Below are 142,384 nucleotides of genomic sequence, written 5' to 3'. Positions count from 1 at the left end.
CATCCAACCATTCATTCATTGGTTCATTCATTCAGCAAATTATCTCTTGAGCAGAGGCAAAGCACTTATAATGCCTTTTGCACTGCCCCCTTCCCTCCTGCCCTATTGACTTCATTACTCACTGCTCTGTCCCTCACTCTTTCCAGCCACACACACACCCTTTGCTGTTCATCTGCCTCTTGTCTTTGCACTTGTTTCCCCCCCCTGGAACACTGCTGTTTATGATACCCTGAGACCTTGCCTCCTCACATTCTGAAATATTTTCTTTTCAAGATTTTATTTATTTGAGAGAGCACAGAGGGAGAGGGAGAAGCACACGCCCCACTGAGCTGAGAGCCCAACATGGGGCTCGATCCCAGGACCCTGGGATCATGACCTGAGCTGAAGGCAGACCCTTAACTGACTGAGCCACCCAGGTGCCCACATTCTGAAATTTCTGCTTAATATCACCTTCTCAGTAAAGCCATCCCCAACTATCTCCCCATATAAAACTCCCATGTCCCTTTACCCTTCTGGCATGTCCTACCCCCATTGCCCTGCTTTACTTGCCTTCACAGTTCTTATCACCAACTCACATTTAGTGATTTATTGTCATCTGTCCCTTACCCCACCCAGTTACCTACTCCAAGTGGGCAGAGAGTTTGTCTGTTTTTGTTAACTGATGTGTCCCGAACATGGAAACGGTGCTGAGAATTAGAGGAACCTTAATAATTCTTTGTTGAATAAATAAATGAGCAAATGAATGAAACAGGTGATGTCCTAGGCTCTGGAAAATCAAAGATGACTAATATTTCATGTCCTCCAGGGACTCACAGGCTAGTTGGACAGGTAAGCTCTGCTGCATGTAACCTGACATGTAAACTACATAGTCGGAATACAGTGTGAGAGTCCTAAGCGCATGGACAGGAGAGCGGTTGGTGCACAGGAACAGAAGCATCCTGAGAGTCATCAATGCCCCAAAGTGGATGGTGCCAGCAACAAACCTAGCACTTTGCATGCACCATTTCATTTCTCCTCGCATCCTCCTGGAGAGGGTAGGGAGGGGCACACAGCAGAGGCAAAACTCTTGAGTTGAGGTGTGCAATCCAGGCAGAGGGCTCAGGCTCAGCAGAACCACCAGGGCATGGAAACACCCGGGCTGCTGGAGGACTGCTTCTGAGCCTGTGACCTGATGGGTAGAGCTTGGGTTGTTGCAGCTGCTGGGAGATGGCATTGGGTGTGGCTGTAGAGTTCCTCTTTGTTAGGCCCTGAGTTGTCCTTTTGCATCCAAACCCCCTCCCTGCTCAGTGACCTGCCCCAGACACAGATGTGGAGAGTGTCTAGTGACAACATCCATTTCACAACCAGACAGCCTGACATCCGTATGTCACATGACTCACTGCCTTTCCCCGCAACCCCCTACCCCCCAGCCCCCAGTGGAGCAGAAGTCCGCACCATCCTTAATACTCAGGTCTTGGACACCTGCTCCTGCATTTCATTCTTTACCTGCAATTTTGTGCCACCACTAATACCCCGTTCTACAAGCTGTTGAAAACTCTGCCACGCACCACCCCAAGCTTCTCTCCCTTCTTGCCTCCGTGTAAATAATGAAAAATAATCTGTGGCACTGAGCAGATGGGCTCTTTCTCAAGAAAGACCCAATTATTGAAGATCTAGTGTAAGGGGAAGTCATAAATATCCCAGTTTGCTGCGGTTGAGAGGAATTAACCACACAGCAATTAAAGGAAACTGGTTGCCTATGGAGGAAACATGCAGACTTCCAGTGCGGAGATCAGGGGTAAGCCTCTTGCCAAGGCCCTGCATCATAAATGCCAGGGACAGGGGATTTTAGGGAAGAAGCCCAGGCCTCCTGAAGGCTTCCTCACTCAGTGGGTGTGATTCCCACATACGTATCATAGAGAATATGGTAGAGATCACAGCTCTATCCACCGGATTTCTATTTGTTATCTGTATGAGCTTTCCCAGCAGAAGCAGTGTCTTTGAGGAATTCAAGCAGAGGGTGACTACATCTTGCTCTGGAATGGAAAGAGTCTTTGGAAAGGGTAGGGTGTTGGAGGAAGAGAAAAGCTGCAGGAGGAAGGTGGTATTTTTGAGGCCAGCCCACCTCCTGGTCCAGATCTACAACCTCTCACCTGATGGGCCCCTAGTCCTGCTGTCTCTGCCCCACTCTCTGGTCTGTGTCATTTCCTTTCAGCCTCCATGGACATTTTGGGAATCTTAGCCCTGAATTCCAGGGCCTTGCCCAGAGTATAGGGAAGGGGAAATCCGAGAGTGTTCTCAATTTCCTTCTTTGCCCTTTAACTCAAAGAAACAGGACTCAGAGGGTTCTAGAACCAGTACGAGGAACCCACGTTCTAGAGACCACTGTTTCTAAGGCACCTCCAAGGGAGAGTTTTTCAAAATCATACAGGGAGACCCCCTCATTGTAAAAGAGGGGCTAAATGTGGTGGGGTCTGTTCAGGGACACCTGGGAATCAGTTTTCTACCTCCCTTTACCCCGCAACCCCAGTAGGTCAACGTCCCCTTCCACAGGCCCTTTCTTTGTAGGCCTAGATCACCAGGCTGGGGAAGGACATAACCTAGACCCTCCATCCACCCACCCCGAATTTACAGGGCCGCAGAGGTGGGGTAGGGAATCCCCCAGGGGGCCAGGTTCAATCTTGAAAGTGTGCCTTGGTTCTCCCCCACCCTCGGATGGGAGAAATTGAAGGTGTCTGAGGAAGTGGCCTAGTGACAACGACAGGGCCTTGAGTGGGTAGGTGTGAACAGGAATGGAGGAACCCAGAAGTGAGGTTAGAAGGTGGGGTCTCGCCTTGGGAGAGGGGCCGGGGCGCTGACTCAGCGGCCGCCCCACCGGGGGTGCAGCTCCCGACTGCCCCACAGCCCGCCCCGGCCCACAGGGCGCCCTTTGAAGCCAGGAGGGGGCTTTGATCTGGGGTCTACCCCTCTCAGCTGGCCCAGCCAGATGCGCTGGGGGGAGGGACTGGGGAACCGACCACCCCGGCCTCGCCTTCCCTGCACCCTCCCTGCCACCCCCCCCCCACACACCCAGACTGTTTCCGGCTGTTGCGGGGGCAGTCGACCCTCCCCTCCCCCACGCCTTGCAGCTGTTCCCCAGCTGCGCGGCCCCACCCTAAAGACAGCTGGGAGAGAGGCTGGGGACTGGGGGCGGGGAGCGGGGCGCAGCTGCTGGGCCCGGGCTGGGACGCGCGGAGGGCAGCGACATGAAAGAACCCGGGCGGCGCGGGTGGCGGGCGGGAGGAAACCCCCCGGCGGTCGCCTCCCCGGGGGCTGCGCACATCTGGGCCACAGCAGCCGACCCCCATCGGTGGGGTGGGGGAGAGGCCCTCCTGACACCCAGCCCTTCCCGGAAAGGGGAGGAGTGACGGCCTCTCAGGGAAGGCAGGAGGGCAGCGCCTGGGGTGTGAGAGCCGCTATCTCAGCCCTTCGCGGGATGAGGCACAGGGTGTGGCTGTGGGTGCCCGGTGGTGTGGGAGTTTGCACACCAGGGCCCCCTTCACACCTTCTCTGGCAGGCCTTGTGTCTTGGGGCAACTCCAGCTCTTTCTCGGCCTCCTCTGCCCCTGACCCTTTGGGGAGGTGGGTGACAGCTGCTCCTATGAAGCCAGGGACAGCTGGGTGGCTGGGGACAGCTGGATGGGGTTAGCGTCTCCCTGCTTCCCTGGTTGCCCTGGTACCCCCATGCTGTACTACTGGCAGCTGGCTGCTTTGCCTGCATGTTTAAGTGTGTCTGGGATGGGCTTCCAAAACTGGGACCTGGTAGGGCTCAAACCCACCGTACCCCCACCAGAGTCTCCCTCCATATCTCAGTCTGACTGATGTGTCTGGAGAGAGGAGCACACCCCCCCCCACACACACAGCTTAAAAAAAAAAAAAAAAAGTAGGCCAAGTGGGAAAGAAATTGGGCAGCTTTCTGTCTTGGCTCCCAACCCTTGGCACAGAAGATGTCCTAGGGCCCCTGACAACAAGAGAAAGGGACAGTGAGACCGGAGCAGATGTGAGTGGAGTTAAATGTCTATCTGTCCACCAGCACCTGCCCCCAGGCATCCTTCTACCCTGGGCTGCAGGGGCGCGCGCCGTGCTCCAACCATCTGCCTTGTCGCTTTAGCCCCAAACAGGTGCAGGGGAAGAGAAGGGGGCAGGCCAGCTGTTGTCATCCTGGCCTGGCTCTGGCTCCCTGCCAAAGTGGGGAAGGGGGAGAAGCAGAGCAAGGGCCCATCCACTCAACACTGAGTCGTTTTCTATTCCCACAGGATGAGAAGACACAGCTTCTACTTAGCACCACCAAGACCCTGTCTGGGTCTGGCCAGCCTACTGGCCACACCGGTACCAGTACCAGAACATGGCCTCACCATACACTCCACCCTGGATCCTTACTTTTATGAGAGGGGGACTGACTAGGGCTTCATGATGCTCTGACCCCTGGCACAGGACAGGACTTACCCATGGCTCCCTGCCTTGCTCTAGGCTTCCTGGAATAGGAGGCATTCAGGCCCTGACTCTACCCACACAAGGGAAAAGAGAACTAGATTCCAGCAAAGGTTGCTCCTCCTACTAGTACAGAAGAAGGGCACAGGCTGCTTTCTGACATAAGATCCATGCAAAGTTTAGGCAACAAACCAGAGATCCTTTTTAAAGATCGTTCCCTCTGCCCCCAACAGAGGTATGCTCCAGCCCCTCCTTCTACCCAGGGGTCCCTGTGACAAGCAAGACCTTAGCCAATACTTCATGGCAGTGCTTTTTTTAGCGAAGGAGTTAAAAATACAGGTCCCTGGGCCCTTGATGGCTCCCTAGGAATCAGCCCTTTTAACAAGCTCCCAAGACATGCTAGAGAGTTTGAGCAACTCTGCCAAAAGGGATGAGGGCAGAATGTCTTCTTCACCTTGCTACCCTACCTCCATGCCTCTCAGAGCCAAATATTTTCCTGTCTGCTCTTGGCCCATACGCAGGGGCAAGGGCCGGGGCCCAAGTCACCACCATAAAGTGTGGAGCTGAGTGACTCCCCTAGTGGGGGCTAAGGCCCACTTAGACTAAATTACAAAAAGAAGGTCTGCTCTGTTTATGCCCACAGCCCTGCACAGTGCCTGGCACTTAGCATGTGCTTATTAAATATTTGTAGACTAAAGTAGGTAATTTTGCAAGACTCACAGAAAGGTATTTCTTCCTTTGTCTGTTCTAGCTAAGAACATTCTGGCAGAACCTCAAAGAGATGCCAGGACCTATGAAGCAGGGGGCTGGGCCTGGGAGGCCCTCGCTCAGCAAATATTTGTCAAATGAACCCAAGGCTGACAGGAGATGTAGTTAGTGCCTGATGAACTGATACTCACAGGCCTGGAACTGTCTAGACGGAGCACAGAACCAAGGCGAGGAAGTCAGGGGCTTCCATCCCTCGGTGCCCTTTCTTGAACCAACACCTGAAGACCCTAGGCCTGGGGGAGTGAGGGGTAAGAGGCGAGGCAGGGAGTGGGACTGCGCCATTACGTTTATTAGAAGGTTGGCTTTCGGTGTGTGCTCTAGACAGATTACAGAATAAATACCTGCGCCTTGAGAACAGGAAGTCCACGATTCATACAAAGTGCTCACTACAGGAAGATGCTGTGTCAAAATCCAGGCAAGGACCCAACTCGGGGCAGCCGCTCCTCCCCCACTGACCTCAACAAGGGCTGTGCTATGGTTTTTTATTTTATTATTTCTTTTATTTCTCTTTATTATTATTAATATTATTATTATTTGCTTTTGCTGTGGTCACTATCATTGGCAAAGTTCCTTTTCCCCTTTCCTGGACATGGGGTTCCTGTCTTTAAGATTCCACTCTGAGGCTGAAGGTGCCAAAAGCTGCTTGAGAAGTGGCCTTTGAACTCCATCTGGGAGGATGTTGAGAAGAAGGAAGCAGGAGAAATCATTCTTGGTTTAAAAAAAAAAAAAAAAAAAAAAAGCCCCACAATCTACAGGTCATTTCTTGCTCAGTGATCAAACTGCCCAAAAGAAAAATGAGAGGAGAAGCAGGCCAGTGGGCACCACTGGTCCTTCCTCCCAGGGCTGGGTGAGGAGGGCTGGATCCCCCAAGGCTTCAGGGGAAGCTGAGGCTCCTTCCAGCCACAGGGGTAGGAAGGGAAAGGAGTGGGAGAAAAAAGGAGAGACAGAGAGAGAGCTCAATGCCTTGAAGTAGACGTTTTCCCAACTCCTGGGCCACCTGCAGCCCAGCCCAGGCCAGCTCTCACTATCACCTCTGCGTCCAGGAGATTCATTAAAAAAAAAAAAAAAAAAAAAAAATCAAAAACAAAAGCCCCAAACAAAACAAAATCCAAAAGGAAAAGACTTGGGGGGGATGAAGGAGGAAGGGAGGGAAGACAGGAAGGTAGAAGGGCAGGTCTCTGGATGCGTAATTCCCGAGCCACTGGGGGGCTGGGGGGGGAAGATTCCCCAGCACCCCACTGCCTGCGTGGCGTTAGCTCGTCACGTAGTGTTTGGTGGACGGCTGCCCATACACCCTGTAGAAATCCTGGTGGCCAGGCTGCTGGGAGGCGTCGAGCCAGTCTCTGACCGCCAGGCCAGGAAGGGACTGGGGGACGGAGGGTGTGGGCGGGAGCGGGTGTGAGTACTCCTGCGAGGGCACTGTCCAGGGAAAGTGGCCGGAGCGGGGGTAGGGCTGGTGGCCACCATGGTTGGCCACGGAAGAACAGTAACAGTTGTCCACAGAACAGACGAGAATCTTGCGGCCGCCATACTGGGGGAGCATGGGCTGCTGGGTGGCGGAGCCATTGGGATACTGTGATGGGGGGAACACAGGACTTGAATGCACTGGTTGGGCGCCGCCCGGCAGAGCCACCAAGTGCTGCGTGGAGCTGCAGGGCCCCAGGGGCTGCCCTGACTGGCCCTCGCCGCTGGCTGTGCCCGCTGCCCCATACTGGCTGCCCACGGGGCCTGACGACGTCTCTAGGAAACTGGCCTCAGGGAAGGCCGTTGAGTGCTTGCGCTTTTCCGCCCCAGAGCTGCTCACGCCACAAGGGTACAGGGGGACGCTCTGCAGGAAGGGCACCGGTGTGCTGAAGGGGCCTGTGGAGAGTTTGGGGCAAAAGTCGCCAAAGCTCCCATCCCAAGCAACCCAGGCCTCCTCTCCCCACTTTCTATCTATAGAAGCAAGCTCATCACATCATGCACTGTCTTGGTCAACGCTACCTACCCCATTAGCAGGTGGATACTGTTATTATGCCCATTTTACAGCTGAAGAAACTGAAGTTTAGGGAGGAAAGATGGCTTTTCCCAAGGTCCAAATAGCTAGAAGTGGCAAAGCCAGGATAGGAAGAAAAGTCTATCTGACTAGGCCATGCTGCCTCTCAGAGAGAAGGCTCTGGCATTCCTCCCTGCCCAAAGGGCTCTCTCTTTTCCATTGAGGATACCACCCTCACCTTCTAGCATCTTCCGCAGCTGCTTCTCCTTCTTGGCCACCTCATTCAGGAAGAGCTTGGAGTTCAGGTGGCCGATCTTAGGGGGAGAAAGGCTGCTGCCCGTGCAGGTCTGGGTCCTGGGGGCAGTGGACGGGGCATCTGCTGTGAGGAGGTATCACCGGTGAGCCTGCCCTACCTCCCCCCAGTGGGCCTGGCCCTCCCTGCCCTCCCCCAGATGTGCTCCCCTGGGGGCCAGTGGCTGTCTGCTCACCTGTCCATCAGGATTTTCACAGACTTGGTGTTCTAGGGGGAGAGAAAAGAGTTAGTCAGTAGAAAGGCAACATGGGAGAGCCTCCCAATTCTCCCTCTCCCCAGGCAGGGCTGACCATCTGATTCCAGCCAAAGTGTGCTGCTAAGGGGGGAGGGGAATGTCTCCATTTCTAGAAAATACGAAGACCTGACATTTATTGAGTACTTACTATGTGATAAACATGTAAGTGATTTCCATATGTCCATCATTTTAACTACACAACTCCCCTGGGAGGACGACATTAGAGGTACTCATCAGTCCTCTATCAGAAATCCTTGGGGCCAGATGCGTCTTGGAATTTGGAATTTGCTGGATTTTAGAAGGGGACTATGGTGCCTGTACTATATGGTACATATGATCCCCAGTAGGATACCATCATCTTAATACATCAATGTTCCTGCAGTCAAATGTTTGAATCCTTGTATCAAGCAAGATAAATAAAGACCATATATTGCCAACATGAGTTCAGGTCAATTTTTCCTATAAACTGAGTTTTCAGAATTTTTTCTACTAGTGTTCATAGGCTTTTAAAATTTGGAATTGCGGATAGAGGACAGTAGGTTGCTCTGTCTTATGAGCCCCATTTTATTAGTGAGGAAACCCAGGTACAGGGCACATCTATGACCCACTCCCCAGCTCACGAAGCTAGAAAGAGCAGGGGTGGGAGGGCTCTGAAGCCACGCAGGCTCGGGTTCCAAAACCCTGTGAACATATTGCTGCGAGACACTCGCCGGGGAGCCAAGGAAGGCTGACTCCCAACTGAGGCATGAGCCCAGGGCCCAGCAGCCGGTCCCGGCCCCAGCCCACCTTCATGAAGCTGACGTCTTCTGTCTTGTCGAAGAGCAGCTGCAGGGAGCCCAGCAGCTTCTTGGCCTCCTGCATGCGCTCCCCGAGGTGCAGCGCCTGCGCTGCGTTCTCGCTGCAGAACTTGGCCTGGGCCTTATCCAGGACCTCCACCGTCTGCCGCAGGTCCTCATCCAGCAGCTGGTGCAGCTTTTCATACTGTAGCCGCACCTCCTCCTTCAGCTGGCTCACCTTCTCCTGCAGGCACGGGGGGGGGGGTGCGAGTGGGTGGGCGGTGAGTCCTGGGGACCTCCAGCTGCTGCTCCCGCCTCTCTCACATCTTGGACTGCAGAGTCTGGGACGCCCCCACCCCGAGGCTGCCCAAGGCTCCCGAGAACAGGGTCTGACCTGCTGGTAGTACAGAGCTCTGGGACAGCTACCCCTGGCCCCGGGAGGGGCTCATCCACCGAGTAACTGACCTAGGGGTTCTGGCATGGAGTCGACCATACAACAGATCCTAGCTCAAATAAGGAACCAGCCTGAGGCCCTGCACCCAGGCCTACCGACCCCATAACATGGGCTTGGGCTTAGCTACCTCCACCAGGCGCTTGTCTGACTCAAGCTTGTAGAGCTGGTCCTCGATGTCCTGCTCTCGCTCCTCCAGACGGTCCTGCTGCTTCATCAGCATCTTCTGCAGGGACAGGTGAGGAAGGGGCATCAGAGGGGGCCGCAGCTCTATCCCTTACCAAGGATGGGGGAGCACCACCCTTCCCTCTATAGAACAGACTCATCCTATAGAGTGACTCGGATGGCCTAAATTTCTGCCATCTAGCCCTTTCTGGCCCCCACGCAATCCCAGGGGCCTGGTGACAGCTGTCTGGCCAGCCTCTTCCCTGGAATAGCTTCCCACACATATCTAAACCATGAGCTTTCTGAGGGCAGGGTCAGGCCAGCCCCTGCTCTAAGTGCTTTTCCTGTATAGACTTATCTAATCATCCCAGTAATGCTGTGAGTTAAGTACTATTATTATCCTCATTTCAGAGAAGAGGAAACCAGAGAGATTAAGCAATTCATCCAAAGTCACACAGCTAGTAAATGTCAGAGCTGGGATACAAACCCAGGTGATCTGGCGGTAGGGTCTGTTCTCATACAAGGCAGGCCGCCTCTGGGGAGCTCCATCTTAGAGATGAGAGCCCTAAGATGCAGAGGGCAAACAAGCTTCCGAAGTCATACAGGCCCTCTGGCCTCGTCCACAGATCTCACCCTATACTTGCCTTACTGCACTTGGGGGCATCAAGGGCAGCTACCCCTTCCTTTGCTCTTGATGCTGAGAGCTAGGCTTCTAAGTCCTTGCTAGCTCTCTCAGACTGTCAGCTGGACCCAGGTGGAAGGAAGACTCTGGATTTCCAAAGAATGCAAGGCCACTTTACTGGAAGGTGCCAGACCAAGCTGCTCTTCTTCTCAGCCCTCCATCTCCTAACAGCCTAACCTGGCTGTTCCACCCAGCCTGTCCTCTTCTCTCACCAAACATGCCTCTTCCAACATGGTCTCCTCCTGCTCAAGAACCCTCAATGACGCCCTCTTTCCAGCACTTTGGCCACAAAGGCTTTCTGACAACATGACTCACCCAGCCAGGTGGACTGCTCTCTTGTCCCCAAGGCTCCCTGCACATGGGAATTCCCTGCACGCTGCGGACATGGGGCCTCCTTCCTCCCTCTGTCCATCCTTCAAGGCCCAACTGAAGCCCAACGACCTAGGAAACTTCCCATGGCCCATGCTCAATGTTTGTGCTGTGGGCCGATAGTGGGCTGTCATGTTGTGCCTCCCCTCTGTCGCTGTGCTGTGTGGTATGGGAGCTGCGAGTCACGTGTGGCTATTTAAATTGAAGTGAATGGAAATAAATTCAGTCAAACATCAGTTCTCCAGTTGGGCCAGCCTCAGGTTCGAGTGCTCACTAGCTACCCGGAGCCAGTGGCTCGGGTACTGGACACTATATGCACCAAACATGGCCATGATCACAGAAACACCTACACGACAACACTATTCCGTAGTCAGCCTTGCACAGTGTGGTCCCAACTCCCTGGAAAGCTCCAGGCCTGCTGAAAGTAAGGTTTTGCTGCTCTTTTTCCACCTCCCTTCCCGGCCAGGCCACACAGGGGCCACAGCTCCTTACGGATGCCGAGCAGGTTGACTGAACAAGGCCGTGGTTTTGCTACAATGTAAGGTTTGCAAAGCAGGCGGCACAGAACAGGGCTTGCAGTGTCCACCCTACAAGGAGTGGTTCTTTTTCTTCCTCTGTGTGGGCCCTCAGAGACCCTCAAGTTCAGCCTATGACCCCCACTCTTCACCCAGGCCTACCTGGTTTCCTAGAGACAAGCTGCCACCCGTCCCTTCCTGGCTCCTCCAACCCATTTTACATTTGGGGAAACCAAGTCCAGCAAGGGTGTTAGCAACCTTGCTGTGAGCTGGTATCTGCCCTGGAAACAAAAACCAGGACCTGGGGGACAAGAGGAGGTGGTGGGGGAAGGCTCTCAGCTTCTCATCTGGAGAAGGTGGGGGTCCGCCTGCCCTGCCCCCACTTCAGCAACTTGACCACTGACCTAGGACTGGACCTCTAAGAACCAGCCCCAGGAGACTTTGCCCTGCCCCCCAGCGCTTTGTCCTTCCAGGAGGTCCCCGCACAGGTCCAACATGCACAGGGGTCTGCTGTGAGCCTCAGAGTCAGAACCTGTGGGAAACACAGCTGGGCGGGGGGCAGAAAGAGGTAGTCTCGCACCCCGCCCCACCCCGGGAAACTGCCCACAGCTATAGGAGGAGGGCAGGCAGCGACCCTGCAGCACTGCCCAGAACAATCTGGGCCCGGGCCCCCCCTCCCGCGACTGCTGCACATGGCTACACACATACTTGCATCCAGCCCCTACACAGTGAAAGCTGGGCCCCCTGAGGGCCCCCAGACAATTAGGAGAGGGCTGTCATGAAGGCAAGGTCACCAGGACTCCCCTTCAGGAACATGAGGATCTATAAGACTGGCCCCAAATTGTTGCCTTCTGGCTGCCTCGCACCCCCCTCCAGACGTGTCTCAGATTCCTGGCCGCTCTTGTCTTTTCCGTGCTCAGGATATCCGTATGCCCAGTCTTTCACTCACACACCGTGGTCTCCCTGCCTAACTACTTCCCAAGACCAAACCCATCGGCATCCAATTAGGGACACACCTGGGGCTGAGCCCAATGAGGGGCAAGAAAAAGGCAGCCCCGGGTAGGTTCTCAGACCAATTTCTCCATGAGGCCTGGAAGGGGGGCTGTTACACTCCCACCCTCCAGAGCAGTGGGAAGCCCCTCTCCCACCCACCAGGAACCCCTTCAAGGAATTCTTAGCTGACTCCTCAGGGAAGAGCCAAAGGAGCCACCTCCCGTCCAGTCCTAGGGGCAGAGCTCAGCCTTGTCCCTCTTCTAGGCTTCTCTCAGAGCCTTTTCTGGAAGTGCTTCTACTCTGGGACCTTGCATGCCCAGCAAGGCAATGGCCACACTCTCTGGCAGGTGGCTGGGTTTTACTTACCCCTCCTCCAGTACAGAGGCCATGGAGCTCCTGTCTGTGTTGCAGGGGTAGGTAGGGTAAGGGGCAGAAATGGGAAGGAAACTGGCCAAGGGTTGCCAGTCATCACGGAGGGCTGGGAGGGGGGCCCAGGGCCCCATGCTGGCCAGCTCACCCTTGCAGAACTGCCCTCCCTTGAGGCCCACTGATCTTAATCCTGCTACAGACAAAACCTGGGGGGAGGCAGGGGGTTGCGGAGATCATGGTTACCTCAGGCACTGGGAAACTGGGAAACTAGGGGAAGGGACAGGAATATCTACTTGCTGCCTCTTCCGCAGCCCTCACCTCAATGACTGAATTGGGTTACCGAGAAGCTGGAAGATGGGAGACGGGAAGCAAGACTGACCCCTGCCCCCCACCCCCAACCGGCAGTCTCTTTCAGTCCCAAGGTCCAGGAAATAGCTGAGGGATGAGGCCCCACTTCCCATCTGGGAAAAACACACAGCTGAGAGATAGGACCAGATTCAGAGCATGGGCTCCCAACGCAGGGGTGGGGGACACTTTATGAACTGCTCCTAGCCTGTAGTGAGTCACCTGGACTATGGCACACCTCAAGGGCGCAGGAGCAGAGCAGAGCGGGGACCCGAGGGGCTGGTGCAGCGGGGCTGGAGCAGCGGGGCTGGAGGGCCCAAGCCTCTGGCAGGAGGGAGGAGGAACAGTACCAGGCCCAGCTCTACTCAGCAGCCCCCACCACCCCACCCTGATGGAACCTGCTCACTCTTGGCCCTGCCCCTAAGGCCTTTTGTGGTCTGCTCCTGGGCCTGTGAGGGCAGAAGCATCAGAAAGCCTTGGGGGCACTCCGTTCCCATCCCCTCACACCTGGCAGGGAGGAGGAGAACCAGGCCCCAGAACATCCTGCAGCACAGGGTTTTAGACTCTGCCTTGAGCTGCTCCCTCTGGTGCCCCTCCCGACTCAGAGAGGGGGCACTTCTAGCTCCTTCTGTTCCTGCCCCAGGAAAGCCTCACATCCCTCTGGAGTCTAACTGGTCAGGCCCAGCTGGTATTTGCGACGCCAGACTGGACTGGGCAGACGGGTGAGGCCAGGGGGCCTCTAGGCTGCATAAAAGTTAATAAATAATAATAATAAAACCCTCAAGTCAACCTTGAAGAGAAGCAAGGTCAGGAGGGAACAGGGCCCCAGGGGCTGGGCCAGAGGCAGGACCAAGGTTTTCAAACAGGGCCAGCGCTGGGACCAGCCGCCCCTGTGGTAGTGGTGGAGGCAGGGAGAGGAAGGGGGGCGAGAAGAGGGAGCTGGGCAGCTGCACACCTTTCTCTGCTCAGGCCCCTCTCCGGAGAGCACTCATCCCAGCTCCAACTCCGGCTGCAACCTCTGCGCAAGGCTACCCTATCCTAGCCTCTTTCCCAGGCTGCCACGCCTGCCCCCCCCTCCCTGACTCTCTCCCTGAAGCTCTCTTCCCAGAAGTACGCTGGCCTCCACTCTCCCTGGTTTCAGAGCAGCTGCTGCCTGCCCTAGATGCCCCTGTCCAGGCCTCAGCCCCTGCCTCGGGCTAGCCGGTGGACAAACTCCCTGGGGTGGGGGGCAGAGGCAACCAGAGACACCGAGAGCCGAGGCTGCAGGGCAGGAGCTGGGTGAGGAGAGCAGCGGCAGTTCGGAGACAAGCCCCGGCAGACCCCAGAGAAGGTTTCCCAGCTGCAGAGTGGAATTAGCTTTTGCCATGCAGAGAGCAGCGCTCTGGGGCAGCAGAACAAAGAGGCGAGAGAGAAAGCCCCCCTTTGTCTGGGCTTGAATGCCAGGCCAGCCGGGAAGGAAGGCTTTCCCAGAGCCAGCGATGAGGCCAGCCAGGCCTGCCTGCTCTGTCCAGGGCAGGGGCCCAGGCCGGGCCCACCTTCTGCCTCTGCCCACCCACAAGGCCTTCAACATAGCCTGGCAGAACCTGCCCGGACCTTGGCCTCCAATGCCCGCCTCGGGCAGCAAGCTCCAGCTTTGGTGACGTCCCTCTTTCCAGCCCCTCCGCAACACCCCCCACCAGTTGAGAAAGTCACACAGGATTCAGAGCCGGCGCAGGCAGCCGCATGCCAGCAGCACGGGGCGGACGGTCCTGCGGAGCCACTCAACTCCCAGCCCCAGGTACCCAGCAGGCGGGACACGCGGCCACCCGCCTCGCTCAGGGAAGCGCGCCCACACGCCTTCCTGACCCCGCGGCCACACGCAAGACCACCACGCAGCCAAGTCAGTCACGCACACGGTACTTCCTCGGAGAGACACGTGGGAGATACAGCAAATCAGTCACATGGTGAGAGACACAACCCGACACGCTGCTTACACACGCACGCGCGCACACACACCTACAGACAGAATGCCCGCACAGCCACCAAGGGCCGCGGGAGGCAGAGCAATCCACGGGGTGTGCGGGACAGGTGCCGGGCTGTGTCAGCAGGACCCTGGCGGGGAGGTGGAGCCTGGGCCTCTGCCTGGGACCCAGGGCCCACCTTCCTTGCCAACTCAGGCTCGTCAAGGAAGGGGCACCCCACACACATCCCAGCTACCCCTAGACCTGGGAGGTCAGGAGTAGGGTCGGGGGAGGAGGGAGCAGCAGAGCCTCGTGCTGCCTCAGTTGAGCTGGGCTGGGGCAGCCCCTTGCTCCCACAGCCTACCCAGAGATAAACACGTGGGGCCAACATCAGATCCGCTCCAGGGTTCCAGTGCAAGCCCTCCAGCCTGGGGGCCATGTGAGCAGCGTAACCTCACCTCTAGCAGCTACAAACCCCAAGTTGCCCTGAGCAGTGTGATCCCCAGGCCCTCCCCAGAGAACATCTCCTCTCGACACTAAACCTAAAAGAAGCAAGGAAAAAGATTCTGGCAACATTTCCAGCTTTGATCTGGGGTCCTAGAAATGCCACAGAGGCACACTATGACCTGAACACACACAGGCACATACACACACACACACCAAGACACCCTGACTAGCTCCTCAGACATGTACGTAGGCCTTATCTTGGGTTTTCTTTCCAGGTTGAAGATGGTTATGAGGTAGGGATGCTCCCAGCTTACCCCAGTTCCCTATTGCTCAGATGAACCCCTAAACCACCTACCACTGCCAGGCTCAAACCTACCTGGATATCCCAATTATGGGAATTTAGCCTCTCAGGGCCCCAAAGGGGTCTAGGCCCATCCCAGAGGGGTCTTTGGGGCTCATCCAGTATATACCAAGGCTTCAGGGCAATGGGGCCTACACTGGCTTCCCAAGGACAGAGTGGAGCAACAGAGTTGGCAGGCCTGACTCTGGGTCCCCTGGTACTCTCCAGGCTGGAGAGAAGCCCGGCCTGCCTTCCCACTGGGCCCCTGCTCCGGATGACTGGCCCACCCTCCTATGGGTGCTTCTGAGTATGGGACTGAGGCCACCAGGGAGAGGGTGATCCGTTTCCTAATTATGGCCAGTAGGGCATTTCAGCGGGCCCCCCCACCGCCCCCCTCCTGCCCAGGGAGGACAGAAGGGGAGGACAGAAGCGGAAGCACAAGAAGAGGGGCTGTACTTGAAGGCATGCGCCAGGTCTCCATACATCTGCTCCTACATCCCAGAGCATTCTGTTGCTCTCTCCATCCGCGGAGTCAGCAGAGGCCCTCAGGCAAGGGAAAAAGAGGCCCAGGGAAAGGCCCCGCCCCCTGGCTGGAGGACGGACAAGGCACACCGGGTTCTTCCATTCAGGTTCCCCCACAGCTCTTCCCAGCCCCTGAGGGTGAGGCTCCTCTTCCTCCACATTCAATAAAAAAAAGTCCAACTCACAGTGAGTGGCCCTGGCCTATTGAAGGGTTTCCAACTAGAGTGTCCCGGGTCACCGGAGAGATCTGGAGGGCTAGGGAGGGGGCGCCAGGAGGGGGATGAGACTCAGGCCGCTGGGCACAGATGCTGAGCGCACAGAATTGCACATCTGGCCCTGAAGCAACCCCACTATTTGTGAGCCTACCCGCACCAGGAGCAAAAATGAACACATGAACACACACACACACACACACACACACACACACACATGCATGCACACAGCTGCTGACGAAAGTTCAGCGCTTCCTTCCCATCCAGTTCCTTCCATGAGCCAGGATCAGGGACCTGCTGGTGGGAACCCCAGAGTACACTCTGCATGCAGGGGCAAACCACATCCCCCTCCTCCCCAGTCCCCGACTGTACAGATGAGAGACAGGTGCATTTAAGGGCAAAGCAGTCTAAGACGCCTGCACACACAGACACACATCTAAAGATACCCTCCTACTACCGAATCAGGCACAATTACGTTTTCTCCCCACCCAAATGAAAAGCACCCCTAGCACTCAGACACAGTTAAGAGCAAAAGCGTGGGTGCAGGCACACATTCACTTATCACCCCGGCTGCTGCCCCCTCCCTGGTTCCTTTCAGCCACATCTCTGACTTTCCCTTCCTGTCACTTTTTCTGCTGCCAATCCCAGGACAGGGAACTGGACAGCGCTCCTTGCTCCTGCCTCTGCGCTCTCTCCTCCTCTCCTGGCCTTTCCATCTTTAGTAACAGCAGCAGCTTCCCAATACTGAGAAAAGTCTGGGCTCTGCCTGCCCTGAGTTGGGGGTGGACACCAGGGGCTCATCAGCTTCCCCTGGGCTTCTGTTTCCCAACTCCCAGGGAGGGAAGAGAATGGCTCCTCTCTCCATCCCCTCCACTTCCTTTAAGAAACCAGAGGTCCTGTCCTGGTATAAAAACCCAGAGCTAGCCCATCCGATTGGAAACTAATTATACAGTAAATTTTATTTGTTATCCCTGCCTTCAGCCTGTGGCGGCCCTCCTGCCTTTTGTTAGTTGTATGTGTATGTTTTTTAATTGCTAAACAGTGACTCATTCTGACTGGTCCCCCCACCACAGGAAACACCCCCCCCTCCACAACCGTCCCCTGCTCAGAGCTTCCTCATACCCAAGCTCCCCACTGGCCTCGACCAGCCTGGGGGGGGGCCCACCCAGCAAACACTCCCGGTCCAACCAAAGCCCAACCTCACCCCCAAGATATCACACCCAGGCTCCAAGCTGGGGCTTCGAGATGGCTCAGTCTCAGGCCAACCCCTTCCTTCTGGTATGACTCAACCCTGAAAGCCAGGGGACCAGGGAGGGACCGAGGAGGAGCCCCCCTCCACTGAAGGGGACGGAAGTATTGCCTCAGTCCAGCTCCAAAGCCAGGCCCAGAGGCCTGAGGGGGAAGGCGGTTTTGACATTGGCTGCTGCCGCCGGGTGTATACAATGGGAGGGGATGCGGTTCCGTAATCACCCAGCCGGCAGCCCAGGGGAGCCAGCTGCCTGAAACCAGATTGCAAGGCAGCTCAACCTTAAACCCACAGGATTCTTTTTCCGTCTTCCACTTCCCCTCCCCAAATGTGGGAGGGCTGTGATAGAGGGCTGGGCTGGGAGAAAAGGGCTCAGGGTGGTGAAGACACATACTTCAAGGTTTGTTCATCGGACGCAGGCAACACACACAGGCTCACCGAGGGCAGTGATTCTCACACATGAAGAGCGGGCTACTGGGAATAATCAGAATGGCTGAGACACTGTTCAGTGGGGCCGCTGGCCAGTCCAGGCCTCCTCCAGATAGATACCAGAGTTCTGTTCTCCCTCCGGAAGCTCCCCTCCACCCCACCCCCCCAGTGTGTTTCCAATAGGGCTTGAAAGGAACATGGCTGCTTTTGTTTACTTCCTCATTGGTATGCCAGCATCATGGATCGTGTCAGCCACAGCCGAGGCTCCAGGACACTCATTACATAAACAGCAGCTGGAGAAGCAGGACCTGGGTCACTGCCTTGGTGACTTCCCATAGGGCCCACAGAAACAAGGCTGGGGAAGGGAGCTGCGCGCACAACAGAAGAGCAACACCCAAACTCTATCCCTCACCTCAATTCTAGAAATGACTCAAAAGATGGACCCTAGGAGTGCAGGTGCAGGAACGTATCAAGCAGCGGGGGAGGGGGGAGGGGCTTCTTCCCAGGACACCTCCCCTAAACTTTCAGGGTAGCAGAGTTTGCAAGGGGGCCTCTGGCCTGATGTTACCAGAGTTAGCTTGTCTGGAGGGGTGGTCCCCGGGCGGTAGGGAGCGCGCGCGCGTGTTTGCGTGCGGGGTACTTGCCCGGATCTCATTCCTCCGGATCTCCACGTCGCACACCGAGTGTCCCTGATGCGCACCGCTGTAGTAGCAGCAGTACTGGCACACGGCCACCTGCTCGGCCTCACAGTGGTAGAGGCGGTAGGCGTTGTGCTGGGGGCAGCTCCAAGCCCGCACGTCGTCCGCCTCCACCAGGAGGTGCCCGCGGGCGGTGGAGGGCTGCTGCAGGTGCGTCTGCACGTGGGACTGGCAGCAGGGCGCCTCGCAGCGCAGGCAGACCTTCTGCGCGGGCAGCGGGGGTCCGCGGCGGCAGAACACGCAGTGCAGCGCCGCGGGAGGTTTCTCCACGTGCAGGGCGTTGAACTTCTCCACGATGTTGGTGAGCTTCAGGTTCTTCTCCAGGCCCGGCTTCTGGTTGTACGCCTGGTTGCACTCCGGGCAGCGCACCAGGCCGCTGTCCTTGGCCCACGCCTCGCCAATGCAGCCCCGGCAGAAGTTGTGCTTGCACGGCAATTGCACCGGCTCCACGAAGACATGCAAGCAGATGGGGCAGATGAGCTCCTCCTCGAAGCAGTTCTTCCAATTCTCCGCCATGGCGGCCGCGGGCAGGGGGCCCGGGTGGGCCTCCCCCACTGCCCAACTCTGCGGGTCCGTCCCGTGCAGTTGCAGGCCCACCGAGCCCGAGCTCCGGACCCAGGCAGCCCCGACAGTCGCTCAGTCACCAGCGCCTTCCGCGCGCCTGCCCCCCAGAGGAGGGAGCTTCGGTCCTCCCGCCGCGCGCGCAGCCGGCTGCGTCTCCTCCTCCTCCCGAGCGCCTAGCGGGAGGCGGCGGACTGCGCCAGGGCCGCGGCCGGGACACCAGCCCTGGAGGGGAGCGCCGGGGTCCAAATTCCATATAAGAGGCCGCCTCCTCCCCCGTCCGCCCGGCTAGGCCAGCGGCGGCCCGCGGCCTGCGCCCGGCTTCGCGGCTGACATTGGGGCGCGCCCCGCAGCGGACAGAGCCCGGGAGCCGCACACTTCCTCCGGCGGCCGCGGCGGCGATGGGGCTCCCTCCCCGCTCGCCCGCGCAGCACCTCACTCGTCGCGTCCGGGGTCCGAGAAGCCGAGGAAGCGGGAGAGGCCGAGCCGAGGGCAGCTAGATCGGGAGCGGGCGGGCGAGGCGAGCTGGCGGTCCCCGGACCGCGGCGCAGGCGCCCCCCGGCTGGCCGGCCGGGTGCGGGTGCGGGCTGTGGGGCGCAGGCGGGCCGACTCCGGGGCGCTGCGTGCGCGCAGGGGCAGTCATTCAGATGAAATTCCAGTCCCCGGCCAGAGACACCAGCCCGCCTCTGCCTTCCTCCTCCCTTCACAAATAGAAACGGAAGGGGGAGGGAGAGAAGTGGAAAAAAAAAAAAAAAAAAAAGCCAACCAGAAAGGGAGGGAGAAGCCCCGGCGGTGCTCCGGCCTGACCCCCTCTTCGCGACTTCTGCGCTTCCCCGAGGCCGGGCGCCCGCCGCCCCCGCCGCAGAGAGACCCTGCTCTCGGTCTCCGCGCTGGGCGGGCGCCTCGGCTCTGCCGAGGAAAACAAGGATTGATCAAACTAGAAAGGAATTTTTCTCAACTGCTAATGAACAGGAGGCTCGGCTCCCGGCCCTCCCCTCCCCCCCCCGCCCCGGCCCTCCCCCTTCGCCACCCCAGCCCCCCTCCCCCCCACTTTCTTTTCTTCTCGGCCTCTGCTCCGGCCTGGAAGGCTCCGGGCTGCGGTCGGAGCCAGCCTGCGGCGGTGGGGACGGGCCGAGCCAGCCGGGCCAGGCTGCCTCCCTCAGAGCCCAGCCATCTTGGGCTCCTGGCTGCGGCCGCGGTGGCCAGGGGTCCGGGCGCGCTCGCTCGAGGGTCCTGCAGCGGGCTTTCTCTCTCTCTCTCTCGGTGGGATTTTTTTTTTTTTTTTCAAGGGGAGGGCTGGCGGCCTCCCTTAAATTAGGAGAGAGAGAGGAGAAAATGCCAACTCCCGATTTCTCTCCACCTCTGCTCCACCCACCCCGGTCCTTTCCAAAAAATAAAAAAAGATTAGAATTGGAAGAAGTCGGCAGAAAGGCGAGCTCCGGCGGCCCCCGGCTGCTGCCCAGGCGACGCGTCCGGGGCGGGCCCACGCCAGTCGCTCTGTCTGTGGGTCCGTTTGTCCGCCCGAAGCTTCACAACTGAGGGGAGGGCACTTCGGGCAGGGTCTCCGCAGCGGCAGTCGCCTCAGAGCTTTATCCTCAGATCAAAAAAAAAAAAAAAGGAAAAGGAAAAAAAACCCCAACACTCTCATCAGGGCCACCTTCAGCCATCTTGCGCGTATTATTATTTCAGGAATAATCTGTTTAATAAAAATAGCTGCGTCTCTGGCCCCCTCCCCCGCATTCTGGGCTCCCCGCCCCCTTTTAATAATAATCTCGATAATAAAAATGATCTGCGCGCCGGGCAGTTCTTTTCCTGCTTCTGCTCGCTACGGCTCCAGCTGTCCCCCCGGGAAGGGGGCGCCGGGGGGGGCGCGACTGGGGCTGGGGCGGGGGTGAGTCCCTGCTGCCCGTCAGTCGGCCCCCTCCGCCTTAGCAGCGAGGGAAGGGCGCCCTCGCCGCTACCTCGCCTTTGGAAGGAGGGCGGGCGGGGGAGGGGCCCCGGCTCGTGGGACCGGCTGGAGGGGCGCACAGGGGTCCCCGATCTTCCCGCCACAGTCTGGCCTCGGAGTCTGCAGCCCGGGGCGAGGGGATACAATGGGCTCCGAGCAGAGTGCGTCCGGCAGGGTGGAGATGCGGGCGGGCAGGGGTCTGCGGTGAGCCGGACTCTCGAGGTAGAGCGGAGACAGGCGGAGGGTGGTGTCCCTACATCAAGGCCGGTCCCGCTACACGGGAAGGGGGCGGGGAGACGGGGAGGAGGACGGGTGGAGAAAGCGGCAGCGCAACTGCGGCGCCTTTAATCAGCACCCGCTGGTTCGGCCCACCCGGCACTGGAGACCCGGACCGACAGGGAGGGGAGGGGGGAATAAGGGCGGGGCGTATTGTCCGGAAGTGCTGTTACAGCTGCTGGAGCTCCCGGCTCCTCCCCTTTTTCCTGTCTGGAGTTGGGGCTGTTCCGGAGGCTGCTCCCGCTATTGGTCGCCAAGCTAAGGCCCCGCCTCTTTAGGGCGGAGCAGACGCGAGAGCCTCACGTGACTTGCACTTACTTCGGTACATTAAACACTAGGGTGGGAGGAGAGTTCCGCGCTACTTAAAAGGGCGATGATGCCGCTGCGTAGTGGGACCACCTCTTCCTGGGCTTTTTCACCCGTAGCTCTTTTTACCTGGGCGGAAAGGGAGGGTTTATCAGTCTGCTCCTTCGGTCTGATGTAAGTGAACAGGGAACTGTAAAGGTTCACCGTGGCTATTTCCCCATGTCCTTAATACTTTCCCCCACATATCTGACACTTAAAACTACCAAGCAAAATAGGCATTGTAATCCCTTTTCTATTAATAAGGAATGAAGACTTAAAGAAGTGGAGGTCGATGGGTCCTTTAACAAATATTTTAACAAAAGCCTGGAAGTGCCAGGCATTTTTCTGGACCCTGAGATTCCCTGGAGAACATATACATAATAATAATGATGATGATTAATACTAATATAATCATATCATAAGTATTGTTATTTTATAATATATATAAATATTAGTGTTGCATATACTGGATAATTTCTGTGATAGAGAGTAAGGGGCTCACACAGGGCTCCTCAGAAAAGTGACATGAGCCAAGACCTGAATATTCAGGAGTCATCAGGCCATTAACAACCCTGGGAAAGAGTGCTTCAGTCAGAAGAAAAAACAAATGGGAAAGCAACAGATTAGGCATGCTCCAGGGCAGAAAGAGGCCCTCCAAGGGAGAAGACAAGTAGGGGACAGAACATGCAGGGTCTTCTAGGTCATGGTAAGACTTGAAGATGGTTATGAGAAGCCCTCAGATTTGGGATAAATTCTGGAAGTAGTGTCAACAGGACTAGATAAGGATTAGATATGGGGTGGAGAGGAATCAACACATTAATAGGAATGGGATAGGAATGGGATCAAGATGTGCTTATCACTGTATATAGTATGTCCTTTTGAACTTTCTTTTTTTTTTTTAATTTTTTTTTTGTTGTTTTTTTGTTTTAAAGATTTTATTTATTTATTTGACAGAGAGAGATCACAAGTAGGCAGAGAGGCAGGCAGAGAGAGAGAGAGGAGGAAGCAGGCTCCCTGCCGAGCAGAGAGCCCGATGCGGGACTCGATACCAGGACCCTGAGATCATGAGCTGAGCCGAAGGCAGCGGCTTAACCTACTGAGCCACCCAGGCGCCCCGTGTCCTTTTGAACTTTCAAAATGTTACTAGGTATATATTATTTTTTATCCCTCCAAAATGTTTTTAAATGATTCTTAGAGGAGTTGTCCCTCAGCAAGTCTGCATGATGGTAGCACACACCAAGAAGGAGAAAATTGAAGAGAATGAGCTTGGGTGGGGAGATTTTTCAGTAGCTCTAAGTTAAATTTGAGTTGGCTCCGATATCCCAGTGGCGATGTTGCAAAGACAATCGTATATACAAAGCTGGGGGAACGTTTGTACTGCGATTATAGATTTTGGAGTCATCAGCTCAGTTCTATCACTCAGTTCACATCACTCAGTTCTATTCCATTCTCACCCATTTGTATACTAGTTGCTCGCTTATTCTATTCAGTTCTGAATAGAACTGAGATTCAAATCCAATTCAGAGTAACCAGTGGGTCCCTGATCCTTCCATAAAACCAGAGGGCCTCACTGCTCTAGGAATTCTGTCTCCTTATTCCTGACTGGGGGGCTAATGTGGGCCCTCCAATGACAGAGCCCCTGTGTCTTCAGCCCTTTGCATTCCCCCCACCCCGCATGGGAGATCTTTTGTTGAATGAATGAATAAATGAATGCCTGCATGTCTGAATTAACAAACAAGGAGAAAACGGCTTCCAAGCCTAATCCTTAATCACATGCTCTAAAGATGGTACAGAGAAACAATAAACTCTAGTTTGGAGTTGTTGGAGGGTCCTTCTCTGGCTTCCTCACCAATGCCCTCCAGGATAATCTAAAGGATTCCTCACATTCCCCACCTTTCTAGACTGCCCCCCTTAACTTGTAAGATATCATACTCTTCTGGTTTTTTCCTTATCTTTCTAACCACAAACTTCTCCAATTTCCATCTCATAAATGTTGACAGTCCTGAGAGCCCTGCACTCCATCCTATCCTCTTACTAATCTATACCTGCTCCTTGAAGCCTCTCACTCCTAAAACTTTACTACTGTCTGTAACCTGGTGGCTCTCCACTCACCATCTCCGGTCAGAAAATTCACGTTCCTGGCTGCAGGTCAGTGTAGCCAACTCTGCCATCCCCCTGGATGTCTCACAGGCACGTTGAATTCAATGTATTGGAAACTAAACTCATCATCCTCTTCATATTCCAGCCCATTTTCCCCACCCCATGTGTCCCCCATCTCAGTCAGTGGGACCTGTCAGCAGCTTAGTAACCAAGCCAAGGACCAGGGAAGCGACCTTAATATCTCCCTTTCACTTCCCTTAGCCATCCAATCAGGTGTTATAGATGCTTCTCTCTCTCTCTCTTTAAGATTTTATTTATTTGTCAGAGAGACAGCGAGAGAGAGAGCACACAAGCAGGTAGAGTGGCAGATAGAGGCAGAGAGAGAAGTAGGCTCCCCGCTGAGCAAGGAGCCTGATGTGGGACTCAATCCCAGGATCCTAGGATCATGATCTGAGCCAAAGGCAGCGGCTTAACCAACTGAACCACCCAGGCATCCCTCTCTCTCTCTTTTTAATTAAGGTTTTATTTATTTATGAGAGAGAGAGAGGAAGAGAGAGAGAGAGAGAGAGAACATGCCTGCAAGCACAAGCCAGGGGAGAGGCAGAGGGAGAGAATTTTACAGCAGACTGCCCACGCATCACCGAGATTCGATTCTGTCTCAGGACCCCAAGATCATGACCTGAGCTAAAACCAAGAATCGGACATTCAACCAATTGAGCCACCTAGGCACCTATAGATCCTACAGATCCTATAGATCTTCTCTTAAATATCTCTCAGGTTGGGGGCGCCTGGGGGCTCAGTGGGTTGAAGCCTCTGCCTTGGGCTTGGGTCATGATCTCGGGGTCCTGGGATCAAGACCCATGTCGGGCTTCCTGCTCAGCAGGGAGCCTGCCTCCCCCACCCCACCCCTTGCCGGCCCCTCTGCCTACTTGTGATCTCTGTCAAGTAAATAAATAAAATCTTTAAAAAAAAAAAAAAGATTCTGGAAAAAAAAAAAAAAAAGGATCTCTCAGGTCACCCATTTGTATACTAGTTGCTCGCTTAACCTCATCCCCTGGAGGTACAATGAATATCAAAGTCAGCATGTCCAAAACTATAGTAATTTCTGTACACACTCCTGCTCCTATTCCTTTGAAGTTGTCCACTTCTCGGTGAACATCCCATAGCCAACGCTTTAGCAAATCTTGCCACTTCTTCACATCTCCATTATCTCTAGCCTGGATTATTTCCGTAGATTCGAAGCAGTTTCTCTGCTTCTGCTCTTACCTCCCAGGTCAATTCTCAACACAGTAGCCAGAGAAATCTTTTTAAAATGTGTGGACTGGGGGCGCCTGGGTGGCTCAGTGGGTTAAGCCGCTGCCTTCGGCTCAGGTCATGATCTCAGGGTCCTGGGATCGAGTCCCGCATCGGGCTCTCTGCTCAGCAGGGAGCCTGCTTCCTCCTCTCTCTCTGCCTGCCTCTCTGCCTACTTGTGATCTCTCTCTGTCAAATAAATAAATAAAATCTTTAAAAAAAAAAATGTGTGGACTGTGGGGCGCCTGGGTGGCTCAGTTGGGCAAGTATCAGACTCTTGATTTCGGCTCAGGTCATGGTCTCAGGGTATGGGATCAAGCTCCCCTGTGGGGCTCCCTGCTCAGCAGAAAATCTGCTTGAGATTCTCTCCCTCAACCCCTCCCCCTGTTCACTCTCTTTCTAAAATAAATAAACCTTAAAAATATATGTATGTCAGACTGTGTCACTTTTCGGCTCAAAATCTCCTGATGGCTTCCCACTTCAGAATAAAAGTCCAAGTTTCGTTACTGCCTGCCAGGTCCTGCACTAGCTGCCCTCTCTGTAAGCGGTCTCCTGTTATTCCCCTTCTCTCATTCTGCTCCAGCCACACTGGCTTCCTCTTGGTCCTCACATATACCTAGTGTGTTTCCCCTAAACCCAGGGTCTCTGCAGCGCTCTTTGTCTGGACCATTCTTCCTCCAGATGTTCCTATTGCACACTTCTTCCTTTGAGTTCCTTTGCTCAAATGTCACCTATACAGCGAGGCCTTCCCTGACGTCTGTATTTACAAGCACACCCCACCCCAGCCCTCTCTCTCCTCTTCTGCTTTATTTTTTCTCCATAGCACATACATCCATGTACTACATATTCTATTCTAAACAAAGACTATCTATCTCCATCACTAAAATATAAGATCTTTGAAAGGAATAATTTTTTTTTTAAATAATGTATCTCCAGAGCCTAGAACAGGAGCTATCACATAGTAGGTGTTCAATAAGTATTTGTTGAATCAGTGAATGATTCATTCCATTCTCTCCATCCCTACCGCTTCTACCTTAACCCAGGCCTGCTTGGTCCTTGCCTCCCATCTTGCTCTTTCAGAATGTTCTTCATCCAAAAGGCAAGAGAATGGTCCTCAAGTGAAAGTTTGATGCCATAAACCTCGAGCATTCCAAATCCCAAGAAGAGTTTTGGGGCTTTTTCCCTTGTTGTTCTGTCTGCCTGGAGGGCTTTTGAAAATAAATCTCCTCTTCTTTTGTCCTTCATCTTTAAGCATCCTTTAGTTTTGACCTGGATGTCACTTCTTTCGGGAAGCCTTTTTTAATCTCCAGACTGGGTTGGGTACCTTTTCTATGTCTGTACCCTAGCCTAGCCCTTTAATAAAGGGTTAATGCTAATTGAGCAATTACGGGACGCCTGGGTGGCGCAGTTGGTTGGACTACTGCCTTCAGCTCAGGGCGTGATCCTGGAGTCCCGGGATCGAGTCCCACATCAGGCTCCCAGCTCCATGGGGAGTCTGCTTCGCTCTCTGACCTTCTCCTCGCTCGTGCTCTCTCTGTCTCTCTCTCTCAAATTAAAAAAAAATAATAATAATAATAATAATTGAGCAATTACTATGTGGCAGGCATCTTATGTATATTATCTCATATAATCTTTGCAAAAACTCTGTGAAGCAAGTATTCATTTGCAGATGAAAAAAACCTGTCCAAAGTCACACTGACCAGCGGTGGAGTCACGGTAGGACAGAAAGCAGCTGACGGTCTTCCTCCTTCATGGCTCTTCCTTGCAGTTTTTTCCTTGTCTGTTTTCCCCACTGCATGACACACTTCTTAAAGCCAGGCCTGTGTCCAGTCTCCCAGCATATAGCAGAGGGCCTGGCATGCATTTGTTGAAAGGAGGAGTGAATGAACACAGACCATGGACACCCACCAGGCATCTTGCCCCTTTCCCCCATCCTGGCCTTAGCTCTCTCCCAAAGACTTCCCGGCAGTAAGGAGAAGAGGAGGGGACTGGGTCAGTCCCATGGTTCCCCCACAGAAGGGGCCTGGAGATGGTTGCCCTCCCAGACCACATCCTGACCTGCCCCCCCCTGCAGCCTTGGGCCAAATCTCTCCCTTCTCCTGCCCAGGACAGCACTCCCTAGCCCCTGCCCTGACCTCCCCACCTCCTCCGGGGGCCATAGCCAGGCAGCTACCTCAGTGCCTGGCAGCCTGGGTTGACTCACTTCCCTCCACATTCTCCTTCTGGTTAGGCCAGTTTGTGGTAAATCTCTTATGCTCCCTAGTCTGATGGCTCTGGAGCCTGTGGGTCCCCCTCACCCAGGGCCCTGATATCCTTCCACCCCACACAGGCCAGAGCAGATGCCTGGAGGAAAGTACAGGCCTTTCGGAGGTGACATTACAGATCACATGGAAGATTTCTCCCCTCCTTAAATCTAGGGTGGGGTCTCTGCTCTAGGCCCAGGAGCCTCTTTGCAGGAAGAATCTCAGTCTAGTCCTATCTCCTGGAACCACCTAAATGCAGGATCTTGCCGTTCTGCGCTCTCTGGGACTGGAGCTCCACTCTGACCCCAGGTCCTTCTAGGCTGGTCAGATGAGGAGGATTAGATAATCCTTCCCTCCACCCGCCCCCCAATCTCCAAGGAGAAAAGAAAAGGTGAATGCGTGTGGCCTGGGCCACCCTGCGATTGTCAGTCCAGCTCTGGGCCCTCCCAGCTCCCTTGCTCTGACTGCCAGACTGACTGAGGGCCCCAGACAGGACCTGTCCCACTGCTCCAGGGGCCAGCCACATCGTTCAGTAGGAGGTCACAGGGGAAGGAGTATTGACCTTGGCCTGGGGAAAGTTCCCCAGATAAAGCTGGTTCTCAGAGGACAGAGTCCCTTCCCAAGAGCTGACACCTGCTGTCCCCTCCCCTCTTGTGATCCCCCCCAGGACTTCTGCCATGAGCCCAGCAGAGCCCCCACTGGGTGCTACAGCCCCAAACCGAGCACCAGGAGACACGGCCCCGCTCTTCTCCAAGACAGACAACCGGGCCTAGCAGGAAGGGGAAGAACACGGGAAGGTTTAGAGCAGCTCTGCAGGTTGTGGAAAACCTGTCCGGTGCGGACCCCCTCCTGCCTGCCTCTAACGTCCCAGGCTGTTGCCATCTCCCCACGGGGATTGGGCTCTGTTGTGCCGTGCCATGTCCTGGAGGGACAGGAGCTGGGCAGTCCAGGGAAGGGAGATCCACCACCTCCTCACCCAGGCCAGGCCCACAGGGGCTCACAGGGAGGGAGGGCTGCCTTCTGGGTCACCCAGTGGGTGTGATGGTTCTGAGGCTGCCCATCCATCCCAGGAGGTTGAATTGAGATGGTAAGGGGAGTGGCCATCTCCTGACCCGAGCTGGAAGGGACACAAGAACTCTAAAGCTGGAGGGATGGAAGGCCCACCTTCCCAAGGGGAAAGGGCTTTTTTAGTGAGAGGAGAGTAGAAGAGGAAGAAAGAGGGTCTCGACCCAGCCACTCATCTTCCCAGACCCGTTTCTTGCTCCTACTTCCCTCCACCCCCATAACCTTAGAGGAATTCAAGACCAGTGAAAGGGAGCCTGAAAAGTCATTTCTGCATGACTCCAGAGTCACCAGCTGCAAGATCCTGCTCTTGGACACCTCCATGCCCAACGAAGTCTTCAAGGGCCTTCCTCCATCCCGGCTCCTTCTCAGCAGAGGAGTCCAACCCACCCCTCTGCCAGGGCCCCAGGCTGGCCTCTCCCCTACTCCAGGCATCCAAAAAGGAGCACAAGATCCAGGCACTTCTGCAAATATGTTTAATGCACTTAGATTACACAGAGGAAGAGGGAGCAAGAAGGAAACGACATCTAAGTGAGTCACCCAAAAATTCTTACAAAAGTCCCAGGCTGGCTGCAACCCCTAGGAACCGAGTCGCCGTCGACATTAGAAACTAATATAAAATTTTACAAAAGACTGCTCATTGCAGCATTCAGTTACTTGTACAAAAGGAGAGCTCTCTCTACAGGGCTCCCAACTTGTAACAGGGACCCAGGCACCCCACCTCATGTGGGGTACCCAGAAGCCAGAGAGGAAAGACACTGCATAAAAAAATACAGTCAAGGGAGTTCTCTACTGGTCTGCCCCATAGGGGCACCAACCTTTGGGGTTTCTTTCCCTGCTCTCATCTCAATCTCAAAACCCAGTCCCAAGACCCTGTGTACATTTTTAAAAATGCTCTAGCCCTTTAGACTTTCCCCAAGGCTTCTGAGTCCTGCCCGAAGCCTTGCCTTTGCAAGAGGAAGAGAAAGGCAGGAAGAGGCACCAGTTCCCTGGCCAGACCTGAGACCTTGCACAAGCCGCTCTGCGCCTCAGAATGACAGCTGGGTCTGCAGTCTTCCTGCAGCCCACACTGGACCTGAGGAGTCCAAGAGTCTGCCATGTGTATGCACGGGGGAAGCCCCTTCCTCCCAGAGCCTGAGCCACAGGGACCTAGAGGGAGGGGGCAGGACTGGGCAAGCCAAAGAGAAGCCACGAGGAAGAGGCAGATTTAGGAGGGAGATGTACCTCCCCAGCTCACTATGTCAGGGCTCCCAGAGAACTGCAGGGAGGGAAATGGTACATTTAGTGAGTACCCACTGTGTGCCAAGTGCTGTGCCAGGCACACTATTGGGTTGGCCTCACTTGGTCCTCAGTGAGGGTCCCCGTCACCAGCCAGAAGCTCGGTGGAGAGCCCCCTCCCAGAGAAATCTCTGGAAGGCCTGGTCAGAGATGGTGGGTGCTCTGTGACTCGTCCAGAGCCAATGCACCATAGGGAGAGGAGAGGGAGTCCTGGCCCCAGCCAGACCTAGGAGGTTCCTGACATCACAGGGCAGGAAGGGGCCACAGGCTTCATGGGCTCACAGTCTCAGAGCTCACCTGCCTTCCGCCTGTCTGCCATACTGATGACTAAGCTTAGCTCAGAAGGTACCCTCCTCCCCATCAGCCAAACCAGGCAGGCAGAGGCAGGTCCCCAGAAAGAAAGAATCTGTGGCGAGGTGGGCCAGGGTGGTGCGGAAGGGAGACAAGCTAACGGCATCTCTCCGGCCACGAAACATTAGATGACAAGCGCTGCCACGGCAGGGAGATGCCATGGTGGGTGGCGGCCGGAACACGTCCTTTTGGAAAAGTCCTTGGAGCAAAAGGCACAGCTGCTATCAACACCAGGTCCAGAGGAGCTTCGATCTTGGTTGGTGGAGGCCCAGAGCCTTGCTCTCCCAGTATGATCCACCTAGAAGCTCTGAGTTTGATGGTGTGAACTGGGCAACCCTGAGGGTTTGTGTGGAGAAGCGGCTGGAGCCTTGTAGCCCCTTGGAAGTCCAAATCTTGCTCCCTGGAGTACCCAGTCTCTGCCCTCATGACCCTCTCATCAAGGGGTCCTTCACCCTATGGGCCACCTATGGCACTGCTGTGGCACCTGTGTGTGCAGTCAGGAAGGCCCTGACGGCCCAAAGGACTTGGCTTTGGAAAGGCCTAAAAGGGTATCTTGAAACAGCAGTCCCTAGAGTCAGGGGTGAGAGGGCACAAAGGGGGCTTGCTGATTCCAGGTCAGAAGTGGTAGACAAGACCGGAGGAACCCCAAAACCATGAGCCAGAGATAGGTCTATTTTTGGGAGGAAAACCACGAGATCTGCAGTGGTGGGGCAAGAGACTGGGAGAGACCAGGATGCAGAAAAAGAGGTCTGGGGAATGACGTGGTAAATGGGGAATGAAAGACAAGAAACGGATGGACGCTGGGAGGCTGAGGGTGGCAGAGGGCAGTGCTTGCAAAATCAAAGTGAGGGACATGGTGAGAGGTTGATTTTTCCATTTTTAATATGCCAGAGTTCTGCAGCCTGGAGGCTGGGAGGCCCAGGGAGAAGGAAATGGAACAGAAGTGGTCAAAGAGCTGGAGACCTAGGCCCTGAGTGGCAGGTGGCGATGGTCTACGAGGTGCTGGGCCTCACCCTCTCTCAGGCAGGCCTGGTTGGGTGGACAAGGCCTGGAAGATGAGGCTGGGCTGCCAAGTCTCTGGGACCCTGGTGGTCCTTGAACTTTGCCAGGGGCTGAGTCCGCCTGAGAACCAGCGGTACCTCCTCCTGGCCCCAGTTGGCTAAACCAGGCTGAAGGCAGCATGAGGGCGTGGCTGGGCTCTCCCCGACCCCAGGCTCCACCAGGCCTGGCTGGGAAGAAATCCACCTTTCTGGGAAGCTGGCTCTCTGGGACCCTGGGCTGGCAGGTGAATGGAACCCTGGCACCTTCTCTGGTGGTGGCTCAGGGGGAGACCAGCCCAGGCCCTCGTCTGAGAGAATGAGAAAGTTCATCTGGAAATAAAGTTCTGTTTAAAAAAACATTATATACACGGCTTCTGGACATCTCTGAAGACCAATAAAATACCATCCGGTTTCGACAAAATAAAATAAGGAGGAAGAAAACCAAACACGATCAGAGGAATTGTTCCATGGCCAGAGGACCAGGCCTAGCACAGGCTTCCCACAGGAGAGCTGGGCCATGCACGCAGCGGCCACTCCACTCCCTCCTGCTGGCTTGCGTGGCAGGGGAGAGGTGAGAACGAGGCCTGTCTCCACCGAAGGGCACATTCAAGGTCCAGAGTCAAATCAAACCACAACAACCCGTGGCAGCAGCAGGAGGGGAAGGTTTGCGTTTGCCCACTCCCAGCCCAGGGAGGCTTGGCCGGCTGGGGGGTGAGGCCCCTGAGCTGCAGGTGAGGTGGGGGGGCTGCGCAGTCCTCCTCACACGTGTCCTTTTATCTGTGGGAACCGCATTTGCGCAGCTGTTACAGCGGAAGTCACCGGGGAGCCGCTGGGCTCTCCCTTGGCCCCTGCAGGGCCCAGCCCAGGCTAGTGCAGTGGGCTGTCGAACACCACGTCGGGCAGAATGGAGACTTTCAACTTCTTCTCAGGCCAGCTGTACTCTTTGGGAAGTTTGAACTGTGGAGGGAGCAAGCACAGAGCCAGAGCGCATGTGGTTAGCACCACTCCCTGCCTTCTGTCCCAACCACCCAAAGAGAGCCTGGGCCCGCGTCCTGTCTCCCAGGTGCTGGGGCACAAATGGCTACCAGTTGCAAATGCTAGTCCCAGGTGGGGGGCTGGGGTTAAGCTGCGTGAGCTCGTGAGCTCGGTGACCCCATCTTTCCCCTTGCCCTGCCAATAATTAACTGGGGTTGGAGGAGGCATGTTTTCTAACTCTTTCTTGACTCTGCTGACCTCCCTCCAGCTCACTTCCTTGGTTCTGCCTCCAGCCACAAGCATTTGAGGAATCTGCTCCCTGAGGCCCTAGGGCTGAGGGGTGGGGGGCCGGGGGGAAGGGTGCAGATGCTACAAGGAAGTGGCTTGAGGTCTGGAACTCTGTGGTCCTATCCTGGCCATGGCTTTGCTTGCAGGGGCTGATGCAAAAGGACCCCAGAACCTGCCCTCTGTGGCCTTTGCCAAAGGGTCCAAAGGGAAGGAGGCCCTGGCTTGGCCTCGGTGGGAGGAGAGGAGCAAGACAAGGCTGGCCAGAGGGGATTTCTTGGGGCTGGTGCCTCCCCATCACACTCCCCTTTGTTCAAGCTCATCTGTTTCCCAAGGAGAGTGCAGGCTCTTTCTGCTCAGAGTCCTGTGTCTCAGGCTTCTGTCTGGGTTGTGGGACAGAGGCTGGTAGATTCGACTTCCTCTGGCACACAGCTGGTGTGCTCACTAGATGCTCACTGCCTTGAAAACAGGTCTGCCTTTTACAATTCCTACTGTCCCAGGGCTAGGTGAGAAGTCAGACCGGGCTAGAAAGGAAGGACGGATGGGGCCCTAGGCCTGCCTAGAGCTGGGACTGGAAGTGGACAGGCCTGATACTTCCTGGCCGGCCCCCACTCCCTCCCTCTGATGGGGGACTTATCCAAGCCAAGACCAAAGTGGAGAGTAGGGCTGGGTGTGGGGACAGCCTCTGGACAGAGAAGAAGAAGAAGAAGAAGAAAAAAGTCATTTTTAGTGACCTACTTTCCTAAGCTCCCCCTGGCTCCTGTCCCTCCTGCCTGGACTGTCCCCCTCCTACCTCCTCAACACCCAAGCTCAAAGCAGCGGCCTGGCACACTACCGTCCCAGAGCGATGCGGCCGGCCTCTCCGGAAGCACTTCTGGGCAGCTGGCTCTGGGCTGATTGAATAGAAGCCAGGCCTCAGGGACCAGTGACTCGCGGGGTTGATTGGCTTGCACGGACCAAGGACTTGGTGGCTCTGGAATACGTATCAGTGAGTTAACTTCTCAAGCCACATCCCAGAGGACAGAGGCGACCTCAGGCTCTGAGGAGCTGCCGTCCACCTGGAGAGGCGGACAGGACAGGCTCACCCTGCGCGCTCTCCTCCACCGGGTGGGTGTTGGAGGCCACCGTGTCCCGGATGATGTGGCCCAGGGAGCCCTGGCAGCTGGATGCTCCAGGCCTGGCTGAAAGCTAGCTCCTACATGGCCTCCCTCTGGCTTGAAAGGCTGGCCCCTGGGAGATGAAGGAGCTCTTCCCCAAACATGCTTCCTGGCAGAAAGGGCCATGGAAGGGTCTGTCTCTGCCACAGGCAGGGGAGGGCCCAGAAGAGCTCTCCAGAGGCCTGGGGAGGTTGCTAATGTTCCACTAACCTATGGGGCATTGAGGCCAGGAAGGCTCAGATCCCACTGGGGTGCTGCTTAGGAGGAGGCCAGGGGGAGGGGAAGGGACTTTCCAGGATGAGGTAAGTCCCTGCAAATGAGGATGCCAGGAACAAGGAAGAAAAACAAAGGGGATTATGGGCTCCATTCCTGTACCCCACATGGGTAGCCAAGGAAGGCACAAGCCCCCACCTGGCCGGCCAGCTCCTCCGGCTGGAAGAGGCGGACCAAGAGGGGAGAGCTCATGGCTGGAGACTCGAGAAAGGAGGCCGGCTCCTGGGTGGCCTGAGGCGAGAGCAGGAGTCCCTTACTACCCACCAGAACTCCCCAGTGGAATGTTCTCTGGCAGCGGGCGTGGGATTTCTGTTCAGAACCTGCCAGGCAACAGCAGGGGCTGAGGAAGAACTACCAGCCCATAGGCCCTGGCTGCCTCTGCAGTGAGGTTCTCAGGAGCCGCTAGTTCAGACAACTGGCCCAGGTGTCTTTATGACAGCTGGCCTGAGAGGTGCGGGGGGCGGTGGCGGCTGGGGAACCAGAAACAAAGCTGTTTAACACCTAGAGGGTCTTCTCTCCAGCCCTTCCCCACACCTTGGAGACTGACAGACCGAAAGACACACACGGGCTCCTGGAGACTGGAGGCCACTGTTAGAATGAAACAGGCTTACTTCCTCTGGAGAAGTCAAATCTTCCAAGTCCTCCAGCATTTTCTCTACAAACTCTTCAGTCAACAGAATCTGGGAAGAAGGCACAAGACAAGCATTTATTATTATTTTTTAATATATGGTCTTTTTGCCAACTGCCAAGCCACAAATCCTTCCAGCGATGAAGAAGCGGTGAGCCTATTCTAGGGACAGAGGGCAGTGCTGGAAGCCTATCCCAGACCAGTGTTCTCCATGCCCCCCACCCCACCTGCCTGCAATCCCGAAGGGACCAGGGCAGGGAAGGAAGGGGGTCAGAGGATGATGGGGAAGCAAGGCGGGAATATCTGGAGAGAGCAGTGCTGGTCCCCTGTAGGGCTATGGGCCGGGCAGTGTGGGCCTCCCGCATGCTGCAGTGCAGGAAAGGGTCAACGGAGAAGCGGGTGGCTGGGCGAGAGCAGTCACCAACATCCTCCGGGCCCCTCCAGGCTCCCATGTTCCCCCTCATTCCCGACTTGGTAGGACAAAAGGAATCTGTTTGGATTTGGAATACAAGCCTTGTCTGGAATCTGGATGTGCCCCTGAAGGTATATCCAAGAATGTCTGAGCTGGAGAATTTAGAGACTGTGCACCGCCCTCTCTCATTTTACAGCAGAAAAGGGGCTCTCAGGTCCCGTTTCCATCTGTAGTCTCCACAGTTTCTCAAGCGGGAAGCTCCCAAACCCCTGTCCTGCTGACCCCATTCAGCCACTGAGTTCTTCACAACTTCCTTTGAGAAACCTCTTCTCCAGGTCACCTCTCAGTTGTCTCACTTTGCTGTTCTAGTCTGACGCCTTGTCACTTCCTGCTTTGAGGCCCGGGATGGCCTGACCCCACTGTTCAGTGAGCACAAGCTCCACCCTCACAGGCCTTCCTAAACCTGATGGGCCATCTTCCCAGCTGGCTCCTCTGCTCAGGCTGGCTCTGCAGAGTCAGGCCAAGTTCACACCAGGCGTGCACCACACCGGACCCAGGCTGAGGATGTCTCTCCTCTTCCCAATCCGACCCTTCCCTCCACTCTTCTCCCTGTGCTGGCCCATGGGGCCTCCTGGCCTCAGTACCAGACCCTTCCAGAGCCCCAGGCTGTGGCCCCAGCTACCTCTGCTTGCCTCCTCCAGCAAACTTTGACTACCCTGGGTGAGGGACAGAGGAAGATGGACAATGGGGTGAAGACCAAGGTGAGTGACTCCTCTGAAGGAAAACCCTCTAGAAGGGTGGGGATCCAGAAAATACTCCTTAGGTTTCCCCTGGGAGTTGTCCACTCTCGTGAGTGGAGTCTACATTTATCTGGAATATAGCCAGCTTGTGAGAGGAAGTGGAATGGCCTGGGAGAGCAGAAGAGCAACAAGTGGGGTTGCTGGGGACCAAAGAGGGTGGAGGACTCAGAAGGAAGTCGAAGGGGTGGAGGTGGGAGCAACGAATAAGAAGCCTGAGTGAGCCACCCTGAGCGTTCACGTATCTTGTCTCCTTTAGTCTCCTTCCAGATGAGGAAACTGAGGTGCAGACAGGTTGTATAATGTGCCCAGTGTCACATGGCTTGTGAGGAACTGAGATAAGACCATATCCCAGTCCTATCTAGACTCTAAAGTAGCACCTCGCGTGTAGCTTCCACATCCGGGTCTCTTCTCCCCACAGCCCTGATGCCTTTATTCACTCTTCCGCTCATCTGCCCACTGATCTACCCAATTCCGTAGCACTCCCCAGGCGCCTTGGCTGGGCCCAGCCCTGGGTGGGGCCCCCAGGGACACAGGCATGAAAGCCGTCCATGTTCTACCTGGACACGTACCCTCTCTTGGTTGACAGGGAGCCAAAGGACGTCTCCTTCCCAGGCTGCAAGCCCAGAGCTATTTTGCTGCAAGTCAGCAGCAAAATAACTCTGACTACTGGCCCCCATCTCACAACAGTTTTTTTTTTTTTTTTCTATTTCAGGAGCTCAGGCCTTCAGTGAGGACAGAGACAAGATTTAGACAGGCAAAGTCAGTCCAGGGAATGCCAACCTGAGGTGGCCCCTCCCACCCCCATTCTTCCTCCAAGTGCCCCAAAGTGGCACTGGGTGACCCTTCTTCCAGACTCCAGTGACTCTTGCCCCATCACACCCCAGTCTTCCACTGCCAGAGCCCTGGCTCCTCCTCTTACCCCAGGGATCCCCCTCCAACCCCCCACAGTCCCGTTTCCCTACCAGTTATCACCAGTCTGCTTGAGCAGTACAAAAGTCACATTCATATTTTTGGCATTTCCGGGGCTTGTTGCCATCTCTGCAAATGCTAGCACAAACACAAGCATACCTAAAACCCAATGATATGACAATGGCTCCAGTCTGGGCCAGGCCGCGCTCATTTCTAACCCACAAATAATTTGGAGGGAGGAACTTTCTGCCAGGAAGGTAAATAGGCCTGGGACTGGAGCGCTGGGACTGAGGTGGAGGGGAGGGTTCACAGGGACCATGACCACCCCATGAGACCCCTGAGTGCTGTTTTCCAGCAAGGGGCAAGGTGACCCCACCAAGGCGGAGCTCAGTCCCAAGCCAGTTCCTCCGAAGGAGGTCTGCACTAGGTGGAGAGAGGGTGCCTTATGCCTTATGGCTGTGAGCAGAACTGCCACCAGTGCGTACCATCTGTGTGTGGACTTGTTTTATCCTCAGCTGGGGGAGGGGATGGCAAGACCAGGAAAGGGGACAAACCCTGGTTGCTCCTCAATTTTCACTTTTGGTGACTTGCTGGTTCCTGCTGGAAACTTCACATTATTTTAAAAGAATTAAACAGGGAAAATTATACACAATATCTGCATGATATTAAGGGTGACATTCCCTGCAAAGAAACACAACAGACTGTCATAGCTCCAGGCATCTAATTTAATTTCCTTTGGGAGTTAAACCTTAGAAGCTTGGATTGAACAAACAGGCCCTGTTCTTTGTATATTTCAGACCTGGAGCTGAGAATGTTAACAGATCTTATCAACAGGACACTGGAGATAGACAACTGTGACGGAGCAGCTCCTGGGCGCTCTCTCGCGCAACAGACGCGCCGTTGTGATGCAACTGTGGGAAAAGCCGGGGCAGTCTGGGGCTTGAGGCGCTGGAAGCTCACTGGGTCCCCAGGGGGCTGCCTGGCTCTGCCACAAATAATAACAGGATGGCTACGATGCCAGTAGTAACGGTGACACTACTTCCAACAGGAGCAGCAGGAGCCTCCCCCATGCGCCGGGCACTGGGCTAAGGGCTCAGCCGTACCATTTCACTGAGCCCTCCCGGCAGACCTGCCGAGGAGGTAGCTATCACTTCCATTTTGCAGACGGCAGGTGGTGTGAGGAGACAAGACTCCTGGACTTTAAAACAGTGATCTGACCTCACTGCGGTAGAGGATTTTCCTGGGGTTTGGGGTAAACGCCCCAATTCTAGAAGCCTTGTACACTCAGGGCTAACTCTTCTCTCTCCTCTGATGGGGGTGGTGGAGGTGACTTTGGCTTCTACCAATGGCCTGGAAGACCAGTCATCCCAACTCCAACCAGCCACCCAACTCCTCAAGACAAACAATGCCTCTCACTTAAGAGCGCTGGAACCCTGAGCACCACAGACGCCCAGCTGCTCAAAAACCAAGCTGGCCAGTTGGAAAGGAAGGCAAACCGTGCCCAAAGATGGTGTCCAAGTGGGAAGAGTGAAGCAAATTTCCGGGCCAGCTTAGTGGATGCATACATAAGGCAACAGTTACTCCAGCCCAGAAAACGGCAATAGAAATAACAGTAATAATATGGAAAATGACAAAAGCACTTAGTAATGTCTGCATTTACCAAGAGCTGGGCATAAAACACTTCTGTTGGTGCACAAACAGTCCTTGGAGGGAGGAGGCTCTCCAGTGAGCAGCAAACTCCACTGGGAAGCTTCTGACACTATGGAGATGCCATCCAGACCTCCCGAATGGGAATACCCTGGCAAGGCCAAGTCATCTGCATTTCTGAGGCACCCAGCAGATCATAGGATGGGGAATACTCAGGCTCACACAGTGGGAGTGGGTTTGGGCACAGGCGTAACCAACGGGGCTGAGTTGGGGGCAGCAGCTTTGCTATCATCTACTTGGCCAAGCAGGGGTACAGTGGACCCCTGCTCTCCACCCCCAACCTCTACTCTTGGTCAGAGAGAAGGCTTGGAATCAGACCAGCAGCCTTCTCCAAGGTACTCATACCTGGTGTTTCAGGAACAGCTTGGTTGGTTGGTGATGAGGGAGTGTTGGCAACAAGCTCCCAATTCCCCAGGCCCCAGCAAGTTCCAGAAGCAACCCAAAAAGTGATCTTTGGTGGTGCCTGCCCTGGGCAGGCCCTGCTGTGCAGTGGGCAGGAGCCCAGCTGCTGCAGATCTGATTTCAGCATCTGTGGCTGGTGCTATTTCTGAGTCTGCAAACAGCACTGACAATGCCCACTCCTTCCCTCCATACGACAATCCACACTTTGTCCATGGCCCTGTTTGCTCTTCGTGTTGACATGTTGTTCTTGTTTCCCGACAAGTCTGCCTTTCCTTTTCCTTCACTTTCCTTCTTTCAGAGGCGGAAATGTGTTGTTTACAAGATACGGCCTTCCAAGGAGCTGCTCCAGTGCCCATGATGGCCAAGGATGAGGCAGGACGAGGATGCAGTCTGGATCTGTGTCCCCCCCCGACTCCAAATGGCCAGATGAAAGCCAGAAAACAGTTTGGAGACCACCCCCCCCACCCCAGGCTTGGGGGCAGAGGTGTGTGTGGCACACGCTCATTTCCTGTTCTCGGTGGATGGTGAGAAATCAGCTTTGATGGCTAGAAGCAGGCTCAGACTCCTCCTGCTCTGGTTGCTGGCTGTGGCTGGCGAGGGCACAGTGGGCCATCACAGTCTTCTCCCCAGACACAGTGGGGGCTTTTAAACCCTAACTGGGGGTACTCTCGGACAATGAGGTCCCATGACAGCCTAAGCAAAGGTCTCCAGGGAGAACAGGTTGTGGCCAGCTTCCCCAGTGGAAGGAGAAGCAGGAGAGCACTGAAGAGGAACTGCCCAGGGCCTGGGCCTGGGACTGCCAAGTGTCTTGCACACAACATCCAAATGGGTGGATGGGGACAGGAGAAGGCGGGGATGTGTCCAGAGGACAGTGGTGAGTCAGCCACTGGGCTAGGACGAGAGCCCAGAAGTGATTCCGAAACTTGGCCTGGAGTGGTGAGTCCACTCAGGACAGCAGCTGGGCATCTTCTCCCGAGCCTGAAGCCTCCCATCGGGGCTGGGTGGGGAAAGGCTGGGGGTGGAGGGCGCCACCTGGGCGAGCTGTCAGACACCACACAGCTGAGAAAGCATTGCAGGGCTTAGAAAAATAGTCTCATATTCGGGCGATGTGACCCTCATGTGACCTCTGGGGCCGATTTCTCCCACTTCAGATCAACCCTGGCTGGGGATGGATGAACGACTCAGCTCTGGGCCGGGCTCCTGCTCAGAAGACTAACAGCTCAGTGTTGACAGACTCAAGGGAGAGAGGCTTGTTAAAGCTACTGGGATGTGGAATGCTGGGGGAAGGTGTGCAAGAGAGGACGCTGGCATGCCTCCCCCAGGAGCTGAAGACCATCGTGTAAAGCTCTGGAGTTGGCTGGCAGGCTTTACCATCTCCACGAGTATGAAAATAGCAGATGGGAGGGCAGATGGAGTCAAGGTGTTGACCTCCGGAAACTGCGAAGCCTATAGAATTAGAGCAGGATTCCTGCCTCTCCAGCTCCTCCAGGAAGCAGGGAGTGTCCAATGAGCTCGCCTTGGGGTTGCAGCCCGCCCTGCCTTTCTGTGTGCTGGGGCCTGGGTTTCCCTGGGGCTGGAGAGAAGGGAGGAGGGGAGGAGCAGCACCAAGAGAAGGTGGGTGTGGAGTGGGGCCACTCCACACCCTCCAGTGAGGTCCCAGATTCCCTCACCTTCTGCCGTCTTCTCTCGCCTCTCCTCTGTCACTCTTCTCTCATGCAGGGTGTCTCTGCCGTGCCTTTTCCCCAAGAGATAACAGGCCCAGGCTGGTAGCCAGAACAAGGTGCCAAGGCTGGGAGCGAGGGCTTCCAAAGCCATTGAGGCTGATGTAAGAAAGTCATCCCAGCCCCTCCCCATTCAGCTGGGATCAACAGGGAGCGTTCAAGTAGCAGCCAAGCAAACATAAGTCTGGAGCTCTTCATGTTCTTGGGCCTGCTGTATTCAGCTCCTTCCTACTCCTCTGTTCCCCACAGGCCTGGTACCCAGGGCCCAGGGAGACACCCCTGATCCTGGGAGTATAAGCAAGAGATTCCTGAGAGGGTGGAGGGGAGGTCAGTCCCCTCCATGTTGGGGGACTCCCTCCACAGGGGCCCGGGGCCCTTTTTGTTCCAGTGGAGTGGCCCCCTCCTTGGTATGTCCAGGCCTCCAAGATGTCCTGCAGACTCCTGGGAGACAAGTAGCCCCAGAGGGAGCCTTAGAGGCCCACAAGTAATTACAAGCCCAGGTTCCCACAAGCTATAGGGAGCTGCCTCTGACCACAGTGGCAAGACCCTAAAGGGGAAGGCGGGCTGGCAGTCAGAAGCAGAAAGTGCTGAGTGCTTTGGGGGCAGGGAGGAGGGCTGCTCTGAGTGTTGGCTGAGGACTGGCTGGGGGCAGAGGCAGAGGGTTTCCCAGGGCTCCTTGGAAAGGGCCTGAGAAACCCCTCAGTGAGAGAGGGTGCATGCTTGGGGGAGCGGGGCCCCAGCCAGCCTTCGGCGGAGCTCCCCTGTGAGCTGGCCCGTGGTGGACCACACTAATGAGCCCATAACACAGGCCTTTGATTAAGCAGCTCCCAGCACAGCAACTTTATTGAAACAGCCGAGGCCTGAGGCTGGTTCCCACCGCTTTGGTTCCCTGGGCAACAGCGCATGGGAGGGGCCCTGCCCAGGACTTCAGGAGCCCGAGGGGCTGCCCAAGGGTGACAGGAGTGGGCCTGGGAGCACAACGCCAGTGGCCTGGGATAAGGGGCTCTGGGACTGGGGTTGGATTCAGAACTCTGTGGGCATGGAGGGACAACATGACATCTGCCGAGTCTTCTGGGGGCCAGGGCTCCTGGGCTTCTGAGAATGGAGATGGTGACCACCCCTGCCTCAGGGCGGGAAGGAATTCCAAGGATGGCAAGACTCCAGGGACAGGCTCAGAGGTGAAGATGTAAGATGTAATGGGGGAGGGGGGAGTTTCTTCTTGAGTTTGGGGAGACCCTGGTCCCTACTTTCCCAGGAACATGGGCCAGAATCTTCAGTACACATTTCCGTGTATCTGAGGACATGCTATCTGAGGACACTTCTGAGACCTGTGAGCATAGTCACCTACTAGGAGTGATGACCTGGGAACTCTCTAGTCTCAGGGGATGCTGGATTCTCCCGCTGGGTCCCCACTTCCCCCTTCTTTACCAGCTCTCCCCAGGTAAGAGGCAGCTCTCCTCCTCTCCACTGGCCTTTTCCACTTGCGTGGGGCTAGTTTCGAATGTTATGCTTCAGAGCTTTTGCTACAAGTAACTACCAAGCCCACATGGACAGAAATCTAATGTTACCAAGTGGGACTTTTAAAATGTATTTATAACTTTATGGTTCAAAGTAATTTTGTTATGAAACAATGTAATAACAGTGGAAAAAGGCAAGATAATTTATGGAACACAATATTGCTAAAGCACTAGCTTTCTACCTCGCTTAGTCTGAGGAGTTTGGTTGGTGTCCTTTGTTTGCTGTTTGTTTTAATTAAGGGTTAGTATTTTGGCAGGGAGGGGGGAAGAGGCCTGAAGGAGGAGTAATTCAGCTGCAAGCTCTCTCTCTCTCTCTCTCTCTCTCTCTCTCACACACACACACACACACACACACACACACACGCCCACATTACCAGTAAGTACGTTTCACAGACCCCCCACACTGGGCTAAACCCACAAAACCAGCAGAATTCCCTTCTCCTCTACTATAACCTCCCCTCCACCACACCACAAACAAGCACAGCCAATTTCTGGATTAGGGTCAGATCCCCTTTCTTGATAACTCCTGAGAGAGAGAAGGTAGAGTGCTTTCCTCTCATACCCCCAACAAACAAAGAAGAAAGGATGTCATTCCCCTAATACGTCTGGGAGCACACCGGACCAGCCAAATCCCCGTTAGAGCCCTGGGACAGCGTGGGGGCTGGGGAGGAGGCCCATGGCTCTTGGGCCCCAGCACCCTGCCTGGCAGCAGCTCTGGAGCTGTGCTCCAGCCAGAAGAGCCAAGGAAGGACAAAGTGTTCTGGACAAGCCAGCAGGTTTCTGTGCCGAAAAGCTGGGTTTCTATTAGGAGGAATAGGAGAGCCATTAGATGCAGGGAGTGGGGAGGCTCTGTCTGCTGAGGTCTGCCCATCCCAGCCCTAGTCCGGGCCCACACACCCATTTTCTAGGAATTCTGGTGGGATTTCCACAGAGTCACTTGAGACTGGCTTTCATCCTTCCTCCTATCCCATTTCAGCGTCGGGTGTCCTGGCCTTTGGTTCACCCAGGGTGCGCAAAGTCTCACATCTTTCAAATCTGGATTCCCCTGGCAAACCAATGGCCAGGGCCTAGAGAGTTATCCCTGGTGTCTCAGGTGATGGGGTGGGGGTTGGCCAGGAAGTGCTCCTAGAGCCGATGGGACAGGCAGCAGCAGCCACACTCCACACGGCTTCCCACTACCAGCCCCTCTGGAAGGGAGCCACCGAGAGCTGCCAAGGGAGGAGAGGGAGGAGGCGGGTGCGGGAAGAGCCCACGGAAAGAAGGTAGGGAGAAGAAAATGAGCTTTCTCACTTGTAACCAGGGTCCATGGGCTGCGTAAGGGTGCTCCTCAGTGGCAAAGGCGCCTTCCACTCCCGTGGAAACGAACGTGATGGCCATGTCACCTGTGATACTTTTATATGTAAAGTGCCGTCCGTGCAGGAGCCTGCCCCTGGGGGTGGGAACACAGAGACTGTGAGCAGCAGGCCTGGCCAAGGGACAGGGTGTCTGGCAAATGCCCTCCTGCCTGCCCACCTGCCCACCAACAGGGGCCTGTAACTGGACTTGCTCACTTCAGCATCTTCCCAGAGAAGCCTTGCCCGAGTTCGCTACTGCCCCTGCTCCAAAGCACTCAAGGCCAGCAGAGACATCAGATCAGCATTCAGGGGGTCTGTGGGAGGAGCAGAGGACACCTCCTGTGTCCCGGTGAGGAAACTGAGGCTAGAGAGGGCAGTTAACAATGGGCACAAGGTCACGCTCACAACTAAAAGTGGGGTCATATCCCCTCTGTTTTGAGGGCAGCGGTGAAGTAGCATCTAAACAAATTCGCCAAGCCCCTGGCAGGACGGCATAATGCCTTCCCAGCACAACCCCTGTGTCCGCGCCAGTCTTCCACCTGCTCGTGGGCTCTCTCACAAGGTCAAAATGGCTAGCCCCAAGGCCACAAGCCCACCTCAAGATAGACAAATAAATAATAATAATAGCAGTAGCAGTAATAATAATAATAATAATAGTAATAGTAATAAAGGCTGACGCCAAATGGGGACACTCTGAGGGAGCCAAAAGAAGTGACTGTTAATCCCCAGTCTGGAAATACACCTGGGGGAAGGGCAGGCAGGGACAACCTGTGAGGCAGAGATGCACATCAGCAAATGAAGCCCAGCCTGCCCTTGGCTTTCCCAGGCTGCCTCAGATTAACCCTTCACCAGTCAAATGGTCCTGAGCTTGAGCCAGAGAGGGAGCTGGGGAGGAGATGGCTGGGGTCCTGTGGGGGGGCCTTCCCTGCTTCCATTCATTCTGACCACTTACTATCTTTGCCCTGCTGCCCAGGGTGCCTGGCCAGTGCTGGTTAGCATCCAAACGCCTTCCTCAGGCTCTGAGGACCATGGGGAGGGACCGAACCAGGGCAACCCCCTTCTTCCTTGTCACTGTCATCTGGGTTTAGAGTTATTCTGGTCACCTTCCTGCTATAAAAGTGAGGGTGGAAACCCCAAGGGCTCTGCAAGAAGCCAGAGGAGCAGACTCAGCCCATGGCAGCGTCCCCAAGCGGAGTGGGAATTCTGGCCACAGGGCTAGGATTCTGGCACTGCAGCCAGCAGCAGAAAGGACACAGCTGGGCTTCTCGGTCCCTCCAGGAGTCTGTTGTGCTGGCCACGGAGTTTGGAGAATGGAGTGTTTTGCATGGGAAAAGCAACGAGTAAAGAAAATAAAAGTCCAACCCACCAGAGCTGCTGCCCTGCCCCCCAGTGTAACCGACTCCAGCCTTTTGGGATGGCGGGGGCATCCGAGTTTGTTCGCTCTCCTAAGGGAGCGGCACCGAGGTCACCTCTCTGGACACACAAATGTTCCTCAGCCCAGTGGGGGTTATAGGCTGGCTCAAGTCCACAGGATCCCCCCACAGGCCTAAGACAGAACTGCCTGACAGGCTCTCCTCTGGGGGTGGAGGGCAGACTCCACCCAGGTGTGGGGGAGAAGGCAAGCAGAGGCCTGCGGCTCCCTGAGGACAAGCTGTGTGCCGTGGGGCTCACCTTAGGCAGAGGGGAATGAGAGCCCCTGACTCCTGGTTGAATTTCAGATGCACACTCTCGAGCTGTCGTGTGCGGATCAGCTCGTGGGGAACGATGGCCGTGGAGCTGTCGCTTTCCAGGCTGTCTTTGCGGCTCCTGCAAGGCAAGCAGAGGAAGAGGTTCAGCACAAGATCAACACCATGGGGAGGAGCAAGATGGGAGTCTATCAGGCTGAGCTCCTGAATAACAACAGTGATGGTGATGGAGGACAGTGACAACAGCAGTCACCGTCTGCTGTGTGCTTGCCGAACGCCAGCTGCTGTGCAAAGCACTTCTCATGGACCACTCCTCTCCACATCCCCATGAGGTGGGTACTACTGTTACATCCCTTTTACGGATAGGAATTGGGGATCAGAGAGGTTAAGTGACTTGCCCAGGTCACCCTGTGGGGAGTATGGAGCTGGGATCTGGTTGCAGTTAGATCGGGTGCTAAAGCCTCATCTTTGGCCAACACACTACATGAAAGCTTATGTCACAGTGGCTTGGTCTTCCCTACACAACAGCAAGAGCATCATAGAGCCCTTCTCCCCCTGCCCAGGAGCCCTGGTTCCCAAGTTCCCCAAAGCTGGAGTGCTAGAGTAGCAGGAGGTGCAGCTCCAAGAGCTTCCTTCCAGCTGACCCTGAAAAGGCTGTGACTTTCCGCATATTCCGAGCAGGCACGATCCTGCTAATGGCCAGGAGCTGCAGTGACATACACAGCCTCCATCTGACCAGGACATGATACAATCCTCAGGGAGCGGGTGGAAACCAGACTCTCAGGAGTCAGACTAGTGGGCCCTGCTGGGCGGGAGAACCAGGCCACCATCCTGCTGGGTTTTGAGGCCCCAGGAGCCGTGTACCAGATTCCTCCCGACTATGGCCTTGGCCACAGTGTGCTGTCACTGCTGCCTCATGCTCCCTCCTGTCCTGCTTTCCACCAACAGCTCATCCCACAACTGGGCCATGGGGTCCCTTTGCAATCTAAGATAGGCTCTTTCAAATTCAGCTGCCCCCACTGACAGCCTCTCAAATCAGCCTCAGCCGGAAATGAGTGTTACCCACTGATCCTATTCAAAAGGCCGGATCCTGGTTTGGGCTGTGAATCTCAGAACAATTCCCCAAATGTCCATCAAAATACTGGATGAGAAGCTCTAGTTATTTATCATTCAAGGAGCAGGAGCCATCCAGGATGTCTAGGCCCGCAGTTGGCCAGCCAATGAGGGGCAGGCCCAACCCCCTCACATGCTGGGGGGCTGAGCACTGGGGCCTGTGGCTAAGGGAGGCACGCCATCAGGCAGAGAACCTCCCTGGAGGGAGGGTGTGAGGTCAGCAGGCAAAAGGATGGTGGGTGGCATCGGATAGCCCAGGGCCCTCCCAAGGCAGTGGTTTATAAAAGCCCCCGAGCTAATGGGGACCATTCCCACAGCTGTGTGGATCTAGCCCCAGATATAATGGCTCTTTCACAAAGTAGTCTCTTCCTCTGGTTTGCCAAAGCGAATTCTGAAACTGCCCTGGCTTCTCCTTTGACAAACCCTTTCACAAGACCTGCAAAGGAGACCAATGCTATGGCCCAGACGGTCATGGAAGTTCAAGACTGCAAGGAAACTCTGAGGTGGTTTAGTTTACTTCTTCCTTTTGCAAAAGAGAGACCGTAACGAGTCCAAGGCCACAGAGGCGGTTTGTGGCAGGCCAGCATGGGAGCCCTGGGACCTCGGACTAGACCTCTTTCCCTCACACGCCAGCTGCTACGTCTCCCTTCTGAGGAGGACAACGCCCACCATCATCTCTCCGTGGGGGCCCTCAGGGCCCAGGCAAGAGCAGAACTCAGAAGAATTCTGAGTTCTACTCTGCTCCAGAGCAAGGAGCCCACACACTCTCTGGCTGAGTCCCAAGCATGTTCTATGATCAATCCTCTCACAGATGAGAAAATGGAGGCTCCGAGAGGTGAGGTGACAAGACTGAGCTCACAGTGAGTTTAAGGGAAAGAGCCAGGGTGTGATTCTCACAGTTGCCTGCCCGTGCCATCACCGACCACCGGCCCTGCACACAGACCTACCACCATGTGCCCGAAAGGGGCCGAAGCCTGGCTGCCGGGCGGGGCCTCGGAGCCCGTGGGGCCCACGGGAGGATCAGGATCGCTGCTTCTCTGGCACAAGCAAAAATGCTGATGAATAGCAACTGGGGTGGGGGCGGGGGGCTGGGAGAGAAGAATCAACAGCACACAGGGCTAGAGACATCTCACGCTGGAGGGAAAAATAAATTGTTGAAAGTCAGCTAAAGTCACCTTGGTAACTGCTACAACACACTCACCCAGAACGAGGACATCAAACCCAACTGCAAACAGCTTTAAAGAAATGGAAAAGAACTTAATCATCTGAAGAATTAATGTGACAAGTGCCCACATTTACACCTCCCACCAACCTTCAATCATTTGAAAACGTACTTTAATCTTTTAAGAGAAAAAAAAATTGCAAAATGCTAGATCTGCAATCCTGGAGCTTGGGTATTTCCGGCATGCTGCTTCAATGGAAACGCGGCCGTTCCACACACACACACACACACACACACACACACACACACACACAGGAGCCCAGCTTTCTGCTGATTTGTTTTTTCTGGACATCGATGCAGAAGCATGAATTATTTGTGTGGGCTGGGCGAGGTATTAAATCTGCAGCCGACACAGGTTTGCAATGTTTTGCATGGTTGTCAGCTTAATCTTAGTCATAAAAAAATAAGTACTGTGCTCGCCAGCATGGCCTAATTTTTCAGTTGGGCTGTTTTCTCTCTGAGTTCCCAGTGGAGGAGAAGGCAGAGCTTCAGGGGGCTGGAAGGGAGAAGGGCTCCCAGGGAAGCACACCCTATACCCCCTGGGGACTGCTAGGGATATGGGCCCAGGGGAGGGAGGATGAGTCACCGCTCCAGGTGGCAGAATGGCTAACACATAGGTTCTGGGTTCGACTCTTCACTCCTGAGCTCCTGCTCAGGCAAATGACTTACCCACTCTCTAAGCGTCAGTATCCTCTTGATGGGGAAAGATAATAATACCCTTTCGTTATAAGGATTAAATAAGATGACCCACAGGAAGCATTTAACGGTACCTGGGGATGTAGTAGGTGTTCAAAATACATCTGGAATGCATTAACAGGATGTCAGGTGACCGTCTCTAGAAATCTGTCTTCTCTTCCTATAAGAATGCTGATAGTTTAGGGATACCTTAGTGGGCTCAGTGGCTAAAGCCTCTGCCTTCAGCTCAGGTCATGGTCCCAGGGTCCTGGGATCAAGCCCTGTATTGGGCTCTCTGCTCAGCAGGGAGCCTGCTTCCTCCTCTCTCTCTGCCTGCTTCTATGCCTACTTGTGACCTCAGTCAAACAAATAAATAAAATATAATAAAATAAAAGAATGCTGATAGCTTAATAGGGAATTATCTGCCTTTACCAACTGCCTCTGGCCAAGTCAGTCCCCACTTCTGAGCGAAGGTCTTTGCCCTGAGCTCAGGAGACAGGACTTGGAGATGGGGCTTGAAGGGCTCCTGACTCCTTGAACAGATCCTAAGGGCCCTGTTGAACCACTGGGCCTCTGGGAAGGCACCTCTACAGGCCAACAAAAACCCATGAGGCTTTTGTTCTGCTGAGGGAGGTGCTGCAGGGCCGTCTTCCCTCTTCAGAGCACAATGGTCTTCCTGCAATTCTCATCTTCCGAACCTCAGGCTGCCCAAAAGTGTTTTAATCCCTCTTCCCATGATAGCCTTTCAAATCCCCGAGGCTGCTCTCACAGACCACCACCAGTTTCTCATTTCCAGTATTTGTGGCCCCAAATTTGAACTATATTCTTGAGACACGGTTCTGAAACCTTCTAGCCATCCAAGTCACGTGCGCTTGCATTTATTCTAGCTTGTCAAAGCCAGAGTGTCACGTCCAGAAGTCAATGTCGCGTGTGGAAATAAATCCAGCATGTGGTCTAACCAGTGCAGATCAAAGAGGGACTATGAGCTTTCTTATTTGGGAAATGTTATTTCTATTAAAACTGTCATCAAATTGTCTATTCTTTAAAATCCCATCATACTACCAGCTCTTACGGCACATCCTCTGCCAACCACAGCTCCCTTAGGCTCTCTCCCACGGCCTGCGCTTGGACTTCTTCTCCCCATCTTGTATGTACCGGGGATTAGCTGGTGCTAAGAGGCCAACTCTGCATTTCCTGGCTACCGTTTCAGGCGCTCCAGGTATTTCTGAAAGCTGACTCTGGCATCCTTCATACTGACGTTCCCCCCTGACTTCATATCCCTGGCGGAAGTTAAGCTCACCATCAATGTCCTCATCGCAGGCTTTGATTAAACTGTGAACAGGGTAGGGCCAAGGAGACAGGCTGACAGACTGACATCATTGCTCTTTGGGTATGTTCATCCAACCAATTACAAATCAACCCGACCAGCCCATCACCAAGCCCCTTCGCCTTCCTGGATGCTCTGTGGACATTTCTCTGTCTTGCCAACAGTGATGTCAGAAGGCATTCTGAAAATGTCTTGCTAAACCCTAAAGAAGGTCTAAAGCACTTCCTTTGTCTACTACGTTGAAATAGGTAACTGTTTCTTCTTTGTTTTTTAAGGTAAATTTTTAAAAAAAGTTTTCATTTATTCATTTACATAACCGCTACACCCAATGTGGGACTCGAACTCACAGTCGAAGATTAAAAGTCCCATGCCCTTCCAACTAAGCCAGCTAGGCAACCTGGTAACTATTTCTAAAAATAGATGAGAATGGTCTGGCAGGTCTGACTCTTCATGAATCCACACTGACTCTCAGGGCTCGCTGTTCCTCTTCAAAGAGCATTCACAGCCTGCCTATTGAATAGTCTAGTCCAGAATTTTCCCTGAGAGTTGACACTATGCGCACTAGTTTGGAGAGTGCGAGATGCTTTTTGCATTTTGAAACTTCGGAGTGCTTTCAGTCTGCCAACACCTCTCTCTTACTACCTTGAAGATTACGGACACCGGCTTCATAAATCTCATTTGCCAATTCGCCCAGTGTTCTGGGGCACAAGACATACGGGCCAGGAAGCCTGAAATCATGGCTTCAGTCTTCTCATGGATGCCTAGATGACTCTAACTACTCTGATAACCATTCTTTTTTTTTTTTTTAAAGTTTTTTTTTTTTTTTTTAAAGATTTTATTTATTTATTTGAGAGAGAGAGACAGTGAGAGAGAGCATGAGCGAGGAGAAGGTCAGAGAGCGAAGCAGACTCCCCATGGAGCTGGGAGCCTGATGTGGGACTCGATCCCGGGACTCCAGGATCACGCCCTGAGCCGAAGACAGTCGTCCAACCAACTGAGCCACCCAGGCGTCCCAAGATAACCATTCTTTTTGAAATGGAAGCATAACAGAACTTGGGTAAATCCTGCTTTCTCTCTGCCATTGATTAAAGTTACTCTGTCCAAACAATAGGGCCTACACTTCCTTCTTCTGGTTGTTTCAAACAGAAGTATAAAAAATAAGGTCCTTTTTGCTAGTCATAGCACTTTTTTGCAAAAGACTCAGTTCTTGAGTTTCAGCTTTTCTTGACACTGTTCCTTAATAATCTGTGCTGGTAATACATACTTCTCCTTCCATATTTTGTTCAAATTCTTCAAGAAATCTGAGTTATGTAAAGGATTCTCTACATACCTATCCTGGTCCCTGGAGGTATAACACATCGTTCTAGTTTCCAGGGGACTGGTCACAATATGTTGTTAAGAGGTGCCTTTTACTGAATGCAGACTCTGGGCCCAGCTTCTCAGCTAAACCCTTTCAGTACTTTGCTTCCTTTCTTTCATTTTCATGGCTACTCCTTCAAGAGGTATTACTTTCCCCATTTTATAGATAAAGAAACTGAAACTCAGAGACTTAAATAATTAGCCCAAGGTTATGCAGTGAACAAATAAAGGACTGAGACAAAATCCCAGGTCTTCCTGACGCCAAACTAAAACAACCACAATGTTTCTCCTTAAGAACCTTCCAACCCTCTGAGTGGGCTTTCCTTCTGGAGTTTCAAGGCTATTTAGACACACTGATTTTTTTTTTTCCCCTGAATTCTTAAAAACAAAACAAAACAAAACAGCGGCTTCCTAGAAGTCAAGGCAGGACTTCCCAAAGGGTATTTGATGGAATTTTAATTTAAGGGAAGCTTCTAGAAAGGCAGATGGGGCAAGGGCTGGATGTAACACACTGTGTCTCAGATGAAAGACTAAAATGTTGGCATTTTGAGGACTGAGAAGGACAGGAGAGGCCAAACTAGCAGTTTCATTCTATGTGAGCCAGCACCTTCCAATCTTAGCCAAAGAACCACCTTTTCCCTTAACACCCAATGAAACCCCCTTAAAGCCTGCGGGGACCCTCCATCTGGAGATGACAGGGCACAGGGTTTTCCTTCCTGATCTCACTCTGCCCAAGGTGCTTTCTTCCAGCACCCTGCCACTTCCACTCCATATCCAGTCTGCCTCCATGGCTGGATAAGTGCCCCTTGTTGGCCCCTTTACGCCCAAACAGAAGCTCTCAGGAGGCCTGTCAGGTGGTTACAGCTGCTAATCCTCAGCTTCTCACTCGGTGCCAGGGCAGGGGAAGCATCTCTGCATGACCCGGGCGGCCTCGGTGCTAATTCTGTGATTTCCAGTCGGAGCTGGTTATTCTCTCCTTTCACTGGGTGGGCTGAGCTGTAACCACTCCTACGACATCACTTCTTGGACTTTTATTAACAATTCTTTTTAAAGTTTAAAGAGTCACAGGGTCTTCTGACCCTGCTCTTCAGAGACAACCACTCTCATCTCTGTTCGTGGACTCTTTTGGTATTTTCTCCAGACCGACTGACTTCCTTCCTTCCTTCCCAAGATTTATTTGTCAGAGAGTGAGCGAGCACAAGCAGGGGGAGTGGCAGGCAGAGGGAGAAGCAGGCTCTCCATTGAGCAGGGGGCCCAATGTGGGGCTCAATCCTGGGACCTTGGGATCATGACCTGAGCTGAAGGCAGACGCTTAACCCACTGAGCCACCCAGGTGTCCCTCCAGACTTCTAACACGCTTCACTTTGACTACCCCATTTCCCCCTCTCTGGCTTCACCTACTGACTTCCTACAAAGGAATATGAGGTCTTAACTCTCATCCGTCCCACCCTCCCTCCCTCCTCTTCCCAGGAGAACGGCATCCCAAGTTTGTCTGGATCAGCATCAAGTGTCTACACTATTGTATGAAACCAGTGCTATCTACAACTGAGGCATGTACTATACCATCATGTATACTTTCAGAAAATTATACTTAACTTTTCTGGCACAGTTTTCTATTTTCCTTGGGTTTAATAACAGTCTTGGTTTTCTACGTGTTTATCCCTAATTCAATCCTAAACTAACTACCAATGGTCTACAGATTTCCCCAAGATACTCAAATACATCAGGGATTTATCAATTTTATCTTTTTCCAAGCCCTCCCTTCAGAGACCCGTCTGAACTGGCTGCCTTCTATTCTTGCTGCTTGCCATCACCTGGTGATTCCCCTGACCCCTTTCCCATGCTGGACCCCATTTCCTGTCCCCTGTGTATCTTCCTCACTCATTCTGGTGGAGTATATCCTCCAACAGATTTCACCATATTTGGGGACATGCTTTTCCTAGCCAAACAGTGCCCACGGACCTGCCACCCTCATGGGTTTCGAGGCAAACTGAAATACCAGCTCTCCTCTGTACAGTGGTGTGCAAACTTCCAGGGCCTACTTTCCAGTTATCTTTTCCTATGGATTGGCACGAAGCCCCTCCACATGTATCCTCTTTCACAGGCAGTCGCCAGTGGTGGAGAGGGCTGGATCAAACAGTCCAAGGTTCGAATCCTGACCCTGACACTTACTCCCAGCTTACTGACTGGAGGTAAGTTGTATCATCTGTCTAAGCCTCTATGTTCTGATTTGTAAAATGGGGACAACAGCAGCTCACACCACAGAGCCCAGCATGTTGCAATCCTTAATAAAAATGGCCTGCTCAGGGACGCCTGGGTGGCTCAGTTGGTTGGATGACTGCCTTCGGCTCCGGGCGTGATCCTGGAATCCCAGGATCGAGTCCCACATCGGGCTCCCAGCTCCATGGGGAGTCTGCTTCGCTCTCTGACCTTCTCCTCGCTCATGCTCTCTCTCACTGTCTCTCTCTCTCTCAAATAAATAAATAAAATCTTTAAAAAAAAAAAAATGGCCTGCTCAGTCGTGAGACCCTGTCTGGCCCAGGAGTCTTCCTAAAGTAGGAACAGTGAGGGGTGGATTATGGGATGGCTTAGATGCACACCTCGGTAATTCAGGAATCGATCTAAATCTTTCCCTTTATTTCTTCTTTACCACCTGTCTATGTAACACATTCTATATTTATACTTCCCACTGCATAAGGTGACTTTTTACATATCCTAAAACACTCTCTCCTTCCAGTGTCAAGATAGATTCCTGATTTTCTAGCACTGTATGGTTTACAGTACACAGCCCTGTTCGCTCTGCCCACATTTTACAGACTGACAGATTGTGTGCATGTTTCCTCACCACCTGGGGCTCTTTAGGTTGAAAAGCCTTCATTTTTCCATCTTAGCCCAAGGGTATTTATTGGTCATGTTCTATCAATGGCAGCAGGCATGGAAAGGAAAGGAGCTGGACCACGAAGACTCCTTTTAGCCACAGTCCCAGTCCTGTGACAGGGGTGACATCTACACTGACCACACAACTTGGGGCCTCCTCCTTGGGGATGCCTGGGAGCAGGAACCAGGGCACCAGGGTTGGCAACTGCTCAACAGCAACCTGGGTTTGACCTGCTGAGCCAGGCCAACCTCTGGCTTCTGCCTCTTGGCTGGGAGATTATTCCTTTTGCTTTCAGATTGCTGACAAAAGCTCTGAACTTTGCAAAGAAAGAACCACTTGAAGGTCCCCCTTCGGGGCAGGATTGGGATGGGGTAGAGGTGTGGGATGGGGGTAAAGCCCCAGGTCCACAACTACTCCTAAACACAAGGTTGTAACCTGGTAAACACCCACAAGCGAAGAATAAATACGGTAATTTTGTTGAAAGTGCCCTGAAGACGGGCTGTGAGGATGGACAGTGGGGCAGCACGTGGCCAGGGACAAGAGAAGGAGTGAAACTGGCGTGATGATGAGAGGGTGACTTTGTCAACCAGAGGAGTTAACTCGGGGCCCCAGCCCAGCCCTCTGACTTGGGTGGGAGATGAGGAGGCCGGCTTTCCTGAGTGAGCCCACTCTCCCCAGAGCACTTGGCTTTCTGTTTTCTGAGACACTGAGTCATTTCCTCTCTCCAGCTCTCACCTTTGAGCCTTCCTTTTCCCTTCCCTGGAGAAGTGACTCACTGCTCAAGTGTTAGGTGACACTGAGGATCAAAGATGGGCGATAAAAACGCTTCTGACTGTGTGACTCTGAAGAAGGGGGCTGCCCTGTGGACTGAGGATTCAACACGCTGGCCATGAACCCTAAAGCTATGGTGTAAACCGTGGCCTCGGCTCCATCTCTCTGGGGAAGTGGAGCAGAGAAAGGAGTTCAAGCAGAAATGTACCCGTGCCCGGTTTGCTGTGACGCGCTTCATTCTGCCCTTTCTATTGTGTTCTCTGTGAGAAAGGCACCCAAAGGCAGGCGCTCAGCGGGACATTTATGAATCCTAGAGGCCGGGGCCCTTCCTCCTGTTAGCCCTGCGGGACCCGGCCGGGGCCCTGAGAGCAGGGTTGTCTCCTTCTGGATCTTCTCTTCATGAAAACAATGTACTTCCCCAGCGTGGGAGTGGTGAGGGAAGCTGGTGTGACAGGTGCAGACTCTGGGCTGGCCATGGCCTGATGTGCTAGAAACTTGGAGCAGGGTCACCCCTGACTGCCCTGTGTGCGAGCCCTGAGTGCCAGCGGCCCAGCTGTCTTCCCAGATGGAAACTCACCTCCCTTCACTCAGTTCACTGGGTGCAAACTAGATATTTTCTTCCTCTAATTAAGAAGGGCCTCATAGGGTGAGTGAAAGAAAACACAGGTTTCTCTAAAGGTTGACTCCCTGGCCAGGTTATAAGCTATTCAAGATGGGAGCAGAGGCAGCAAAGTCACCCCATCCAAAAGGCAAACAGATGGGAGCAGAGACACTCCTAAAAGTGGAGAGAAATATATGTGCAAGCATGTGTGTGTGTTGGGGGGGGGGGTTTATGCAGTGGAGAAAGTTACAACCAGGGAATTCAAACTATAAAACCTTAATTCTTCAGGAAATTAAGGCAAAAAGGCAAAAAACAAAACAAAACAAAGAAACAAACAAAAAAACGCCTTAAAAGCTGCTGGCATGATTCCCATGAAGACTAAGAAACTTGGCTCAGAAATGATGGTTAGTTTGCTTTGAAAGGTGTCTCAACTCCAAAGCACTTTTCTCACAGTCGGGGACCTTACCCTGCCAACACGCCTGCGCACACGCACGCACAAGCGCTGCCCCTCTCTGGGAGGCTGTGCGGCCCAGAGACCTTCGTAAAGGTCCTCCAGCCTCAGGCAGGGAGACCCCGGCAGAGTGAGAAGGAGGGCCTGGATCACTGCCTCAGGTCCCCTGCTTCAGAGCAGAAGCTGATGGAAATGCAAAATCCCCACCCAATACACCTGACCACAGGCATCCCCCAAGTCCCAAAGCCAAAGTCTGTATAACATTCCAGTTGACCTCAGACAGAGAAGATGTCCAGGGCCTTTCCTTTCTCAGGCCCCTACCGATGTTGGCAGGCACAGTCTCAAGCCAGGCTGTCCTCAGTGACAGAAAGGAGTGGCTTCCCATGCTTCCCAAACTCACCCAGGCAGGCAGTGGGAAGGGAGGTGCCAGCAAGCTGAAGGAGGCTTTTCTCAACGGATCATCTTGGGAAAAGCCAGATAAAAATTTCATGGCTGGAATGCAAGGGTTGTGAAACTCTGAAAGAAGCCCCCCAAAGGGCCAAGGACTCTCCTTCTGGGAAGGCAGTGGGAGGAGGGCTAACGAGGGCAAGTGGGAGAGGAGCAGGTTACCCAGAGGGGCCTGCCTTTCTGGGAAGCAGGAAGTGAGGCCTCAAGAAAGAAAGAAAGAAATCCCCTAGCCCTGACGTGGGGACAGAAATAGGGTTGGTTTTGTTTCTGAACATGAAGAAAACAAGGCTTTGTGTCAGAAAGGAATTCTGGTATAAATGAGCCAATTATGATACAGCTCGTTATCTCTGGGATTTGGAAGCACCAACACTGACCCCATGTCTTCCCTAGAGTTAAGTCCGCATCGTAAGCTTCTACCATGGGGCTTAGCCTTGTTTTCAGTGTCACGTGAAAGGTTCCTATTCCTACGCCAACTGGAGGGATGAGGTCCACCAATGAGATCACTACCACCTCAGAGACATAGCCTTGTGTGTCCCTCATGGAGTCCCTGAGAATGGGGTAAGGAAGGTCACACTAGGGAAGACTGGCCTCTCTATACTTCAGTCTCCTCATCTGTAAAAGGGGACAGTAAGATTATCTATTTCCCAGAGTGACTGTGAGAATGAATGAAGGTCATGCGGTGTAAAGCACTTGGAATGTTACTTGGCACATGGTCGTCACCATGTAAGTGTTAGCAACTAGCAGGCTATGAAAACAGCAAGTGCTTGACCCCTGCCCCTGCCCCCCGCAAGTAGGCCACAGCCCAGCTGCTAATGCCCCAGCCCCACCGGCCCTTCCGAACCACAGCTTCCTCAGACCATTCCCAGAGCCATGTGGAACCAGCACGCCCCAGCTGAAAAAGCCCGACTGAAGGAAGCTCAGACGCACACACAGGAAGGCCCACGCTGGCTGCTCCCCCACAGGGAGAGGAACAAACACTGGTGCCAGCACATTTGGGGTTGGCTTTCTCAGTCGCAGTCCATGTGGTTTATCTGAAACGGGGTCAGGTCCCAGAGTGGGCAGCACAGATATTACAATCGTGCTTGCTGATCTAAACGGAGTCTGTCATCATCGATCATGAGATAACCTCGAGCTAGAGCCGTGAGACACTTTGTGGGGTGTGCTGGAAAAGGATCTTGGCAAAGCAAGAGGAACCACTTCTCAACCAATGGCTAACAAATTGATAACTAGCTCTGAGAACCTCAGAGAGATATTCTGATTCCCTCCGGACTGCAGATTCAGCACTGTGGGTACCTGACCGGTCACTGGAGCTGCAGGAAGAGACCTATTTGTAGCTCATCTATTTGTAGCTCAGTCACCTCAGGCCAAAGGTGGAGGCTGTAGCTCTTACCTGGTGTCTACAGATAGCCCTCGGACCAGACCCAGCGCCCCTCTCACCGTCAGGGCTGGGCTGAGTCTGGGATGTACATATGCATCCAGAAGCCTGAGCCCTGTGTCCCCTTCCTCCTCAAGTGCAGCAGCTGAACGCCTGCCCGGGAAGGCGAGTGAGATCTCAAGCCTGCTCCACATATACAGGAGCGGCCAGTGGGGTGTGTCTCTGCAGGAGCCCCTGCCCTTCTGCTTGGAAACCTGGACCTCCCAGAGGTGACAGGGCCATCTGAACTGAGACCGTCTACAAGTCATAGGCGATAGACTGGAGCCTTTAAGCCTTCAAGTACCTCCCAGCTTCCCCACCAGTGCCAACGGGGCCTAGAGGGTGAAACCAAGCTCAGGGCATGGGAAGGAGCATGGCCCCAGGACAGGGTCCAGAGTCCCAGGTGGAGAACTTCCAGATGCCCCACGCCTCAGCCTGGCCATCTGCTGCTGCCAGAGAAGATCATGGTGCCTCACGCCAGCTACTTCAAAGCAGATGGCTGGAGAAACCCACTGGCTGGAGTTGAAAGCTGCTCAGACATGGCAATGGAGGCTTCTCCGGACTCTTGCCAAGAAGCTCAACTTGCATCACTTCTGGACGCCAAACTCCAGGTGAGCCATCTTGGGAATCCAGAGTAACTCTCCCTCCCCCACAGTCTGCTCCCAGGTTATAGCCTTGACTTTAGCTAGCCAGGCCTCCCCTGTTCCAGCCCTGTCAGCTCCTCCTCCTGCTTGAAAATTCTAGGGCAACTTTAAGGTCCGTCTCCATCTCATGTTCTTCCTCCTCCAAGAAGCCCTCCCTAACTATTCCAGATCATCCTGACTTGTCTTTTCTGTAGACTGTTAGATCACGACCACTTCTGGGGGTTGTGGATGAGCAGCTGAAGCTAGAATTCAAAGACATGGCTATTTCCAACGAAATGCATCTACAGCTCCACTCACACCAATTTCAGTTCCTGCACCTCCAAAGGAAGAGCTGGTATCCTGGATGGCCCCCTGGGCCCTGAGCTTGCCACACAGCACAAGTATAATAAAGACTTCTCAGAAGAAGGATAGATCACCCTGCTCTTGCAGGAGTGCTGTGCTTCCTTCTGAGCCCAGGGCACAGCAACTTCCTCCCTGGCAGGCAAGGTTTCTGCTCTGGGCTGCCAGCTCCCAGGCATCCCCTGCCAGCAGCTATTCCCTACAGCTTCCCTGATTCAAAGGGCAGAAGGGGGTGTCCAGCTCCAGCCCTGCCTACCATTCATCCCCTATCAGAGGAAGAGAGGTCAGCAGGAAGAGGACCTGACCGCTGGAGGTAGCCACAGTCGCTCCCAAAGGGCTACAGAGGCCCCTAGACAGGCAGCAGAGGCCTGTAAAGGACTTCCCTTCCCTTCTCTGGGCCCCATGGAAGGAAGGCAGGAAAAAGGGCCTCAGCAGCAGGCATCCACTTTGGGGCTGGCCAGACAGGGAGGCCCCTGGGGCCGCAGCTATCAGCCGGAGACCAGGCTCCAGGAAGGAAGGAAGGGCAACTCTGGCCGAGGCCAAGATAAGGAGGGGAGTCATGCTCAGCACAATGGGCTCCCTCAAGGCTGGGATTTTGCCCCAACTTGGCCTCCTGTCTGCTCACACAGCGTGTGTAAATATTTACTGATGTTTATATTCCTGGGCCGCTGGGTCCCCTCTGAGGCCCTTCCTATGACCCACAGGTCTGTGTGCCCCAGAGACCCTGGGTCCATCCAGCAAGGGCTATTGGCATTGTTCTCTTTCATGCAAGCTCCAGGAACAGACACTTCAGGACAAAACTGCCTCCCTTGTACCAGCCCGGGAACCCTGCTCTCAGGAAGCTCTACGAATCCCCTCTGTGGACCAGGAACTTACGGGGCCCGGTCGTGGGTGAAGCCATTCTGCCGTTGAGGGTTGATTGGCGGAAGGACAGGTTTGCTGTTGATCTCAAGTCCTCTCCTCAGGGTCTCCCGGATCTGTTCCGTGTCTGCAACAACACCACTAAGTTGCCCGATGGCCCTTTGGACTCCTAACATCCCTCAACCCTGTGCTTGGAACCAGGCTCTGCAGTCATGCTAGGAAAAGGTTCTAGGAAACCTGTGAACCCACTCTAGACGTCAGCCTTGAGAGCTGAGTGAGAGCACTGTGAGGACACAGGCCAGATGAGGCAACCGTGCTCTCAAGGAATTTCTGGTTTGAAAAGCGCCACTCTTGCAGAAGATAAGGGGGTGGCCTCTGGACTTCAGAAGGGCACCTTCCAACATAGGGCTCTTCACTGTCCTTCCCCTTCCTGTTACATGGGCCCCAGGCTGACCCTTAACATAGCTCCAGACAGTGACTAACAAGGTCTTTGCCACTGCCCAAGCCCACCTGGGGATTCTGCCCACTGCGATGGATGCCACTAAGGCTGTAAGTTGCTCCACCATGAATGAACTCTTATGCATTTTTTGGACTCTGCGTGGTCAGATGATACCCTGCCACCCTCCTCCTTGGGTGGGCCAGTGGGGGATGACCTCAGCTGAGGTCATCCCCCCATTTTGGTCCCAGGGAACCCTGCTTATCCCTGGGTCTGCCAAGGGCCAAGAGGGTGAGAGAGGAATCTCTAGGTGGGACTTTTGCAAGGTACTTTGTTGAACTTTGGGATGAAGGTCACTATTCTGGTCCATTATAGAGATTTTTGGTCCAAGATTTACCTATACAAACAGCAAACACATCCAAAAAAGCAAATTAATGCTGGTTGCTCAAAAGATGGGCTTAGAGTGGACTACAGAGGTGATAATACTAACTTTTCTAACTGTCTGACTTGTTACAGTGATATGGGTTACTTCATTAATTTTTGAAAAAAAAAATAGCCAATAATGGCTGAAATTTTGGATAAGACTATGTGTCCTTCCTTAAATTATCTTTCTCGTCAAAAGCAACTAAATGATTTTAATGACTGTATGCTTTCTCTTGGAACCTCCCATGGGCTTATTAGCACACTATCAGAACAAGCAGGAAGGCAGAAGGGGGTTGATATTTGCACTAGGAGCTTAAGTTGTCCTTTAGGCAAAGAGTATAGCTCCCATAAGTGCTATCCCATGTGCAGGCATTTTGTTCAGGACTGTAGGAAGGTGGGAGGAACTAGACAAAGAAAGTAGAAAAACAAGCTGTCAAAATACATATAGGTAAATGGCTGCTTTCCTTTTGGAGTTGGGTAGGGATGCCCTTTGCTAAGAATCATAGCTGTTTCTACAACCAAGACCACCTTGGTGAGCTTCCGGCAGGAGAGCCACATCCTTCTTCCCCAAGGCCCCGTGCAGAAGGCAGTGGGTACAGGGTGCCCCGCACATGGCCCCTCACATTGTATCTGTAGGACAGGGAGGCAGGGAAGTTTGTGTGCTGGTTCCACACTCAGGCCTCTCCCAGCTAAGGCCTGGGAGGGCCTGAGGCCAGTGATTCTCGGGTCTGGCATGGCTTTCAGGCCAGAGCTGGGCCCTGTTTCAATTCTGTGGGTGGCCGATGCTTGTTCTTTCAGACTTGGGTGGACTATGGCCTTTTCCTGTAACTGTTCTATGGCTTCCACTCACCTCCATGACCTCAGATTGTAAGGGGACAAATCTAAAATACAATGCTCACTGCTGGCAGTGCATCTGAAATACACACAGGCAACACAAGAGAAATGGGCCAACAGAGCTCCCTTCGTGCCACGCTGCTGGAAGAGCTCTCCTGCTGTTTCAGTCCTGCCAGAAAGGAACTACTGAATGGGCTGCCGATGCTATAGCCCCATCGCAGAGAGCCTGAAAACCGGGCCTGGAGACAGGGGAAGGGAGGGCTGGGTGGTCACAGCTACCCTTGCCAGAGAGCCGCCGTGGCTGTGTGCCGATACAGATGCTCCGGCTGTCCTCGTCGTCCTCAGGGGGCCGGCTCAGGTCATCCCAGGCACACTTGGCGCTGACACCGCTCAGGTTGGAGCCATCCGTCTCGATGCCTTTGTCAACTCTCTCCTGCTTGGAAAGAACCAAAGAGCCAGAGTTCCTTCAGCGAACCAGTGGCCCAAGGTCACCACCACCTTTCCAGTATTCACTGAGTTCTTGAAGGTGCTGAGCGTGGAACAGGTGCTGGAAGAGCAGGATGTCTGATCTTGTTCTGCCCTGGTTGCTAACCCATGATGCTCTCTGCCAGTCACTGACTCCTCTGGGGGAACCAGGGATCAGGGGAAGCCAGGAAGCATGAAAATCCCAAGGAAAGCTCATCTTCTACCTGGACCTTCCAATAAAACCACCAGCATACCTGTTTCAGGGTCCTAACTCTGGCCACCCCATGCTGGCCCATGGAGCTGATGTGGCACTTCGGCCCTGAGGAAAGGCACAGTCCTTCCTCTACCCCCTGTCATGCAGGAAGAACCCCCCAGTTACTGCCACAGAAGACAGGGTGGAAGCCAGCCACAGGCAGGAGAGGCCAGGACTGGGCCCAACTCCTCAGACCTCCCACAGCAGTTCCCTCTTCTAACAGCAGAGGGTGTGGTCACCCAGAAAAGCACAGCCAGAGAGCAGCGGCAGGGCAGGACTTCCCCTAGCTGCATCACTAACTTGTTTGGCAAAGGACTCTGGATGGAGTTTCTTTTCCATTTCTTAGACTGAGATGGGGGCCTGGAGGGCAGTGGCCATCTGCAGACCCCATCAGAGGCCCTGCCTTTGTGTAGGCCTTGGCACTGTGGAGTCCCAACACGCTCCAAATGGCCTCAAGGAAGAGCTGTACCCAAACATCTCTGGGATTTCTGGTAAAACATAGTTCTGTGATGCTGGGCGTTGGATTAAAGGTCATCTGGAAGGCTCTAGCAACGCTGCTTATAAACAGCCATGTGGGCCAAATAAAGCTCATGAGTTGAAAGCACCTCAGTGAGAATCTGTAGCTCCCTCTCCGCCTGACCCTCCCGCCGGGGCCTCCACAGGCACCACACAGGCCTGAAGCTCAGCCAGGAAGCCTATCTGTGGGAACAAGAGGGAAGGTCCTTATTTCTTGGGACCAGTCAGCAGACGGCCCTGCCCTGATGCCTCCTTTCCAAGAGTCATACTTTCCTCCTTTCCAGAGCTATAATCAGCCTGGGCAAAGATGGGATCCATTTTTTTTTTTTTTTTAAGATTTTATTTTTAAAAAATCTCTACACCCAAAGTGGGGCTCTAACTTAAAACTCCAAGATCAAGAGTCCCATGCTCTACTGACGGAGCCAGCCAAGTGCCCCAAAGCTGGGGATCCTGAGCAGAGGATCTGCTGACTGACAGGAGCAGCTCTGTGCTCCAGGCAGGAGTGGGCAGGCCTTGCTCTGCTCAGGGTAGAGTCTGAACTTTTACCCTTTCCACTGGCTGCCCTGAGGTCCCCCACCTAAGCAAAGAGCTGAGGATGCCTCTTGACTCAACTAGTTCAGCCCATTTATTTTATAAGTAAAAAAGAAAGTTAGGCCCCAGAAATGTTAAGGGACTTTTTAAAGCACACAGCTCGCTAGCAGCGGAGCTCAGAGCAAAGGAAGAGAAGACAGCTCTACAATGAACCGCCTGCTAGCAGGCCCCAGACAGCTACAAATGAGCACTGAAGAGTTCCCACTTAGTGCACAGGGTCACCAGGAAAAAAAAAAAAAAACAACTGGGCTTTCTCACCGATGTCCCCTTGCTTATTTTTTTTTTAATTTTAATTTTTTTATTTTTAAGTAAACTCTAGGCCCAACATGGCACATGAACTTATGATCCCTGAAATCAAGAGTCAAATGCCCCACCTAATGAGCCAGCCCCATCCCCCCACCACTTGTTTTTAAAGACCACTGGGTTCTGGGTCCTGCTGGCTGGTCTCAGCAGAGCCCAAAGACTCGGATGGAGAACTGTTCTTGGCATGCAAAGGATGGGCTGCTTACCCTACCAGCCAAATGACCAAGTTCTTTCTTAGTGCTTGGCACTTATGACCAGGGCTAACCAACAGCCCACTGTCCCTCATGCTGGATCCCAGTGTAGCTGCAGAACAAGGACATGGGGAAACGTAGCCTTCATGGTTCCTGGTTTTTGCATAAGCAGAAGCTATAGAGAAACCAACTTTAACGTAGAGGTAACAGAGGATCCTGGCAGCAATTTGAAAACTTCAGTGTTAAAGGCACTAGGAAAATAGAGGAGCATCATGTGTGAATGAGTAGGGCTTCTGCCCCAGAACTCAACAGGTCTATAGTAAAGAACCCCCAGGAACTGCTGGCTGTATGTCTGCCTGCTACCTTTCCCTTGCCACCTCGCGTCCCTCCTGGAGGACATGGAGCTCCTGGTGGCTGCCCACAGCCTGCCAGATTTTGAGACATGAAAGGTTCAGAGATGGCAATGGCCTACTACTGGTCGGGGGAAGTAGAAGGAAGGGCATACATGCCAGGAACGTTCTTAGCCGTCTACTACCCTCTTTCATGAGTGGCCCATTAGGAAGATATGCTCTAGTGGTTTTCAAAATTAACTTGCATGCAAAGCATGTTTCTTCTAAGAAATCAAAGATGTCCCTGCACAGTTGGGCCACAGTGAGTGGGCAACTGCAGGCCTGCCTGTATACAGACTTCCTTTATACATCTAGGAATGCCAACCTGCCCAGGAGGGGAGCCAGGAGTTCTGATGGCCCAAGCTGAAGCTGTATCGAAAAGGGGTGTGTGATCACTTGGCCAATCACAACCTACTATGGCTGGAGCATGGGGTCAGTATCACCCATCCTGGGTGTTACAGGGTGCTGGCAGTAGGGAGGTGGCTCCCTGAAGGAAGGTCTATGTTTTTTGAAGAAGGGGGAAATGGGAGGATGAATACTGGACACGCTGTATCGATGTTCTACAGTGAAAAGCTGGTGATCTTACTTTTTTTTTAAAGTCAGGTTTATTGATATATATGACTTGCATACAGTAAAATTCATCCTTTTCCTCCCACCCTTTTTTTAGTTTATTTTTTTTTTTATTGGTACAAACAATTTCCAGTTTGCTTCTTTGATGTAGTTCCATTATCTCGAGAACTGCTCTTATATTTTAAAGTGTCAGAGTAAGCACGGATCCTCATTTTTTTATGATTCCAACCAAGCTATGACTGTAGTATCATCCCAAACAATCTCAGTATTATATATTTCCATCTCTTTGTAATATCAAAGTCAATTTAATCCCACCCCTTTTAAATCCCAAAAACCATGTGTCTGAGGCAAGCTTTCCTGGCCTGAGCTTTCTGCTTGCTCCCTACGTGCTCTGCAGAATTCAGGAGGTAAGTTCCAAATCATGCCAGAGTTCTGATCATTCACAAATAAAGCTCCTCCATTTTCCCAGCATGAAAGCCAGTATTATTTGGAAGAGGCCTATGCATAGTGTGCTAGAAAGGTTTTCCTCACTCAAGACATACTTGCAGGTGTGGATCGATCTCAAATATGGTCTCTCCCCTCCGCATGTCAGTTATCAGCCAGGGGCCGCCAGCGCTGTGGACAAGGAAAGGGGACAGGATGGTAACTGAGGGTCTGGGGCTGATGGGCTGGACATTCAGACTTCCCTGTGCAGGCCCAGAACACAGGAGAGCAGTTCGAAGTCAGGGACTGTCAGGGAGTGAATCATCAGGAGTCCCTGATGTGAAAAACCAGTGCCTGAAAAACAATGTAAAGGGAAGCCCACATGTGGGGATAAGGAGGAACTCCCACCCCCAGGCCCAGGAAGCCAGGCCCTACCTCACAGGGCAGGCGTGTACTCACACGGGCACCGTCCGCAGCAGCTCCAAGATGCCCTGTCCGTTCCACTGCTGGGCTGCATGGAGCTCCTCGGTGCAGACGCCAACAATCTGAGACCCAGGGATAAGATGCCATTGCGTGTTAATAGCCATTCCTTCCACCCATCGAGGAGGACCGCCGCCTTGGCTCTTTTAGGGTCAACTCAAGTCAGGGGACCACAGGCAGGCTCTAGGGTCAGGGGCTTGTCTGTCCAAAATGGGATGGTTTCCTTAGGAGGTGTAAGAGTCCAAAACAGAGCACTGAGGGCTGACCCTTGTCCTACTACAGTGGGTCAGGTGTCTGGGTGACACAATGACTAGCCCCGTACTGTAGAGGTGAACATCAGAATGGGTCCTCAGCCCCCATCTCTGGAGCAAGGGTAGGTTTAGGGAGATGTTCTGGCCTAAGTTAGGATCACAGGGAATGTAAACACAGGAGATTCTGAGGCCCTTCAAGCTTCGAACCACAACCAAAAAGCCCCAGCGGTTTGCAGAAAAGTTCTTTCTTTCCTCAGAGGTGGGGCCTTTGTGTAAACCTCAAGGGGAAACAAGCGAACCTTCACACAGACCCAGCCTGATCACAAACCCAGCTGCAGCGGGGGTGGGGGGGTGGCCGTGCACTCTCCCCCTGGGCAAGGGTAAGGCCGTCTTCCTGCTGGGTGGTCCCATGCCTGCTGCTGTCTGGGTCTTCATCAGCTCACCAAAATACCTGCCTTGTTAGCCTTAGCCGCTCAACTACAGCCATCCAAACCCCGGCCCCCTACCCCGGCCCTTTCCCTTTCCTCCTTCCCCCATTGCAGCAGGCTAAACAAGACCATCCAAATCTCATGAGCCAGCCCAGGGAAGAGAAAATGCAAGAAGACAAGGAAATCTGTTGCCTTCATACTCCCTACCCAAGCCCTTCTGTACTACAAAGGCTTTTCCCCCAGAGAAGGCTCGAGCCCCTGTCCAATCCCAGCCTCACCTGGAGGAACGTAACTACCCCAAAGGGTGTCTGCACAGGTTGCATCTGTGGGTCCTCTGTCAGCAGCATGTGCTGAATCCTCGACTCGCTGTTATCCAAAGGGCTGTGCCAAGACACGTGGTCCCCGCTGCAGAAGGTGTTCTCTGTGGGACAGACATGAGTGTTGGAGGCCTTGCTTCAGCAGAGAAGCCCAGGCTGGGAAGCACCCCCATCTTCCAGAAGAAGCATTTGCTCATACAGGAGGAAAGATTGTGGCTATTTCCCCCCAAACCAAACGTGTGCCTGTTTGCCAATTCTGCCAGCCTTTAATAGAAAAGGACAGGCTGCTACTGTGGCTGCTCACTTGGCCTGGCACATCCAAAGACTTATTTGGAGTTGGGGAGCCATGATCAGGTCTGCCAGGAAAGAACAAGGTGCTTCCGTGTGGGGCCACGTGGCCAGAAATCCTCAGGGAGGCTGGGAGTCAGTGAAAGCACTTCACCTGGGAAAGCACAGCCCTGGTCCCAGTCCTTTCCTGTGCTGGTGGAAGTGTTTCTGAAAGGAACCACCTGTGGAGGGCTATTGAGCTTGGCCACTGGTTTCCCACAGGTAGACAGGTGGAGGGATTCCTGAGGAACACTGGAAGCTTCAAGTACATGGAGGTCCGGACGGTGACCCACACACCTCTGCCCAGATGGACAGTCTGGAGGGGCGGGCGTTTCCATGAAATCACAGGACACGGTGCCTGGCCTGACCAAGGGAAACATGCAAACGCAGCCAGCTCAGAGCCTCACCACTGTGCTTTGCAGAGGCTCAGCACTTCAAAAACACTGCTGAGGACAGCACAGCCACAAGGAAGAAAACACCCATGGGGTATGAAGTACCCCCTACCCCTGACTCTTCTGTTCGGTACCCTTCCAAAGGTACTCTGCATTTACCAGCCTGTGTGCATCTACAGGGTCCCTCCTCCTTGTTTTCCTAACAAAATGGCAGCACACTGCTTTGCACATTTTAAATTTTTTTAAAAGATTTTTATTTATTTATTTGACAGACAGAGATCACAAGTAGGCAGAGAAACAGGTAGAGAGAGGGGAGGAAGCAGGCTCCCTGCTGAGCAGAGAGCCCGATGCAGGGCTCGATCCCAGGACCCTGGGATCATGACCTGGGCCGAAGGCAGAGGCTTTAACCCACTGAGCCACCCAGGTGTCCCTACATTTTTAATTTTTTTTTTAAGATTTTATTTGTCAGAGAGAGAAAGAGAGCGTACGCAAGCTGGCTCCCCAGCCCCAAATAAGTCTTTGGATGTGCCAGGCTGAGTGAGCAGCCACAGTAGCAGCCTGTCCTTTTCTATTGAAGGCCGGCAGAATTGGCAAGCAGGCACATGTTTGGTTTGGGGTGGGGTGGGGGGTGGCAGAGGGAGAAGCAGGCTCCCCATTGAGCATGGGGCCCGATGCAGGATTCGGTCCCAGGAACCTGAGATCATGACCTGAGCCAAAACCAAGAGCTGGACGCTCAAATGACTGCACCTCCCAAGCATCTGCTACCTCATTCTTTAAATAGCTGTATGGTGGTTCATCGTGGTCTATCACTTATGATCTGGGATTCTCAACAGCTGGGGACTCTTCACTTTTGATCAATATTTAAGGCAAGGCACAATACGAAAACACACACACACACACACACACACACACACCAGCCCAAAGCCTCCCAGGGAGGCCTGAGAGAGCTTGTGCTCTCCCTTGTCTTGGTCTGAATACTAACTCCCTTCCAGTGTCAGGTATGGGTAGACCAACTACTTTTTCCATCTTTTTGGTCCTAACTTCAAAAGCATTCATTCATGAGGGTGAAGGAAGACTACTTCCTCTAGGAGACATGGGGAGATAAAGGGAGAGAAGGCACAGCTCTAGCCAGAGCCAATTAGAAACCTTCAAATTTCCCAATTCCTGCTGTGCCCACTCTTCCCAGATTCCTTCTCCTTTTACAGAAATATGTGTTTACAAGTAGCTTGCATGATCTACAAGTTAGAAATAAAGCAACATGTAAAATGATTGAATTAGTAGTTCAAAAGCTTACCCCATAATAAGCTCACCCCCAATGGCTTCACCGGTAAATTCTACCAAACATTTAAAGAATTAATACCAATTCATCACAAATTTTTCAAAAAAATAAAAGAGATAACACTTGCCAATTCTTTCTATAAAACCAATATTACCCTGATACCAAAGCCAGACAAAGGCATTACAAGAAAAGAAAGCCAGAGACCATTATCCCTAATTCACAGACACAAAAATCCTCAGTAAACAGTAGCAAACTGACATATAAACAACATATATATATATATATATGTTGACATATAAACAACTGACATATAAACAAACAACATATAAAGAAGTTATACATAATGACCAAGTGGGATTTAAGAAATACAAGGTTGATGTAACCTAAGAAAACCAATGTAATGTATCAATAGAATGAAGATTTTTAAAAAACCCCCACATGATCATCTCAATAAACATAGAAAAGTATTTGCAAAATCTAATACTCTTTTATGATAAAAACACTCAAACTAGGAAGAGATATGAACTTCCTCAATCTATAAAAGGGCATCTACAAAAATCCTACAGCTAACAGCACACTTGATAGTTAAGACTGAATTATTTTCGGGGCACCTGGGTGGCTCAGTGGGTTAAGCTGCTGCCTTCAGCTCAGGTCATGATCTCAGGGTCCTGGGATCGAGTCCCGCATTGGGCTCTCTGCTCAGCAGGGAGCCTGCTTCCCTCTCTCTCTCTCTGCCTGCCTCTCCATCTACTTGTGATTTCTCACTGTCAAATAAATAAATAAAATCTTAAAAAAAAAAAAAAAAGACTGAATTATTTTCCTTTAAGATCAGGAACATAATAGAGATGCCCACTCTTATCATTTCTATTTAACATTGTATTAGGGGTTCTAACCAGGGCAGTTAGGCAAGAAAAAATAAACAAAATCCAGGTAAACTGGACATGAAATAAAACTACATTTGCTGATGACACAATCTTGTACAAAGAAAACTTTAAGGAATCCACTGAAAAACTACGAGGATAAACAAGTTCAGCAAGGTTGCAGGGTACAGCAGCAATGTAGAAAAATCACTTGTATTTCTGTGCACTTGCAATGAATAATCTGAAAATAAAATTAAGAAAATTTTTGCTTACAATAGTGTAAAAAAGAAAACAGTGCTCAGGCATAAATTTGACCCCCAAAATATAAAACTTGTACTCTGTAAACTATAAAACACTGTTGAAAGGAATTAGAGAAGACCTATATAAATGAAAAAATATACAATATTCATGGACAGAAAGACTTAATATTGTTGACATTAACATTCCCCAAGTTGATCTATAGATTTAATGCAATCCCTATCAAAATGCCAAATGTTGGGACGCCTGGGTGTCTCAGTCAGTTGAGCCGCTGCCTTTGGCTCAGGTTGTGATCCCAGGGTCCTGGGATCGAGTCCTGTATCAGACTCCTTGCTCGGTGGGGAGCCTGCTTCCCCCTGCCTCTCTGCCTACTCTTGTGATCTCTCTGTCAAATAAATAAATAGAATCTTAAAAAAAAAATGCCAAATGTCTTTTTTGCAGAAATTTAAATGATGACCCTAAAATTCATATGAAAATGCCAGGGACCCAGAAGAGCTCGAAACAAGCTTGAAAAAAACAAAGTTGGAAGACTTAATTTTCCTGATTTCAAACTTGCTACAAAGCTACAGTTATCCAAACAGTGTGGTACTGGGCACCTGCTGGCTCAGTCGGTGGAGCACACAACTCTTGATCTCAGGGTTGTGAGTTCAAGCTCCACGCTGGGTGGATAGATTGCTTAAAATTAAAGTCTTAAAAAAAAAAAAAAAAAAAAAAGGCCGGTGTAGTCCTAGCATAAGGATAGGCATTCGATCAATGTAACAGAATTTAGAGTCCAGAAATAAACCCTCACACTTAGAGCCAATTAATTTTCGACAACAGTGCCAAGACAATTCAATATAGGAAAGACAGTCTTTTCAGCAAGTGGTACTGGAACAACTGGAAATCCACATATGAAAGAATCAAGTTGGCTCTCTTCCTTAGACCATAAATAAAAATTAACTTAAAATAGATCATAGGCCTAACTGTAGCAGCCGAAACTGTAAAACTCTAAGAAGAAACATACAAATAAACATTCTGACCTTAAATTGGGCAATGGTTTCTTAGATAGACACCAAAGGCACCAGTAACAAAGATTGATCCAAAAACAGGACTTCATTAATGAAAACCTTTTGTGCTGCAAACAGTACCACTGAGAAAGGAAAAAGAAATGCAAATCCAAGCCACAATGAGATACCACCTCACAACCATTATGATGGGTTCTGTATAATAAAACAAAACAAAAACCACCCAGAAAACAAGAAGCGCTGGTGAGGTTGTGGGAAAACTTTCAACTTGGGTGCACTGCTCCTGGGATGCTCCTGGGATGCAGGGTGCACTGCTCCTGGGATGGTAGAGCCACTGCGGAAAACAGGGTTACAGAGCCTCCAGAGGTTAAACATAGACTTGTCACAGGATCCAGCAATTCTACACCTGGGTAACCCGAAAGAATTACAGAGACTCAAACATGTACATGTACACCCATGTTCCCAGCAGAATTATTCACAACAGCCAGAGAAAGGAAGCAAGCCAAGGCCCCATAAATGGATGAACGGATTAACAAAACATGGTATTTATTTTTCATCCTTAAAAAAGGATATGCTATGGGTGCCTGGGTGGCTCAATCATTAAGCGGCTGCCTTCGGCTCAGGTCATGATCCCAGGGTCCTAGGATTGAGCCCCGCATTGGGCTCCCTGCTTCGGGGGAAACCTGCTTCTCCCTCTTTCACTCCCCCTGCTTGTGTTCCTTCCTTGCTGTGTCTTTCTCTGTCAAATAAATAAATAAAAATCTTTTTTTTTTTTTTTTAAGGACATTCCAATACATGCTATAAGATGGATGAACCCTGAAAACATTATGCCAAGAAAGCTAATTCCCTTAAGAATGACTCCACTTACATGGGGTACCAGAGTAGTCAAATTTACAGAGACAGAAAGTAGATGGGTGGTTGCTGGGGGCTAGGAGCGGGGAGATGGAAAGTCAGCACTTGGGGTGCCTGGGTGGCTCATCTACCTTCAGCTCAGGTCATCATCTCAGGGGCCTGGGACCGAGCCCCACATCAGGATCCCTGACCTGAGCCAAAGGCAGACACTTAATGATTGAGTCACCCAGGCATCCCAATAAATACAAACCTAAACAAAAAAATTAGCTCAGGTCAGCACTTAACTGGCACAGAGTTTCAGTTGGGGAAGATAAAGTTGGAGAGACGGATGGTGGTGATGGTTCTACAACAGTGTAAATGTACTTCATGCCGCGCCACTGCACACTTAAAAATGGTTAAAATGGGACACCTTGTGGCTCAGTAGGTTAAGTGTCTGAGTTCGGCTGGGGTCGTGATCCCAGTGTCTTGAGATCAAGTGCCTCAACCGGCTCCTTGCTCAGCGGGGAGCCTGCTTCTTCCTCTTCCTCTTCCTCTGCCTGCTCCTCCCCCTGCTTGTGCTCTCTCTCTCTCACTATTTCTCTCTCTATCTCTGTGTCAAATAAATAAATAAAATCTTTAAAAAATGGTTAAAATGGCAAATTTTTGTGTTATGCATACTTAACCACAATTTTTCTTTAAAAGAATTTATGTTTATTTGACAGAGATTACAAATAGGCAGAGAGGCAGGCAGAGAGAGAGAGGAGGAAGCAGGCTCCCCGCCGAACTGAGAGCCTGATGCGGGACTCGATCCCAGGACCCTGAGATCATGACCTGAGCCGAAGGCAGGGGCTTTAACCCACTAAGCCACCCAGGTGCCCTTAACCACAATTTTTAAGAAAAGAAATTGAAAAGGCAACCTACAGAATGCAAGAAAATATTTACAAGTCATATATCTGATAGGTATCCAGAATATATAGAGACTTAAAGCTCAATAATAAAAAGATAAATAATCCAACTTTAAAAATGGGTGAAGAATATGAGCAGACCTTTCTCCAAAGAAGGTATAAAAATAGCCACTAAGCACATGAAAAGATGCTCAGCATGATTAGCTGTTAGGGAAATGCATATCAAAACCGCAGTGAGATACCATCATTTCACACTCACTAGGGTAGCTACAATTGCAATGGCAATAACAAATGTTGGTAAGGATAGAAACTGGAACCCTCATGCACTGTTGGTGGGAACGTAAAATAGTGGAGCTACTTTGGCAAACAGTCTGGCAAGTTCTCAAATGATTAAAATGGTGTTGCCATATGACTTAGCAATTCCAATCCTATGTATCTACCCAAGAGAAATGAATACTTGTCCACACAAACAGATGTACATGAATGGTAACAACAGCCATGTTATTCACAATAGTCCAAAGGAAGAAACAATGCATTGTCGATCAACCAATGAATGAGTAAATAAAATGCAGTATATGCACACAATGGAGTATTATTTGGCAACAGAAATAAAGTATTGATACATGCTACAACATGAATCTTAAAAACATACTAAGTGAAAGACGCCAGTCACAAAAGGACATATGTGATTCTTTTTTTTTTTTTTAAAGATTTTATTTATTTACTTGACAAAGATCACAGGTAGGCAGAGAGGCAGAGAGAGAAAGAGAGGGAAGCAGGCTCTCGCCGCTGAGCAGAGAGCCCAATGCGGGGCTCGATCTCAGGACCCTGAGATCATGACCTGAGCCCAAGGCAGAGGCTTAACCCACTGAGCCACCCAGGTGCCCCGACGTATGTGATTCTACTTGTATGGAATGTCAAGAACAGGCAAATCTATGGAGATAGAGAGTAGTGGTTTCCTAGGGCTAGAATGGTTAGGGGAGACAGGGAGTGACTCATGTGACATTGCTTTTGAGGGTGATGAGAATGCTCTGGGGTTCACTGAGGAGATGGTTTCACAACTGTAAATTACATGGTATGTGAATTATAGCTCAAAGAGATGTTAAGAAGAATGAATATAGTAGGTGAAAGGGAGGAATCTTGGGGGAAAGGTAAAGTGGGCAAAGCAAGGCCAAGGTCCCAGATTCTTGGTTACTACCTTCTCAGAGTAAGTAGTGGCCTGGGAGAAACTGGACTTAGAATGCCCACACATGGGCGCCTGGGTGGCTCAGTGGGTTAAGCCGCTGCCTTCGGCTTGGGTCATGATCTCAGGGTCCTGGGATCGAGTCCCGCATCGGGATCTCTGCTCAGCAGGGAGCCTGCTTCCTCCTCTCTCTCTCTGCCTGCCTCTCTGCCTGCTTGTAATCTCTCTCTGTCAAATAAATAAATAAAATCTTTAAAAAAAGAAAAAAAGAATGCCCACACATCACAGCATGTTATAGGTCTATACGACCTGAACGACCAACATTAGTAGAAAATAATGAGGAAAGGATCATTGAGAGAGACTGTCCACAGACATGGGACAAGTCAGTAATGGTGGGCACAGTGCCACATTTCCCAAACTTTTAAGTCATCATAACACTTCTGTTTACCATTTGTATCATAACCTACCTGTATTTTCTCCCTAAGATTGACTCACTTTTAGGGGCGCCTGGGTGGCACAATCAATTAAACATCTGCCTTCCGCTCAAGTCATGATCTCAGGGTCCTCGGATCGAGTCCTGCACCGGGCCCCTGCTCAGTGGGGAGTCTGTTTCTCCTAGGGTCCTGGGATCTAGCCCTGCCTTGGGCTCCCTGCTTGGCAGGAAGCCTGCTTCTCCCTCTCACTCTCCCTGCTTGTGTTCCCTTTCTCCCTGTGTCTCTCTCTGCCAAAAAATAAAATAAAATCTTTAAAAAAAAAAAAAAAGATTGACTCACTTTTAAAAACCTAGACAAACTTAGTTTAAAGGAAACTTCATAGTGGCGCCTGGATGGCTCAGCTGGTTAAATATCTGACTCTTTTTTTTTTTTTTTTAAAGATTTTATTTATTTATTTGACAGAGAGAGATCACAAGTAGGCAGAGAGGCAGGCAGAGAGAGAGAGAGAGAGAGAGAGAGAGAGGAAAGCAGGCTCTCCGCTCAGCAGAGAGCCCGATACGGGACTTGATCCCAGGACCCTGGGATCATGACCCGAGCCAAAGGCAGCGGCTTAACCCACTGAGCCATCCAGGCGCCCCAATATCTGACTCTTGATTTCGGCTCAGGACATGATCTTAGGGGATGTGGGATCGAGCCCCAGGTCAGGCTCCATGCTGACTGCAGAGTCTGCTTCTCCTTCTCCCTCTGCTCTTCTCCTGCATCACATGCTCTCTCTCAAATAAATAAATAAATAAAATCTTTAAGAACAACAAAAAAAGGAAATTTCATATTACTACTAAATGAGGAAAATAAGAGGAAAAGCAGTGTTGCCTGCAATAGCTTCAAAGCAATTTGATGAAAACAAATTTCATTTTTAACAGCTACCATCGTCTATCTAACATTGTTAAAAATGCAAATGAACCAGGGTTAAGGAGCCGTTAGAGGTTCAGAGAGTCCTATCAAACTGACAAATCAGCAAGGCTGTATCAGAAACCTGAAGAGGGAAGACAGTCCTCACTATTCAGGTCACTGAATGCCCTGTCCAGTTATGACCTAATGTCTCCAGCTGGCTCTGGCAAACCCCAGTGCTTGCCACCGGTTCTTGCCAACCTTGGTGCTTGGCAAAGAGGTTCACTTTGCCTCTGTCCTGTACTAGTTACAACCCTTGGCAACTTGCCCAACCACAATTTCCAAGTCCGCTTCCTTATCTGTAAGTAGAAAATAGTGTGTCTGCTCAGTTTACTTTCCCCCGTTGCGTGTAACTCCCGTACTGGAATACAATACAGCTGTTCCTGCCCAGATCCTAGTTAGTCCCCCAACAGAAATCCAGAACCCGCCACAGAGCCTGTAGCCCACAGCATAAGCCAGTAGGTGGCACCATCGCTCCTGGTTTAAGAAAGAATTGGTCCAGTCCTCAACCACGGCACCACGTCTAGCTGTCTGGTCTATAGAAATATACCCCAAACCTGACAGGAACATAAGTTGGAAACAGGAAAAAGGCTGAAAGGGTGTGGAACCATGACCTTTTATTAACCAGAACTGACCTTGGCTTAAAAATAACGTCGTACAAACCCAAACTGTTTACATGAAGTACGAATGACCAAAAAATATTTCGCACAGACTTCATTTAGCAAGGGGCTTAATTTAGGCAGCTAGAAGGCGAGACCCTAAGGCAGAAAAGGGAGACAGACCCAGTCACTGCTCTGGGACCAGGAGTGAATTAAAAGGAGGGAAGTGGGAGGAGAACGCACAACTACCCACAGAAAGGTTTAGAGCACATGATGTTAACAACCTTCCAGACTAGGACATGGTTTTCTTCCCCAGCCCTGCCTGGTGGGGGAACTAGACTTACCAGCTCTGCTGTGGCCAAGAAACAGTCTTTCTTAACAATGAAAGAGCCTTGGTCACAGTTTTCAAGCCTGGGACAAAGCCACAATGGGCTCATTCTTGAGTCCAGTCTGGTCTTTATGCCCTGGATGCTCGGCCCCATTCTGTGTGGAGCCACCTCGGTCTCAGCACTCAGGACCCAGCGCCCACCCCAGGAAGTTCTCAGCCCCTTCAGAGGGGTTTTCAAATGCTAATAATGCCTCTGTCGGAGGCCCAGCTGTTCAGTCCAGTGGTTAGAGGGGGCGCTCCCTCTCTCTTCCTCTCTCTGGCTCCCTGAAGTGTCCTAACCAAGACATTAGGATGCAAATCGTGGGCCCTCCATGCAAACCACAGAGCAGAGGGGCCTCTGGGAGTCTGAAGGCAGGCCATTCCAGGTGAGGCCTGGATGCTCACATTCCATTCCCCTCCCTCTTCCTCTGAGCTCTGCCACCAAGAAACCTCCCTCAGCTGTTGCTTATTTGGCAAAGCCACCGGGGGAATACCACTCCAGTTGGCAAAAAGAGCCCAAAAAACTGATAGGTATAGGTCTGTGCCTTGCTTAGCTGAGAGAAGGTTTCACTACTCTAGGTCTCCTTTCCCACTAACAAACAACTCCGTGGCAAGAGGAGGGCTGTATGAGAGTACAGGGTTTTGTTTTAAGATTTTTATTTTTAGGGCGCCTGGGTGGTTCAGTCAGTTAAGCATCTGCCTTTGGCTTGGGTCGTTATCTCAGGGTCCTGGGATTGAGCCCCCGCATCGGGCTTCTCACTCTCCCGCACCCCATGCTTGTGCATGTTCTCTTTCTGTCAAATAAATAATTTTTTTTTTTTTAGGTTTTACATATATTTATTTGGCAGACAGATCACAAGTAGACAGAGAAGAAGGGGGGGCGGGGAAGCAGGCCCCCTGCTAAGCAGAGAGCCCGATGTGGGACTTAATCCCAGGGTCCTGAGATCATGACCGGAGCAGAAGGCAGAGGCTCAACCCACTGAGCCACCCAGGCGCCCCAAATAAATACTTTTTAAAAAGATTTTTATTTTTATTCTTTCTTTAAAGATTTTTATTTTTAAGTAATCTCTACACCCAATGTGGCTCTCGAACTCACATGCTTTACTGACTGAACCAGTCAGGCGTCCTGGGAGTGCAGCTTCTAACTGGCCTCTCAGACTGGCCCTCACCCTACCCCCACTTCCTACACACCCAGCCTTAGTCTTGGTCGTTTGAAGTCGGACTGTGCCGGATATAAGAAGTTAGCAAAATCTAGGGAAATAGGTTGCAGAAGAAAACAGCCATTGTTTGCAAAATAATTAGTGCTGCCTTTGAAACACTGAGGAACAAATACATTCTTCCAGAGTTCTTAATTCATCCCAATTCTGGAAAAGGACTGTCAGTCTATGATTCTGTGTGAAAGTATAGTCCCCATGATGTTTTTGCGTAAGAGTTCAGAAAGTAACACTCCACCCTTCACACCCTATCCCGGAATTAATATGGCTGGTCAGAAGGGAAAGGGTTAATGTTGTCTTCCAGAGCCCAAAAGAGTGGGTTTCTCACGGCTGAAGCTTGGACGTCTGAAGTCAAACACACTTTTGAGTGAGTGCTCCCAGAGGAAGAAGGGCAAGGGCAGGAAACACAGCTGAATTTGCCAGATGTCAATGAGTCGCTGCTCTGCAAGAGGTATTCTAGAGAGAGCAGGAAAATGGGAGGTGGCCCAAAGCTGGCTGGCAGACTGGAGTCTGTCAACTCTGAGGTCAAACTTTTTATTTTTTTAAGATTTATTTAGGGGCGCCTGGGTGGCTCAGTCGGTTAAGTGTCTGCCTTCAGCTCAGGTCATGATCCCAGGGTCCTGGGACTGAGCCCCACACAGGCTCCCTGGTCAATGGAGAGCCGTTTGCCCCTCTCCCTTTGCTGTTCTCTCTCTCTGTGTGTGTCAAATAAATAAATACAATCTAAAATAAATACATCTTAATGAAGATTTATTTATTATAAATCTTCATTAAGATGTATTTATTTTAGAGGGATTTTAGAGGGAGAAAGATTTATTTATTTTAGAGGGAGAAAGGGAGAGCGAGAGAGAGAGAGAGCAAGCACGTGAGCAGGAGAAGCAGGAGGGGCAGAGGGAGAGGGAGAGAGAATCCTAAGCAGACTCCATGCTGAGCTCCCCATAGGGGGCTCAATCCCACAACCCTGAGATCAAGACCTGAGCTGAAATCAAGAGTTGGATGCTTAACTCACAGAGCCACCCAGGTGCTCCCCGACCAGGTCAAACTTTTGAACAATGGAGTAGCCATCACAGTCTCTAAAGAACCTCTCTCCAGTTTTCTTGCCTTCTTGGTGCTCACAAATCACATCAGTGATCACACCTGGTTTGACAATGTCCTGTATGAATGCTCAAATGTTCTATATGAAGACACAGAGCTAGAGATAATTGTTAGGAGGGCTTAGCAGTTCTTCCCTAAAATGCCAGATGTCCCAGACATGCCCCCAGCAACACAGACAGCTGATAGGGAAGAGTCAAGTAGCTTGTCCTCCTGTCTCAGGAGAGTCCCAGCATGAAAGCAAGACACATGGAGAGCATCTGGCAACCGCCTGACCCCACCCTCCTTCCTGAGAAGGCCCAAGTAGCTACTGCAGCCACTGCGGTCTGCTTGGCAGAGCTGGATCCAAAGTCTTCCTTTGAGATTAGAAGACTGTCCCTTCAAGTCACTGAAGGCCTACAAACTGAAATATCTTTATGGGCTGAAACCCAAGTTTGTACAAGCCCAGGCAGCCTCATGACCCCCTCCCCCGCCCCCCTCAGAGAGAGGAGATAACCTGGAGGTTTTGCTGAATGAAACCGCTCTGGCTGGGGTAGTGGAGGAGGTAAAGTTCAAAGTCAGTTCCGGTGGCCTATGCCCAGATGCTCCTAACTGGGGCCACTGAGTTGGCCCATTGCCCCTGCTGGATCTCTCCTGTAATCCTATCCTAATTTCTAAAGCCCAGGTGCCTTCTCCTTGCTCTAAGCCAAGTGGGGGGAGGGGGGATGTGTGTGTTTACTATTTGTGCCTTGAGGCTACAAAATTTGAGGTCACAGGATGTAGGACCTAATGTCACTGCCACAGATTACATTTCTGGAGCCGGTAACACACCCATGAGACACTATGCTCATTCTGGGGAGAATATGAGCCCAGGCACTGCACAGAGGATACCGGCCTAGCACCCTAAGACCCAGGGCTTCTTCCAGGTCTCCACTATTCTCACCTGACAGCACCTACCAAAGGCTGAGTGGCACAGACCCTCTTCTTGTGGGAAAAGATCAGCAACTCTCCCTCCTCCAAGAATGCAAGCGAAGTTGGTAGTGAGCGCTTCCCTGCCTGCCGGCCCCTGCTCCCCATCTCCAAGCCAAGCTAAGGGTTCAGCTCAGAGCCTTGCAGCAGTGGTGAGGCAAGGCCCCGCGCACAAATTCTGGAGAGTGGCTGAGGGCAGTGATGCACGCACATCACATAGGAGCAAAAAATAGGTACGGACGTCCTGGGTTATTCCCATCTAACACTCGAGCAACACAAGGAGAGGAAAGGATGGGTTATTCTAGAGCTTAGAGGCTTCAACTGGTACAAATCAACAGAATCTGGCAACCCTGTCTTTCTCCGCACACGTGCACAGCAGACCAGACGCTTGCAGAGAAACAGGTCTCAAGAGCACGACTGCACCATATCCCCATCATAGGGTTTCAACTCTCCTCCAAAGAAAGGCTATTTTCTTTTAAGAAAGAAAAAATAACAAGAGAACAAACATACTGTGGTGGTGGGGAGGGAGGGAAACAGTCTCTGGCCGTGTGTTCACGAGCTTTGGGGGCTAGCAGGCGGAGTTCACTGCTGGATGGTGTGGATGGTGGCTGGCTGTCAAGTTTGTCCAAGCCAGTCAGATGGCGGAAGCGAGAATGAATTGCACCCTGCCCCCCAATGCACTCCTTTTTAAAGTTCTGAGTGCAGTTTCACGACTTGAAAAGTTAATTTGCATGTTTGGTTAGAGAGCTTCCCTCAGCTGGTTCTGTCTGATATTAATTTGGCTAAATGTGGCTGCAAGACAGAGGGAAATGAACGTGCTGAACCACTTAATGAAACGAAGAGAGAGGAGACATGTTTGTTCTTACAAAACTGAAAGGAACCCTAAAGGATATTCCTTCTAGGTTTTGCAGAGAATCAAAGGAATCGCCAAGGATTACAAAGCCAGTCGAAAGAGAATCAAAATTGTTTCCCTATGTATTTTCTCAAACCTCTGGCTCCCCAGCTCTCCCTCTCCCTCAAAGTCACGATCATAAAGACAAATAGTGAAGTGTAAGGAAAATCCCTTTTATAAGCAGAGAAGCTCAGCGGCCTGGAGGAGGGGTTGCGGCAGGGGAAGTAGGAGGCTGGAGGGCCTCTGGGGCCGCTGGTGGCTCTGTGTCTCTGGGGGTGGCAGAGCTTTGAGGAGTGGCTCACTACCTGCCTGCGGTCGGGCTCCCCCAGAGGCAGAGTGTGGGTCCCCTCACCTTGTGTCCACATACAGAAGGCCATGGCAGGACTCACTCGTCCTGCAGGAGCGTGAATGCCTCAGTGCAAACAGAGCTCAGCACGGGTTACCTGCCACAGCGTGTAGCTGTCACTAGTCAAATCCTGTCCATGCACCCTGTGCCGTGCTCTCCTCTGGGGCATACAGGTCCTTGCTCTCCATTTCCAGAGAGCCCTGAGTCCTAAGCTGGCAGATGCTTTCATTTTTCTCTTAAAGTAGCTCCATCTGTTTAGACACCTGTCAGTATGGGAAGGAAAAGTCTTTTGCCCTGAGGCTTGTAACTGGGCAAACCCCACCCCTGCCCCTCTCACTCTCCTGAGCCAGCACACAGGGTCCACCACCTGCAGGCAGGCCCCTTCGTTCTTAAAGCTAAAATAACTACAGAGGGTTTTAAATTTGCACTCCCTATGAGCATTTCAACTCCCTACCCCCACCCCCAAACAGTGCCAGGAGATGCTTTGAAGCTTTAAAATCAAGCACATGCTTCTACTCTTTCCATCTTTTTCCTGAAGAGATTAGGCAGGTCTACAATGAAAATCCATTTAGCTGCCAAGCATCCGTAAAGCGGCACAGTCACCATGGAGGGCCACCTGGCAGAATCTATTAATATAACCAGTACTTTCTCTGTGACCAAATCATGCCACCTCATAGTACGAATCTGCCCTAGAGCAAAACATGTTCACAAGGAAGAACGAAAATGAATGCCCCCAACATCTGTGTGCTGTTTGTGATAGTGAAAAAAATAGAAACAACCTAAATGTGCATCAAAAGAATGGTTAAAATACGGCTTACGCATACTATAAAATCATAGGCAGCGGGAAAAAGTAATTAGATAAATCTTTATATTTTGACATGGAAAGATCTCCAAGATACACAGTTAATTAAGAAGTCCAGTTGTGAAGGACAGTACTTGTCACTCACATTCAAGAAGTAAAAATTATGGGGTGTCTGGCTGGCTCATTGCCAAAGCATGGGACTCCTGATCTTGGGGTCATGAGTTCAAGCCCTGCATTGGGGATAGAGTTTACTTAAAAAAAAAGGGGGGGGGATATACAAACCCAAACCACTTCTAAAGGTCCCCAAAAGACGGTGAATGCATGGAAAGAGTCTGTTTGGGTGCCAGAAAGCACACTGACCAGATAAAGTGGTACGGGGAAGGGCCTGAGATTGGGTCATGTGGTCACGGAGGTCTTTGACTTTATTCACAGAGTCTGAATCATTAACTTCCAAAATTGATGTCTATATTATTAGTATGCTTAAAAAAAATACAATGAGAAAGAAGAACTCCTCCTTCCTACCTCTGACATGCAGTGGGAGCTCCTCCGACTGCCCCTGCGGCCATAACATGAGCCACTGAACCACCTGCTCTGAGGGTGGCAGGGCAGACTCGGACGGTCCAGGAATTGAGGGGACTGTCCTTGGCTTGTCTCTAAGAAGTTACAAGTGGCACTTTCTCCAGCTAAGCATTTAAGTTTTGGGTTTTTTTTTTTTTTTAAAGATTTTATTTATTTATTTGACAGAGAGAGAAAGCAGGAGCAGGAGAGAGGGGCAGAGAGAGAGGGAGAAGCAGGAGACTGACGCGGGGCTCGATCCCGGGACCCTGGGATCATAACCTGAGCTGCAGGCAGTTGCTTAAACCAACTGAGCCACCAGGTGCCCCAGCAGTTAAGTTCTTGAACAAACACTCCACCTTCTCCTATATTAACCAGATTAATGGTGCTGGTACTCTTGCCACAAACTTGAAACTTTTCTTGTCTATTTTTCTTTTTTTCTTCTCCTAGTGGTTATGGTCAGTTACATAAAAACAATCCCCTTTCTTTCCCTCACTGTTTTTGTTCTTAGTCTTATTTCTGCACGTTGTATATTGTTTCCTATTAGCACTTCCAGTCTTCTTACTGCTGTACAGCTTAGGACTAACACAGCACTGAAAGCAACTAACATCTAGGATCAAAATGGTAGATACATCCACTGACCGACCAACAACCAGACTGGGCTGAGGGAAGATGGCTGCACACACCCACTATTTTCATTTGTTAGGGGTGAACAGAGCTCAGGCACTTACGCTCCAGAGCAGAGTTCCAACTGTATCTATGAACACTCCTAAGTCAAAGAACTTCAGCACAGCCCTTGTTTTGCCTAAATTCCAAAGAGGAGAGGCATTTTGCCCCTTCTGCAGAGGTCTGGAAATCTGGAGGGACACACTACTTTAGGATTAACTTTTTTGCTTTGTTATTTGGTGTTTGCTTTTGGGAGTGGAGAGAATTGTATTCTTGGCATTTACAGGCTTGGGAGGTACAGACAAAACAAGCATCTTTGTTTTTCCTTCAGGAAGGAAGATCATGAGGACAGAATGTGGCTCTGGCACCTTTCAAAAGAAGAATCTGGTTCTACCCTGGCCCAACGTACATAAAGCATTTGGTTTCCAATTTACAAAGAGAGAAACCTTCTGGAGCCATGGAAGAAGTTAAGTAGATGAAAACAGAAATTCTTAACTCAAGTGCTACCCTTATTACAGGGAAAAAAGTCTACCTCTGTCCAGACTGCAAGTTCAAGTGTAACCAAGTAAGGAACTCTTCAAGGGCAGGTCTATTGTAGAGCTCAGGGTTTTACCCTAACTCTTTCAGGAAGAAGCCACTGCTGAGTGAGTCATTAGATTCAGCAGACAAAACTGGATGAATCAATCAAACCAAACCAAATAAACCTCAACCCTTCTTCCCATCCACCAACCATACCAAACAATCTGCAGAGAAAGAAAGGTGACCTGAGTACTGGGGAAGATGGTTTCTGAGGAATTCTTTCTCTCTTAATCGACTAGAGCTTGGCCAACCTACCCTACAGCTTTGAGCTTCAGATGTCTCCAAAGCGCAGTAAAAGAATTCTTCCCCCAACTTTGGGTCTGAAACTTAAGCTTTAGAGAGAAACAAACAACAAATAACCTGTCACGGTGAATTTTCAACCAAAATAGAGAAAATAATGCAATAAACTCCCATATACCCAACACTTGGCCTCAATAATTATCAACCCATGGGCAATCCCAAATCATATATAATTCTACCCCCACCCCAAATTCCCACCCTATCCCCACAGGATTATTTTGTAGCAAATTTCAGACATCGTATCATTTCATCCAGAAGTATTTTAGTACAGATCTCTAAATGGTATTCTTTTTAAAAACGTAACTACGATTAGAAGCATTACACCTAAAAATTTTGGCAGTAGATCTTTAGTATCATCAAATACTAAAGTTATTGTCCCAATTGATTTCCTTTAAAAAAACAAAGATAGATTGATTGATTCATTGATTTTAGAGGGAGAGCATGCATTGGGGTGGGGGCAGAGAGAGAAGGAGAGAATCTCAAGGAGATTTTCCACTGAGCACAGAGCCCAATGTGGTGCTTGACCTCATGACCCTGGGATCATTACCCAAGCAGAAATCAAGAGTCAGATGCTTAACCAATGGACCCACTCAGGCACCCCCAAACTGACTTTCTATAAATGTCTTCTACAGTTGTTCAAATTACTATCCAAATAAGGGTCACATAGTGTATTTCGCTGGTTTATTCTTAAGCCTTTTTATTTTTTTTATTTTTTTAAGATTTTATTTATTTACTTGACAGAGAGAGATCACAAGTAGGCAGAGAGGCAGGCAGAGAGAGAGAGAGAGAGGAGGAAGCAGGCTCCCCGCTGAGCAGAGAGCCCGACGCGGGGCTCGATCCCAGGACTCTGAGATCATGACCCGAGCTGAAGGCAGGCGGCTTAACCCACTGAGCCACCCAGGCGCCCCTCTTAAGCCTTTTTAATCTAAGTTTTTCCCTCTTCCTTTTTTTTTTTCTCCTTATTGAAGGAACCAGGTTGTTTTTCCAGTAAAATTCCCCAAAGTCTGAATTTTGATGATTGCATCCCTATCCCATCATTTAGCATGTCCCTCTGTCCTTGGTGTTTCCTGTAAATGCCAAAGGTTAGAGCTAGAGGTTGTAAGCTCATGGCTGGCTGCGCCACAGCGACAACTGCTAGATCCAATACCTCCTAATGAGGGTCCAAAAACTATTCTATCGTCCCTTATTGTTTAGCTAGAAATCTTAGTTTATATAGGAAAGGCAGATTAAATGTGTGGTTCTTTTCCTTTATTCACTATTTTTCAAGAAAAATAAATCATCAAATCTTCTAAAGATGATCAGTTTGTTGTCTGCCTTTTTAAGTATTATTAGGCACACATGGATTTTAATATATTTGATGTGTTTCAATCCATTGCAGTTGTTATTGTTTTTAATACTTATATAATCCCATCTTTGGCTGGTAGAAGTCTCTAAAATAGAGACTCTCCTGAGTCTGTTGATATGATCCTTATCATTCCTTGTTTTCTGGTATAAAAAGATGTTATAGGCCTGGGGTGCCTAGGTGGCTCAGTTGGTTAAGTGTCACACTCTGGATTTCAGCTTAGGTCATGATCTCAGGGTCCTGGGATGGATCCCCATGTCTGGCTCCTAGCTAAGTGGGGAGTCTGCTTGTCTCCCTCTCCCTCTGCCCCTCCCTCTGCTGGGGCACATGTTCTTTCTCTCCCTCTCCCACTCTCCCTCAAATAAATAAACCCGTTTTTTAAAAAAAAGATGTTATAGGGTGCCTGGGTGGCCCAGTGTATTAAAGCCTCTACCTTCAGCTCAGGTCATGATCTCAGGGTCCGGGGATTGAGTCCCGCATGGGGCTCTCTGCTCAGCCTGGAGCCTGCTTCCTCCTCTCTCTCTCTGCCTGCCTCTCTGCCTACTTGTGATCTCTCTCTCTCTCTCTGTCAAATAAATAAAATAAAATCTTAAAAAAAAAAAAAAAACGTTATGGGCTCATTGTGTATATTTTCCTGCCTCAGAACTGGAATCAGCCATTTCTCCAAAAAGCCTTAACTTCTTTCCTTTCCTTTCCCCCCCTTTCCTTCCTTCCTTCTTTTCTTTTCTTCTTTCTCTCTCTTTTCCTTTCCTTTCTTTTTTGAGAGAGCACCCAGCACGGGAGTAGGGGAGGAGGGGCAGACAGGAGAGAGAGAGAGAGAATGCTACAGGATCCACACCCACCAGCACAAAGCCTCACAAAGAGCTCAATCCCATCACCCAGTATCACGATCTGCGTTGAAATCCAGAGTCCCATGCTTCACTGACTGAGCCACCTAGGCCCCAGCCTTAGTTTTCCTTTAATGAGAAATGGTACATGGTAATGACAATCTGGACCTAGAACACCTACTACTGCTACTAGATTATTGTTTCAAGACTTTTTCAGGGGAGCCTGGGTGGCTCCATCAGTTAAGCACCTGACTTGGGCTCGTGATCTCGGGTTCTGGGATTGGGCCCCATATCCAGCTCCCTGTTGAGTTGGGGAGGGGAGTCTGCTTCTCCCTCTCCCTCTGCCCCTCCCCAACTCGTGTTCTCTTTTTCTCAAATAAATAAAATCTCAAATAAAAAAAATACTTTTTCAGTAAAAAAAAGATAAAAATACTGTTTTTAAAAGAGAAAATAATATCAAGTTCATCCTGGTATTTCCAGTTAATATTTAAGAATACAGGGGTGCCTGGGTGGTTCAGTCAGTTAAGTGTTCGAGTCTTGGTTTCAGCTCAGGTAGTGATCTCAGGGTCCTGAGATCCAGCCCCATATCAACTCCATGCTCGGTGTGGTTAAGGTTCTCTCCGTTTGCCCCTCCCCGCTCTTTCTAATAAATAAATAAATCTTTAAAAAGTTTTAAGAATACAGAATTTTAATTTAATTTTACATTTGTGTTTCTTTTTCTCTTACTCATAATCTTAGTTTCTAATATAATTATTTATTTGCTTTATCCTATTATATATATATATATATATATAGTTTCAGAATAATACCAATATTATTAACAATATGAACCCTGAAAATGGGGGGGTTGTCTTTGTGATATATCCATTAGAGATATACAGTCACATTACTGTGTTTTAAAATCTATATGCATTGTTATGACATCAATGAGATATGCTGTGAATTTTGTTTCATTTTGCTTTTAATTTCTAGGAAATACTGGCAGGCCAGCTTTAAAGTGGGTCCCCATGATTCCTCCTCACCTCCCATGTTCACACCTTAAGCGTGAGCAACACCTGCAACTTGCTTCTTGCCAAAAGAACATGGCAAAAGTGAAGGGATTTCACAGATATAATTAGGATCCCAAATCAACTGTTCTTTTTAAAGATTTATTTATTTACTTCAGAGAGGAAGAAAGGGAGCAGGGGATAGGGAAGAGCAGGAGAGAGACAAGCAGACTCCCCAGTGAGAGCAGGGTCCACCACGGAGCTCAATCCCAGGACCCTGAGATCATGACCTGAGCTGAAACCAAGAGCTGGACACTCAACTGACAGGTGCCCCCAAATCACCTGCTTTTTAATTTTTTTTTAATATTTAAATTGTAGTAAAATACATATAACATTTACCATCTTAACTATCTCTACATTTATAGTTCAATAGTGTTAAGTTCACCCACACTGTTGTGAAACCAATCTCTAGAATTCTTTTCTTACAAAACTGGAATTCTGTACCCATTAAACACTAACTCCCCATTCCCCTCCCTTCAGGCTCTGGCAACCACCATTCTATTTTCTGTCTCTATGAATTAAACTATTCCCGGTACCACATATAAGTGGAATCATACGATATTTGTCTTTTCGTGACTTCTTTTGCTTTAGCATAATGTCCTCAAGGTTCATCCATGTTGTAGCATGTGTCAGAATGTGCTTCCCTTTTTTTTTTTTTAAAGATTTTATTTATTTATTTGACAGAGAGAAATCACAAGTAGATGGAGAGGCAGGCAGAGAGAGAAAGAGGGAAGCAGGCTCCCTGCTGAGCAGAGAGCCCAATGCGGGGCTTAATCCCAGGACCCTGAGATCATGACCTGAGCCGAAGGCAGCAGCTTAACCCACTGAGCCACCCAGGCGCCCGAATTTGCTTCCCTTTTAAGGCTGAATAATTTTGTATTGTATGCATGTACCACATTTTGTCAATCCATTCATCTGTAGATGAACCCATGGGCTGCTTCCACTTTCTGGCTATTGTGAATAATGCTCCTATGAACATGGGTACACAAATATCTCTTTGAGACCCTGCCATCAATTCTTTTGCATATATGCCCAGACGTGGAATTGCTACATCATATGGTAATTCTATGTTTAACTTTTTTGAGGACCACTGTACTATTTTCCACAATGGCTGCACCATTTTACATCCCTCCCAGCAAAGCACAAGGGTTCCAATTTCTCCACATCCTTGTCAACACTTGTTATTTTCTGGTGTGTGTTTTTGCTTTTTTAAGATTTTATTTTTTAAGTCATCTCTACACTTCATGTGGGGTTCGAACTTACAACCCCAAGATCAAGAGTTACATGTTCCACTGACTGAGCCAACCAGGCACCTTTTTTGTTTTTTAAATAGCATCCTTCCTGAGGCACCTGGGTGGCTCAGTCCTTAGGCCTCTGCCTTCAGCTCTGGTCATGATCTCAGGGTCCTGGGATTTGAGCCCCACATCTGGCTCCCTGCTCTGCAGGAAGCCTGCTTCTCCCTCTCCCACCCCCCACTACTTGTATTCCCTCCCGCTGTGTCTCTCATTGTCAAATAAATAAAATCTTAAAAAAAAAAATAGCATCCTTCCTAATGGATGTGAGGCCAAATCAAATAATTTTGAGTTATTAAAAGGGAAATTATCTCTGATGGGCTTGACTGAATTAGGTGAAAAGCCTTAAAACAAAGGACTGTACACCCCCTCCCCCAACACACACACACACACACCTTTCTGCATTGCTTGTTTTGAAGAAGCAAGCTGCCTTGAATCCTACAGCTACAAGGAAATTCTGCCAATAACCTAGGGACCTTGGAAGCAGATTCATCCCCAGTAGAGCCTCTAAATAAGAATACAGCCTAGCAAACACTTTGATTTCAGACCTCGGAGACCCTGGGAGACCCTGGTGAGGTCTAAGCTGTACCCAGACTACTGACCCAAAGAGGTAATAATAAATGTGTGTTCTTTTAAGCCACTGACCTTGTGATAATCTGCCTTATAGCACAAAAAAAAAAAAAAAAAGAAAGAAAGAAAAATATTCATTTTGATTTGTCTTATAATTATGTAAATTTTTACATGATTCCAAAGTCATAAATCTAAGAGCAAGATATATTCAGAGAAGTTGGCTTCCTGTCCTTCCCATCTGTTTCCTCCTTCTCCCATAGATTGTCATTTAAAAAATATTATGGTTTACCCTTCCATTTAAAAATATAAAGAAAAACACGTTTTCTTATGTAAGTGAAACTTACTATAGATACTTTTTCCACATTTGCTTTTTTTTTCTTTTTTAAGGTGCAATGGCCATAGTTTTATTTTGATTCCAACACCACCATACACTTGATTCTATATCCCTGAACATTCAACAGATTTTTAGGCTATATGAAAAAGGGAATTTTTTGCTTGATTAATGTGCTGGACATTTTAAGCAACAACTCTGAGGACACTCACAGACATTCTCAAGGAGGCAGCTGCACTGGTCATCCTCATCGCTGTTACTGCTATCACCATCTGATCTGTTACTGCCCAGAATGGTGAGGATTCGTTACTCCCAAATGTAGCTGCCTAATGTATACTGAAATATCTGAAATAGAGTGGTTGGATTTATGCATTTTAAGAGCCATCTTGTTAACTTAGAGTGTATTCTATTTATACGATCAAGATCATAAAGCTATAAATCATGCTGTATGAATTACAAGAAACACTGTTAAGTTCCCTATGGTAAACTCATTGCACTAGGGCCCCAAGGCATACCCTCTCTGAGGGTATTGACTTTGTAACTTTGTAGTCCCCTCCCTTTCTGACTCTAAGCTTGGCCAATGGGACAGTTTATCAAACCCAAGCAGTGGCTTGACAAAGCATGCATACATTTCCACTTCCTCCCATGGACCCTTCAGTGTCACAAGAAGACACTTGCGCTAGTTACCACAAACACTACTTCAATTAATAGCCACTTGTGAATGTGTTTTCATGGTTTTGCCTATCTCTGGGATTCCTAGAAGTGGAACTGCTGCATCAAAGGGTAAGTAGATCTGTTTTCCTGGATACTGATATATTCTCTTCCACAGAGAAAGCACCACTGTACATCCCACTGTGAACACATGGAAGGGACTTCACAACAGGATATGCTATCAAACTTGTAATCTACTAATCTGACCAGGGAGAAGTGGTATCTGAGGGTAGTTTAACTTGCATTTCTCTTATTGTGAGCGAGATGAATGCCTTTTTTCCATGTGTTTATGGGCCATTTGCTTCAAACATCAACATTTAACCCACAGAGCTTTTTGGCTGGCATCATCTCCAGGAACCTCAGAAAAAAAGAAATTAATAAAAGACTGACTTCTATTAGCTCTGTCACCGGCCACTACAGTGTGAAGTAAAAGCATCGCTCAGCACTGATTGGTTTTCTTCTACCAGATATTGGGGGGGGGGGTGCGGCGCAAACATTTACCCTAAATGTCTTAAATTTGTCCTCAGGCAAAAGGCAAAAACAGGGGCACCTGGGTGGCTCAGTCAGTTGGGCCTCTGCCTTCTGCTCACATCATGGTTTCCTGATCCTGGGATCAAGCCCCACGTCGGGGTCCCTGCTCAGTGGGGACCCTGCTTCTCCCTCTGTTGATCACCCTGCTTGTGCTCTCTCTCTCCAATAAATAAAATCTTAAAAAAAAAAAAAGGCAAAAACAGATCCTCAAGAGTCTCCATGTAATGCTACTTCCCTTTGTCTTATTCTTTGATGCATTTTTCCTTGCTGTGTAACCTTAAACAAGCCATTTAACTTCTCTGCATTTATTTCTTTATGTACCAAAACATGATGATACTATCTACCTTGCAGGGTAGTTTTCAGAATCAAATAAAAGAATTAAAATACGGGGGTGCCTGGGTAGCTCAGTCATTAAGTGTCTGCCTTCAGCTCAGGTCATGATCCCAGGGTCCTGGGATCGAGCCCAGCATCAGACTCCCTGCTCAGTGGGAAGCCTGCTTCTTCCTCTTGCATTCTTCCTGCTTGTGCTCCCACTCTCCCTGTCTCTGTCTGTCAAATAAATAAATAAAATCTTAGGGGAAAAAAGAATTAAAATATGTGAAAATTGCCTTTTGTGCTGAATGTACTATACAAATGAAGCAATAGTTATTCATTTGAAAGATTCTACCACTGCAAAACACAGCCACTGTTTAGAAGAAACACTGGAGGCAGAAGGATTTGGCAGGAAGTGAGACAGAGTCCACCCACCGTGGCAGAGCAGACCCTTCCACAGGGAGCAGGATTTTACTTTTTGGCTCAGGAAACTAACCCCCTCTTTCTGTAGTTTACATCAAGAAATGCAGTTATAGTATTTACGGGTGTTCTCAGAGATCATCCACCTGGATCAGACCTGGAGGGCTGTGGGACAGAAAGCACCAAGAAGGGGGAGGCAGCCAGTCTGCAGAAAGCAAGACAGACGCGTGGCAGAAGCAGTCGTAAGCATGCTGGATTAGAAGAAAGAGAAGTATGTATTAAGTGGCATCTGGGCTCGGTGATCTGAGCTTCCAGATCACCAATCCCACACTCAGCACTTAAAGCCTCTCTACAAAGGCCTTGGCCAGTAGCTGCCCAGACTTTATTGGGACAACTTCAGAGATGGCAAGTTTGCTGCCTCCCAAGGCCTATCCATGTTAGAAAATGCTTCTATGGGGCACCTGGGTGGCTCAGTCGGTTAAGCATCCGGCTCTCGATTTTGGCACAGGTCATGATCTCAGGGTCATGGGACCCAGCACCAAAACAGGGTCCACTGCTCAGTGGGGAGTCTGCTTGACAGCCTCTCTTCTTCTTCCTCTACTCCTCACCCTGTGTGTGTGCTTTCTCCCTCTGTAATAAAGGAATAGAATCAAGAAAGGAAGGAAAGAAAGAAAGAAAGAAAGGAAGGAAGGGAGGGAGGGAGGGAAAGAAAGAGAGAAAGGAGGGAAGAAAGGAAGAAAGGGAAATAAAAGGAAGAGAAAAGAAGAAAAGAAAAAAAAAAGGAGGAGGGAAGGAAGGAGGGAGGGAGAGAAAGGGAGGAGAAAGAAAATGCTCCCACATCCAAAAGAATAGATAACAGCTTTCTAGTTCTCTCCTCTGGTTAACAAAGAAAAAGTCCAATCCCTCTTCCATATGGCTAGACCTCAATATTTTTAAAACACCTGTTGTAGGTCATAGTTCACCACTCCCCACACCTCATCCCAAAGTCTTTTCTTCTCCAGGCTAAATGTTTCCAGTCTCCTTACTTTTAAAGCCATTCCTCACAGATCACAGTGTAAGAAAGCTTTTGCCAGTCTGAAAGTCACTCTTCTGGGAATACCTTCTGATTGTCAATGTCCCTTGTAGAATGTGGCATCCAAGGCACTGTTGGGTTGGAGATGGAACATGAAGCAGGCACTTATTTGAGTACACGTGTAAAGACTAGACACCCCCCACCCCGCCGCCAAGCTGTCTATGTGTCTGCCAACATACTTCCAAAGTTCCCTACCAATCAGACATCGGAAGGGCATTGAAAATAACCAATTTTGGGTGATTTGGTTACAGAAAGAGGCATCCGTAAATTATGAGTGATCACATTTTGGTTCTTAGGCCATACTCCTTGCTGGGACATTTCTTCTTGCTTGGAGGATGGAACAGGGAGTGAACATGAGCGTGAACTTAGAAGTTTAGCTGGGTTTTCCAACAGCCACGGAGTTTGCTAGGCCTAAAGGCCCCCACCCTCAAAGAACTTCCTTAACATTAGAGTAAAACTAACTTTGACGTCACCAAAACCTGGAAGACTCTTGTGACTCATTCTGTGGACTTCAAAGGCTACACAGTGCTTTCCCAGTAGTTGGGCTGCCAACTGCCCATGACTACAGGTTATGGCACAGTGGCAATTGTGTGGTCAGAGGTCACTCAGCCTCATGGAATCACCTTCAAGGAGTAGAGGTGGGCATATGCACCAAACTGCAAAATGTGTAAACCTTGTGACCCAGAAATCCCACTTGAGAAATTTTTTCTGAGGGGCGTCTGGGTGGCTCAATCAGTTGAGCATCTGCCTTCAGCTCAGGTCATGATCCATGGGTCCTGGGATTAGGCCCCACATTGGACTCCCTGTTCAGGACAGAGTCTGCTTCTCCTCTTCCTCTCCCTCTGCCCCGCCACACTGAACTCGCTCTCTCTTGCTCTCTATCAAATAAAGACAAAAACCTCTAAAAATTTATTCTGAGATCATTGAACATAGTTGCCGAGCTGTACAGACATAAATGTTCCTTAGAGTATTGTTTAAAGGGAGGAAAGCTGGAAACTATCTCGGGATCTGTTTACACTAGAGCGGTCTGTTATCTTACTATCTGTGATACCATGTTATAATAAGAAATACATATTTTGGTCTTTGTCCCTAGCTTTTGGCTAGAGCGCTTAAAACATCCATCATTTTCTAAGTAATAAAGGTGTAAGGAGCTTCTTTTGTTCTTGGTCTTTGACCCCAATTCATGACACAGAGTTCCTCAATCCCTTGGAATTCCTAGATAACAGGAGTGTCTTTTGTTGTAATGCTGCAACTCTTACGACTCATGGATAGCTCTAGTATGGGGGCTAGTCACCTAAAAGACCAAGCCATGATTAGAAGCTTGGAATGTTCAGTCTCGACCCCCCTTCTCCAGGAAGGGGAGAGGAGCTGGAGATTGAGTTAATAAGTGATCCTGCCGGGACGCCTGGGTGGCTCAGTTGGTTAAGCAGCTGCCTTCGGCTCAGGTCAGGATCCCAGCGTCCTGGGATCAAGTCCCACATGGGGCTCCTTGCTCGGCGGGGAGCCTGCTTCTCCCTCTGCCTCTGCCTGCCTCTCTGTCTGCCTGTGCTCGCTCTCTCTCCCTCTCTCTGACAAATAAATAAAATCTTTAAAAAAAAATAATAATAATTGATCGTGCCTGTATGATGAAGTTTCCAAAAAGATCGCGAAATTATGGGGTTCAGAGACCTTCCAGCCTGGTAAACACATGAAGGTGCTGAAGTGGGGGTATACTTGGACAAGGCATGGAAGCTCTGTGCTCATTTCCACATCCCTTGCCCCATGCAATACATCTCTTCCATCTGGCTGTTCCTGAGCAGTATTTTTTCTTTTCTTTCTTAGTGAGCTATAATTGGCATAACGCATTATATTAGTTTCAGGTATACAACATAATGATTCGTATTTGTCTGTATTGCAAAATGATCACAAGGAGTCTAGTTAACATTCCTCACCACACATAGTCACAAGTATTTTTTCTTGTGATGAGAAGTCTTAAGATTTACTCTAGCAACTTTCAAATATATAATACAGAATTATTACCTGTAGTCGCTATGCTATATATTATATACCTCATGACTTATTTTATAACTGGAAATTTGACCACTTTCACTCATTTAATCTGTTCTCCATATCTGTCAGGTTTTTTATTTTGGGGGGGGTTGTTTGGTTTCACATACAAGTGAGATCACATGGTATTTTTTTTTTTTGCCTATTTCCTTTAGCGTAACGTCCTTAAGGTCCATCCATGTTGTCATAAATGGCAAGATTTCCTTCTTTTTTATGGCTGAATATTACTCCATTGTATGTATACATCCCATTTTCTTTATTCATTCATTCATGATGGATAGTTAGGTTACTTCCTTGTCTAGGCTATTGTAAATAATGTCACAATTGAGGTGTATCCTTTTATAAGAAACCGGTAATCTAGTAAACTGTTTTCTGAGTTCTGTGAGCTGTTCTAGAAAATTATTGAAGCCAAGAAGGGAGTCATGGGAACTCTGATTTATAGCCATTTGGTTGGAAGTACAAGTGACAACCTGGGGCTTATGATCGGCACTTGCAGCAGAAGCGGCCTTTTGAGACTGAGTCCTTACTTGTGGGGTCAGACACTAACAAGGAAATAGTGTCACAAATGAGCTGAATTGTAGAACACCCAGTCAGTGTTCCCAAAGCACTGGAGAGTAGAGTGGTGTGGACAAACCACACATCTGGTCATATAAGTGAGTACAGCAGTGGAGAAAAACAGTGCCTTTTCCTTTCATTACCATCCAGTGGAGCAATGTAAAACCATTACAAACACTGCCACTGATCTGTATTCACTTAGCTGGACAGATTTCTGTGATGTGACATTGGGTGAAGAAAGCATGCTAACATATACAGTATTAACTTAATAAAACTGTCTATTTTTGTGTGTAGAAACATGTCTAGAAGGATGGTAACCAAGGTTAAGAGTAACTATCTTAAGGGCTGGAATTCAGATAATGTTTATTTTTTGTTTTTCAATTATATGCCTGTTTATTTTTAAAATATATTTAATTTATTTATTTGAGAGAGAGAGTATTTGAGCTGGGAGGGGAGGAAGAAGCTGGCTCCCCACTGAGCAGGGAGCCGAAGCAGGGCTCTGTCCCAGGGCTCCAGGCTCATGACCCGAGCCTAAGGCAAATGCCCAACTAACTGAGCCACCCAGGAGCCCCTATCTTCCTGTTTAAATTACAAAGTAATACAGGCTTATTATACAAAATTCAAACAACAGACAAGTGTATAAAGTAAAAAATGAAACTCTTTCCCATCAGTCCCACTTCTCAGATATAACCACTGTTAATGTTTGGCATGCATTCTTCAAGATTGTATTTCAAGCCTATATAATCAAACTCATCCTTTTTTCTTACTTTTTAAAAATAAAAATAAATTTTACCCACTGTCCTGTGACTGGCTTTTTTCAAGTTTTCAACACTGTTTGGATTTCTTTTAACATCATTTTTTAAACTGGAAAAACAATAGTTATTTTTGTTTGGGGGAATAAAAGCACATCAGCCGGGACAGAACACAATGCATGTGTGATCTGAGTGGCCTAGTGAAGAGAGGCACAGGACAAAGGCTTCCTGTGTTCAGGTCACCACGCTAGCCAATATGGGTGGGGACACTGACATGCCCAGTCAGCCCAGGAAACTGGTAAGTGTCCTGTTCTCCCTGCATCTCTGAACCCAGAGAAGGACTGTTAGAGCTTGGGCTGGGGCTCAGAAAGGCCGAGACACTGGGCTGCAATCTGTCCCAGAGATGCCTCCCCTAAGCCAGGCCCCTAGATGCAGTATCATGGACCCAAGCAGAATAAGGTAGAGGAAGGCTACCCACTGCCATCTCAGAGGCCCCCTGCTGCATGCTGGCAGACCACCACCCACAGCATGGGCTTGCTACGATCCCTCTTGAAAAACACTCAAGTTCCTTTCTCTTTTCCTTTCCTGGTTCTAATTTCAATTGTCATATTCCTGGAGAAGGGGCTCTATGAGGGGTCAGAAATGCTGCTGGAACCTCATCAGAACTCTGTGGGGAGGGGGCAGGCTAGTCTCCTGGCCCCTGAGCGCTGGAGAGAAATGAAACAACAAGCCTGTCTACCCTGCAAGGCAAGACGATAGGCCTGACTGTGGAGATCCAGGGACCCAGAAGCCAGAGCAGAGCTGTGTCTGGCTTAGGGAAATCATTTATTTCCCACTGAGAGCACTATGAAGAAACTGGGCAAGAAAGCCGAAGCCTTTGCATTGGCAGATCACTGCGTGGTAGTCAAAACTGTTCCAGTAACCACACCAGAGAGTACACCCTGAGGTGGTGATTTATCCTGTGGTATTGGCCTGGGGCTGCTTCTCGGGGCTCACTGTCCTGTCCTCTGGGCAGGCCTTTAAAAAATTCACTCGTGGTTATCCTTTTGGCTTTTCTTTTCTGATAATAACACCCATGCTCTGCATAGAAAATTCTAAAATGGTAGGAAGGTCCTGAAAGGAAAATGTCAATGATTCATGACTGTATCCCCTAGAACGGCCTCTGTGACACATCCTCACCTATGTCCTCCCGTCACCGACATGGATGTATATAGACTATTAACAGGATTAGGACCCAACTCTACACACTGTTGTAACATGCTTCTTTTCTTTTCTTTTAAGCCTGTTTCCTTTTTTCTTACAATATGCTTCTTAAGTGACAACATAAATAATATTAATCGCTTTCATATATTATGTCAGATACTATACTAGGGGCATTAAATATATTAGGAAGTAGATAGTACTATTACCTCATTTCATAGATGAAATAACCAAGTCTTAAGATGTTCAACCTGGGGCACCTGGGTGGCTCAGTGGGTTAAGCCACTGCCTTCAGCTCAGGTCATGATCCCAGGGTCCTGGGATCGAGCCCCACATGGGGCTCTCTGCTCAGCAGGGAGCCTGCTTCCCTCTCTCTCTGCCTGCCTTTCTGCCTACTTGTGATCTCTGTCTGTCAAATAAATAAATAAATAAATCTTTAAAAAAAAAAAAAAAAAAGATGTTCAACCTGTGTCCTGAGCTCCTGCTCCCTTCCATGCTATTGTCCAGCATCCTTCATTGAACAGTCCATTGGGAGCCATTAGAATGCCAAAGAGTTCTAACTCCTGCAGAGGTGCTGAGTCTGCGCCTAACTCTCCAGCTGCTGGGCTAGACCTGTCAGAGCCCGGCACTGCCCCCTGCAGGGAGCGCCCCTGAAATGCAAGTGCTAGAGACAAAGGAGCCACATTCTGCTCAGAGCCAACCAATTAAGGGGGCCAGGGATATAGGAATGAGTCTGAGGATGGAGTACTCTAGCTTAATGCCTGTATGGAATAACCCTTTTTTTTTTGTTGTTGTTGTTGTTGTTAGAGATTTTTATTTTTAAGTAATCTCTAAACTCAATGTGAAGCCCAAGATCAGGAGTCACATGCTCTATGGACTGAGCCAGCCAGGCATCCCTCCAATAACCCTTTTCTACTAAGAACCTCCAAGCATTTCATGTGGTTCTCCAAGTAAGATACAGACCCATGCAAGCTAAGGGAATATGCCTCAAATCATGCAGCAGCTCAGCATGATTTTCATTTACCCCTCCCCAGCAAACCTCTGCGTACTGTGATCCTTCAGCCAGGGGTCAGGCATGGGCCCCAGCAAAGGCAATTCATTTCACAAGGCATCTGGCTATGCTGCTGAGATTTAAAGATGACCATCCCTCCACTTAGGTAGTTATTCAGAAGTGGAAAATATTAAGTCAGAGGTCAGCAGACCTTCTCAGTACAAGGCCAGATATAAAATATTTTATGCTTTGAGGGCCACATAGTATCTGTCATGAACTATTCAATTCTGCTATTGTAGCACAAAATATGCCATAGATAATACATAATGGGCATAGCTGTGGTCCAAAAAAATTTTATTTACAAAAACAGGTGGCCATCAGCATTTGGCCTGCAAGCTGTATTTTGCCAACCTCTGCTTTTAGGGTTCGAGTCTTCCCTAAAAACACCTAAATTTAATATTGGGTAGACTATAATTTACATGCAAACCACTTAAATTTTAGGGCATAAGATCATTTCTCAGGGGCTGGCCGTTTTTTTTCCCCCAGTGGAGTATCTTTCAACTATTAATCTAATCTTGGGAAATTGCAGAAAAATCAAGGATTGTTTTGCCTTTCAGTTGGTCAGTATTACTAACAGATGAAAGGGAAAATATTTTACAGACCCATAGCAACCAGAAAAGAGGATAAATCAGGCTGAGGGAAAGAAAACGTCAAGAAAATTAAAACGAATATGAGGAAGAAAAATGATATTAATATAACCAGGCAGCTCCATTTGGCTTCAGTTAGCTGACTGGGGCAATGGGCAGCTTATCCAAACCAGGAAACGAGAGACCTCGACAGCTCTCAGTGGCAACGATAGAGCGTCTCCTTTCAGAAAGTGACTTGAGGCAAAGCTATTAAGATCACATCCACTTGGGACCTCTAGAAAGAAAGCCAGGTAAGCTGCTGCTGAGAAGCTGAACTGCAGCGTAGCAGTATCTCACACCTGGGGACACACTCTAAGCTCCTCGCTCCATCTTCCTGACTTCCTTCACTCACCTGCAGAGCAGTGGGGAGGAAGCACAGCCTGATCGGCCTCCTGGGTCTGTAAAGAGAGCCCTGTGGTCTGCTGCGGGGCATCAGTACTGCAGAGGCTGCTTATGCCTCCAGCAGAGACGAGGGGCCCCTCCCTAGGCTGGAAAGCCTCAGAAGACACAGGCTTGGGGGGAGGATTATACTAAGTTAAGGTCCCTAGGGTTAGCATGGCAGGACTGAGAAGGATCTGAGACTCCCAAGTGCAGCAGGGGCCCTAGCACCTTCCTGGGAAAGAGCCACTCTCAGAATCAGACAGAAAGTCTCCAACACTTCAAATCCAATCACATCTTAATTTAAAAAAAGAAAGGTGGGGGGAGGTGTGTTTCATGCCCCAGAATGGTCATTTCACCTTCCTCCTTCAAGTGCTTTCCACTGCCCTTGGAATCAAAGTCACTCATCATCACAACTTTGAACACATGCAGATTCGAGCTCAGCACTTCTCTGGACCTGCTCAGCCTCCTGGCTCCGCACATTCCTCCAGCTCCTCCCCTCCTCGGGGCCTACATACGATGTTCTCCCTGCAAAGAATGCTTCTCCCCACTTTTTTGCCTTCAGTCCCGTCCTTGCCTGACTCTGCAATCTAAAACGAGTCCATCACCCTATTCTTTTTTTTTTTTTTTTAAAGATTTTATTTATTTATTTGTCAGAGAGAGAGGAAGAGAGAGCAAGCACAGGCAGACAGAGAGGCAGGCAGAGGCAGAGGGAGAAGCAGGCTCCCTGCCGAGCAAGGAGCCCGATGTGGGACTCGATCCCAGGACCCTGGGATTATGACCTGAGCCGAAGGCAGCTGCTTAACCAACTGAGCCACCCAGGCGTCCCCATCACCCTATTCTTTGGAGCACCTTGACCTTTCCATTTCAGCGACCTGATGGAATCAAATATTTTTGCACCCATGTTTTCAGGGTTTCTTTCCAATGCCTAAAGGCAGAGACCCTATCTGTTTGTTCCATGTGGCTTCCTCAGCATCTGGCACAGTCCTTGGCATGTAGCACGCCCTTAAATAAAAAATACAACTAATGAAAAATAGCTCCTTTCCTCCTAGTGTTCTTTAAAATGGATCCTTGGGGCTCAAGAGGCTATAGCATGCAAACCTATGCTGGTTAGGGTGTCCCTGGAGGCGTGCTCCGGCTCCTCACCAGTTGCAGGAAATTCTGCCAGGCCCACCAACCTCTCTGAGTCCATTTCCCCATCTGAAAAGTGGCAAACTCGTATCCTCCTCAGGCCACCTACTGTGGAGGTTAAATAAGAGAATGCAAGTGCCTAGGATAGCTTGGAGCTTAACAGCTACTGCTCTATCCACTTACTTTTAATTATTAAAAAAAACAGGCACCTGGGTGGCTCAGTTGTTAAGCCTCAGCCTTGGGCTTAGGTCATAGATCCCACGGTCCTGGGATCAAGCCCCATATCAGGCTCCCTGCTCGGCGGGAAGCCTGCTTTTCCCTCTCCACTCTCGCTCACTTGTGCTCCCTCTCTCGCTCTCTCTGCCATTAATAAATAAAAGCTTTAAAAAGAATAAAAATTTTAAAAAATACATTTCTAAAAAAAAAAGTGGAAAAAAAAAGAGCCTCAATAGGAAAAGACTGAACTACAAGTATAATTTTAACTTTAGAAAAGGTAGGAGGAGGGGTGCCTGGGTGGCTCAGTGGGTTAAGCCTCTGCCTTCGGCTCAGGCCATGATCTCAGGGTCCTGGTATCGAGCCCCACATTGGGTTCTCTGCTCAGCAGGGAGCCTGCTTCCCTCTCTCTCTCTGCCTACTTATGATCTCTCTCTCTCTGTCAAATAAATAGATAAAATCTTAAAAGAAAAAAAAGAAAAGGTAGGAGGAGGCAAAACTCAAGAAAAGGACACAATTCCTTGACATTCCTTATATAGGGGTGCCTGGGTGGCTCAACTATCAGTTGAGTGTTCAACTCTTGATTTCAGTGGTCCTAATCTCAGGATTGTGAGATTAAGCCCCCCACCAGGCTTCACAGCTGGGCATGGAGCCCGCTTAAGAGCTTAAGATTCGCTCTCCTCATCTCCCTCGGCCCCTCCTCCCCTCTTAAAAAAAAAAAGAAAGAAAGAAAGAAACAAGACATTCCTTATGTAAAACTTGACCTGCTGTCGATATCTGGTAAAGTCTCTCCAACTTCAGTTGGCAGGCTGCGTCCCTCACCACTTCCAACTTCAGAGCCAGGAAGCATGATGGATGGGTTCCTATGCTAACTATAAACTTCATGAGACACTGTGTAAAGGCCTGGTTTCTTTCTAGCCCCAAATATATGCCATTTAACATGTATTAAAGATCTCTCTCAGGCCAAAAACCTAAGAAAAGGGACCAATTCTCAAGGACTCAAGAGAGCACTTTGTCATTATAAAAACAATTTTATATAACAATCATTCTGTTGTTTGTTGAAAACAATTATATTATCTCCTGGCCGATCACACAACAGTATTACTCTAATAATATAAACATTTGTCTCAAGGGGTATTGACATGTAAAACGTTCATTTCACCTAACCTAGCAATTGTACTTCTAGGAATTCATCCCACAGAAATTCTTAGGCAAGAGTACAAAGATACAGGGCGCCTGGGTGGCTCAGTGGGTTAATCCTCTGCCTTCGGCTCAGGTCATGATCTCTGGGTCCTGGGATCGAGGCCCACATCGGGCTCTCTGCTTGGCAGGGGGCCTGCTTCCTCCTCTCTGCCTCCTCTCTGCCTGTGTCTCTGCCTACTTGTGATCTCTGTCTGTCAAATAAAAAAAAAAAAAAAAAAATTCAAAGATACACACACACCAAGGATGCTCACTGCAGTTTTGTGGTAAGGAAAAATTGCAAATCATCCAAATGCCCAACAATGGGATACTAGTTAAATAAAGTACAGTATATCTAGACAATAAAAAAGCCCAGTTAGAAAGAACATACTAACATGGGAAGATGTCCAAAGGATATTAAGTTAAAAAAGCAAGTGAACTACAGTATGCAAAGGCATTGTCCTTTTTTTTTTAAAGATTTCTTTTTTTAATTTTTTTTTTATTTGACAGAAAGAGATCACAAGTTGGCAGAGAGACAGGCAGTGGGGGTAGGGGGAGCAGGCTCCCCGCTGAGCAGAGAGCCTGACTCGGAGCTCTATCCCAGGATCCTGAGATCATGACCTAAGCCAAAGGCAGAGGCTCAATCCACTGAGCCACCCAGGCACCCTGGCATGGCCCATTTTTATAAAGTAATGATTATTCTATACAGATCTATGCACTGAAAAGGAAGTCTGGAAATAGGAACACCAACATTTTCTCAGTGGGAGGATGCCTTAGGAAGGATTTTCACTTTCTGGGCCATAAATCTCTAAGTTTCGGTTTTTATAATGAGCAAGTATTTCTTTTATAAGTGGGAAAAGGAAAGAAAATGTTAAAAAAAAAAAAAAATTCTGCTGGCCCTCATCTGTCAATACCACAGCGTTCAGTCAGCTGCAAGCTTTGATGGCTCAGGAAGCTCCACGGTGCTGCCCTGTCTCCCTACTTGGGCCTGAATCACAAATTGAGCAAACTCAGCACATGTCATGAGGTTGCCATTAAACAGCAGCCAGCCAAGGCACTTGAATTTCCACAGTGTCAGTTACAAGCTTGGGGGGCCATGTTTCTCCTCAAACTCAAGTGAAATTGCCTTGGAATTTGTGGTTAAAGCCTACCAATGGCAGAACGGAGAGCAGACAGCCTCTCCAGCAGAAGTCTAAAGCACGGCTCGGAAATCAAGCCCTGCTGAGTTGGGAAATGGTTTCTTTTTAATGAAACCCAGAGAGTGGGGGGCAGGGGAGCAGTCACTGGCAATCTGAGAAGAAGGAATAAGATGATCATAAAATTAAAAGAGAATGGGAAGTAAGAGAAACTGGCTGCAGAGTGGGAAGGAAAGAAGTTGAAGTGTCTGCTGGTAGTTACTGATGTCTGTTCTACAGGACTTCCCAAATGATTCACACCAGAGGCTGGATTTGATTCTAAATCTCCTGTAGCAGGTGAAACGACAGCTCCTCTGTCCTCATGACTGGACTGTTTTCTTTCCACTTGACACTATTCCACTGGCCCTGTGTCCAAGTCAATATGCAAGGGTCCTCTGATTCCAGGTGGGGCAAGGGCTTCTTGGGTGGAAGCACAGACACTGTTTTGCCCATCTGGAGCCATTCCCCTCCTCACCAACCTCACACAACCTCAATTTCCTACCTCTGCCTTTCCTTGGTTGTGCTCCTCAGGGAACCAGGGCCTGTCCCAGCTGATCAGTAAACCAACAGGATTGTCCCAACTTCCTGACATAACTCTGGCCAATGAGATGCCAGGGGAGATCAATAAGGGCAGTTCTGTGAAGGTGTTGACTGGTCTTTAAAAGAGACACAGGACAGCAGTGTCTCTTTTACTGCCTGTAGACTCTGTCAAGTGTGATTCCAGGATGCTAGGGATCATGGCAGCCATCTTTAGGGTGGCTATAAGGGAACCCATGTTAAAAAGCGAGCCGAAGTGCTGAGGAAGGCAGAGCAGGAAGTCAGAAAGAACTCAGGTCCTAAACAAATTCACTGAACAGAAGACAACCAACCCCAGAACTTGCCCGCCTCCGGATGACTTGCTATGTAAGACAAGTGCCATTATTGTTAAGCCATTTCAGTCAGGATGTATACTATGATTTGTAGTCAAAACCTCCCAACAGACACAACAAGGCAGAACAAAAGGTGCCCATTCCATCTGCGTACCCTAACGATCTGACTTCTGAGCACAACTGTGCACCAGAATTACTAGGTGACAGATGCCCCCATGGCCTCAAGAAATTTTGCCTACCCAGAACTATACCTAATCTCTTCCTGCTTTAGAGCACTTTCCTGCTTTAGAGGACTCTATCCCACTCCATGTGATTAGAAACAAGGAGAGGGGAAAAACTTTAAACCTAAATTCTGGTGCTCCATCTCAGCCACCACCACCAACCAGGGTGGTCACACGGCCGAGGCAGACCTCCCCTGAGTCCTTCCCCAAGACTGATGTAGGAAAGTTGGAAGAAAACTGCCTCCTGCCTGTTGGGACCAAACCGAGAGAACCAGGAACTGACTGGTGACGCCCATCTTTCCTGACGTGTAGGGAGAGTCAGTCTACAGTATAAGACCAACACATGAATCAGAGCCCTGAGGATGCTGTTTGAACATACAGATCAAGCCATGCCTGAAACCTTGGAAGACCCACTGACCTGAGTCATAAAGCCATTAAGGGAGTTTGATTTGGGTCTCTGTCATTTTCTTATAACTAGAGGCAACCTGACTAAAACAAACACAAGCCTGCCCCACCTCCCATCTTGAATCCTTTACCTTCTCTGGATAGCCTCCTTTCCCAGGCCTCTCTCATTTCTACTTCCTTTCCTCTACAGCTCAACTTCCCATCTCTGAGCAAATGAACCAGCTGTCGTCTGGCTAAGTTACAGGAGTCTTCTGAGTCATTCTTCAGAGCAGCTTCAGAGGCAGCCTCACACGGCCCCACAACTGGGTGTGTGCACTGCCACCCACCGCTGTCTTCCCCAGAGCCTTGTCCCTCTTCCCCTTGCCTACCACTGTCCTGATGCTTTTCCTAAGGCTGTGGATGCTACTTGGACCTGGAAAAGCAGGTTTCAGCATTCCATGTACTGGATGGCACTGCTCAGCATGTCCACACAGGCAGATAGGCGGGTGCTCCACACACAGTCACCAAGTGTAGGTAGCAGCAGGTGAGGCAAGACCATCAGACATAGTTACAGTGCTAGTTACAAGCCAAGTGTATCTGTGTGCACATCAGATGTAAAATATGTGTTCTGCAGGACAGCATATGTGTAGCCCTTGCAGAGCATGGCCACTTGGGCCAGAGCAAGGCCTACACGTCACAAAAGAGGTTCTCTGCAGCATCAGCAAAGTGTGCCACGCTCAGAGAAGTCCTGAAAGGCCTAAACTTCGTCTTAAAAAATAGTTATAATAGGGGCAATTATTCACATTTGAAAAAGGTTCTTCACCTAATAAAAGGAATGACTACAAAACCCCACTAAACGGCATGGGCCCTACTGCACTTCAAATACAAGATGATTTGTATAAGATTTTACAGGGACTGTCAGCTACATAAATCAAAAAGCCACAGTTGAACTGAATTCGTTTTTTTTTGGTTGTACAACGTGACAAACACAACAAGGTGATTTTATTTGTATCACTATTATTATTGATTTTCTGTATGGAAAAAGATAATGGCACCAAATAAGCATCCTAACAGCTGAGACAAGCATCTGATTCAGGGACAAGCAAGGCATTTCCTTCCTAATAGGGCTTTGCTGTTAAATGACATCTTTATTGTCATTGCAAAAAAGGATCAAGGTACCTACCTTCTCTGTCCGTTTAAGGTTTTTAAAGAATAATAATAATAACTGCAGGTAATACATTGTTCTTCCTATATATCAGGCACTTTTTTTTTTTTAAACATTTTATTTACTTGACAGAGAGCAAGAGAAGGAACCCTAGCACAGGGAGTGGAAGAGGGAGAAGCAGGCTTCCTGCAGAGCGGGGAGTCTGATGCAGGGCTTGATCCCAGGCCCCTGGGATCATGACCTGAGCCAAAGGCACATGCTTAACAACTGAGCCACCCAGGCACCCCATCAGGCACTGTTCGGAAGTATTAGCTCATATCATCTTCTCAGTAACTTTATGTGTAGTTACCATTATTATCTCTGTTTTCTAGATGAGTAAATGAGTTAGTGCCCAAAGACAGGAGGCAGGGCTAAGAGTGAAGGTAGTCTGGGTCCAGGAGCCATGCTCTTCACAGTCATACTAGGCTGCCCCCTGGACCCGATAGTTGTGCATGGGATGGTGAACAGTACGGGGAGAGGAGCAGAAATGGGGGCTACTTAGCTTAGTACCAACAAGTTCAGGCATCTGGTGCTCAGGACCTATATAATGCAGTGAAGTGGGGAAAAAAAAAAGAAGGAAAGAAGAAGGGATGGTGATTACAAGTGGACACAAGGGAGGTTTCTAGAGAACTAGGCTGTGTCTTTTTTTTTTTTTTTTAAGATTTTATTTATTTATTTGACAGAGAGAGAGAAAGATCACAAGTAGGCAGAGAGGCAGGCAGAGAAAGAGGGGGAAGCAGGCTCCCTGCTGAGCAGAGAGCCCAATGTGGGGCTCAATCCCAGGACCCTGAGACCATGACCTGAGCCGAAGGCAGAGGTTTAATCCACTGAGCCACCCAGGTGCCCTGAGAACTAGCCTTTTTCTTGATTTGGATGCTAGTTATATGGGTGTGTTTAGTTTGTGAATAGTTACCAAGCTGTACTTTTATATATATATTTTCATAACTATGAAAGTTAAAGGACCAGGGATGCCTGGGTGGCTCAGTTGGGTTAAGCACTTGCTTCAGCTCAGGTCAAGATCCCAGGGTCCTGGGACTGAGCTCTGCATCAGGCTTCTGGCTCAGTGGGGAGTCTGCTTCTCCCTCCCACTCTGGCTGCTTCTCCCTCCCTCGCTCTTGTGCTCTCACTCACCTGTGCTCTCTCACTCACTCTCTCTCCCCCTCGCAAAAAAAAAAAAAAAAAAAAAAAAAAAAAAAGCTAAAGGACAGAAGGATGGATTTAAGAGGATTTGTGTAATATTACGAATGGCGGGGCGCCTGGGTGGCTCAGTGGGTTAAAGCCGCTGCTTTCGGCTCAGGTCATGATCCCAGGGTCCTGGGATCGAGGCTCGTATCGGGCTCTCCGCTCAGCGGGCAGCCTGCTTCCTCCTCTCTCTCTGCCTGCCTCTCTGCCTACTTGTGATCTCTGTCTGTCAGATAAATAAATAAAAAATCTTAAAAAATATATATATATATATTATGAATGGCTTCTGCCCCCTCTATTTTCCAGATGTTCTGGAGTGACTGAGTAAGACGTGCCATGCGAACCAGTGGAGTCATCCATATGGAGGACTCTCCAATCCCATGTCCAGCCTGAGACATCCAACAGCCCAGACATCAGCTGAGCGATAGACAACACAGCATCATGGTTAGGAGAATGGCATGAAGAACTAACTTCCTGGTTCAAATCCTGCTTTGCACATCCTATATGTGTGATCTTAGACATGTTATACTTCACCTTTCCATACTGTCTTGCCTTGGTGCAGAAGGGAACATGGGGTACATACCAGGTAGGATACATTCAAGAAACAGCCACAACTTTTTTATTTAAAAAATTTCAATTACATAGGAAAGTCAGAAAGTCAGTACAGCAAATACCCATATGCCCTTCACCTAGATTCGCCAGAATTGTTGACATTTTGCCACATTTGCTTTCTCTTCTCTCTCTACACACACTTTTTTGTCTACTCATTTGAAAATTAAGTTGCAGAAATCATGTCGTTTTGTTCATAAGCGCTTCAGTTTTTATCTCCTAAGAACAAGCTCATTAGCCAAATAACCATTACATCATATGGCATCCAAGGAATTTCAGTTGTATGGTCCTATTATCTAATATACAGTCTATATTTATATGTTTTCCAGTGGCCCTAAAAGTGACCCCCTCCAATTCAGGATCCAGTTAAGGATCACAAGTGCATTTAAACCGTCGTGTGTTCTGTAATCTAGTACAGCCCCGTGCCTTACCCTTGCAGATCTTTCATAGGATTCACATTTTTGAAGAGTCCAGAAAATTTTCTTATAAAATGTCCTACCATCGGGGCACCTGGGTTGCTCAGTGGATTAAAGCCTCTGCCTTCGGCTCGGGTGATGATCCCAGGGTCCTGGGATTGAGCCCCATGTTGGGCTCTCTGCTCAGCGGGGAGCCTGCTTTCCCTCCACACACTCTGCCTACCTCTCTGCCTACTTGTGATCTCTGTCTGTCAAATAAATAAATAAAATCTTAAAAAAAAAAAAAAGTCCTACCATCTACATTTGTCTGATTATTTGCTCATGATTCAATGCAGGTGAAACCTTTTTTGGAAAAGTGCTACCCAGCTGATGTCTTCTACTGCGCACTGCCACTCATAAGGAGACACCCAGTAATAAGCTGTCCATTGCTGGTGTTGCTATGTTTGATCATGTGGTCAAGGTGGTGTCCACCCAAATCCTGTCACTGTAAAGGTACTTTTCTCCGTAACAAATAAGAAATCTGTGGAGGGTTTGAGTCCCTATGAGTATCTTGTTCCCCGAATCCTTTTATCCAATGGTTTTAGCATCTGTTGATCAACTGTCTGAATTGATGATCACACTAGTGGTGACAAATGGTCCCTGATGATGTTTACTGTGTGGCTGAAATGAACTGCCGCAAGTTAAATCTTATTTCTCCACTTACTTGCACTATTAATTCAGAACTTTAATATCAGAACTATTTCAGAAGTTCATCTGCTTGACTCCTCCTGACAGTGACTCGTAACACCTGTTTTTACATTTCTCTGATTTCTATCCACCTGAGCAAGTACAGTAAGTAGAAACAAACATATAAATGCACTGGCTTAAGCAGTGGGCAAGGAGTTACCTTTCTATACAAGCAAGAGGTTGCCTCGTCTTTAGAGCCCCCTTTCCTACAGCAGATTAAATTTCCTATCAAGAAAAGTTTATTTTTCCAAAGACAGTTCTTTATCAGTCAGCTTCAGGCATCCACAGAAGGAAAAGGGGGAAGACAAAAGGGTTCAATCAAGAGACACCTGGTAGGGTGCCTGGGTGGCGCGGTGGGTTAAAGCCTCTGCCTTTAGCTTGGGTCATGATCTCAGGGTCCTGGGATCGAGCCCCACATCGGGCTCTCTGCTCAGCAGGGAACCTGCTTCCTCCTCTCTCTCTCTCTCTCTCTGCCTGCCTCTCTGCCTACTTGTGATCTCTGTCTGTCAAATAAATAAATAAAATTAAAAAAAAAAAAAGAGACACCTGGTATAATTTAAAAAGTTTCTGCCAACGACATTAGGACAGTACCAAATCCCATGGGCCACTGGTTCAGGCCTGCTTCTCTGCCCCTGTGAAGAGGACTTCTTCCTGGCCAATAATCCTTTAGAACCCAAACATCATTCCCAGACCAACTGCCTTAGAGTCCCAGAGAAGCTGATTAAGAAACAGATGTCTCGGGGCGCCTGGGTGGCTCAGTGGTTAAAGCCTCTGCCTTCGGCTCAGGTCATGATGCCAGGGTCCTGGGATTGAGCTCTGCTCAGCAGGGAGCCTGCCTCCTCTCTCTCTCTCTGCCTGCCTCTCTGCCTGCCTCTCTGCCTACTTGTGACCTGTCCGTCAAATAAATAAAAAAAAAACTTAAAAAAAAAAAAAAAGAAACAGATGCCTCGGTCTCCCTTCTGACCAAATGAATCACAGCCACGCAGAGGGTTGGGAACAAACTTGCCAGAGAAACTCATGAGCAGCCAGATTTAGGAACCCTTGCTTAGAAAGGACCCACTGTAGTCCCCCAAAGGGGACTATTCCATAGGACACAAAATGGAAGACAGTAGTTAAAATCAGTCCCATAATGTGATAGCCACCCTGCCAAAAACTGACCCCAGGAGTCCAGACAGAGGGTAGATGAGTTGAACCTAGAGGATCTATTGCACCCTCAATTTATAACCTACATGAAGCTGGGAAAAAAGTCACTGTCACATCTATGGCTCTCTAAATTTAGTCTCTACCAGAAGCACCTGGGAACAACACTCCTAAGAGGTCCTGAGCCAGGACCTGCAGGGCCCAGAAACACGTGGTTACAACAAGCTCTCCAGGTGCTTCTGAGGCAAGGGACCCTCTGAGGGTCTCTGCTCTAGATGCTGCTCATCCCCAGCAGTCAGAGAGCAAAAGAGTTGGATAAAACTGTCTTGGCCTTCATGCGAAGGCTACTTACCAAACCAAAAAAACCCAAAATCTCGAGACTATGCGGGAAATGTTGGAGTAATCAGCCACAAAGAAACACCCAGATGATATGAAACCTTTCACGAATGGTATTAAACTTTGCTCTAGCATTTTATCCCACTAGAGGACTACAGGCAGGATGAGCCAAGGGCAGGAGACCAAGGTCCCAACACAAAATCTCCACTTCGGGTGCCACTTTGGCAATCTCCAGAGGGGCACCAGAAGCACAGACCATCCCCTGGAGGCCACTTGAATTACATGAATCAAATTTTTCTGACTGTCAAGTTCCCACCTGATTCCAGCTTCCCCCTCACACTGTGAGGGATCAAACTCCCAGCAATTCTTTCTCTTTGCCAAACCCTCTACTGTTAACCCAAGGCCTAACCAAGATGAACACGTGCTCTTGGGACCCCAAAAATAGAGATGGCTAGGCCACTGGCAGCAGGGAGCAAGGACCATACTAATTATGGGAAATGGGACAGACAAAGAATGCTGATCAGCTCCATGCTGAGTTGGCATTTGGCTCACTGGGAATCTGAGGTATGGCTGGCAGTCTGCAACATGGGCTCAGGGGATCATAACAGTGGCTACTGGAGGTCATAGTGGCATGGCCTTCTCTTCCCCACCCCAGGTAGCTTCCCACCCAGGAGACACCAGGCAGAACAAGACACCTTCGTGGTACAAATGGGGTACAGTACTCACAGGAAAGGTCACTCTACAGATATCAAAATAATGTCTATGAGTCCCCAAAGCCAACCAGGCTCATGGCAAAAGGATCCCCACGCCAGCTGGCTCTTGGCGTTCTTACCTGACTGGAACACGTATCTGGCCAAGCCCTGCATTAGCTCTGCTGGCCATGTTGGGGGGGCAGACTCCCCTGTTTCTCTCTTCAGACGAAATGTCAATTCAAAGCCAAAACCACTAGGCCCGTCTGTTCCTGTAAATCTGGAAGGAATAAAAAGCAAATGTTTTTAGTTCAACTACCTTAGGAAAACTGTTTTTAAAGTCTAATTAAAGTTCTCCCCTATTTTTGGTGGACTCAGCATCCAAACCCCTTAATCAGAGGAATCTCCCTCAGTAGCCCAAAAGGAGTCACAATACTAGTCTCGTGTTCTTGCCACCCATGGTACATGGGTATGACCTCGGCCCAGGCATTCAAATTCCCCTGGTGGCACTCTAAATTATGAGTTCCACATTTTGTGGCTCTGGAACATTCCTTTGAGTGATTAAGGCTCTATTACTGAAAATCTTCCTTATTCACACTCCTTATTCCTTCAAGCTGTTAATAAGCACCTACTTACTTTGCTAAGGACTACAAGTCCTGTTGTATGCTCTGTGAGGACAAGACCCTTTTTCTACTCCCACTTCACCCTGCCCCACCAGGGTACAATTCTTGGGCTGGGCGGGCTGGTCTCCAAACTCGGCATTTGTGGACAGGTCCCACGGCAGATTCCAAATACTGGGAGGGCCTGTATTCTTCCTGACACCCAGCACCCCACACATGCTCATCAATCAGCACATGCTCTTCCTGAAACCTGGTGTCCCATGTGTACTCTTCAATCACTGGAACGCTGGGAAAGTATGATTTGGGCCCCCTTCTCAGCCCAGATGGACAAGAATGATGACAGTTACTCCCTCTATGGCCACATTCATCACGGTGAAGATGAGGCGAGGGAGGTGAAGATGAGGCCCGCCTCTGACCTCTAGGAAACAATGAGGAGTGCCAAGTTTTTGGGGAAGTCCCTGAAATGGACTTCTGCCAGAGACGAAAATGATGTGGATGAGAAAGCAAGTCCTGGTTGGTTTGGGGGGAGGGGGGTGACACACACCCCGTTTGGGAGGGCAGCATTCAGGAAGGACTTCTTGACATCTCAGGAGGTTTGCCAGTACGGGAAGGGTTAAAAATTAAAATATGTTCATGATATAATTTTCAGTAATTATATCTTGTACAAACATGAGCCACAATGATTATACACATGTAAACTCCTCAGCATACAAATACAAACCATAAACTAAGATGACAGCCAACACCTCCTTGCTAGCCAAGCTACTGGAACAGGGAGTCAGAGGCGAGAGTTTCGAAAGGATGATGATGCCCAACCCTGGAATTCCACATGCATCTTTTCTCTATCATTCTCCTCAGCACCCTCAGGATGCCAGGCCAGGAGACTGGACAGAAAGAGATTCCAAAGGTTCCAAAGTGAAGCTCGAAGCTCAGACATCAGCCATAACTTTGCCTGTGTGCCTGGGAGAGCTCAGCCCTCCAGAACTTGCTGTAGCGGGAAGATAACCTCTGAGAAGCTAGTTCTCCAAAGGACTGAAAAGGAATCTGTCCTTAAAGGTGTCATGCTGGTGCCTAATTGTATTTAAAGAAGGTGTCTATGGTTTGCATTTCCTCTGGGTATCTAGCAGAGTGGGAGACAGAAACCAGTCCGAGGGTACACAACTAGATTTCACAGACCAGATGAGAAGTTGTTTGGCAGGACACAGGGTAAGCTATTTTCTTCCCTTTACTGAACTGTCATATTTGGGGGCAATTCAGTGCAGGGGCACTGAGGGAATAGCTAAGCCAGCTGAGGCTGGAAGAGCCACCTCCTGGGGCTGCAGGCTGGAGAGGAGTGTGAAAATCTAAGGTAATGCAACACTGACTCAGACTTAAAACTCCATCGAGGGAGATGGGTCACTAGGCCAAAGGGAAGATTTCAAGCAGCCTCCAATTAGAAGCAGCTTTGTAAAATGTATTAGACCATTATTCCAGGGCTTTCATCTTGGGCCAAGAAAAATACAGGATTTCTAACCACAAAAATTTGAGAAACAGACAAAAAGAACATGTTCCTTAGACTGCACGATGGGGAGAACCGTCACACGTGGGGAGAAACCATCTGCGTCCAAGCAGCACCGCCACTGTGAGGAAACTGCGCACGCACGCACGCACGCACACGCGTGTCAGAGCACGCGCATGCGCACATGCCCACCATCTGCCTCCATGCGGGGTGCTTTCTGGGCCAGCTCTGTGGTGGGCAGGCCCGCTCTCACTGGGCTGGCTGGGAGGCACAGGCCCGGCCAGATGGTGTCCACCTGCACTCGATTACCACCCACCAAGCGGGCTGGACGCACCCTCTAAGGTCTAAAACACGCATTTGGAATGGCTAGCCTCGGGATAAACACGCAACCTGGAGCCTGTCAGGATGGCTCTTTTTCAAAGGAGACTGCCCAGGCAACAGCCAAGTGACAAGGTCGTTCAGTCTTTCCGGTCCCCTGGAGAGGCCTGGCTTGGTCTGCACTTCCTCACGTGAGGCTTCTCCAGCCGCAAGGGTTTTGTGGGACCAGAGGAGGAAGGCCCTCCCTGGGGCAGCTGTGTCCCACACCCTCTGAGGAAGAAAAGCAGGGGGGGGGAAACTGGCACGTGCTGCAGAAGGAGGGATGTGGGTCAGAGCAAAGCAGTCTTCTAACACAGAAGGCTGCTAAAACACTCGCCGGTGGTAAAAGGGGGCCGGTGGAATTTCTTCCTATGGAGATTTTAAAGGAACACCTTACAGATTCTCCCCAATCTGGCAGGGAGGGGGTGAGGGAAGGGTTCTTGTCTTGACTTGTTGCAGAAAGATGGGTGAGACTGCTTCCAGCTCAAGAACTTCTGATCCTGCTCACTGAGGTACCCAGGGGAGAAGCTGGTTTTGTCCCAGCAGTTTGGTGAGCCTAGGGATGGATGTGGCGGTGTGCAGAGTAATATCAAACCCGCACACAGAAAGAACCCATGCTTTAATCCCAGACGCAGCTGCCCGACCACTGGAACCTGCCCAAAGCCTGCCCAAGCACCTGGACTAAGAAGGTATCAATCAGCACCCAAGAGGCCAAAATGCCCACTAAGATCAGGCAGAGATGAATAGGAAGCCAGGAGAGACTTTCTGGAGGAAACACAACAGCTGGAGTAGGCAGAAAAGAGCTGACCTAAAAGTTGGCATCTCGAGCTCTACACCACTAGTTAATAGGAAGTTCGAATCAAAACCACTGCATCCCCTCTGGGATGGCTAAAATAGAAGACAATAATAACAAGTGTTGAGGAGTATATGGAGAACTTGCCACTCTCACACACAGCAGGTGGGAATCTCAAATGGCAGGGCTGCTTTGCAAAACCGTTCGCAGTTCCTTAAAAAGTTAAACAAAGTTACCATGTGACCCAACAGTTCCTCTCTTAGGTGTACTCCCAAAAGGAGTAAAAATATTATGTTTGCACATTGGGGCGTCTGGGTGGCTCAGTCAGTTAAGCATCTAACTTCAGCTCAGGTCATGATCTCAGGGTCCTGGGATTGGGCCCCAAGTCGGGCTCCATGCTCAGCAGGGAAGTCTGCTTGTCCCTCTTCTCCTCCCCCTGCTCATGCTCTCTCTCTTTCTCTCTCTCAAATAAAGAAATAAAATCTTTAAAAAAAAAAAAAAACCACCAAGGGTGCCTGGGTGGCTCAATGGGTTAAAGCCTCTGCCTTCAGCTCAGGTCATGATCTCAGGGTCCTGGGATTGAGCCCCACATTGGGCTCTCTGCTCAGCAGGGGGCCTGCTTCCCCCATCTCTCTGCCTGCTTCTCTGCCTACTTGTGATCTCTGTGTGTCAAATAAATAAATAAAATCTTAAAAAAAATTTTTTTAAATCCACCAAAAAACAAACAAAAAACCTTGTATATTAATATTCATAGTAGGATTCTTCTTTTTTTTTTTAAAGAGGGACTTTTTTTTTTTTTAAGATTTTATTTATTTATTTTTCAGACAGAGATCACAGGTAGGCAGAGAGGCAGCCAGAGAGAGAGGAGGGAAGCAGACTCCCTGCTGAGCAGAGCACCCAATGCGGGGCTCGATCCCAGGACCCTGGGATCATGACCTGAGCCGAAGGCAGAGGCTTTAACCCACTGAGCCACCCAGGCACCCCATAGTAGCATTATTCTTAATAGCCCAAAGTGGAAGCAACCCAATGTCATCAATGGATGACTGGACAAACAAAATGTAGTACATTCATACAACAGAATAAAGAAGAATGGTGCACTCATACAACAAGGATGAACCCTGAAAACATTGTGCTAAGTGAATAAAGCCAGATACAAAAGGCCATATAATACATTTATACAACATGGCTGGAATAAACAAATCCAGAGACAGAAAATCGATTAGTGGTTGCCAGGGGTTAGGGGAGTAGAGAAAGGGGAGTGAATGCTAATGGGCACAATTTATTTTGGGGTGATGGAAATGTTCTAGAATTAAATTAGTGATGATAGTTGCACAACCTTATGAATATACTGAAAAGCACTGAACTGTATACTTTAAAAAGGTAAATTTTATGGTATGCGAAATATATATATATATATATATTTTAAAAAAGCTCAAGGGCGCCTGGGTGGCTCAGTGGGTTAAAGCCTCTGCCTTCAGCTCAGGTTGTGATCCAGGGGTTCTGGGATTGAGCCCTGCATCAGGCTTTCTGCTCAGCAGGGAGCCTGCTTCCCCCTCTCTCTGTCTCTGCCTGCCTCTCTGCCCACTTGTGATCTGTCTGTCCAAAAAAAAACACAACTACATGGTTATCTTTAAATACAATTAAAAAAAAAAAAAAGCTCACCAGCCCATCTCAGTGCTGGGGGGGCAAGGCCAGCCACACCACATAAACCAGATCTTTGCCTGACTCTACCTACTAATAACTGTGATTATTAACAATTTCTATTAAGTTTTAGACCTTGGACTAAGCACTATGTCAAAACATTTAATTCTCCTACAAGATTTAGCCACTGTTATCTTCATTTAACTAAAACGAAAAAAGAGTTTAAATAATATTCCCTATGTCAAACAGCAAGCAAGAGATAGAGCTTGGAGTTGAAGTCTGCCTGACTCTGAAGTCCATTTTCTTACTGCCATGTGACCTCACACAAGACCTTTAACCTCTCTGTGCCTCAGTTTCCTCATCCATAAAAAGGGGAAAATAACAAAATGGTAACTATTTCAGAGTTGTGAGGATTAAATGTTAGAAACTGCCTGGAACCCTATAAGCATTATATCACTTATGCTAAGTAAAAGGAGTCAGTCACAAAAGACCATATCTTGTATGATTCCACTGATATGACATGATAAATAATATAACTTTTTTTTTTTTTAAGATTTTATTTATCCATTTGAGAAAGAGCATGACTGGGGGCTGGGAGGGGCCGAAGGAGAGGGAGAAGCAGACTCCCCACTGAGCAGGGAGCCCAACAGTGGCTTGATCCCAGGACCCCAAAGATCATGACCTGAGTGGAAAGCAGATCTTTACCAGCTGAGCCACCCAGGCGCCCCATATAACTTATAATATATAATACAAATTATGCATATATTATATAAAATGTCTACAATAGGCAAATCTGTAGAAACAAAAAGCAGACTGGTGACTATGTAGGGCTGGGGGACTGAGGAAAAATGTGGAGTGACTGCTAATGCATATGGGGATTCTTTTTAGGGTGATGAAGAAGTTTTAAAATTAGATCATGATGATGGTTACATAACTCTGTGAATGTACTAAAACCACTAAATTATACACGTTAAGTGGGTGAACGATATAGTATGTGAATAATATCTCAATAAAGCTGTTCTTAAAAGTTAATGGGGAGGGGCGCCTAAGTGGCTCAGAGTGTTAAGCCTCTGCCTTCGGCTCAGGTCATGATCTCAGAGTCCTGGGATGGAGCCCCACTTCCGGCTCTCTGCTCAGTGGGGAGCCTGCTGCCCGCCCCCCCCACCCCCTCCAACCTGCCTGCTTGTGATCTCTTTCTTTCTCTGTCAAATAAATAAATAAAATCTTTAAAAAAAAAAAGTTAATGGGGAAAAATAAAAGATTGATAGTAAAAGAATTCAAACTACAGAAATATAGATATAGGTACAAACATACAAAAAAATGTTCAACCTCACTCATGAAAGGAGAAATGCAACTTAAACACAAATTAAAGCAATAAGAGGGGCGCCTGGGTGGCTTAGTTGGTTAAGCATCTGCCTTCAGAGCAGATCATGATCCCAGGGTCTTGCAGTCAAGTCTTGCATTGGGCCACACCCCCTGCTTGTGCTCTCTCTCTTTCTCTGACAAATAAATAAAGTATTTTTTTTTTAAATCCCTTTAAAAAAAATAAAGCAACAAGAGCCATGATTCTCACCTATCAGACGTGCAAAAAATAAAAGGTAGGCTATTATTCTATTGGTGAAGCTGTGGAGAAAGAGGTATTTTCATACACTGCTGGTGGCAATACAAGTTAGTACAACCATTTTGGAGGGTAAATTAGCAATACCTAACAAAATTACATATATTTTAAAAAACCTTTTGATCCAGCAATCCCACTTCTAAGAATATGTAACTGCAAAATATTGGAGACAACATAAATGCCCATTCATAGAAAAGTGGCTCAAAGAGTATTATACAGCTATGAGGGGAGCTAACAAACTGATATGGATACTGTCGAGTACAAGGAAAAAATACTCCAGTATACTACCTTTTAAGGAAGAAAGAGGGGGAGAGAGGAAAATACACATACATCTGCTCATTTGTGCAAAAAGCAACACAGGAAGAATAAATCAGAAACTACTAAGATTAGGGGCGCCTGGGTGGCTCAGTGGGTTAAGCCGCTGCCTTCGGCTCAGGTCATGATCCCAGGGTCCTGGGATCGAGCCCCGCATCGGGCTCTCTGCTCCGCAGCGAGCCTGCTTCCGCCTGCCTCTCTGCCTGCTTGTGATCTCTGTCTGTCAAATAAAATCTTTAAAAAAAAAAAAAAAAAAAAAAGAAACTACTAAGATTAGCTACCTGCAGGCAGTAGTAGGAAGGAGGTGGAAAGGACTGCAGGGCAAGAGGCAGGGCTCATTTCTCTGAATATATATCCTGGTGTGTAATAGGTGCTCAATAAAGATGATAAGAATGAACTAATAGGCTCAGGCAGCAACCTATCCATCAAGATCCAGCCTGGCCCCAGAAGAAGTGGCCCCTGCTGGTCTCCAGATCCTCTGATACCCTAGAAGTGCTCTGTGAATCCTACAGTGCAGCTGGCAACAAGTCTTGCCCCTCTCACATCATAGATGTGACCACCCACCCAACTTTTCATGTGTTTGCCTACTGTAAGCCCACAGCTCAGGATGTTGCAACATACCTGAGCTGCAAGGCAAACACTCGTCGCATTGTCTAATTATACTCCACTGGGATCTGGGTTGAAGAAGTGTGCTGCAGGCGAAGGGTGGGTGAGAGCCAGCCCAAGCAGCCAAGGCTCTTCGACTCCCTGTCCAAGAAGCAGCAAACACCCACCAACCATCGGTCAGGAAGAGTCAACACGTAATCTGATCTACTGCTCTACCTGGGCAGTTTAAATTCCAGAAAAACAAGCAGGAGCCCCAGTCGGTGTGCCTACAAACAAATGTGGAGAGGCTAGGAAACAGGAAGTGGATCTGACCCTTCCCCTCATCCTTCTGGCCATCTCCAGCCTCCCATGATCTGGGGAGGCTCCAGCTCTTGACCTAGTTCCTAAAAACACTTCATCATGGGCCTGAGGACTCTAGTGTTGCTGGAATAGGGTGCCCAAATTGTTCTTGTTTTTGCTGGACTTTCCTGGCGTTAGAATTGAAAGCCTCCCGTCCTGAGAAAGCTGTTACTCTCAGGCAAATTGGAACGATCACCCAACACTGAAGTGGCACTACCTGACCCACACAAAGCAAAATGCTGCCAAATCCAAAAGCATCAAATATACATCAAGAGCCACTAAAATGTCAGCCAAGTCTCTGGAGCCAGGCTGCTTCTGCTTAAGGTCTGGTCCTGCTACTTCCTGACAGGGGGCAAATCAGCTTTCCTCTCAGGGCCTCGGTTTTTGTTTTTGTTTTTTTTTTAAAGATTTTATTTATTTATTTGACAGACAGAGATTGCAAGTAGGCAGAGAGGCAGACAGAGATTGCAAGTAGGCAGAGAGAGGGGGGAAGCAGGCTCCCCGCTAAGCAGAGAGCCCAATGTGGGGCTCGATCCCAGAACCCTGGGATCATGACCTGAGCTGAAGGCAGAGGCTTTAACCCACTGAGCCATCCAGGTGCCCCTCAGGGCCTCAGTTTCTTTATCTTCATGAAGATATGAAGAACAAACCCGAAGGTAAATGTCAATGTAGGTCCAATGATTTTAACAAACATGCCATTCTGGTCCTGGATGCTAACAGTGGGAGAGGCAGTGTTATGTGTGGGGGTGGGAGGTATATATGGGAACTCTACAGCCCCTCAACTTTGCTGTGAACCTAAAACTGCTCTAGAAATTAAAGCAAAAATAAGACCTCTATTTTAAAAATATATTTAAAAGTCTATTTTTATTGATTTGTTTTGTTTCTTTGTTAAAGTAAGCTCCACACCCATCGTGGAGCCCAACACCAGGCCTGAACTCATGGCCCTGAGGTCAAGACCTGAGGCAAGATCAAGAGTCAGACGTTTAACCATTTGAGCCACCCGGGTGTCCCTAGTCTGTTTTTCAAAATAGAGAGAGGAAAGCCATCATATGGAACTACTTAAATGAGTTAATGAGTGAATACAGAGCTTCAGGGGTGCCTGGGTGGCTCAGCCATTAAGTGGCTGCCTTCAGCTCAGGTCATGATTTCAGGGTCCTGGGATTGAGTCCCACATCAAGCTCCCTGCTCAGCGGGAAGCCTGCTTCTCCCCATCCCCCTGCTTGTGTTCCCTCTCTTGCTGTGTCTCTTTCTGTCAAATAAATACATAAAGTCTTTTTTTTAAAAAATATTTTTCTTTATCTATTTGACAAAGATCACAAGTAGGCACAGAGCCAGGCAGAGAGAGAGGGGGAAGCAGGCTCCCCACTGTGCAGAGAGCCTGATGCGGGGCTTGATCCCATACCCTGAGATCATGACCTGAGCCAAAGGTAGAGGCTTAATCCACTGAGCCACCCAGGTGTCCCAATACATACAATCTTTAAAAAAAAAAAAAAAATGAGTACAGAGCTTCAGCTGGGAAGATGAAAAAGTTCTAGAAATGGATGGTGGTGACGGCTGCATAGCAATGTGAATGTACTTAATTTCACTGAACTATACACCTAAAAATGGTTAAAATAATAAATGTAGATTTTACTACAAACAGTCAAGAAAAAGTATGAAACAAAATCTCATACAAAGTGTGATTCAAAATATCTGTGCAGGGGCACCTGGGTGGCTCAATCAGTTGAGTGACAGATTCCTGATTTCAGCTCAGGTCATGATCTCAGGGTTGTAGGATCAAGCCCCACATCTGGCTCCAAGCTCAATGAGGAATCTGCTTGTCCCTCTCCCTCTGCTCCTCTCCTACCCACCCCCACCCTGCCCAGTTTGTGCTCCTTTCTTTCTCTCTAAAATAAATAAATAAAATCTTTTAAAAAAATTTGTGCATACACACAATGTAGAAATACTTGAAAAAATGTACGTGAGGAAAAAACAGGAAGAAAATGCAATAAAATTATTATAGTGGCTACCTCAGTACAATTTTTCTTTTTCAAACTTCTTTATATTTTCCAAATTCTCTACTGTTCATAATCTCTGGTCTAGACTGTAAACCCCCAAGGACAGGCCTGTGTCTTATTCACAACTGTACCTACCAGACATCTCAAAGAATCTGTTGGCTGAAGGTACATATTGGACACTCTGGGAATGTCAGGAGAGGCCTATGGTCAGCACCCTTTCCCCCCAGGGGCAGCTTGGATACTACCATTGGATATCTGAAGCAAGGAATGCTGGGTCAACTAAGGCGGCTGTTAAGGCTCCACCTTGAGGGGGCAGTACCTCTACAGTCAGGTCTAGGGATTGTGGCTCAGTCTCAAGCTCAATATTGTTATCAAAAGAAAAGGAAGGGTACACTATTTGCCTCAGGAAATATATGGCACAGGAGGCCAGGCCAGTCCAATTCCAGAACCAGAAGTGATGTCACTTCATTCCCTATAAAGGCTCCTGTTGTCTCATCTTCCCCTTTTCTCTTTCCCTACTTCTTGGTGGGTCGTCCCCTCTAATCACCCTTCTTGGAAATTAGGCTTAGTTCCTGGCCTTACTGGGTTGGACATTCTCTCCCAGAAGAATGGAGCCTATAGGTCCTGTGCCTGGGGAACAGACTTGAGGACCTTTTCCCTTGGTGGCTTCCCTCCAAGGGCACATACAACCTCTATTTATGTCTCTAATAGGAATACAGTACAGCCTAGCTACCCTATGACCCAGTAATTGCACTACCGGGTATTTACCTTAAAGATACAAATGTAGTGATCTGAAGGGGCACATGCACCCGAATGTTTATAGCAGCAATGTCCACAATAGCCAAACTATGGAAAGAACCTAGGTGTCCATCAACAGATGAATGAATAAAGAAGATGTGGTATATATATACAATGGAATACTATGCAGCCATCAAAAGAAATTAAATCTTGCCATTTGCAATGACGTGGATGGAACTAGAGGGTATTATGCTTAGCGAAATAAGTCAATCAGAGAAAGACAACTATCATATGATCTCCCTGATATGAGGAAGTTGAGAGGCAACGTGAGGGGTTTAGGGGGTAAGAAAGGAATAAATGAAACAAGATGGGATCAGGAGGGAGACAAACCATAAGAGACTCTTAATGTCACAAAACAAACTGAGGGTTCCCAGGGGAGGGGGTAGGGAGAGGGTGGTTGGATTATGGACATTGGGGAAGGTATGTGCTATGGTAAGTGCTGTGAAGTGTGTAAACCTGGCGATTCACAGACCTGTACCCCTGGGACTAAGAATACATTATATGTAAATTTAAAAATTAAAAAAAAAGATTATCTCCCTCTATCCCTCCCTCCACTTGCATGCATGTGTGCTTTCTCTCTCCCTCTCTAATAAATAAATAAATCTTTTAAAAAAACATCAGCAAATGATTCTAGGTTCCCAATCTCTAGACTCTGAAGTTTAATCAGCCCATCCTTCAAGAGCTGCCCATGTCTTCCCGCTTTGCCCAACTCCCAATCCTGGATCTAAACATTTGCAGAGGGGCACCTGGATGACTCAGTCGGTTAAGCATCTGCCTTCACCTCAGGTCGTGATCCCAGGATCCTGGGATCGAGCCCCATATCGGGCTCCCTATTCAGTGGGGAGTTTGCTTTTCCCTCCACCCCTGCCCCCCGCTTGTGCTCTCTTAAATGGATAAATAAAAATCCTCAAAAATAAATAAATAAACATTTGCAAAGGTGATGTTTTTATTTTTAAACAATTCAAATTTACAGATATTTCATTAGCTGTTCTGAAATGGTATTTGGTGACTATACAAATACTCTACTAAGTAGAGAAACTTTGTAAAATTCTTTTGAAATATGTATATATGGTAACATTTTGTCATAGCTAGGATTTTTAAAAAACATTCAGCTACAGGATATTAATTTTGTATAATCATAAGAAAAGAAAGGGCGGGTGGAAGAGGGGGATGGAGGAGGGAGGAAGGAAGGGAAAATGACACCCACTGGGACTCCAACCGCACACTGAGCTGGGAGTCTGATGAGGCCACAGCGCAGGGCAGCCCCCTCTGGGTTTTAACTCTGAGTACTAGATGCTCTTTCCACTCTATAGCATACAACAAGATTCATGGAATGCATCTGCCTCATTCAAGTAGATGTTTCCTGAGATCTCTTGCTGGGAGCCAACGATCACATTCCCAAAGCATTCCTCAAGGTTCAAAACAGTAGCTCCCAGGACTGATTCAGCTAAGAATCTAGCTGAACTCACCTGGCTCCCAACATTTAGGGCATTTAACTCAACCCCAGGTTTTCAGTGATCAAAGAGCTTCCCCAGCCTGAGTCTAAGAAAAAGACCAGGCGGTCAAAAGGTACAAGCATCCAGTTATAAGCTCAGTCCAGGGGGATGTAAAGTACAACACAGTGACTCTAGTTAACACTGCTGTATGGGACAGTTAAAAAAAGTGTTTATAGGGGCGCCTGGGTGGCTCAGTGGGTTAAGCCGCTGCCTTTGGCTCAGGTCATGATATCAGGGTCCTGGGATCGAGTCCGGCATCGGGCTCTCTGCTCAGCAGGGGGTCTGCTTCCCTCTCTCTCTCTCTGCCTGCCTCTCTACTTGTGATCTCTCTCTGTCAAATAAATAAATAAAATCTTAAAAAAAAAAAAAGTGTTTATAAGTGGGTCCCACACCCAGTGTGGAGCTTGAACTCAAAACCCTACAATCAAGAGTTACATGTTCTACAAACTGAGCCAGCAGATTTAAAGTTGCTAAAGGAGTAAATCCTAAATGATCTCATCACACACACACACACACACACACATACAAATACACATTTTTTTCTTTTTGTATCCATATGAGATGATAGATGTTACCTAAATTTACTATGAAAATCATTTCATAAAATATGTGGTCATTATACTGTACATGTTAAACTTATACAGCTCTTGTATGTCAACTATATCTCCATAAAACTGGGAAAAAAGGGCACCTGGGTGGCAGAGTCAGTTAAGTGTCTGCCTTCAGCTCAGGTCATGATCCTGGAGTTCTGGGATCAAGCCCCACGTTGGACTCCCTGCTCAGTAGGGAGTCTGCTTCTCCCTCTGCCCTACACCTCACTTGTGTTCTCTCTTTCTCTCTCTGTCTCTCTCAAATAAATAAGTAAAATCTTAAAAAAAAAAAAACTGGAAAATAATTTTTAATAAAATACGATAATTATTTTAGAAAGGAAAAACACCAAGCCAAGAGCAGCAGACCCTTTTACCACAGTTCAGTGAAAGATCACAGTTCACAGACCTACCATACCTTCTCCCATCTACTCCCAACCACCAGCAAAGAACCAAAAGTTCAGTCCCCCAGGCTGATTCTGAGGCAGCCTTGCACTCTATAAAAATTCTAGACCAAAGAAGACTGGTGCTTGGGTTTTTTGGCATCATTACAACAGCTCCCACTCCTGGCTTTGGCTTAAACAATATCTATACAAAATCTCTTTAAAAATAAGAAAAGAGAGGGGCACCTGGGTGGCTCAGGGGGTTAAGCCTCTGCCTTCAGCTCAGGTCATGATCTCAGGGTCTTGGAACTGAGCTTCACATGGGCTTTCTGCTCAGCAGGGAGCCTGCTTCTCCCCCCCCCACCCCCGCCTACCTCTCTGCCTACTTGTGATCTCTCTCTCTGTCAAATAAATAAATAAAATCTTTTAAAAAAGAAACGAAAAGAAAAGAAAAAAGAAAAGAGAAGGGTACCTGTTTGGCTCAGTCAGTAGAGCAAGTGGCTCTTAATTTCCAGGTTCTGAGTTTAAGCCCCACATTGGGTATAAAAATTGCTTAAATAAATAAACTTTAAAAATAATAAGTGCGTGTCTAGGTGGCTCAGTCAGTTAAGCATCTGCCTTTGGCTCGGGTTGTGATCCTGGGGTCCTGGGATTGAGTCCTGTATCAGGCTCCCTGCTCCATGGGGAGCCTGCTTCTCCCTCTGTCACTCTCTCTCTCTCTCTCTCTCATGAATAAATAAATAAAATCTTTTAAAAAGAAGAAGGAGGAAGAGAAGGAGAAGGAGAAGAAAAGACAGGCAGGCCAACAGTAGCAAGATCACATTCTGATATGGGAAGCAAGATGCCCTCTGCATATAGGTGTATAGCTTGGGGCTTCTTACAGACCCAAGGGCTAGAACACTCTGCCCAAGGGCCTTCTGTCCACCCACTATCCTCCTGGACACTGGGAATTCAGCTGCCCCAGAAGATCAAGATATCTTAAAGAGGGTAATGGGAAGAAACAAATCTTTCTAGCATCTCAGTTCCCCAAGGGCAAGGATTGTACTTTTTGTGTGTTCTGTACATGGGTACATCATGTCACAGCTGAGCAAATGCTAAATGGTAATCATATTCCCACTGCCATCCAAAGAGATAATAAGGCTGACATTGAACAACAAGCAAGATAAGACAGCATTAAAAAAGCAATGAGCCTTCCTCTCCGTCACTATCAAAGTCAGACTCAAATATCTTAATGGCATTTCCTTTGAACCACTTTTGCTGCTGTTTCCTTTTTAGGGAAACAAAACACATCACTCAGCTTGGTTCCCATGCCTTCATACTGGTGCTAAGGTCCCACACTACTGGAAAAGTTTCCTAAAACCACACTCTTGCCTCCCCCCATCACATCATCCCTTGGCTTCCCTCATGAGTCAACAGATAATCTGTTGAATGTCACATTCTTTATATTGCCTTCAAACTCTCCTGCCTCATCTTGCTCCACTGTCCTCTCCTCTAAGTGCCACACACACTGGCCTTCTTTCTGTTCCTTGAACACCTCAAGGTCCCTCCTGCCTCAGGGCCTTTGCTCTAGCTATTTTCACTGCCTACGATGCTTACATGATTGAGTGGACAGAGCACTGTACATACAACTCCAGTGAACACAAACTGCACAGAATAACATGGATGGTGTCCCTGGAGCTGTATTATGTGACAGCCCTGGCTGCCATTTTGTCACTGAGTTCAAATGTTACATCTTCAAGGAAACCGTCATTGGTTCCTCCTAAACGTACTCTCTCCATCCCCCTCAACTCCTACTCTTACCCAGGTATTCCCCAGCACACCACCCTGCTTTATTTTCAACACAGCACCTGCACTATCTAAAACTATAAATACTTTTACATGTTTCTCCTGTAAAAATGTTAAGATCCATGAGAGCAAAAACTTTGCCTTTTTGCTCCCACGGTACTCCTAGCACGTAGCAGAGCACCAGGTATTTAGATAACAGGCACTAAATAGTTATGGAAATCAATTAAGGGGTTATCATGTACCAAGCACTGTGCCAGGGTGGTACTCCACCACCCTGATAAAGCGAAGTTCAGATATTTTTACCAAAATTGCACACTGCCTCCCAAAAGGAAGGCTCTGAGTCCTATGAAAATGCAGTGCACTTGGATTATCTCCCCTCTTAAGCGAGTAAGGGTCCAGACTGAAGGACTCCCCCTGAAAGAGCTAAATGCTCGGACTTGGTGCTGGACCGAGAGAATTCTTCACTACTGGTGTGAGAATGCTTTTTCACCTGCCAGAGAAAGCCCAAAGTGAGGGCTATCAGTGGGAAGCCACTGGATGGTGCTGAGCGGAGGGGAGCCAAGTGTGAGATGCTGTGATTGACTGCCCCTGGCCACAGAGCTAGCACAGAACTAAGGGATCCGTGTCAGCAGTGTTCCTGCAAAGAAAGCTCCAATCTCAAAGGCTCCCTGTGCTGCCACTGCCTTTACCCTGGGGCTTTCCTCTGCACAAAACCCTGACCATGGGAATGAAAAATTGCGAGAGACTGGCTCCAGAAGGGCAGGAATCCAGCATGTCTGCAACCCGATATATTGGAAAAGCTAGAGCAGGAAGGAGAAAGGCAAGCCTCAGTGTTGTCATCTGTCACCACTAAGAGGAGATAGCCACTACCCTTTCTCCTCTAACCAATCAAGCTATTCAGAAGTCTTCAGGAGTCAAAATCCATCACCAGCAGAAAGTGCAGCCAGCCAGCTTGACCCCCTGGGATGGGATGGAGAGCCTGGGCCAGGCCCCATTCTCTAGTAGTTACCCCTCCCTCAGGCCTGACTCCTGAGCTCCTGCCCTCGAGTTGAAAGGCATGAGATCAGAGTAAGGGAGACTGGTGGTCAGAGGCAGGGCTTCAAGTGCCCGCAGGCATCACATGGAACTCAGCACTGGAAACACAAAAGCATATCCTTGATTGGTCTTCTTGTGGCAAAGCAGGTTCTATGACTAGAACTCAAGAAGCCTGAAAAACATGGAAGGGAGCTGGAAGGAAAGGGATCTTTGAAAGCCACTATCTTTTACTAACACACTCATAAAGGTCCTGGAGTCCAGTGGAACATGTCCCTCTGAGAAGCTACTATGAACCCCTATTTTCCCTAACAAATGGGCAACTAATCTAGCCCCAAGCATAAGCCTGGCCATGTTTCTGAGCATCAGGACTCCTACTTAAAGAAAACCATCCACCAGGCCTCAAGGCATGGACTGTAGAAAAGAAGACAAGGAGGTTACATGTGATCACGTAAGATTCCAAAGCTGTATCTGGCCCGTCTGCCCCTTAATGTTTCCCAGTTCAAGGACTCTTCAGCCAAAAAGACTAGAGGCTCCATGAAGAGCACATCAAGAGTATGCAGCTCATTAATACACCCCTCATGCCCAGAACCGCCCCAGCAATGACTATCTCTGTAGTAAATGAATGGCTGGCCTCCAAACAGGCCAGTGATTAATGCTGGATGGGAACCAAGTGTACCCACCCATCACCCAGGAGACTCAGTGTTATTATTAAATTACTTGATTCCTATATATGGCAGAAAGCCTCAAAAGCCCCAAATGGTAGCCTATATACTTTAGGAAATCACCTGAAAAGGATCTCATCTATCCCTTGGCACCCATGCTTATACTTGTGAAACTTCTGTGTACACTGGGTACAAGAAGCCCAGGGCACTCTTTAAGGCAAGTCTCGGTCTTCCGTAACCACTCAGCCAAGAAGGGAGAAATAAGGAGGCTCATGGCGTTTATTCCCGGGTGACAATGACCACCAAATCTAACCACTGATCACCTTTCTAACAGGAAAACAGAGGTGCGTGGGCAGCACAGTTGGGTAAGTGTCCAACTCTTAGTTTTGGCTCAGGTCGTAAACTCAGGGTGGTGAGATCCAGTCCCGCATCAGCCTCCACATTCAGCGTGGAGTCTGCTTAGAGACTTTCTCTCCTTCTACCTCTGCCCCTCCCCATACAAGTGAATAAATATTTTTATAAATACACACACACACATATATATACTTATATACACAGGAAAACAACAGCAGGAACAACGCCCCCTCAGGACTACCACCATGCGTGGTGATTTGTACTTAAGACCCTGAGGCATTAACTGAGAGGTGGGTGGCCAGCGCCCTGCACAGGACATTTACTACCTAAACTGCTCTTCATTCCTATGAGAAGTCAAGCAGCAAAGGAAAAATAAATAAATAAATAAATAAAAAGATGTAGTTGGGGCATGTGGGTATCTCAGTTGGTTAGGTGGCTGACTTGATTTTGGCTCAGGTAATGATCTCAGGATCCTGGGATAGAGCCCTGCATCAGGCTCCACACTCAGCAGTGAGTCTGCTTGAGGATCCTTTCTCTACCTCTGCTCCAACTCACATTTTCTCTTTCTCTCTAAAGTGAATAAATAAATATTTTTAGAAAATTATAAGGAAAAAAATGTGTAGGGCACCTGAGTGGCTCAGTTGGTTAAACGACTGCCTTTGGCTCAAGACATGATCCCAAGATCCTGGGATCAACCCCATGTCAGGCTCTCTACTCAGCAGGGAGCCTGCTTCTCCCTCTCCCTCTGCCTGCTGCTCCCCCTGCCTGTGCTCTCTGTCAAATAAATTAATACAATCTTTTTTTTTTTAAAGGTTTTATTTATTTATTTGACAGAGAGAGATCACAAGTAGGCAGAGAGGCAGGCAGAGAGAGAGAGAGGAGGAAGCAGGCTCCCTGCTGAGCAGAGAGCCCGATGTGGGACTCGATCCCAGGACCCTGAGATCATGACCTGAGCTGAAGGCAGCGGCTTAACCCACTGAGCCACCCAGGCACCCAAATTAATACAATCTTAAAAGAAAAGAAAAGATGTAATTAATGCAACCTGGCAATGGGTAGGAACCATCTTCCCCAGCAAATATGCGGTTTTCATAATTTGGAAACCTTACCAGCCCTGGGTCAACTGAATTTAGGAAAAAAGCACTAGTCAGGCAGAAAGCTTTGGAGAAGATGTTAATTCCCAAAGTGAGGGGACTCACACAAGACAAAAGCCTAATACACACCCGGGCCAACAACACTCAGCATGAATTACTACAGAAATCATCATGAAGACAGATAAAAGATCACAAACAAAAGGTGATAGGATTAGGAATAATTTTTTTACTCCCTTCTCTAATTTTCAACATTTGCGTAAAGTGGTTCAACTGTATTTATAAGTAAGAAAGCAAGTTTATAACTAAAAAGTAACAACACTGATGGATGGAACTAGAAAAGGAGAGGTCAGGAAAGTTTTGGATTTTGGAAAGTCTTCTCAATGCAGGTTCAATTAAGACAGAGAGTTTGAGGGCCAGATGGGATCTCAAGGAAACTGGTGTACTCATTTTTCGTCTAAAGCAATGTGAAACTCACCAGGGTCTGAAGAGGACAAGTTTGCACACAAGTCTTTCTATCGTTTGTACTGGAAAGCACAATCAATCCTAAACCTTGGGATTAAGACTACAGGTCCGGGGCGCCTGGGTGGCTCAGTGGGTTAAGCCGCTGCCTTCGGCTCAGGTCATGATCTCAGGGTCCTGGGATCGAGTCCCGCATCGGGCTCTCTGCTCAGCAGGGAGCCTGCTTCCTCCTCTCTCTCTCTCTCTGCCTGCCTCTCTGCCTGCTTGTGATCTCTCTCTGTCAAATAAATAAATAAAATTAAAAAAAAAAAAAAAACTACAGGTCCCAGTACCAGCTACAGACTTTATAGACAACAACATCACTGGGGGAAACATATAGAACTCATGAGACAGCCCCAGTTAAAACCAACAAAGGAATTCAGATATGGACCCAATAAGAGTCAGGGGAACTGACTCACTTAATTGCCTGAGAAGTGACCAAAAGGCAAACATGCCAAAAATATAATCAGTCCCATAATTATGTCTGAACCCATAATGAGAAAAAGGGTATGTGTGGTTGGAGGTGAAATGGGAAGTGGGATGAGGTTAGGAACAAAAACCAAGCTGTGTCACCAAAGAAGAGATATAGGTGGAGATAAGCATATGAAAAGATGCTCAACATCATATGGCATCAGGGGACTGCAAATTAACAAAACAATGAGATACTACGCCACCCCCTGGATTTTTGGCTAAAATCCAAAAACTGACAATACCAAATGCTGGTGAGGACACAGAATAAGAAGAACTCCTATTCACTGCTGGGAATGCAAAATGGTACAGCCACTTTAGAAAACAGTTTGGCTATTTCTTACAAAATTAAAACATACTCTTACCATATGATCCTGCAACTTTACCCAAATGAGTTGAAACTTATGTCCACACAAAAACCTGCCTATGAATGTTTATGGAAGCTCCATCCAAAACTGCCAAACACTGGAAATAAGATGTCCTTCAATAATAAATGAATAAACAGTAGTACATACTCACAAAGGAGTATTACTCAGTGATAAAAGGAACTGAGCAAACCACAAAAAGACATGGAGGAACCTTAAATGCATAGTGCTCAGTGAAAGAAGTCAGTCTGAAAAGGCTATGTATTGTATGATTCCAACTGCATGACATTTTGGAAAAGGCAATACAGTAAGACAATCAGTGGATGCAAGGGGCTTGTGGGGGAGAAAGGGAGGGATCAATACACAATGAACAGCACATTTTTAGGGCAGTGAAAGTACTCTGCATGATACCGTAATGGTATTTTAGGACATGAATTTGTCAAAACTCATAAAACTATATAACACAAAGAGAAAACTGTAGACATCGATTAGTAATAATGTATCAGCATCGTTCATCAATTGTAACAAATACAGCACACTAATGCAAGATGTTACAAGGGAAACTATAACAAAGTAAAGTAAAAGTATATATGGGAACTCTGTACTATGTGTTAGAATTTTCTTCTTCTTCTTCTTCTTTTTTTTTTTTTAGATCTTACTTATTTATTTGACAGACAGACACAGCTAGAGAGGGAACACAAACAGAGAGAGTGAGAGAGGGAGAAGCAGGCTCCCCATGGAGCAGGGAGCCCAGTGCAGGGCTGGATCCCAGAACACTGGGATCGTGACCTGAGCCCAAGGCAGATGCTTAATGACTGAGCCATCCAGGCGCCCCAGGAATTAAAATGTTTTTTTAAAAAGTGATATGACAGAGGCCATGGGTGGCTCAGTCTATTAAGTGTCTGCCTTGGGCTCAGGTCATGATCTCTGGGTCCTGGGATCCAGCCCTACCTCGTCAGGCTCCCTGCTCAGTGGGGGGTCTGCTTCTCCCTCTCCCTCTGCATGCCACTTCCCCTGCTTGTGCTTGTGCTCTCTCTATCTCAAATAAAATCCTAAAAAAAAGTGATATGACAATGAACATTAATATGAAGACAGAAGAAAAAATGCCATGGACAAGATACCTTCTATCAAAACAAATATCCCTCTCAGATTAGCACTGTACACACCTCAGTTAGATGGTGTGGGTCCTTGGAAATGCCCCTCATTTCCGCACCCCCCTCCCCTAGAGAGAATGAGCAGAAACCCCACACATCCTGGTCAGGGCATACTCTGGACTGCTGGCATGCTGGGCACATCCCTGACTGCTGAAGAAGCACCACCATGGGACCATGACACCCAAGCCAGGAGCATCACCTCTGTGCCTTTGAGAGTTGCAGGATTTCCTGACAACTTCTGAACATGACTGTAGTAAGGCAGCAGAAGCCCTGACTGCAGAGATGAAACAGGATCGTGTCACCGACCCTCCTGCCATTACCCAGCAGGACTCTTCCTTCTCTACAAAGTTGCTTCAATGTCCAGCTCCACATTTCTCCTACCAAGCACGTCCTGCTTAGCTATTCACACTCCATTAAGCCAAGATACTTTTGAACTTGGGTGCATGATTTGTAACAGAGGCCTCAGGCCAGCCCGCCCCCACCCCCTGCCCCCCGCCCTCTTCTGTGTGGGTAGAGGAAGGGAGGGGTGGGCACTTCTGGAGCCAGACTGCCTGCATTTACAACCCAGCTCAGGCATTCACCAGCTGGATGGGTAAGTTCCTTAACATCTCTGTGCCTCAGTTTCCTCACAAAAAAAGATATCAATACTTACCCCCACAAAGCTGCAGTGAGAATGAGAGGAGTTTATTTAAAGCACTTAGAACAGGCCTTGCACACAGTGGAAGCTATAAGGGCTTACAATTATTACCTACTTTGAGTTTCTTGAAGTGCTGTAGATCACAGGGTGAGGGGAGGCGGCCTCAAAGCCACAGAAGTTGGGCAAAGCCAAAAACATCCTCCCAGCCCCAAATCCCATTGACTTCTTCGTTCCCAGGGTCTCTGCCATCTTTTACCAAGCAGATGTTGGGTGTTTCAAGGACAGAAGTTAGATATAACTTCTCATGGTTCCCCACCTACACCTGAATACGTCATCTTCCCAAATGTTCTGTACCAGGCACTCAACAGAGCTTTGCCAGAGGGGCATACTCTGCAGCCCCAGGCTCTGTGTCAGAGAGCTCCACAGGCAGGGAGGGCAGAGATCTCTGCAAAGGCACATGCTGGAGTGAGGAGACCATTCCTGTGGGGGCTCGGGTCAGAGAAGCAAGGTCACCGCCCAAGCACCCTAGGACCCAACATCAGAACTACACCACTGAAACAGGAAACAAGGCTCAGTGGGATACCTCAGAGGCAGGAGGGAAGAATGAATTGAGGAGCCAGAGGCCAAAGTCGAGTCAGGAGCTCTGAGTCAGAAATCTGGGCAAGGGAAATGCTAGCAAACTGAGACCCACACACAGCAGGCGTGAAGACCAGCATTCAAAAAGGAAAAAGCCTTCAGGTGTGGAAGATGGAAACCTAGAAGGACAGTCTGAAAGGGAAGATTCCTGGGACTGAGAGATCCAATCATGTCAAACCCATAAAGGCTTCCAAGTCTTTGCCTCTGTGGGAAAAGAATGAAATCTCCCAGTGCAGACCAGCCCGGTGATTGTCAGTCATTCCCCATAATTAGACTGCTTAAACTTTTTAAAGTGGGGGGGGGGGCCTGGGTGGCTCAGTGGGTTAAGAGTCTGCCTTCAGCTCAGGTCATGATCTCAGGGTCCTGGGATCAAGTCCCTCATCAGGCTTGCTGCTCAGTGCAGAGCCTGATTCTCCCTCTCCCTCTCCCCCTGCTTGTGTGCACCCTTTCTCTGTCAAATACATAAATAAAATCTTAAGAAATAATAATAATAAAGTGAATTTGACTGGGTTATCTCAAGGAATCTCTTCCCAACTGTCTCCTTACTGCTGAGGGATTCTCTTGAATTGGAAAATCTGGATTCCTTACCCCATGAAGAAAGAGATAATCCATACATTGCAAATGAAATGCTTTTCAAAGGATGAAGCCACATACCCACACAGATCTGCTGGAAGAAAGAAATGGAATTCTCAACATTTCACAACTCAAGAGATCTGGGGCCTGAAATCCAGCCCAAAGTGGTGCTTTCAGCTTCAAGAAGAGCTCTAGCCCACACAAGCACCCGAATGTTTATAGCAGCAATATCCACAATAGCCAAACTATGGAAAGAACCTAGATGTCCATCAACAGATGAATGGATAAAGAAGATGTGGTATATATAAACAATGGACTACTATGCAGCCATCAAAAGAAATGAAACTTGCCATTTGCAATGACGTGGATAGAACTAGAGGGTATTATGCTTAGTGAAATAAGTCAGTCAGAGAAAGACAACTATCATATGATCTCCCTGATATGAAGAAGTGGAGATGCAACATGGGGGATTTGGGGGGTAGGAAAAGAATAAATGAAACAAGATGGGATCAGGAGGGAGAAAAACCATAAGAGACTCTTAATGTCACAAAACAAACTGAGGGTGGCGGGGGGGCGGTAAAGGGAGAGGGTGGTGGGGTTATGGACATTGGAGAGGGTATGAGATATGGTGAGTGCTGTGAAGTGTGTAAACCTGGCAATTCACAGACCTGTACCCCTGGGGCTAATAATACATTATACGTTTATTTTAAAAAAAAATTTTTTTTTAAATAATAAAAATAAAATAAAAAAAGAAGAGCTCTAGCCCTGCTGCTGGCCATTACTCCCTGGCCAAGGCCACCCCACTCTTTCTAGGTAGCCCAGGGATCCTCCTCTGAGCAGAGAACACCACCATTTCACACAGTCTTCTCAAAACTCAACACCTCGGAGATGAATGGCTGAGGGACCAGAGCTTCAGGGAGGCCTGCCCAGCCGTGAGCCTGCAGAGCACTTCCTCAGCCTGCTGTGCCAGCCACGGGGAGGGTCGGGCTGCCATCTGCGGGTGGTTCACACAGGGATTCTGGTTGTCAGCTTCACCAGAGCTCTGGGAAGAAAGCAAAGGCCCAACCAGAGAAGGGACCATGTTCCCAGGACAGGTGCGGTAAGGCAAAGGCACGATGTCCACTGGAAACCACAGAGGATGAAACGACACATTAAAAAGTTCCTGCAAACCCAGCTTTGAGAAGGGAAAATTAGCATTTCCCAACTGCAGGGGACCAAGGCCACACAAAACAACATGTGGAAAAGTTAATCTGTATCCAGTGTTTTAATAAATAACTCATTCGGTACAGAGCCCAACTCAGAGGAACCTGAAGGGAAAAGGAGGTTCTCTACCAACCCAGTGGAGACACAGCCACAGAAAGCCAGTCAGCGGCAGTTCCAGCCCAAAGGGGGCAAGAACAACTCCAAATTCCACACGCCTACCCGCCAAGAAGCCCAGCACTTGTGGGGCAGAGCCCCGATGGACCATGGGCGGCAGACGTGAGGCACAGGCTCTTCCCTGGGGAGCTGCCAGCCTGTGGGCCAGCAGCACACAAAGGCTGTCTTTGGAACCAGCCGACATGTCCAGAAGATGACCTACCCAGTGGAATCCCACCAGGGAAGTCTGCCTGAGATCACAAACACACTCTGCACCTGGGTCCAGGGAGAGCTGCTGGCAGTACCAGGGGCAGCCAGAAATCCTCACAGAGAGCAGGGCTGAAGCCACCCCTTCCACAGCCCTGCAGACCTCCAAATTCCAGGCCACAGCTGCTGGCCACAAAGGGAACGGCTGGAGCGGGAGGCTTCCGACAGGCTCTTGGCAGCTGAAGATCATCTGTTTCACTCGTCCCAAGTCTGGGGCAAGAGCAACAGGACAATCTCCACCACTGAAGTCAGCGAGGGGAGCCTTAGGGTTCCTAGAAAAGCACTCCATTCTCCCCTGTGGCTACCTGGAGCTGGAACTTGGTCCATCTCTCCAACTTCAGAAAGAGCCTTTTAAGAGCCTTTTAATCCAAACAAGCGTTCTCTTGTCTGGTTTCCTTTGATGACCGTGAATAGGGAAACAACCTAGATGGAACTGGCCATTCCGGGGCTCAGGCAACCAGCCTGCTCTTCACTTCCTTCAGGGCTTCCAGGCTGGGGGGGGGTCCCTGCCTACTCCCACAGTAAGCCTGCTAGGGGACCCCTGGACTTCGGCTTGTCCCTATCCTCGACAAGCTGTGAGAAGGACAGATCTTAAAGGGAGGAGGCATACTGTAGGCATTTAATAAATGCTGGTGACTGGTCAAAATGGAAAGGCAGTACAGCACAGTGTTTCAGAATACAGGCTGTCGGATCACTGGACCTGGCCTCTGGTTCACCACCTATGCAGTAAGTTTATTAGCCTACATTTCTGTATCTATAAGCAAGACATAATAAGAATTCCTTGTGTCACAGAATTACTATGGGGATAGCATAAAAGGATACCTTTATGAAAAGAATTTAGCACTAACCTGGAATGTAGTAAAAAATAAAAAAGAAGTTTGCATTTATAATTATGCTAAAGACAAACAACGTCCATACAGTCATTTCTCCCCAGTCATGAAAGCGAGGGTAGGACAGTGGGGACACTGGGACACCCTGCCACTCTCATCAGTTTGCTGCACTGCCTTCAGCAGGCTACTGTACTTTCCTCCATTTACAATTAAGGGACATGAACTAGATCAGTGTTTCTTATTTGTCTGTGACAATAACAGTACTGAATCATACTTTTTATTTTTATTTTACTTATTTACTTATTTGAGAGAAAGAGAGTGTGCACTGGAGCACGAGTGGGGGATAGGGGAGGGATACAAGCTGACTCCCCACTGAGCACAAAGCCTGGCACCAGGCTCCATCTCAATGACCCTGAGATCACGACCTAAGCCAAAACCAAGTCAGACACTTAAGTGCTGTGGCACCCAGGTGCCCTGACAGAAAGAATCCTAAGCAGGCTCCATGCCCAGAGTGGAGGGGGATGCAGGGCTCCAACTATGACCTTGAGATCATGACCTAAGCCAAAAACAAGAGTCAGACACTTAGTCAACTGAGCCACCCAAGTGCCCTTGAATCTTAGTTAAAAAAAAAAAAGGTTCCTTTTATAATTTGCTTTCTTTTTTTTTTTTTTTAAGATTTTATTTATTTTTTTATTTATTTATCAGAAAGAGAGAAAGAAAGCACACAAGCAGGCAGAGAGGCAGGCAGAGGTGGAGAGAGAGGCAGGCTCCCTGCTGAGCAAGGCGCCTGATGTGGGACTCGATTCCAGCACCCTGGGATCATGACCTGAGCTGAAGGCAGCGGCTTAACCCACTGAGCCACCCAGGTGTCCCTATAATTTGTTTTCAATTGTTCTAAACATGTCTAGGGTCAGATTCGATTTGGTGTTAGTGCATCAACACCTCTCTCATACTTGCTAATCTGTTGAACAAAGAAAAAGCTGGCCTCAGATTTAGAGTCTTTTGTGACAGGGATGCCTTGGTGGCTCAGTCATTGAGTGTCTATCTTTGGCTCAGGTCATGATCCCAGGGTCCTGGGATCAAGCCCCAAGTCAGGCTCCCTGCTCAGCGGAGAGTCTGCTTCTCCCTTTCCCTCTGCTGGTCCCCCTGCTTGTACTCTCTCTCTCTCTCTGTCAAATAAATAAGTAAAATCTTTTAAAAATAAACAAACTGGATGGCAGGGATGCTCAGGTGGTTCAGTTGGTTAAGCATCTGCCTTTGGCTCAGTTCATGATCCCAGGGTCCTGAGATCAAGTCCCACATGAGGCTCCTTGCTCAGCAGGGAGCCTGCTTCTCCCTCTGCCCGCCACACCCCCTGCTTGCACGCACTCTCTCTCTGACAAATAAATAAAATCTTTTAAAATAAATAAATAAACTGGATGGTAGAACACTCACCTTTTTGACCTCAGCTTCAAGTAAGCACTAATTAAATAAGAATCTTTAAATCTATTTCAAAGAGGCCTTCCACATGAAATGTTTGGAAAAGCAAACTTTTCTTCAAGAAACTTATCAAGATTGAGAAGAGACCAGTCACACCAGCACAAGGCCAATTACAAACGTACTTTTGACTTCTGCAACATATACCAGAACTGGGTAAATATCCAAGAACACTCCTTCCATGTCCTTCTTGAGTCAGGACATAATACCAGAAAACACTAGGTTCCAGTGGTGAGGTACAGCCCAACTTGAGGTCTCACTATTGTCATAAATGACATATGAATATCACAGTGCTTTATCATACAGAAATGACACACATATAATGGGGTACTTTCAAACGTGGAAAAACAGTAAGGAAGGCCCTCTTTAAAATTCAGAGGTTGCCCCCTCTGAAATATGGGGCTTTCTCAATTACGTTCTTCACGTCACTTTGGGCTTTGGACCCATCACTCATAAGCAGGTATACTGCAAGAATCTTTAAGCTACATAGGAAATGGTATTCCTCTGACTGGAATAAATCTGTCAACAAAAAGGTACAGGCTAACTGCACTACACACCCTCCTCTGCAGGTTCTTATTAAAAGTATACATTAAAGTCCAGCATAGTGCCTTTACTGCCCACATCTGTTTGCTATTCTATCTCCATTATTAATACTGTAATGCAGGGTCCCCATTCAGGCAAGATTAATTCACTGTTCCCAAAGCCTTCTGCTGACATTGCAATGGATCTGTCTGGAAGGCTATAAAGGCAGGCCCAGGCATTGCTCTTGACATGTGATCAGTAAGGAGATGAGGCCTGGGCCCCCAGCTTAACGAGAGAGAAGAGGAAGTTAGGTTGGACCTGTGATCAGAAAGGTAGAACACTCTAGTGGTTAAAAACTCAGACTTTGGACTCAAAACAGTTCAACTGAATCCTAGTTCTTTTCCTTTAGGCAATTCATTTACCCCTCAAGTGATTCAATTTTCTCATCTATAAAATAGAGATAACAAAAAAACCTGGTAAGATTGTAAAGTATCTGATGTGATCATAAGGAAGATACTAAGAACTAAAACAAAGCAAAAAAAAACAAAACAACAACAAACACACACACATACACACACACAAAAAAAACCCCTGATGATTATCATCATCCCAGAATCAACCTCTTAAGCTGAGACAGGACAGGAAGAGCCCCTTAGTCTTTCAACCTACACATGCTAAGTAGTCATCACCAAGATACCAAAAAGATAGTGTAAGGGGCAAAAAAGATACAACAAAAGCTAAAAGCAGGAGGATAGGATAACAGAAATACAATCAGCTCTTGATTAACTGTGCTGATGAGAGGGAAGGAAGACAATATATAAATTGAAGAAAAGAACCCCTCTCACAAAAGAGTACAGATGGAACAAAATATTTGTGTGTTTTTTTAAATTAAAGATAGTAACTTACTCGAGGACATGATACCATTGTTTAAGAGACAGTAGAACACAGTCATTAAGAACATGAACTCTAGAGCCAGAATGCCTGCCTTAGAATGCCGGCTCCACTACCTCCAAGCTGTATGACCGTAAACAAGTTATAGACTCTCTTTGTAGCTCAGTTTCCTCAACTGTTAAATGGGACAAATATGAGTATCTACCAGTATTATATGGTTGTGGTGAAAATAAAATTAGTTTATACATGCAAAGTGACTAGGAGACCACTTGGTTCATAATCAATGCTATAATATAATAAATGTTAGCTTTCATTATTACTAGTGTTGCTGTTATGGTTTTAGCTGACTTAATACTAAGTGATGTTTAACTTAATATTAAAATGTATTTAAATTCAGTGGTTACGGGGGTACTTAGGGGAGGCAGGATTTGGAAGTATACAGGGCAGAAAACGGGAGAGAGACTAGAATAAAAAATGTACCATGTATAGGCTGAGCACAGACAACTGCAGGTTACAAGGAAGTAAGTAAGATCAACAGAGGGAGCGAGATGGATATATTCATGATAGAGCAAAAGGAGTAAAATGTTAAGTGCAGAATCTAGGTAGGTATTTGTGTGTTGGCTATAAAATTATTTCAACTATGCTTTATGTTTAAATTTTTTCACTACAAGCTAGAGGAGGGAAAAAAAAACCAGGTAGACTTAGAGGCATTGATTCAAATTCTGGATCATAGCTATGCTGCCTGTCCTCTGAGATCAAACACCAGAGCAATTTGGAAAAACCTGCTGGTTTGGGAACACTTGCTCATCATCAACACTGTCCTGCACCAGATGAGCAGAGTTCGGGTGCTGACCTGGATCACTCTGGCACAAGCAGATACAAGCAGAGGGCAGAAACCCAGAGGTTCAACCTGAGCAGTGCCAACCACACAGAATTATGACATTCTCACCTCTGCTCAGGGAAAACCCAGAAATAAGGCTCAAGGCTAAGGAAGAGACAGGTGGAGGGTGGGCAAGTGCCCTATACTCACTCGTGGACTCTGCTGTCACCATAGAGATCACTCAGGCCGAAGCTGATGTAGTGCCAGTGTTCAGGGATATTGGCAGAAGGGCTCCCCATGTTCCTGTACATGCTAACATAGTCCAGGGGGTCTGGGCCGCCCAACCTGCAAAAGACAAAACACAGTGCAGTTCAGTGTGAGCCTGAAAGCAGACAATGTGAAGCTAAGAGGTCATGCCTTACCAATCTAAAGACCCCATCCTAGAGGAATGTGGGATGACTAAAAGGAAGTCATACCTCCAGGGTAAGACCAAGGGATGGGCAACTAGAAGTTGCCCAATTCCAGAAGCAGAAGAGGCTCCCTTCAATCACCCACATGTAGGACCTCTTTTAGAAATAAACAGACTAGGTGGTTACCCCTTTTATTTCCTCCAATTTCAATTACCAATCCCAAACGGATTGACAGGGATTACTTCTCTTCCATGGAGCCTGTAACCATGCCAAGCTTCAGGGCAAGAGGTGCATTAGTCAATCAACTGGCTTCGGTTGAAAGACTGTCCTGGGCATCCCAATGGGCATTGTTCCTGGAAGAAGAGGCTCAGCTCCACTCCTGCCTCTTAGACAGCTAATTCCTGAAAGACTATATTGTGCCCTATGTTAATTACAGTTTGCTCTAAACAAATCCAATGCCTCCAGACCCCAGCCTATACCCCACAGACCAAAACTGGTCTTTTCTCATGCAAGTGACAAAGGCCACACTTAGGCTAGCTCAGCCCTGAACAGAGAACTGCAGCAGGCCCAACTGAGCCTTGGGAGTGCCTGCATCCAGGAGATGATCCCAGGAGACTGTCGCCGCAAAGGTAGCGCTGGAATATTAAATGATTTGGAGCCTCTGAGGACCACATTAAACATCCCCCATAATTCCAACCGAGAAGCAGCTGAGGAAGAGAGTCAGTCATTAGCTCACTCTAAGGATTTAATTCCATAAGGGTTTCCTTTAGTAAAGCAATTAGAGCTCTTTAAAAAAAAAAAAAAGAAGAAGAAAAAGCTCCTGCTTTTCTTCAGAATGGATAGGGAAACTTGGTAGACTTGAGAAACAGCCTAAATGGAAACCATCAGCGGAAGGAAGTCTGCATTTAGCTCACAAACACTGTGCATTTGAGCTGCCTCGGATATCTGACTGTCCCACAGACTGCAAAAAGTTTGCCTGCCGCTGGGACACTGACGGACTCTACTTTGCAATTGGGATCGTATGCTGAAGGAACACTAATAACCAAATAAAAGCCATGTTACATGTGATCCCAGCAAGAGTGCCAGTATCATGCAATTTAAGTACTATCTAAAACCAGTAGGTCTGGTTTCATCCTCTTTTGCCAGGGTATTACCTGCCTTTACAGAAATCCTTATGCTCTACTAGTGCTAAGAATTAAGTGCTAAATGCTAAGTTATTTATAGAACTTTTATAAAGTTGCTACAGATAGCTAAGACTCTCAACTGAGTGGATTAGGAAAAGGGACAAATCCCCATGTCTTTCCTTAACTCTGATTTGGCCAAATCATTTGAATACTTCCACAACCAGCTGAATATAGAAAAGTTTGCTGGAGGAAGAAGGAAACAAAAGGGTAGCTATCCCTGGAACAACCACAAGATAGCTGCAGAACCCCATAACACATGGGAGTGACTATAGGTTCCATGTCTGCTCTGCTTTCCTGCTCCAGATTCCCAACCTTGCCCCTCCTTCAACCTAAGTCCATCCAGCAAAAAGCGGCAAAACTGTATCCACGGTTCCATGCTCCATCTACCAAGCCCCCTGCAGCCCTCTCTCAAGGATATACTGCACCAAGGAGTGCTACTTTACCTTAAAACTACAACTGTAAGAAATAATCAAGAGTCAGGCAAAATTAGCCTTGTCCCCAAGCACAGTGTTGTTCTACTTACTCAGAAACCTGATGGGGAAACAGATGAGTATATAGAAAATAATCATATTTTGCAATTGGAAAAAGATGTTATCCAAGGACCCAGAGCACCCCTTGATGCTCTTCCTTGAACCTACTTCTTTGAACACCTAACCTCATTCCACATGCCAGCTGCAGGCGTGCAGGAGCTCGAGGGTGCTAGCTCTGCCCCCATGATTCTGCTCCCTGCTCACTAAAGTCTCAGCTTTTAGCCAGGATGTCCCTGCTGGCCAGGGTCCACTGGCCAAAGAGCCAATCTTCTGTCACAAGAAAATGAATCTCAAGGGACCCTGGGCCACAGCCAGACCTGGGTAGCCTTAGTCAAATTTCGAACAAGGCCTTGTGGGAACCCAAATGTGAGCTCTGTCAATGAACTGATTTCAGAATCTTAATTATGCAAACCCTCCCAAATCTTACAAAGAACCAGCTGCTCGGCCGCTCCTTCTCATATTTTTCTGCATCTAGACAGCATTTCTAATTTCACAAAGTGCTCTTTATTAGTCATTACATGTTGGCCCATCTCTAAAGGTAAGTTCTGCCTGTTTAACAAGCTTGCAGCAGGGAAGAAAAAAAAAAAATGCCCAAATCAGTCTCAGTCCTTTGTATGTGCTTTAATATCGCCACACACAACTCTATCCTTCATGGCCAGTTGAGTGACAGAAAAACTGTTGCCCAAGTTTGCATAGTGATTTCTCCGCACACTCACAAGGGGCCTGAACAAACGGCATCGCAGAAACTGGTCCTCTGTTCTCATGACACAATCCAACACAGCTCATCACAATACATATTTAAATATAGACGTGCAATGAGAATGGGTTATTAAGTTATCAAGAGCTGCTTTCACGCAGAAGCTCTCTTCAAATACTCCTCTCAGCCAGAGAACAGTTTGCCTGCTGAAGAGAACTATACTGCTGATCACATCTCCTCCTGGCTATCAGACATGGTCCTCCCATAGGAGGAGGCTGGTCCCCAGGCCCTCCATGATGTCAGTCTCTTCACATCCTCCCAGTGACCCAGGGAGCGAGCCTCAACCCTAGACAGTCTAGTTTCTGCCATCTCAGGAGGAAGTTAAGAGGTTACCCTGGAGAAGATTCAGTCCTAAATGGAGAGGTAACCAGCAAAGACATTCATTCTATCAACTTCCCCCACTGGATCTACCTGCCCCTTTGGCCACATCCCATGCTGCTTCCTGAACAGTCTTTCAGAGCTCAGTGAAGGGGATCATCTAATACAGTGCCTACACGAATGCTGTTCTGGACAGATTCAACCAACTCCTCAATTTGATCCAGAAAGGCAGAGTCAGAGTCTCTCGAACACCTGTTCTGACCAGAGGCTGTAGAGAGAGACACCCTGCAAACAGGAATGGAAAACAAAAAAGGACCATTCCTATCCCAAGGGCAGCCCTTCTGTAAACAGGTCTGATCCTTAACAGAGCCGCTTGAGGGCTACTGTCAGTGTTCCTGAGAAACTTGCCTAAATCCTGAAGCTTGTGGTCAGGGAGCTCCTCTTAACATGTTGCTTACTTCTTTACTCCGTAACAAAGTCCCAGATCTTCATTATTTACTGTGGTCCCCCCCTTCGATCCTTAGCCAAAACATGGATCTCCTGCCTCTGCCTCTGTTCTAGCCAATGTCCTAAAGCAAAGCAGCTGCAAAGCCAGAGGAAACTCTGCTTGGAGAAAGAGAACTGTGCCGAGTTAAGCAGAAAGTTTATCAAGAAAAGTTGCTCCGTGAAACTTCAAACGCAAAAGCACTGCACCGATATGACTGACGTCTGAGCTCATGCGGAAGGTATCAAAAGGAGACTTCCTTCTCCTGTCTTCACAGGCACAACTCTCACAACTTGCTCCCCTCCTAACCTACGGGAAAGCGGGGGTCCCCAAATCCACCCCTACCCTGTGCAGTCTCGAGCCCTCTGAGCTCCGCCAGCCGCACTCCTCCAAAGCCCTCTCATATGCTCCCAGGCCCCGCCTCGCCTCCCTCATCCCACTTCAGCCGCCCCCGCCCCCGGCTTCCCCTTGCCCACTAATGACCCCCTACAGGCGCCCCCTCCTTTCACCACGTTTACAGTTCCCCCCCTCCTATCGCACTCCCCCGCTCCTACACACACCCCCAATTCACTCTATTCTCCTAATCCCAGTTAACCCTTCATCTTCCCTCCCTCGTTAACCCTTCGCTACCCACAGGCTCCGTTAACCCCTTTGTCCCCATTCCCAACTTCAGCCTTAACTCCTTCCCTCGCAGCAGGACGCCCTCCTTCTCAGTGCTTTTGCTTTAACCATTCTCCACCTCCCCCTCCTCCGCAAATGACTTCGCCCCCGGGGTTCTAACACTTCCCAGCCCGCCCCTGTCCGTCTCCCCGCGGCCCAGGGCATACCAGTACTTGACGATAGCGGTAACCTGGAGCGGGTTCGGCTGGTCAGGGTAAAGGCGACGGCACTCTCCGTAGATGGCGTGCAGTCCCGGGGGGAAGAGCGAGGCGAAGGCCGGGGGCGCACTAGGGCCAGGGGCCGGGGGCGCGGCGGGGCCGGGGGCGCCGCTAGGCCGCAGCTCCGCCATCCGGGCGCGTAGGGCGCTGGGGGGACCGGGGAGGGTGGACAAGGGGGAGAGCACTGACGCGCCAGCAGGCGGACTCCGTGGGTGCGACTCCCCGAGGCGATGGGGGCTGCAGCGAGGTCTAGGCTCCGCGCCTGCGCACGGCGCACTGTCTGCCCAGGCCGTCGCCGCCGCAGAGACAGCCAGAGGCTGCCTCGGGGGCCGCGGGGCGCTCAAGGGGGCGGGGCGTCGGCGCGACCTATCCTGGTATCCATTGGATAATATCTGTGCCAGTCTCAGGTGGGGAAGGCGTGACTTGACAATAGGTCCCGCCTCCCTCTACTGGTGTTGGGGGTGTCCCAAGGCTCTTGGTCTCCCCCTAGTGTTAGGAGGAACCCACGTTTAAATAGAGATGTTGA

General features: G+C 49.2%; 2 protein-coding genes across 4 annotated transcripts; both read right to left on the bottom strand.

Annotated features, from left to right (window-relative positions):
- Window positions 1–5,484: 5,484 nt before the first annotated feature.
- On the bottom strand, window positions 5,485–19,739 carry TRIM8 (tripartite motif containing 8). Its single transcript, XM_044240403.1, has 6 exons — window positions 18,185–19,739; window positions 9,097–9,192; window positions 8,526–8,759; window positions 7,680–7,711; window positions 7,430–7,545; window positions 5,485–7,076 (listed from the first exon to the last, which is right to left on the bottom strand). Exons 1-6 carry the CDS (start codon window positions 18,752–18,754, stop codon window positions 6,469–6,471), a joined length of 1,656 nt encoding a protein of 551 aa, XP_044096338.1. The 5' UTR covers window positions 18,755–19,739; the 3' UTR covers window positions 5,485–6,468.
- An 8,780-nt stretch (window positions 19,740–28,519) lies between these two features.
- On the bottom strand, window positions 28,520–142,132 carry SUFU (SUFU negative regulator of hedgehog signaling). Of its 3 annotated transcripts, none has more exons than XM_044240402.1 (12): window positions 141,808–142,132; window positions 137,508–137,642; window positions 108,973–109,109; window positions 65,474–65,616; window positions 64,496–64,581; window positions 64,156–64,228; window positions 60,615–60,771; window positions 58,658–58,769; window positions 44,527–44,661; window positions 42,812–42,950; window positions 33,991–34,105; window positions 28,520–31,692 (listed from the first exon to the last, which is right to left on the bottom strand). In XM_044240402.1, exons 1-12 carry the CDS (start codon window positions 141,987–141,989, stop codon window positions 31,661–31,663), a joined length of 1,446 nt encoding a protein of 481 aa, XP_044096337.1. In that variant the 5' UTR covers window positions 141,990–142,132; the 3' UTR covers window positions 28,520–31,660. The 3 variants fall into 3 exon arrangements, with proteins under 3 accessions (XP_044096337.1, XP_044096334.1, XP_044096335.1); XM_044240399.1 differs by having other exon boundaries at window positions 34,037–34,105; window positions 141,808–142,131; XM_044240400.1 differs by having other exon boundaries at window positions 34,037–34,105; window positions 60,615–60,768; window positions 141,808–142,131.
- Between the last annotated feature and the right edge of the window lie 252 nt (window positions 142,133–142,384).

Source organism: Neovison vison, chromosome 2 (assembly GCF_020171115.1).
Source record: "Neovison vison isolate M4711 chromosome 2, ASM_NN_V1, whole genome shotgun sequence".
NCBI classification, from domain to species: domain Eukaryota; kingdom Metazoa; phylum Chordata; class Mammalia; order Carnivora; family Mustelidae; genus Neogale; species Neogale vison.
The sequence above is the reverse complement of the archived record's forward strand: the minus strand, read 5'-3'. Positions and strand labels throughout refer to the sequence as shown.

What these genes read in the sequence shown, in the direction of transcription:
- SUFU (XM_044240399.1), bottom strand. Translation starts at nt 141,989, where the DNA reads ATGGCGGAGCTGCGGCCTAGCGGCGCCCCCGGCCCCGCCGCGCCCCCG. An exon ending in ACGGCGGCTCTCTGGCAAGG is followed by an intron (nt 58,770 to 60,614) that starts GTAGCTGTGACC and finishes GTGTTGTTGCAG; the next exon opens with ACACGGAACAGATCCGGGAG. An exon ending in CCCATGGACCCTGGTTACAA is followed by an intron (nt 34,106 to 42,811) that starts GTGAGAAAGCTC and finishes CCTTCTTCCCAG; the next exon opens with ATTCTGTTGACTGAAGAGTT.
- TRIM8 (XM_044240403.1), bottom strand. Translation starts at nt 18,754, where the DNA reads ATGGCGGAGAATTGGAAGAACTGCTTCGAGGAGGAGCTCATCTGCCCC. An exon ending in AAGACGTCAGCTTCATGAAG is followed by an intron (nt 7,712 to 8,525) that starts GTGGGCTGGGGC and finishes CTCTCCCCCTAG; the next exon opens with AACACCAAGTCTGTGAAAAT. An exon ending in GTGAAAATCCTGATGGACAG is followed by an intron (nt 7,546 to 7,679) that starts GTGAGCAGACAG and finishes CACTGCCCCCAG; the next exon opens with GACCCAGACCTGCACGGGCA.